The sequence below is a fragment of the Protopterus annectens genome, chromosome 4.part0, assembly GCF_019279795.1.
Source record: "Protopterus annectens isolate FY-2018-M chromosome 4.part0, PAN1.0, whole genome shotgun sequence".
Classification (NCBI taxonomy): Eukaryota; Metazoa; Chordata; order Ceratodontiformes; family Protopteridae; genus Protopterus; species Protopterus annectens.
In genome coordinates this window covers 1,100,125,111-1,100,269,289 of record NC_056733.1, presented here as the reverse complement: position 1 = coordinate 1,100,269,289, position 144,179 = coordinate 1,100,125,111, and positions in this window count along the sequence as shown.

Sequence of the window (144,179 nt, the reverse complement as noted above, 5' to 3'; positions counted from 1 at the left end):
CAGTCTTGCCCACTGTTAGTTGCACATGGATGGTCTCAGATACTTTGTGCAATGCCACTAACCTGGAGGTGTGGATATCCTTGATAAATATGGAAACTCCCCCTCCTTTTGTGGTACGGTCTGGGTTTTGGGGCCGAAAAGCATGATATGAGGTATAGCCTGGTAGTGCTGGGGTGCTCTCTGGAGCCTTGAACCAGGTTTCTGTCACTGCACAGATATCGATGTTCTCCATACTGAGGAGAGCTTCAAGTGTGTGCATCTTGAGGTTAAGACTTCTGGCATTAAGCAGCACTACCCTTAGTTTCTTGTTCCTTGTGCTGTCTATGGGGGTGGGTTTGACTTTTGAGCCTTGCCTAAAAAAGGCAGTATGGGGGTGGCAAGAGCCTTTGCCAATATCGAAAGCCCAGTGGTGACAGGTGCAAGCCGTCTCTAGCGAAGCAATGTGGCTAGTCGAGCATGTCATCCCAGGCTGAAAGACACTAGATCCCCTTTGAATGACACCAAATCTTTAGCCAATTGTTAAAATCGATAATTTTGTCTTTGTACTGTGGCATCATTCTAGGTGAGGGTAAGATGCTGCTCAAGGTCAGGGTCATACCAGCCTGGGCTACATGATCAGAGCGCTCCTTTATATCTCTTTTCATGTAGTCCAGGGAGGTACGTCTCAGGTCATTCACACCAGCATGTACAATGACTGAGTCATATTTGTATTTGCTTTGGAGTGACCTGAGTGCTTGTGTTATGTGGCAGATCCTAGCACCCGACAGGCAGCTCACCGTGACCTTTTCTTTATTCAGCCTGGTGAGCGGGACGTCAGTGTGTCTGACAATAGAGTCACCTATTACAAGAGTATCAGGTGTATTATTCAGCCTTAAGGGCTGTGGCTGCTTGGCACACTGACTTTGTGGGCTATGTGTTGCGCGTGTTTTGTTTTGAGGTAGCATTTGCTTGGATGTCTGCTTTGAAGGTCTCTGTTGCTTAGGTAGATTTTTATTTAGAGCCTCCGAGTATGTTTTTGTGTATTTATGTGTTTGGTTTGCTGATGTGGTGGGACTATGTGATACTAGAATTGTGTTGTGTGAGGTTACCTTCTCCTCCTGACTGGTTACACCAGTTTTGAGATGAGAGAGCTCAGCCTCCAGTTTGGCTAAATAGTTGCATCTCTCACATATATTTGAACCTGTTTGGAGGAGGAGAGGCTTGTCCATGTACATGAGACAGTTGTAACATTGCCTCAAAATTCCCAGATTCACCAGCTGGACTGGAGAGGAAACCATTGACTGACCTTTGGACATGCTAGAGTAATATAGGGAAACTGAATTTAAGATGGACCAATAGAGGACAGGGTAATCGTAGAGAGTATAAGAGTAAGTAGTGCTTATGGTTTAATAGTGCTAACTTGTAGGATTACTTAATTGGACCAGTGAAGGGCCTTAGAATGAGAATATGGTGTTTAAATTGAGAGATAGAGCAGTTCTAAGGGAAAAAGTGAAGAGCAGACTTTGTGGAGCCAGGAATAGTTTAAACTCAATTAGGCGGCACTGCCCGCTGTTGCGCTATGCACATAAATGCGCAAAACCATGCAAAAGAGGGTTTTAAGAGAGGAAGATGAAGGAGTTTGGAATTGACCCAAAATGGCCAATAAAACTACAGTTTCAAGTCAGTAACCACTCCCATAGGGGCAGGCAGGCTGCTCAAAGTTTTTCACTGCCACTGATCAACAGAGAGACTTCCCTTTAGCCCAAGCAAAAAATGGCCTCCAAGAAACTTACAAACAGTTCAAGAACAGCAAGCCTGTAACTGAACTTTTTTAAATCTCAGAAAAGTGGGAAAAAAGCAAGATTTTTTTTGTTTTTTTTCAGAAATAGCAGAAGTTCACACGTATCAACAAGTTATAACAGTGCAGTAAATGACCCCCACACAAGAGTGCAGATAAAATGCAAGTTTTGAGAAAAAAATGATTTTAAAAATAAGTGCAAACAGGCAATTCAGTAAACAGCTCTAGGTTGAGCTCTAAATACAGTTACTAATGCAGAAATCTAGTTTAAAAAGTCAGAAAATGCTCAAAATAGGTGGCTGTGCAGAAACACTTAGCAAATAAACAGAGGACAAATACTTAAAATCGCAAAAGTGGCTCCTTTCATCTCTCAGCATTTTCTCCTCTTGGTGGGTGCTTCACCAACAGCCAACAAGCCTGAAAAGATGCCAAAACCATGAGGCAACCAGGTTTTAAGAGAGGAAGATGAAGGAGTTTGGAATTGACCCAAAATGGCCAATAAAACTACAGTTTCAAGTCAGTAACCACTCCCACAGGGGCAGGCAGGCTGCTCAATGTTTTTCACTGCCACTGATCAACAGAGAGACTTCCCTTTAGCCCAAGCAAAAATGGCCTCCAAGAAACTTACAAACAGTTCAAGAACAGCAAGCCTGTAACTGAACTTTTAAATCTCAGAAAAGTGGGAAAAAGCAAGATTTTTTTGTTTTGTTTTTTCAGAGATAGCAGAGGTTCACAAGTATCAACAAGTTATAACAGTGCAGTAAATGACCCCACACAAGAGTGCTAGGCCAAAGACAGATAAAATGCAAGTTTTGAGAAAAAAACGATTTTAAAAATAAGTGCAAACAGGAAATTCAGTAAACAGCTCTAGGTTGTGTTCTAAATACAGTTACTAATGCAGAATTCAAGTTTAACAAGCCAAAAAATGCTCAAAATAGGCGGCTATGCAGAAAAACTTAGCAAATAAACAGAGGAAAAATACTTAAAATCTCAAAAGTGGCTCCTTTCTTCTCTCAGCATTTTCTCCTCTTGGTGTGTGCTTCACCAACAGCCAACAAGCCTGAAAAGACACCAACACCACGAGGCAACCAGGTTTTAAGAGAGGAAGATGAAGGAGTTTGGAATTGACCCAAAATGGCCAATAAAACTACAGTTTCAAGTCAGTAACCACTCCCACAGGGGCAGGCAGGATGCTCAATGTTTTTCACTGCCACTGATCAACAGAAAGATTTCCCTTTAGCCCAAGCAAAAAATGGCCTCCAAGAAACTTACAAACAGTTCAAGAACAGCAAGCCTGTAACTAAACTTTTTTAAATCTCAGAAAAGTGGGAAAAAAGCAAGATTTTTTTGTTTTTTTGTTTTTTTCAGAGATAGCAGAGGTTCACAAGTATCAACAAGTTATAACAGTGCAGTAAATGACCCCACACAAGAGTGCTAGGCCAAAGACAGATAAAATGCAAGTTTTGAGAAAAAAAACGATTTTAAAAATAAGTGCAAACAGGAAATTCAGTAAACAGCTCTAGGTTGTGTTCTAAATACAGTTACTAATGCAGAACTCAAGTTTAACAAGCCAGAAAATGCTCAAAATAGGCGGCTATGCAGAAAAACTTAGCAAATAAACAGAGGAAAATACTTAAAATCTCAAAAGTGGCTCCTTTCTTCTCTTAGCATTTTCTCCTCTTGGTGTGTGCTTCACCAACAGCCAACAAGCCTGAAAAGATGCCAACACCATGAGGCAACCATGTTTTAAGAGAGGAAGATGAAGGAGTTTGGAATTGACCCAAAATGGCCAATAAAACTACAGTTTCAACTCAGTAACCACTCCCACAGGGGCAGGCAGGCTGCTCAATGTTTTTCACTGCCACTGATCAACAGAGAGACTTCCCTATAGCCCAAGCAAAAAATGGCCTCCAAGAAACTTGCAAACAGTTCAAGAACAGCAAGCCTGTAAATGAACTTTTTTGAATCTCAGAAAAGTGGGAAAAAAGCAAGAATTTTTTTGTTTTTTTGTTTTTTTTCAGAGATAGCAGAGGTTCACAAGTATCAACAAGTTATAACAGTGCAGTAAATGACCCCACACAAGAGTGCTAGGCCAAAGACAGATAAAATGCAAGTTTTGAGAAAAACTATTTTAAAAATAAGTGCAAACAGGAAATTCAGTAAACAGCTCTAGGTTGTGCTCTAAATACAGTTACTAATGCAGAAGTCAAGTTTAACAAGCCAGAAAATGCTCAGAGTAGGCGGCTATGCAGAAAAACTTAGCAAATAAACAGAAGAAAAATACTTAAAATCTCAAAAGTGGCTCCTTCTTCTCTCGGCATTTACTCCTCTTGGTGGGTGCTTCACCAACAGCCAACAAGCCTGAAAAGATGCCAAAACCACGAGGCAACCAGGTTTTAAGAGAGGAAGATGAATGAGTTTGGAATTGACTCAAAATGGCCAATAAAACTACAGTTTCAAGTGAGTAACCACTCCTACAGGGGCAGGGAGGCTGCTCAATGTTTTTCACTGCCACTGATCAACAGTGGGACTTCCCTTTTGCCCAAGCAAAAAATGGCCTCCAAGAGACTTACAAACAGTTCAAGAACAGCAAGCCTGTAACTGAACTTTTTTTAAATCTCAGAAAAGTGGGAAAAAAGCAAGATTTTTTTTGTTGTTTTTTCATAGATAGCAGAAGTTCACAAGTATCAACAAGTTATAACAGTGCAGTAAATGACCCCACACAAGAGTGCGACAGATAAAATGCAAGTTTTGAAAAAAAAATTATTTTAAAAATATGTGCAAACAGGAAATTCAGTAAACAGCTCTAGGTTGTGCTCTAAATACAGTTACTAATGCAGAAATCAAGTTTAACAAGCCAGAAAATGCTCAAAATAGGCGGCTATGCAGAAAACCTTAGCAAATAAACAGAGGAAAAATACTTAAAATCTCAAAAGTGGCTCCTTTCTTCTCTCAGCGTTTTCTCCTCTTGGTGGGTGCTTCACCAACAGCCAACAAGCCTGAAAAGATGCCAAAACCACGAGGCAACCAGGTTTTAAGAGAGGAAGATGAAGGAGTTTGGAACTGATCCAAAATGGCCAATAAAACTACAGTTTCAACTCAGTAACCACTCCCACAGGGGCAGGCAGGCTGCTCAATGTTTTTCACTGCCACTGATCAACAGAGACTTCCCTTTAGCCCAAGAAAAAAATGGCCTCCAAGAAACTTAAAAAAAGTTCAAGAACAGCAAGCCTGTAACTGAACTTTTTTAAATCTCAGAAAAGTGGGAAAAAAGCAAGATTTTTTTTGTTTTTTTGTTTTTTTCAGAAATAGCAGAAGTTCACACGTATCAACAAGTTATAACAGTGCAGTATATCACCCCACACAAGAGTGCTTGACAGATAAAATGCAAGTTTTGAGAAAAAAACGATTTTAAAAATAAGTGCAAACAGGCAATTCAGTAAACAGCTCTAGGTTGAGCTCTAAATACAGTTACTAATGCAAAAATCTAGTTTAAAAAGTCAGAAAATGCTCAAAATAGGCGGCTGTGCAGAAACACTTAGCAAATAAACAGAGGAAAAATACTTAAAATCTCAAAAGTGGCTCCTTTCTTCTCTTAGCATTTTCTCCTCTTGGTGTGTGCTTCACCAACAGCCAACAAGCCTGAAAAGATGCCAACACCATGAGGCAACCATGTTTTAAGAGAGGAAGATGAAGGAGTTTGGAATTGACCCAAAATGGCCAATAAAACTACAGTTTCAACTCAGTAACCACTCCCACAGGGGCAGGCAGGCTGCTCAATGTTTTTCACTGCCACTGATCAACAGAGAGACTTCCCTATAGCCCAAGCAAAAAATGGCCTCCAAGAAACTTGCAAACAGTTCAAGAACAGCAAGCCTGTAAATGAACTTTTTTGAATCTCAGAAAAGTGGGAAAAAAGCAAGATTTTTTTTGTTTGTTTTTTTTCAGAGATAGCAGAGGTTCACAAGTATCAACAAGTTATAACAGTGCAGTAAATGACCCCACACAAGAGTGCTAGGCCAAAGACAGATAAAATGCAAGTTTTGAGAAAAAAACGATTTTAAAAATAAGTGCAAACAGGAAATTCAGTAAACAGCTCTAGGTTGTGCTCTAAATACAGTTACTAATGCAGAAGTCAAGTTTAACAAGCCAGAAAATGCTCAGAGTAGGTGGCTATGCAGAAAAACTTAGCAAATAAACAGAGGAAAAATACTTAAAATCTCAAAAGTGGCTCCTTTCTTCTCTCCGCATTTTCTCCTCTTGGTGGGTGCTTCACCAACAGCCAACAAGCCTGAAAAGATGCCAAAACCACGAGGCAACCAGGTTTTAAGAGAGGAAGATGAAGGAGTTTGGAATTGACCCAAAATGGCCAATAAAACTACAGTTTCAAGTCAGTAACCACTCCCACAGGGGCAGGCAGGCTGCTCAATGTTTTTCACTGCCACTGATCAACAGAGAGACTTCCCTTTATCCCAAGCAAAAAATGGCCTCCAAGCAACTTACAAACAGTTCAAGAACAGCAAGCCTGTAACTGAACTTTTTTAAATCTCAGAAAAGTGGGGAAAAAAAGCAAGATTTTTTTGTTTTTTTGTTTTTTTCATAGATAGCAGAGGTTCACAAGTATCAACAAGTTATAACAGTGCAGTAAATGACCCCACACAAGAGTGCTAGGCCTAAGACAGATAAAATGCAAGTTTTGAGAAAAAAATTATTTTAAAAATATGTGCAAACAGGAAATTCAGTAAACAGCTCTAGGTTGTGCTCTAAATACAGTTACTAATGCAGAAATCAAGTTTAACAAGCCAGAAAATGCTCAAAATAGGCAGCTGTGCAGAAAACCTTAGCAAATAAACAGAGGAAAAATACTTAAAATCTCAAAAGTGGCTCCTTTCTTCTCTCAGCATTTTCTCCTCTTGGTGGGTGCTTCACCAACAGCCAACAAGCCTGAAAAGATGCCAAAACCACGAGGCAACCAGGTTTTAAGAGAGGAAGATGAAGGAGTTTGGATTTGACCCAAAATGGCCAATAAAACTACAGTTTCAACTCAGTAACCACTCCCACAGGGGCAGGCAGGCTGCTCAATGTTTTTCACTGCCACTGATCAACAGAGACTTCCCTTTAGCCCAAGAAAAAAATGGCCTCCAAGAAACTTAAAAAAAGTTCAAGAACAGCAAGCCTGTAACTGAACTTTTTTAAATCTCAGAAAAGTGGGAAAAAAGCAAGATTTTTTTTGTTTTTTTCAGAAATAGCAGAAGTTCACACGTATCAACAAGTTATAACAGTGCAGTAAATGACCCCCACACAAGAGTGCAGATAAAATGCAAGTTTTGAGAAAAAAACGATTTTAAAAATAAGTGCAAACAGGCAATTCAGTAAACAGCTCTAGGTTGAGCTCTAAATACAGTTACTAATGCAGAAATCTAGTTTAAAAAGTCAGAAAATGCTCAAAATAGGCGGCTGTGCAGAAACACTTAGCAAATAAACAGAGGAAAAATACTTAAAATCGCAAAAGTGGCTCCTTTCGTCTCTCAGCGTTTTCTCCTCTTGGTGGGTGCTTCACCAACAGCCAACAAGCCTGAAAAGATGCCAAAACCATGAGGCAACCAGGTTTTAAGAGAGGAAGATGAAGGAGTTTGGAATTGACCCAAAATGGCCAATAAAACTACAGTTTCAAGTCAGTAACCACTCCCACAGGGGCAGGCAGGCTGCTCAATGTTTTTCACTGCCACTGATCAACAGAGAGACTTCCCTTTAGCCCAAACAAAAATGGCCTCCAAGAAACTTACAAACAGTTCAAGAACAGCAAGCCTGTAAATGAACTTTTAAATCTCAGAAAAGTGGGAAAAAGCAAGATTATTTTTTTTTTTTATCAGAGATAGCAGAAGTTCACAAGTATCAACAAGTTATAACAGTGCAGTAAATGACCCCACACAAGAGTGCTAGGCCAAAGACAGATAAAATGCAAGTTTTGAGAAAAAAAGATTTTAAAAATAAGTGCAAACAGGAAATTCAGTAAACAGCTCTAGGTTGTGCTCTAAATACAGTTACTAATGCAGAAGTCAAGTTTAACAAGCCAGAAAATGCTCAAAATAGGCAGCTATGCAGAAAAACTTAGCAAATAAACAGAGGAAAAATACTTAAAATCTCAAAAGTGGCTCCTTTCTTCTCTCAGCATTTTCTCCTCTTGGTGGGTGCTTCACCAACAGCCAACAAGCCTGAAAAGACACCAACACCACGAGGCAACCAGGTTTTAAGAGAGGAAGATGAAGGAGTTTGGAATTGACCCAAAATGGCCAATAAAACTACAGTTTCAAGTCAGTAACCACTCCCACAGGGGCAGGCAGGATGCTCAATGTTTTTCACTGCCACTGATCAACAGAGAGATTTCCCTTTAGCCCAAGCAAAAAATGGCCTCCAAGAAACTTACAAACAGTTCAAGAACAGCAAGCCTGTAACTGAACTTTTTTAAATCTCAGAAAAGTGTGGAAAAAGCAAGATTTTTTGTTTTTTTGTTTTTTTCAGAGATAGCAGAGGTTCACAAGTATCAACAAGTTATAACAGTGCAGTAAATGACCCCACACAAGAGTGCTAGGCCAAAGACAGATAAAATGCAAGTTTTGAGAAAAAAATGATTTTAAAAATAAGTGCAAACAGGAAATTCAGTAAACAGCTCTAGGTTGTGTTCTAAATACAGTTACTAATGCAGAACTCAAGTTTAACAAGCCAGAAAATGCTCAAAAATAGGCGGCTATGCAGAAAAACTTAGCAAATAAACAGAGGAAAAATACTTAAAATCTCAAAAGTGGCTCCTTTCTTCTCTTAGCATTTTCTCCTCTTGGTGTGTGCTTCACCAACAGCCAACAAGCCTGAAAAGATGCCAACACCACAAGGCAACCAGGTTTTAAGAGAGGAAAATGAAGGAGTTTGGAATTGACCCAAAATGGCCAATAAAACTACAGTTTCAAGTCAGTAACCACTCCCACAGTGGCAGGCAGGATGCTCAATGTTTTTCACTGCCACTGATCAACAGAGAGATTTCCCTTTAGCCCAAGCAAAAAAAATGGCCTCCAAGAAACTTACAAACAGTTCAAGAACAGCAAGCCTGTAAATGAACTTTTTTAAATCTCAGAAAAGTGGGAAAAAAGCAAGATTTATTTTTGTTTTTTTGTTTTTTTTCAGAGATAGCAGAGGTTCACAAGTATCAACAAGTTATAACAGTGCAGTAAATGACCCCACACAAGAGTGCTAGGCCAAAGACAGTTTTTGAGTTGATTTATGGATGGACAGGTAGAATGTAGATTAAAATGATGAGAGATATGAAAGGAGAAGTTATGGAAATGAACAGGAAGATAAATGGACAGAGAAAGAATTGTAGTTAGTGGGAGGCTGTGAAGTGCAGTATGAGGAGTCGAGATAAGGTACAAAAAGACTGGGAAGCAAAGTGACTTTATGAGATGGAGAAAAGTAATCTAAGTAAAGCTAAACAGGTGAGCTGGATGAACAGAGCTATCTTTGGCATGGGTGCTGTTTAAGCAAAGTTGTGAAACTATTTAAGTTTTCTGTCTGTTTTAACTGTCTGGGGATTTTATTCCAGAGTTTTGACACAAAATGAGAGTGGAGAGAGTTTCCAGTAGTTTTGAATCCATTACTGATAGTAAAGTTTTATTGTCAGAGTGAAGGTCTCTAGTGGGTGAATAGTACAGTAGAGTATTTTGTAATGCTGGGCATTTGTCTGGAGAGTACAGTAGGTTGTGGCACATGATTAGTTGTAAATATGTCAACTGGTTTAGGAGTTCAAGCCAGTTTAATTTTTTAATGCAAGGCAATGGTGTGTTTTATAAGGTTGGTTGGCTGCAACCTCAGCTATTTTGTAGTTGCAGGACGCTAGTTTAGTTTTACATAGTGTTGATATTTGTAAGAATAGGGGAAGCATATAATATAGAAAGAATGAGGTATATTGCTGCTAAGGTAATCATTGCTTGATCTGTAAGGTCGTGTTTAGCCCTATAGAAGGAACCACATTTTTGGTGAGTTTTCTTGATGGAATGAAGTATGCAGTGATCAAATTTGAGGTTGTAGTTTAGTTTGAGTTATGGTTTCTATTGCGTTATTGAAATCATATGAAATGTGTGTTTCTGGTTAAGGTGTTGTTTTGGGGTAAATAGGATAACAGGATACGTGTTTTTTTGGCATTATGCAGCAAGTGAAAAATGTTTAGCCATATTTCAATGTCAGTGAATGATTTTGAGTGATCCCCTGCAATTTTGTTATGGATGGGGCACAGCAGATAAAGGTTGAATTGTCGCTATACTGTACGAGAGTGGCAAGTGTTGTACCTGTATGAAGTTTATTTATGAAAATATTAAATAGAAGGGGGACAAGTACTGACCCTTGAGGAACACTGACAGAGATTGGTTGAAATGGTGAAAGGTTTTGTTGCCATTATTTGCCTGTTGACGATTGCAGAAATAACTGTGAAACCAGGAAGGGGGGGGGGGTAAGTGAGACCTAGTGTTGCAAGTTAGTAGAGGAGCTTTAGATGCTTTGGACATGTGAAGGAAATGTGAAGAAACAAGGCTGTCCCATTTCTGTATTGGTTTTCTTTACTGGTGAAGTTCAGGAGGGCAGTAGTAGTACTGTGGATGGGCCTGATTTTCTCTCCCCATCGTCTCTAAATTGAAACCCTTCCAACCTTTACGGTAATGCTCTTTATCAAACCTGCTGTTAGAATGGTTTACCTCTACTCCCTTTTTTCACCCCACTCAAGCAAAATGACCAATTGGTTCATGAGTTTGTATCATACATTTTTGGCCTTAATGATTTCAAGCCGTCCAGACATATATGAGCCTCTTATCAATCCCAACACATGTCGTCAGCCTTTTTTGTCCCAGTCCTCATGTGTCACTACCTCCGATCTCCCTTTATCCTTCAACTGCTTAGTGTGTCTTATGATCCCTATGTAACAGCTCAAAATACATGTCATACACTGAAACCACCTTCTTTACATTCATAGTCATCAGACAGTATTCATCCCAGTCTCAGCCCTGGCCTAAACTTTACTCTCTTTTCCTCAGAATTGTTTTAAAATTTCCATACTTTGCTCCAGCTTCCTCTACCTTAAATCCCTATAAATCATCCTTTCAGTCATCTTACCCAGTTTCTCTGTAGATATTTGCTCTTCTGTCCTTTAACGGTTCTTCCTCTTTACCCTTCTTCTTCTAACCCTTTTTATTATGGTTTAATAAAATAAGAGATCTCCCAATCTTAAGCCAAATATTTTCTTCAGACTTTGAAAACTCCTTAATTATCCCCTTTCTCTTTATATCATCAGCATACTTCCGGCCACATCTCTACCACAATAGCAAGTGTTTTCCCAAATAACATCCCTATTCTGCCATCCATTGGCCCCTATAAACTTGCCCTACTTACTGGGCTTTTCGGAAAGGATCCTTGTAAATAGGTTCCATGGACTTGCCTGGTATCTTCTTCTACCCTCCTGAACCAGTCCATACCCTATTCCCCAGACCATTTATCCTATATCATCCATCTTAGAGAATCATCATACAGATCCTTAATTGCTGAGTAATACTTACCACCCCAGCACAACTGTTCAGTTAAGGCATTTTCCATCTGCCCCTCCCTTCCACCCCTCAGATGAGTTTTACTAACCCTACTGCCCTTTTACCTCACAGATGTATAACACAGTGTCTGTAACTCCATTATGCCATTATTGTGTGGACTGACATTTATAACATAAGGAGTGTACCACCACCTTTGCAACCACAGTTGTCCCCCCCAAAAGTTATATTTCCTGATCACCTATCCAACAGGATCCCATCTTATCTTTCATCTCTCCTTCCAGTTTTTACCTTTAATCTTTCTTACCATATGGAAAATCCTAATTCCCAACTATTTCTTCCCCACAGTCACCCTGTGCAGTTTGCCTGATCTCTCCATCCTTATTATAAGGAGTTTTGAGTGAGAAAACACTGGTTTAAATACATAGCTATATAACTTTAATGACTCCTACCAACAGCATGCAGTCACTGGCAAATACTTTAACACTGCTATTTTCACCTACCTCACCCAGTCCTTTAAATGTTCCCTAATTATTAGTGTCCAACTTCTCTATTATTAAAAAATATGATGGACAATAATGGGCACCTTTGATGTGTACCTCTTAACAAATAACCTTTCCCAAAATTCTGCTGTTCACTGTCATGATCAAACTTGGATGCTTGTATAAGCCTCAGTCGCTCTTAACAGCCACAAAAACCTCCAATTAACAGTATGAAACACCTTTTGTATGCCAGTAAGGAGTATCTCTATGTTATCTTCCCACATCTTTCCTATTCATCCCAGAAAATTTAGCAACAGCTTTCAATGTTCTATAGATGTTTTACCTTTACCAAATCCAATTTGCTGTGGTCCAGTAATATTAGATACAACTCCTACTGATCTGGTTTACAGATGTTAGACGTCAGTTTTCTGTCTGCATTCCGTAATGAAATCAGCCTAAAATTCACTGCCTTATTGAGGCCACCTTTAACGTTTGGAAGTAAAACCACTGTAGTTTCTCCCATACATCCCCAACATTTTCTGTCTTCCAAGATACCATTAAAGACATCTGTCAATGTGCACTCCAGTTCCACTACCACCAATTTAAGAAAGTCGAACAGCCATCTAGGCCACCTGCTTTTTCCCCTGTCATATTCATTATAGCTACAACCACTTCCCCCAACTTAATCTTCATAGGTTCATAGGTTCATAGATAGGTACTAGGCTATCGGCCCAAGGGCCTACGTTAGCCTTGCCAACAAGGTTCCCTGGCTTACGCCACCCAAGAAAGTTATTTTCCTGTGCCACTGTCGAGCAGACACACAGAAGTGATCCCCGGGGTGTATTTCCTATTTCCCATCTACTCATCAAGATTTTTCTTGAAGAGTGCTAATGAAGAACTTTGCTTGACATAGATGGGTAGCCTGTTTCAGAGTATGGGAAGTCTCTGGGACAGAAATCTATCCCTCCAGCATGTCCTGTTTATTGTGGTGACAAGGTTTAGGTCCCTAGAGCATGTAGCTTGGAGGGATTGGGATTTCTTTAGGTGTAGCATGTCCAACAGCTCTGGGTTTGACATAGCTTTATATGTTAGGCAGAGATCACCTCGGAGTAGGCGATATGCTACAGAGTAAAGCTGGAGTTTTTTGAGGTGGTCAGTGTAGGGCATTTGTTTGAGGCCAGTAATCCTCTTTGTGAGGTACTTCTGTGGCCTTTCTAGCTGCTGCAGATGTCTTTTGAGGTACATTCCAAAGGGGGCATTGTACTCTATAATGGGTATAATGAGTGTCAAGCAGAGGGGAACAATGACCTCTTTTTTCCTGGATGAGAACCATTTTATGATGAGGTGTGCCACGTAGAAGGACTTCCTGACTACTGTGGCGATGTGACTATCAAAGGAGAGACTACTGTCCACCTGGGTCCCAAGGTCTCTTATCACACATTCGGTGTTAAGTAGATTGCTGACTATGTGGTAGTTCATGGGTACAGAGTTTTTACCAAAGGGGATGACACTGCACTTTCTGGCATTGAGTTTGAGGCCATGGCTCTGACACCAGGCATCTGTCTCAGCGAGGCCCTTCTGTAGGATGTCCACATCATTTGGGGACTTGACTATGGCTCCTAGTTTGCAGTCATCTGCAAACTTTGTTAGCCAGAGGCCTTCTGTGTTAGCCTGTACTTCAGAAAAGTAGATACTAAACAGGAGAGGTCTCAGGATGGAACTCTGTGGTGCTCCACTTGTCACTGCTTTGAGGTCAGATTTGGAGTCTGCAACTTTTACAGTGTGGGTTCTGTCATTGAGCCATTTGGCAACCCATCTTGTGACATAGGGATTTATACCTAGTTTAGTGAGTTTAGCTATAATTCCAGAATGGGGGCTGGTGTCGAAAGCCTTGGCGAGGTCAATATTGGCTGTGTGAACCACCTTACTTTCATTTACAGCTTTGGTGACTGCCTCAAAGAAGTCGATCAGGTTCAGGAGGCATGATCTGCCTTTCACAAACCCAAAATGGGTGGGATCCAAAGTTTGGAGGTTACCAATGTCTTTGTTTATGAGTTCCATGATGATACATTCCATGGCCTTGCAGACCAGGCTCGTCAGGCTAATAGGTTGATAGTTCTCGGGATCAGTGGTGGTTCCCCCTTTGTGGAGTGGGATAACTGTTGCTGTGCACCATTCAGTGGGCACAAAGCCTGATATGAGGCTATTATTGAACATGGTGCTTAAGTGGGGAGCCAGTTCTTGATTAAAAACTCTCTTTCACATTGTGAACTGGGCTTCACCACTCTCCATACATATTTCTTTCTCTTCCTTAACTTCCTTAAACAATTCAGTGTGAGATCCCCTGAATATCTGCCTTTGTTCTTTACTGGAACTGTTCCTAACTCTCTTCCTGTACTTCAACCCAAATACGTAAATCTGCTTTGCCTGCTCCTTTCAGTTTCTACACTAAAAATGTAGTTTCCATCCCAGCATACTGTCTGCTTCTACCCAACTGTGCCTATAACTTTAGTTTCTCTAATTAATTTAATTAACACTTCAAACTCTTTAATTTTTCTCTCTTTTTTTAACATGACCGACCCTTTTCTTTTTTTTTGGTTCCTCCACCATCCTTCATGGTATCAGCCTGGTGCCCTGGTACCTGTCCGTGCCATGTCGACCAGCAATTTTCTTTGCCTCCCCCGTACTTACTCTGGTGTTGCTGGGGCCAGTCAAGTAACTAGGTATCCAGGGGGTCAGCATGTGTATGCATCTGTCCAGGTTTTTTACTTATGACCTAATGACCTACCCATTTTCCCTCTCCCTTGTGGACTTAATGGTAAGCCTGAAGGGTGGCTGTGCAATGGAAACATGTGGCATATCACCCTACCTCTGCAGCAGCTCAGCCATGTTTCCACCCTTTACCCCTCTTTACGCACACCTTCCAATGTGCTTTTCCCAGCCTCCATTAGGGATCAACACAGTAGCCACTCACAGGTCCACCCATCCACCCCAGGATGGCAATGCCAACCCCTTCTCCTTGCTTCTGTCAGTCACCCCTGCCACTAACAGACACTGGGTCACCTGAGTCATAGTTCAGGCTTTAACCATCTTTGCCACTGGAGTGGCATCACCACCATTTTCCTTAATTCCCTATGTAACCTTAATACTTTTCCTTCTACCTTAGCGATCTCCACATTCTGTTTCCTGTTGATCACACCCATGACTTCCATTGAGTCCATCCTTTAATCAGCTTTAACTGCATCCCATTCCCTTCTCCCTACCTTACTATCTTAATCCCTGTTGGTGCCAACCACTTTCACCACCAATGCCCGTAAGCTACTTGACCTGATCTACATTCCTTCATTTCCTAGGGTTCCACCTCCAAACCATCTGCTATTTTTTACGTCCTGTTCACCTCATTACCGCTAATAGATCATTTGAAAGGGCCAGCTTTACAATACACCAGCCCTATCTTCTCTTGCTATAACCTTAGTCACTAAAAACAGCTAAGTATGATTGTCTGTCTGTTTTCATCTCTATTAAAAGTGTATTGCCTCTCCTATCCTCATCTTAACTTTCAAGTATTTACCAACAGCATCTTCCACATAACTTCTAGAAGTATCTACCGACACTTCCAATGAAATTCAATATATCCGTACAATCTTTTCACTAAATGATTCAATATGACATTAAAATCTTCCCACAAAGTCTCCTGTACCCTACTTGCAGCACCCTTGAATCTATCAATACATTTCTGCAACAGCTCCATCCTATCCTCATTCAACCAAAAACAGAACCCATTCCTTCTCATTAGCAACATATCCCACTAATGTCCATCTTCCTTCCTTCCTGTTTTTCCATTGTCCTCTCCCAGGTCCTCTTTAACTAAAGTCCCTTAGCCCTCTTTCTCCCAGTTTTATACAGGGAGTCCTTATTGACTTAAAACCTGTCTACTGCAGTTCCTAATCTTCCATTTCCTTGATTTAAGCTTGTGCAAGAAAACTACATCAACTCATTTTCTTATCACCTTAACAAGAATTCATCCCTTTTCAACATGACTGTTTATCTCCCCAAATTTCAAGTTATAAAACTAATCTTCAAATTGTTCCCCTCTGCCCTCTCTGAGCTGCCTGTTGTCAGTCTGAAGCTAGGCTCGTCAAACTCTTGGGCATGTCTGATTGACACTCCAGTTCTTCCCTCCTGAAGCAAAAGATCGTCACTGATGCAAGTGACCCTACGATGACCGTTGTCTACCCAGGCTATGTACTAGCCCCCAATCCTAACACCCTAATCCATCCTTTCCCCATCTCCCTGTCTTAACTCTAGCTTAGCCAGACTACATCACCAAATTTCCTCAATTTGCTCCCACGTCCCATCATCCACGACACTTCAACAAACCCTGACATACCTATCAACCTCTTAGAGCAAAAAATCTGGACAAAACCATAAGTAATGGGGAGGACAAAGGCCCCAAAATAGGGACAGTTTTTAAATATTGCCCTTACAAAGTTAGAAAGTTGGTAGCATAGCAGTTTTTGAGTTAGCATGAATTTTCTGAAAAGTATGAAGTCTGAAATGCAAATGTCTGTCATTATTTTCTGACTTTAATCTTTAATGACTTGCCAATGATTTGTCAGAAAACCACAATTTTATGAAAAAATAGACCAAAAATATGAGGCAAAAAAATCTGTACAGTTGAGAGGCATGATTTATCTTCCTCAACCCTGTCTAAAAGGACCCCATCTATACACAGCTACATAATCAAGCATTCTGTTTTTTAAATAACACTTGGCTCAAAAGCTTTGTGACAAACACAGAATATCAAGAATTACAGCATTTTCACAGTTTCACCAGAATTAACCCCCATTAACAACATTTAGAAATGTTAGCAAATTAAACCCCCTTTTATAAGTTTATATATTTCAGTGTATATATAATTTCCCAGAATTAATAAAAAACAAAGCTATAGTCACTTTACCTTGCTATTGATAACAAAAAGAAAAAGAAAAAATATACGCTGAAACTGCATAACACTTATATTAAGATTTATCTGTAGCGTTTGTCGCCTCACAGTAAGACGTTGTGGTCTTCTCTGTGGTGACATGCATGGGCAGGGGCATACTGAAGGTTGTGTGTGTGTGGCTGCTGGCAAAAACACGTAAAAAATCTACTGCCAATCATTAGCGGAACGGAGTTCCACTGTGGCGACCCCTAACCGGGAAAAGCTGAAAGAGACAGACAGATTTGTAGAAAAGAGAGGTTGTCCCCTTTTACCATAACCCCACATTTTTACTCTGCTAGGAACTTAACTGTACTTCTGATAATAAAACAGATGATACTGCACCCCTGCTTCACTGCTTTCCAAACAAACTTTGGAGTGGAGAATGAATGCACAATGTATATGCACAGAAAGTAAAACATATATATTTATCACCCAAAAAACTATGATCAAACAGACCCTTTCAACAGAAAAATGTCACCTATCCCAGCATATTTCAGATACTGCCCTCAAGTGCCATAAGATCAATGTTGCATCAGAAAATAAAAATATTACAGACTGTTTCATGCATATCTATGTTTCCAAAGAAGAGGCACATAAAATCAGAGACCGAAAGAAAAACATTTTTTATAAAAGTTTTCAAATACCTTTGGTTGCTCTTCTGTGTCTCTTGCATTATGATCCCTTCCTCACCTCATTGCTCAGTCCGATTATCATGTAGCCAGCCATTTCATAGCACCATGCTCCATTATGACCACACTTCTGTCTTCCATTGCCTTTCAGTTCAAGCTTCTTTCAGTACTTCCCTCAGCTACAGGCTCTGTTCCTCTAATTTTGGTACTCCTCTGGGAAAGGAAAAACATTCACAAACCAAAACACACAGTCAATGGCTATTCCCTCCTACCTGCATGCAGGCTTACATTACTTACCAGAATGCTGCATTCTTGTTTCTCCTGCTGACAAAGTCAGCCCTCTCTGCACCCATCTGATCATTGGACAATCTTTCATCTGGTTCCTTATCTTACCTCCTCTATGAACACCTTCACTGGACCAGCCCAAGTCCTTGTTTAAGGCTCCTCCCAACCAGATGTCTTCCAAATGTAACAGATCCTGTTGATTAAACCAATCCCTATAACTTTAGTTATCCTCATTAAGTGGGGATCGATCCGTAAATGGAGTCACTCTGCAGGGTACTTTCTACTGCCTTACTGGTGCCTCTCACTCACACAGAGCTCTGTTGTAGCTGTGCAGCCATTCCACAGTTGTTCTGGTTTGCTACTATCCTCATTTTGGCTTCATGCTCTGGATACAGTACGTTGGCAAATCCCCATTGCCTCCTGACATCTCCATACTTGCAAGACTGGGCACCCCCTCCACCTACCACCATTTGACACTGCCCATCATGACATCTCTGTACAGTGTCATGACCTCTTCAGTGGAATAACATGTTCAACTGCACCTGCCACACACCCTCACAATATCAGGGCAAATGAGTTTGGCCACAGCTTCTAACTGTCTGATATGCCACAATGCAAGAGAGAAAGTGCCACATTTTTGCATAGTTACTGAGAAATCCTCCATCACTAAAACTGATTGCCGTGCCACGCCCACTCTTTTTGAATGGCAGCCTGCATTATGATCCATTCTCTAGCCACGCCCACTCCTTTTGAATGGCAGCTGCATTATGATCAATTCTGTAGTATGGAAGCTGTCCAAGTTTATTGGCAGACGCCTTGACCTGATGTGCTAACTCTATATGCACAGCAAGTGAAAGCTACACAGGTCATAAATCCTTTAGCCAGTTCTTCACAAACTCACAGGTATTTGGCCCTTTCATGCCTTCACTTAGGATGACTATCTTCAAGTTTTCCTAACAATGACCTGTTCTCCAGGCCTTCAGAATGCTACTGAAGCCAAGGTACTCAGTCTGGTAACCCTCCAACACTCTGTACCTACAGTCGCATCCCCTCCCACTACTGACACATTATTCTCGTGCCACCCCACTGACCCCAGTAGTGCCACCGTCTTATTTCCATTTGCCATTACATCCTTATGCAGTGCCTGTATGTTGACTGTTAGGACTGCTAACTCCCCCAGGATACCATCTAGCTTACTATCCATTTTGTCATTTTACACACACATGCCATCAAAAATAAATAGACCTCATGATGTAGAACCACTTTGGGGATAAAGCTTTATACTTACTATCCACTACTACTCTCAAAACACTGTCACACCTAAAAACAAGTAGCACCTGGCTCAGAGTAATGAATTCAAGCCACCATTTTAGTTTGAGCTTGCCACTGCCCCCAGAGCATCCAAAACTTTACCTGTATGATTACCCACGATTTTAGTTCCAACTCACCACTGCCCTCTCAGCATCCAAACCTTTACCTGTATGATTACTCACCATTTTAGTGTCAGCTCATCACTGCCCCCAGAGCATCTAAACATTTACCTGTATGATTACTCACCATTTTAGTGTCAGCTCATCACTGCCCCCAGAACATCCAAACATTTACCTGTATGATTACCCACCATTTTAGTGTCAGCTCAACACTGCCCCCAGAGCATCCAAACATTTACCTGTATGATTACCCACCATTTTAGTGTCAGCTCAACACTGCCCCCAGAGCATCCAAACATTTACCTGTATGATTACCCACCATTTTAGTGTCAGCTCACCACTGCCCCCAGAGCATCCAAACCTTTACCTGTATGATTACCACTGTGCCCAATGAAGCCAAATGGCATCATTATAGGGTAATGTGGACCTTCTCGGCCCAGGCCAGTCAGTTAACAATTGTTTCACTTTTGCACATGTGTACATGTGGATGCTGCCTCCCTAGTACTGCATATATAGAGCTAGAGGACTTTTAGATAGTGGGAGGCATATCCAGGGCTCCTCATCCCGTACCCTCTGCTGGCATACCCATCACTGTCACAGAGGAGGGAGTACTGTCCTGGGGTTAAGTGTGATGGCAAAATATTCTGCCTGATGAACTATATGTGAATTCAAATTTAACCTTTATGATGGGTAAACATGTAAGAATTACAAAATATTAGACTTACATAATCAGGGCATTATGGTAGATCAGACAGCACAACTAGGCTTTTTCTATTAAGTTATGTACATGAAATATTTTTCTAACACCCATTCGCTATTCATTTATGAAGTATTATTCTGCATTGAAAAAAGTCACTGTTTTAACAAGGAGAAACCACAAATAAAACTGAAAGATCTCACATGTTTTGTATTTCAAAACGTAGGATTAGGAATGTTTTATGTAGCTGTGTGAGACTCTGCTGTTGATATACAAATTGTAAAGGATTAAGTTAATGATCTGCTAAAGGTCTTAACGTCTGAACCTCACACCTGTCAGTATGACTGTTGTCACAAACAGAAGAGTTGATACTGATAAAATCTTAAACTAACTGAAATAATGACAGCAGTGTATATTATGTGTTAATGTAGTAGAAAGCATGAGCTGTTTCAAAAACGTGACTAGGACTACACAAAACTGGAATCATTGATAGGTTCCGTGAATTTAGAAATACCAAGAATAAAAATCCTGGCAACTGGAAGCAACAAAATAAATCACACGTATGTGCACTTTTTTTGCCTGGCCATTTCTCAGTACAAATGCATATGAAGGAGTTGTAATTCATTATCTGATAAGAAGTCTATTTTGCCAAGTGCATTGGGACTGCCTGGCAGATCCACTTGTCCCAGGCTGTCGGGTGCACTTCACTTTACCTGCTCACCTTCATTTGCCATTCATCTCTCACTCTCCTGATCTTGTTTGCCACTGTCAGCTTCATTTGTAAGAAATGCCGCAGGCTGTCTCTTGTGAGTATTCTGTCTGTTATGATGAATTGCTAAAACAGTAAGAGTGAGAACATATTCCCCAACATCTTTCTTTCCTTTACAGTCACAAGTTTTTTTAAAAACATGAATTTATTCTGTGAAAGTTTATTTTCATTTTCTTTCCCATTGCTGGCCTTCAGTTTGAACCCCACTTTTCACTAAATGTGCCTGCAACTGAGCAATTCTGCCTGCTAAGCACACCCAGTGTCTAAATCGCTTGGGTAAATCACTTAATATTTTTCATAACTCAATATGATAGATTTAATATTGCAGCTAGAAGGCAAAAATGGCTCTAAATTTTTTTAATTATTATTATTATCATCTCAGGCCCTTTCTCTGTTTCAGTCCAAGTATCAGCTCTCTCCATACCTCTCAACTATACAGATTTTTGCAAAATGTCCAGATTTTTGCCCCATATGTTTGGTCTGTTTCTCATACAGTTGTGGTTTTCTGGCAAATCAATGGCAAATCATTGAGGGTTGAAGTCAGGAAATAATGGCAGGCATTTGAGATTCAAACTTCATACCATTTAGAAAATACATGCTAGTGCAAAACATGTTATTCTATCAACTTTCTAAGTTTGGGGGAACAATCCCCGGGATTCATGAAGCTTGGTGCAAGGACGGCATTAGGCTTGCGCTGACCGTGCGGTGTAGAGATGGCGCAGTAGCGCCATATGCATATTAATGAAGGCGCGCTGCCGCCACATCCATGTGCATAGGAAACGTGCGCGAGTGCATGAGGTGTGTCGAAGCGCCGCACGGAGGCGTGGACATGTCGGCTGTTTACATGCAACCTAAAATGCTGAATATTACAGTCTGCCTCCAATAGTAATCACACCTGTCAGTGTCCGTGGATACTGAAAGGTATGCAAAGCATGCAAGACAGTTTTGCAAACACAAAAATAAGAAGCAAACACAAATGCACGTAGCTGAATATTGAGTCCACATCCCTCGAACAAATGACATTTAAAATCCCGTGCCCGTATTCTGTTGCAGTGTTGATAGTTATACCAAGTGGAAGCAAAACGCATCATGTTAGCAAGCCGCCAATAGCTAAGTCTAGCCCAATGGTCAGGGTTACCACCTGTCCCACATTGTGAGGGACAGTCCCCCTCTGGGCAGTTGTGTCCATACCCAAATCATTATAAATGTAAAATATCCTGCGATCGTAGGACATAATTATGCCCCACATCTCATGTAATAGTCACAAACAATAGTTATTTCCGTATGTAACATACCTACATGTTACAAGAAATAGAATAAGCAAGTAAATGAAACAGAAGAAGCAGCTAAACTGCTACAACAATGAGCTTACATTTAGGCATAAAACAAAAGTACTATCCGTTGTACTGACCATGGGTATGTGTTGGCCTGTAAAATCTGTTGTGTGTCCCGAATTTATCCCATCCTGGCCGTATGAAAATGTGGCAACCCTACCAATGGTCAGAGCATTTCCCCCAAATCTGCGCATTTGCAGTTCAAGGCGTCATTGTCAGGATGGGCCAAAGATGAGCGGGAATTACCCAGGTCTACCTACCATGTCATGAAAGATAAGTATTTGCGTGTACCTATGTGCATGATGTACAGCATGTGGAAGGTGAAAATGCTAGGGTAGTCCTCACAACCATACAGGTACCAGAGATATGTAGTGTATGCAATGTGTTCCCTTGACCGTGCCATGGGCCATCAACCAGAGAAGGGATGGATGGAGTGTGTGGATTATGGGTGTGGGGAGGATGGGTAATGGAATAATTCGCAAAGGGGAGACTATGTTGGATGCATAATAGGTGAACTGGAGGTGTATGTGGGAGCAGTGGGTGAATCAGAAAGAAACACAAAGAACAAACATACACATCTGCAAAACAACCTGACAGGCCATAGTGTAGAACACAATCCCACAAACATATGAATATTAAAATGTGCGATACACATGTACAGAAACGTCACCGGCACATACCCACATAATGGTCTGGACTGAACTGAGCCATCCAGCTACAACACACCTGGATGCATAATTGAATACCCATCATCCCCTCTGCAGCACACAACCCCCCACCATTCCTAAACGTCCACCAAATCCAGCCATACTCGGGCTGCTAGCTTGGCACAGCCATATCTGCACATAGTGACCACTACTCATATCTAGTAGGTAGTCTCACCCTAGGCAGTGTCAGGATTGCAAACTATGTATCCCTTGCATGTAAAACCCTACCACGTTTTTGTAAATCCAAAAAGATTGAAGGTTATTGTCTTGTTCAATTTTTGGATATCCCTCATGGGATAAGTATCCTGTGTAAACATCAGACTGTCCAGTCCTGTAGACATCTGGACAAAAGTTGTATGTGCAGTAGTGGTTCACGAGACCGCTCAGCCTCCAGCCGGTCATGCAGAACCTACTACCTGGGATTAAACACCTGACAGTGATGCATGGCTCCCCACATGAATTATCGAGAATATATACTTTACACATTCGCATAGTGGCAGTTGGATATAGGGTAATTAAGGCACTGACGTAAGCAGGATACCTCATGTCCCATTTTGTGAGGGACAGTCCCTGTTTGGGTATGTGTGTCCTGACCAACAATGATACAATGGCAAATGTCCTGTGATTGTAGGAAATAACTATGTACCATATTTCATGTAAAAGTTGCTTAAAACAGTTATTTCTGTATGTAAAATACGTAAATTTTACAAGAAACAGAATAAGCAACTAAACTGCTACAAGAATAAGCTCTCATTTAGGAAAATAAGTAAAGTTCTAAACCCTGTACTGACCATGGGTGTGTGTTGGCCTGAAAAATCTGGTGTGTCCCGAATATATCCCATCCTGGCCATATGAAAATGTGGCAACCCTACCAATGGTCAGAGCATTCGCACAATAACTGGCCAGCCTCTTAATCCCCCCTAAAACCAGTGACCTTTGGAGGAAAGGCGTTGAATGACACTGAATGAATAATGACAATAATTAAGAGTAATAGACGTCTTTTACTTCAGAAAATAAGTATTAATACATATGCTCTGAATCTGTCAACATGTTTCAAGTTAATAGTACTAATATTGTAAAAGTGTCCGTGATTGTCCCTGAATTGTCCTTGCCTTGACCCTGTTACTGTTGAAATTAGTCCCTGAGTGGTTGAGAGGTCCGTACACATATGTACACCAACCGTCACATTTGTTGCCAGTACTGTTGAATACCTGTAGTGAAGTCATATATCCTAGCTACCATCCATGAGGAATGTACCACGGATGGTGTAGTGGTCAAACCGGTAAAGTCGGCGGGGATGCACGGCAGACATTCAACAGTATGGGAAATGTAAATAGGTATGTAAGTGTATATGTTTGTACAAATATATGTATATATATATATATATATATATATATATATATATATCTATATATATGAATGAACATGGTCACAATAAGGCAGTCATAACAAATGTGAAGGGAAACACCAGTGGAACCCCCCCATCCCCACATTATGTAGTGCTGACATAATAAGCTGATCAGAGGTGGGCAAACCCCTGCATCTGTAAACACAGGTAGAATGGTAACATTGGGACTAACTCTGTCCATGTGCTAATTCTGCCTTTCAAAAGGGTACAGGGCTGTTCCGGCCTCCAGTCAGACAAGCCTAAATGTGGATGACCACATGAACATCCTGACAATCAAACACACCTATGTGCCAGGACTATAAGCTTTGGAGTTCTGAATATCCTCGGAGTGAGTAAACATGCAGCACGGGTCCAGAGCTGTAGGGAATAGGGAATGGCGCATGTGTAGTACTGCGGTTTTCCCAGCAGGAGAATGGATGCCTGCTGTGTAAGTGAAGCATTGAGGCATGTTTTTGGGTAGCTATGAACCATGGGTATACATATAAATGAAGCAGAACACCAATAGTGTAGTGGTTAGAGCATCCGCCTAACGTAAAGGCATTCCTGGTTCAAGTTCGACTATAGCACATATAATTTTCTTGTGGAATGAATGTCGCCATGCTGTAAAGCCAACATTTAAACATGTAAAGGTGAGCATGTGTTTCGCATGCGGCCATTAACTGGATTCCTTCAATCAAAGTGGTACTGTCATAATGAATAAGGCACACATAAGCACAAAGAAGTGGCAGTAAACATATGTAATTCACAGTAAGCATATGTGAGTGCGCCTGCATGGGTGTAAGTAGCTCCCAGCATAGCAAATGTATGTTTTTATGTACAGATGTAATATATATATATATATATATATATATATATATATATATATATATATATATATATATATATATATATATATACACACACACACACACACACACACACACATATATATATATATATATATGTGTGTGTGTGTGTGTGTGTCCACAGACATGAAATATATATGTATATATATATATATATATATATATATATATATATATATTAGAAGAATGAACGCCGTAAGAATAAAGCATACAGAAGGGTTGTGAAGAGAATTTAGAGCGACTAAGGTATTATATAGGGCTTGCAGCATATGTCAGATAAAGCTGACCAAGAGTGAGCAGAGCACCACTATTCACACCAGAGGCAGGGTTCTACCAGTGGGCATAACATCGTTGAACTGCTACGTCTACATTACACACAGATGGAATGTAGTTCATGTTGTGACCACCTACACTTGTAAACTGCAAATGGCTGTAATCCATAACACCAGAAAAGGCACGTATGTGCAAATATAAATGGCGGGAGACCCTGTGACTACACGAGGCAGTACAAAATGTGTGTAGGGCCCCAAACACTTTGGAGAGGGCAATGTGTAAAGATGTGTCATGGCTGTGATATCAGGTGGATAATGGCTGCTACGCGTGGAAACTCAACACGGGTGGGGTGGAGGAACTATGGCTATGCGATTATGGATCCAGGAGTGCCGGGGTTGGTTGCGCCAGTTCCAATGGATGGCCCCATGTAGGTCAGCTAGTATGTAATAGGTATATATACATACGCACATGCAGACAACAATATGTTGAAGTACATTCTCTGTAACACATGCACTCCATTTATTGACATAAATAATATGAATGTGCACAGACAAACAAATACAGTAGCTGGAATAATAGGCTGTGCAGACGGGGAACAGGCCAAATGACACTGTATCACATCCCAGTTACCATAGGTAATCCGTACATGAACATATTGTGACATCTGTCTGCTGTATAACGTGCTAAATACCGATTACAAGATAACCGGAGTGAAGTGTCGGTGTCATAATGACTTAGGCAATACTATGCTGGTGAAGCATATATAAAACCCAATACGCATGTGTAAGTGTGTATGGTCAGGAAATGTATTGGTCAACAGACACACAGACGTAGATATATATATATATATATATATATATATATATATATATATATATATATATATATATATATATATATATATATATATATATATATATATATATATATATATATATATATATATATATATCTATATGTGTGTTACTGTAGATATACACATGTACATACCTAGGTTACGTTACAGCAATTATGGGTAACATATGTTCAGACCGGGCATATGTTAGTGAGAGGTCCAATAAACAAACGTCTACCTCCCACACCTCCTCAGCTAGGCCTGTGAGACATACAGACACGCAATAAAGGTAAATACACTGCTGTTTTCCAGACCACCGGCAGGAAACTACCAGTTGGAGAGATCGGCAAGGTCTACACTTTAAACATGGATCATGGGGTCCCTTGCGGGACACCAAAAATGTGCCTTGTAGGCAAACCAGTAATGATTGAGGCGACCATAATGTAGCTGTACACGGAACAGTAGGTTGTGCAAGTCTGATAACACATGGGTTGACAAAACATACGACATGTGTCCCGACACGGGGAGAGTGGGCAGTGTGTAGAGGTGTGTTCATACCCGAGCTACACTCACAGTAAGGATGAGTGCTGTAGAGGGGTGTCAGGTAGAGGAATCATGGGTATGCAATAATGGGCCTAAGTGTGCAGGTGTTGGTTGGCAGAGATGTATTAGGCCTGCCCCATGGAAGTAATTAATATTCCTATGTGGGTATAGCAGATACACATACCTCCCAAACCTTAAGAGCACATCTACTGGATAGTCTGTAAACCACTGGGGGAACACATAGGGACTATATCGGTGAACTGTACCCGATTATCATGGACATCCGTGATTATGAATCAGAATCTAACAGTCCCAACTAAACCCTTCCAGAACTAGTGATATTAAGTGGACAGGTGGCGGAATACACATAATGACTAATGACAACATGTATGAGTCTTAAACAGCATTTACCTCTACAAATGTGTATGAATACACATGCTCTGGGACTGTCAATGTGTCAGGTTAATAGTACCAATCATCTAAATGTGTCCCTGAGGGTGTTATGCAGTGTCCCTGATTCAGTGTTCATTCTCCCCCCATTTGTATGTGAGGTCTGCTAGTGACAGAAAGCACATATTCCGAGGACTACCTTAGGTAGATGATAGCATAATAGGGTGGGGTTAGCACCTGTTCACCTTTGCGAGGGACAGTCCCCTTTGGGCAGTTGTGTCGTGCAAAATAAATGTTATTATGGCACATGGCCTGTGATTTAGGGCAAAGAATCCATATATTGTCTGTAGTGGTTGCATAAAATGATTATGTTGTATCTGAAACACCTAGATATTATAGGAAACAGTATTAGCAACTATAATGCTACAAGAATAACCTTTACTTATGCAAACCGGTGAAGTAGTCTATTTTCGACTGACTGTGGGTATGTGTTGCCTTGCCAAATCTGACATCTCTAAATATAGGTCCTATAGGGCTGCCACCTTTCCAAATGGCCAAAGTGGGACCTGCTCCATAGAAATGTCAGAAGTACCAGGTGAGAACATACCTACAGCCGTGCATAGTACAGATCTATACGTATTAGAACAAATAAAAGCTTAGTCTAGCAGCAGTCAAGTTGCTTATGCTACTTCACATAACATATAGAAGTGTCATATATACAATAACTGTTACATGCAACTATTAGATAAACGTAGAATATAATATTGTCCTGTAATCAGGACATTTGCTATGTCTAGATTATTTTTGCATGACACATATGCCTAAGGAGGGACTGTCCCATGCAAAGTGGGACAAGTGTTAATCCTAAAGTCTCACCTCGGCCAATTTAAAAGGTGGCAAACCTGCAATAGGTATGCGGTAGCATGACACGGCAGACGGATGTGGTTCCCAAAACACATTTACTTGTCTGCACTGCAGAGTATCGGTTCCCATGTATCAGCCAGATGGGAGCAGATTGTATGAGGAACACGCATATAATATGATTAACTCACTGGACAGGCTGCCGATTCCATACAGTCGAACACCATGCCATCGCCTAATGGTCAGCCATACCCGATACTGTAGTCATGTAGTTTGATGTAATAGGCATCACAAGGGATCGCGCCCACCCAGTGTGAGTGACAAATGCAAGCACCAATGTCGGTGCATGTGCAAGTGAGGGAATGAGTGGGTGTAAGCATGTTTGGCTACCAGTATGTGAGTATTGCACTGTTAAAGAAATGTGGAGTCTAAACAAGTGTAAGAAGCTTTAACCAGAGGTCAGCAGTGCTTAACACCGCGCAAACCCACATACAACTGCTCCCAACTGCTACAATGTGCCTTACTCACTCCGTATCCAATGGCCTTGTTCTGTTCGCAAACAAATAACCGTCCTTTGCAAGTGTTGGTAGCAACACCCTCCGCACACAGCTCATGTGAATTGCCAATATACCATGGCAAATATACAGACAATAGACAGTACCACACACATACCATACAGCACAGTCATCCAACAGTATAGCAATGTACCGGCAGATATGTCCAGACCACTGGTGTTTGCAGACCTGGCTGTCTTGAGTTTACTTGTGTGAGCATGCCCAGTATGACCATTCTGCATGTTGTTGACTGACATTGCCGTCATACCTTCATGTGTTTGAGCATGCCCAGTATGGTCAACTGTATCGCATGTGTTACATGTCCAGGTAGTTAGTACTGTGGTGCCGACCTCTGCGTTGTACACTGACAGGTGGCATGCTGTGTCTGCAGGGTATCCATCGGTCATGTGGCATTGACTGTTGCTACATTTCTGCACAGCATGGGGAGACATCCGGCTGTATCCACATTCCTACACAGCACCGGGGGAGGCACACCTGACTGTTACATGTGTACGTTGGAAGGGGGCACAGCTGACACTTGTACACTTTTGCTACTACTGTACTGGTATGTCAGGTACTCCATTTCAGTGTGTAGACCTACCTGTTGTGCTGGCTAGAGGCATACCAGTGTACTTTAGATCTTAGCTTAAATTACCAACATATTTGTTCCAGACTTCCTAGCCTTCACAACCTACATCCAACTGCCTGGCCTGCTGTAGTCTGTCTGTGTGTGTCTGTGTGGCGGGGTGGGTCATCCATTGGGCATATTCAGAGGCCATAGTACAGCATTTGTCTGTGTTGGTCTACACCTGACAAGCTGGTTGAGACTTGTGTGGGCTGTATGGACACACATGATGCTCAGCCCATTACCCGTAGTGGGTTAGGACACCCTGTGTCCTACTGGCTACTATGGTGACCCTGGTATGTGCTGCAGATGTCATGGTGCCACTATGGACGTCTGCTGTCTGCTGCCTTAACATTCAGCCACCAAATTCCCTTGCATACTCACATCCATACCATAGCTACAGGTAACAACACATTCTAATACAACTGCCAATTGGTAGGTTGATTGACTTACCTTGAGGGTGTGCCAGACCTGAGGATAGTGCTGGAGGGCTGCCTATATCGGATGCCCACAATGCACTTCCTATACATGGCTGAGCACAGGTAGTGTCATGTTTGGCATCCCTTTTACTGTCTGTGCGAGTCAGAGAGGGTGACATTCCCTGGGTAGCTACTGTGTCAGTGCATATGTTTTGCGTTGCCTCTTTGCTAAGGCCAGGTCATACTGGGCACGCCTCCTTATGCCTACTGGGTCCGGCTCAGGTAGTTCCTCCTCTGAGTCACTCTGTGCCTGTACAGGCCTTGGCATTGGTGGGGGGCTGTGTGGCCGTGCCCCATGCTGTTCCTGCTGCAGCTGTTTCTGCAGGATCATATTGTGTAGCATAGCACATACCATAACAATTTGGGTGCATGTAGCTGGTGAATACTGCAAGGCTCCACCGGATGTGTCCAGACACTGGAACCGTGACCTGAGCATCCCACACACATGCTCAATTATATGTCTTGCCTGTGCGTGTGCCTCATTATGTGTGTGCATTTCTGATGGGTGTCATCAGCCATGGCTCCAGTGGGTACCCAGCATCCCCCACTAGGTGACCATAGTGGATGTCCATATTGGCAAAGCTGTGGTACAGCTGCATCAGATGCCATATATCGGAATCATCATAGCTTCCAGGGCAGCCAGCACACACATTCAGTATAATGCCCTGGGCATCGCATATGACCTGGCAGTTGATGGAGGGGATGCCCCTGCAGTTAATGTAGGCCCTACCCCGCTCACGGGGTGGTGCTTTGATGTGTACATGCGTGCAGGCTATAGCACCCACTACCCCAGGGTAGTCTGCCATTTGGTGGAAGAGATGCATATTGCTGGTCAACACCTCGCATGTGTTGAGGAAATGTATATGCTCACTGGCATGTGGTGACATGGCATCCAGGAACTCGTGGAATACTCTGGATGCAGATGCCTGTGAGATCCCCATGATATCCCCAGTTGTGCTTTGGGAGGTACCTGTGGCTAGTATACCTAGGCCTACACATACCTTGGTATCCACTGGGATGGGTTTCCCTCTGCCTGATCGATGTGTCAGTTGTGGCCAGCACAGCTCAGCAATCTGCTGTAGGAGGTCTCTGTCCACCCCATAGCGCTCCACTGTCTCTAGCTCATGTAGCCCCTGGTAGGTTACCCTGGGTCTGTACAGTCTTCTCTGTCTCCTCACTGAGGGTTGTTCGGCAGCATTCACATCCTCACCACCCTCAGCCTCCTGCACATGTTGGTCTATGTTGCCTGCTGCAGCCCTTCTCATTTCGTTAGATTGTTTTGTAAAATTTCCCCACATGTATACACCAGTGGTGTAGAGTGTGGAAAAAACCCGAGGGTATGGTGCTTGCTCACTTTATTGTAGTGTTCTGGGCCGGGCTGGGCCTGTAATCTGTTGATTGTGATAATTATCACCTGTTTGCCCAGCTTGTTCACCTTGACTACTCTCCTACTGCTGTTGTCCCTCCCAGTTGCACTAGGCAGGTATAGACAGACCCCTAGCTTAGGCGTGCTAAGGCAGGAGAAATCCCGAGACACAGGGCTCCATTGTACGTACAGTATGCCTGACACCCCCCCCATGCTTTCACCTATATTCGAGTCCTGCACCCGGCTGTCTATACACAAACACTCTTGGGATCTACATCACACCTTGGGGATAAACGGGATTCACTATTTTGCACCTCGTTTGCATAGTATTGTCTTCTAATGCATAGTTACATGACCCATACTGAGCCTCCACAAAAATAACCACTGCTTACTGTCACGCAGATCCGCACACAACTGGTTAAAAGCACCTTACTATCACCGTATTCTATGTCCTTTGCTCTTCCCAGCAACAAAACAACCGGTCTCTGCACGGCACGAACCCTGCACACCACAGACGATGTGCTTTATCACTAAGCCATGGCAGATATACATACATCTGAGGTTATCACATACAGATCATCCAGCACAGGCATTCAACAGTATAGGACATGTATTCCATCATGTAGATTTATGTGTGCTAATGTCTATATATATATATATATATATATATATATATATATATATACATATACACACACACACACATATATACATATACACACACATACGTAGATATAGAATATATATCACAACAGTGGATCATGTGACACCAAAGCATAAGACAAGAATGAAAAGGAAACCACATGTGCCTCCTGCATTATGTACTGGTGTTAATATCAAGGCAAGTGTGTTTCTGTGCGTCACACGGGTTCAGACTGTATTAAGGGTAAGATTAGGGCTGCTGACATTACTCACCAGACCTATTGCCGAATGTATGTGTATGTCTTGCCAACCCAGTCTCTTGGCCGATTGTGACATTTATGGACACTATATAGGAAAACAACAAAACACGCTACTCAACAACATCCTGGAGCTAGCCACTCACAGATACCAACACATAGGATATGACTGCCAAACGCACACACCTGCCATGCCTTGGAATACAACACCTACCTGTCTATTCTATCACACTACAGCATTACGCAGTTACAGAACGTGCTACCGAGATTACTGGGACACAATGCTCCCAGAGGTGTACTTCTAGGTGGGTGACATCATCAGCAATGGAAAAGTCAGCGATAGGGATTGTATGGAGTGTGAGCAGTCTAAAAGCATTAATCTGTCCCCAGGCAGACAAAGACACACACACATACAGTTAGCATGGCTGGGATTAGAACACAGACCTAACTATCTTATCACACTACAGCATTACACAGTTACAGAACGCGCTACTGAGATTACTGGGACACAGCACTCCCAGAGGCGTACTTCTAGGTGGGTGACATCACCAGCAATGGAAAAGATGGCGATAGGAATTGTATGGAGTGTGAGCAGTCTAAAAGCATATTTCTGTCCCCAGGCAGACGGAGACAAACACACGCCAGTGGTGTGATCAGGACAACTGCCTATCTACGGACCACTGTTACAATACTACATAGATACGAGCCATGCCACAGACACTACACCTTTCAAGACTGTCAATATGACCTTCTAGGAATGCAGACATCGGCATGGATGCTGGCAGTTATGATGCACATACCTGTGAACCAGTGTGTTCAATGTAGGAATCCATCCTGTAGTGGGGTATGGCCATCTGTTGACTGGATGACTACTATCGCCATACAGGGTTACAGTGGCCATGCCCATACACATAGAGGCACATAACCAACACAAGATGTCACTGGGCATGCTCGCACACTTAGTAGCACATGGCCGTTTGGAATGCACTATGTGTCCATCTACACAACATTATACTGGGCATACTCACACACTTAGTAGCAAAGGGCTGTTTTGTATGCACTCTGATTCTAAACATGGAAGGGCACAGTGGCCATGTTAATACAGCTAGACGTGAACAACACATTGTAATGGATTCCAGTGTCGATAGTTGTCATTGTTATCATGAACTACATATATCTGACACGGGTCTTCTACACAATGTCTGCTACTGTCCGTCAACTTAGATATACCAATCTAAACTTGGCACACTAATACCACCCGTGGTGATATCCTGCCAGGAGTGGCTACTTCGCCCATATAGTGCCATTCATAGACGAATGTCCTGAGACTAGGTTAACATCCTGACACCTAGAGGACAACTGCATTGTATGTGTATACTAAACAGTGCTAGATGTGTAGCATTCGTAATCACAGTTGCCCAATGTAGATCCAACAATGGGGAATACTGACATCTGTACAGTGAGGAAAACCTGGCTGAAGGCTCAGTTGTGCACAATAGCACTACCACCATATAACTCGGATACAGACATGTGGGCCATAACACCATTACGGACCGCTCCAGGTGGTGGTGTCCCCACGTACATGAAGGCCACTCACATGTACTGACCTGTACACCCTCAAAAGGCATCACAGATGTGTCAGGTGCAGATCACAGTGTCAAAAGCCGCATTCTAGGATGTAGCCCTCAGACGTCATCATGTCCTTGGACCAGCAACACACATCCATACATGTGGTAGAACATATATTAGTACAACACCATGTGACCCATGACCAGTGGACTGTACCTAGCTCTACATCAACTGTGCAGACTACCCATGTACTGACACAGTTGCATCATGTGTTATGCAATGCAATGATACCACTGTTCATAACCAGGTCAGCTGTACACATAACAGGGGTCCTGGGTCATATACAGCAGTAACAGATGACTTTTGCTGTACACCAGTAAACACCCTCATGTTTGGATATGACATACATGTACATGCCATGGATATGTACATGCCACACACACACACACACACACACACACACACACACACACACACACACACACACACAAAACACATATGTACATACCATAGCTGTTGCTGTCCTTCGTGCAGACAGGTGGCTACAGCAATTACACACATGCACATGGAAGGTAGGTCCATGGCTGTTGAATGCTAACAGCACATAAGGTGTGATATCAATGCTGACTGAATTAACATTCCCTCTGTACTGGTTACCCATGACAACTATCATATCATACAACAGTCCATGTGTCATGTATGTCATCACACATGTCCACCAATTGAAATGCCTACAAACATGGCTAAATGACAGGAATGTAGAACCTACACACATGTACACATAGTGATGTGCATTCAGTAACCATGCGTGTGCAGTAGCTGATGTTTGCAGGTGACGTGTGTCTTACTACAACATGCAGTTGCAATGCAGCCCCATCATTGCCAACTGTATATAGTGATATACTGCCAGTACGGTAAGATGTACATCAGGTATGGATGGATATGTGGACATAACTAAATGGTTGGCCATCTTTGCAGATGGATGTTTGCTGAAGACAGCTCACAGGTGTGTCACATGCCATCCTACCATAACATGTGCAAACACTAAGCTATGTTTCTGTTAATTGAAGGGGAAGGCATACAACCTACACAGTGGTCAGGGTGTCACTGACTGTAAATCACTTGACACCTGTAACACTTAAGACCTCCCATGTGCATATATCAGCACAATTGCCAAAGGTAGCATTGGTACACATTGTAATGCGGGCAATACTACTGCATGTCTGTCATACTTATCATAAGATAGCAGGTGTTTGATTCACAGTACTGCCATGTGTGTTTGCTTGTGCTTCCATATATGCCAAATATCGTGGGGAATACATCCCAATTGTTACTCACACTCCTGTACACTGTTGTAGAGATCTGTACATACTGCAGTGTAGAAAGCAAGACATAGGCAGGGGTGGAGTGTGAGCTATCTAAAAGTGCATGACATAGGTGCATTCAATTGTGGACTCCACAGAGGGTGTGTGTATGTATGTATGTATGTATGTATGGCTGTCTGGTCCATGGAGTGAGGATGTATGCTACCATAGTGAACAGATAGGACCCCTAATCCCTCCAGGTGATGCAATCTACTACCCTGTTGATGCCGTCGATCTTACTGACTACCTGTACATGTGCATTCTGTGTGTCGCATCATGTGGGTGCACAGTACTGTAATGGTGATTACCACATAGGCAGGGGTCCACACCGCAACACTATCAAGTGTGTGTGTGTGTGTGTGTGTGTGTGTTTGTGTGTGTGTGTGTTACAGTGTCATTGACCCCATGAGTGTGGGCATGCTACTATGTGTCTGAATACATGTGTGCGAATACGTGTGTGTGTGTGTGTGTGTGTGTGTGTGTGTGTGTGTGTGTGTGTGTGTGTGTGTAGTGTGTTCTCATCCTGTAATGTGAATGTGTATTACTGCTACACAGTGAGGCCTCAAACTATCAACTGGCCTCTACCCTTGTCATCAGCTAGACCGCTATGTAAACTCCCTGCCCCATGTAACTGTACCTGTGATGTCACCCGGTATGGATGTCACGTCTCTAGCCACTGTAGCTTAGTACACAGCTCCCATGCTCCTGGATCAGTAGATGTGTAGACATCTTTGGAATGTCAGCCTTTCTAACAGTGAGGTTGAAGCTAGGAATAGCATGCTGGTATTGCCATACATACCTGTGAGTAGTCCACATTTACACATGGGAAACTGAAAACACTGGCACTCAATGGCAAATGCAATTAGACCTGAAGAAGGGAAACAGGACATCATTACCAACATGCTGTTACTGTTGTTACCAAGGCACATAATGTGAACAGAAAACAATGCATTCTAAACCTGTACTACATGGTATGTCTGCTGCATGTCAACAGTACACAACAATTTTAATCTACACTTATCTCCCTATTCTGTTCACCCTGTGCATCAGACCATATGAGCATGTCCCTGCACTGATGGTGTGGATGACAGGGATGTGGCACAGGCATCATATGCACAGGGTGATAATGTTTGCCAGGGGCCTAGGCTGCACCAGTGGATGACATCATATGTGTGTGGGTTAGGGCCTGTGATCTAATTGACCATGTGTGGTTGTTATGCATGTGAGTGGTGCGGTGCCCTACAGATATTTCTGGTGTGTGCGTGTATGTGTGCACACAGTTCTGCCATGTGTCTGGCCTACACAGGGGTATTATTGACAGCTCCAGACTGTGCAGACCAGGTTTTACAGCTCACGGCCATGTGACCTTTGCCTGCCAGGGGTTGCATGGGCACTACCAGGCAGAGGTGCAGATTGGGTACTGTCCGATGACACATGTTTACTGGAACCATGTCCCCGTTGGGACCATCCAGGGCCACGTGCACGTGCATGTGGCCTGCTGTGTCCTGGTGTGGACAGCACAGCACCAGCTGCACTGCTGCTGCTACCGCCACTATGGGAGCAAGCATGTAAGGTAGCTTGTTCACATAGACCTGCACCAGGTGACGTAGCTGGCCTACGTCCACATGCCCTATGCCTCACTCCTACCAGATGTTCCAGCACAGACAGCTCACGCTCACGGATTGTCATGCCACGGTCAAGGATTCCAACATCTCACCCAATCGTCTGTCCAAAACCTCAGCAATCTGCTGCTGAGCATTTGCCAATGCCTGGATGTTTTCATTTAAAGAACGGATAGCAGCCCTCTGAAGCTTCTGCCCTTCTCTGTTCTGCCATTCAGCATGTGCCTGTGCTGCCATTACAGCCTGAAACATGCGTCTGGCGACACCAGCTGCTGTGCTTTGTCCTGCAGGGGCATGTTGGCCAGAGGTCCTCCTACGAGCAGCACTGGCCACATGCCTGTGTGGCCCATCTCCAGTCATTCGCCTGACACCATGGTGTGAATACACACCTTCTGTAGCCACCACACTTTCCTGTTCCAAGCTACCACACGCTGACTGTCCTTCCTCTATGGCCACTGGTGATGGGGTATGTGTTGGCATGAGATCTGTGTGTGGGGATGGGGGGGTATAGGTGGAATGGCAACCAATGGCACAGATTCAGCCCCTGACAACCCTGCCTGTGCCTCAAGCATATGTTCGTCATCACTGCTAGAGTCTGTGGGGACACTAGCATCAGATGGATCACAGGAGGGTAACGCACCTACATCACCTGTGAAGGCAAATGAAGACTCTACATTACAATACAGACACACACACACACACACACACACACACACACACACACACACACACACACACACACACACACACACACACACACACAGACACACACACACACACACACACACACACACACACACACACACACACACACACACACACACACACACACACACACACACACACACACACACACACACACACACACACACACACACACACACACACACACCATGTGTGTGATTTGACAGAAGGCATGCAACATGCATGTGATACAGCAGACTGCATGCAGCTCAGACAATAATAGTGGTAGTTATCATACATCCCTAGGTTGCACACAACAGCAAGCATGTGTCATAGCAGAAGCCATGCATTTCACACAATCATGGTAGTAAGCATGCATCCCTGAGTTACACCATGTGGACCAGCACAGGATAACAGCACACATGACTGATGTGTGGCATATGACCTTGACATTAACATGTAGTATGACATGTAATCTGCTGACGTGTGCATTGACATGCATACATGTTTAACACAATGGTGTCCTGTCACATATACAGTGGGGTAATGGTGTCACATTGCAGTGTTGTCTGTCCACCCTACAGATAAAAAGCACATTTAGCAGATGTGCATGACCATTGAAGGGTATTATGAGGCGTCTATATTGCTATACAGTGTGAAGTACAGACACAGTGCCATTGCATGGAATCATGAGGCGTCTCTATTGCTATACAGTGTGAATTACAGACACAGTGCATAGCCATGACTGTGTGCATACACAATACACATATACTGTGGATTGTGACCCACGTCGCTGAGGTGTATACACACTAAACCATGATGTGGAATGTGTGACACAGGTCACCGAAGGACATACTGATGACACCCCTGCACATCTGCAAACATATTTTAGCTGCCTGGTAACCATGCCCACACATGGCAGACTTGAAAATACACCATGTCCGACATGACATTTGTGTACCACACACGAGGTGCACGGCTGACAGTGATGTCCAACAGCAGCAAGGGAAATTTACTGTATCTGTGGCCTGATGTGGTTATCTGTATATGTATGTGGATGCTGTATGGGTGACTACTGTCATGCTGTGCCACAATCATGATGTTCAACACATTTTTATTTATTTATTTTACATTTGTTAACCGGGCTAGTCCAACTGGATACATGTCCATTTTCAGTGGAGGCCCGAGGAGAAAAGCTCCGCTATCTAACAGCATGATAATCAAACAGTCTTTACAAAATACTAAAGGTGTTACACGCATGAGAGGAAAAGTAAATACACAAATCAAAAATTAAAGCATGAAAAATATGTACACAGTAAAAAAATTTTAAGCACAGAACATACTTTGGGTATTATAATGACAATGTGAAGAAAGTACATAAAGATAATAGGAGGTAGTGCTTTAGCTTGAGTATTGGAAAGGGTAGAATAAGACAGGATACAGTAGGATGTTTAAAGGTAAGCAGTAGAATAGGGAGGAGGGTATAGTTACAAGATTAGAGAGAGCATTTCTTAGTGGAATAGCTTAGAGCTGGGAGATAGAAAGATGTTTGCAAGAGTAGTGAGGAGCAGAAAGATCAGGTTGGGTAGTTGCATGAGCATAGCCTGTGGTTGGAAGGTAGTGTTTTAGTTTAGTTTTAAATAGAGAGTTGGAGGTTTGGGTTGTCAGGTCAGGAGGAAGTTGATTCCATATTTTACCAACTGAGTTGGAAAATATGGAGTTACCTGCAGTGTTCTTAGATAGAGAGGTTTGGATCAGTATTTTACTAGGCGAAGGTTTTTAGGTTGTTGTAAGGCTTAATAAGGGTGGAGAGCATAGGTGTATAATCAGGGTGGTGGAGGGCTTTATGGGCTATAGAGAGTTGCTAGTATTCAATCAGGTGGGGTAGCTCTAGCCATCCTAGGAGGTGGAGATTTCTGCAGTGATGTGTTTTATATGGGGAGGCAGTGGCAAATCTGGCAATGTTATTGTAGGTAGATGTAAGCTTGTTGATGTTATATTTGGAAAGGTTAGTATATATAGCGGAAGCATATAGTAGTGTAGAGATAAGATGAGTTCTGGCTATGGTAGTTCTAGCTTCTGGAGTTAAGAATGATTTGATTCTGTAAAGAGAACCTAATTTTCTATGAGTTGCTTTTATGGTTGAGTTAATATGAAAGTCAAATTTAAGTTGGTTATCAATAGTTATGCCTAAGAGTTTGGTTGTTTGGTCAGGGGAGATAAGGGTGCCATTGTTTGAAGTAAGAGAGAAGTTAATTGAGGGGGATTGGTGTGTAGGTAAGAAGAGGAGAAGTTTAGTTTTCTTAGGGTTTAGAAGAAGACAGTGATTAGAGAACCATTGCTCTATGGTAGTAAAAGTTTTTTGGGTGAGGTCGTGTAGGTCATTTTGGTTGGAGGCAGAGCAAATGATGGTGGTATCATCAGCGTATTGAATACAAGTAGTTAGAGGTGTGGCAACGTGTAGGTCGTTAATAAAGATGGAAAATAAAAGAGGACCTAGGATTGAGCCCTGAGGGACACCTAGAGAGGTAGGAAGAAGCCCGAGAGACTGTTGTTCCATAGCACTGCTTGTTTCCTATTTTGAAGATAAGAAGTAAACCAGTTTAGAGCAGTGCTATCAAAAGAAAGAGATTTTAAGCGATGAAGGAGTAGTTGGTGATTCACCATGTCAAAAGCTTTTGACAGATCTACAAAGAAGGCTGATGAAAGAAGATTGTTGTTTGGTTATTATTAATGGAGTCAATAAAGGTTAGTAAGGCTGTGGTGGTGCTATGGTAGGGACGGAATCCATGTTGGCAATTTGCTAGGAGATTATTGTATAGAAGGTGATTAAGTAGCTGTTTGTGGATGCATTTTTCCATTATTTTGCTGTAGGAGATAGCAGCAATAGGGCGGTAGTTAGAGTATTCAAAAGAATCACCCCTTTAAAGAGAGGGATGATGTGGGAGATTTTCCAGAGTGAAGGTATAGTACCTTCTTTTATGGTTCTATTAATTAGTATAGAGATTGGATAGGCAATAGCTTTAGCTCCTAGCTGGAGATATTCTGCTGGGATTTTGTCGGCTGAGGGTGTAGAAGGTTTAAGTTTTTGAAGTAGGTTACGTATATAGGAGGTGGGTATGGGTTTAAGATGAAATGGTGGTGGGGTGTAGTTCTGGTTACCTAGTAGAGCAGGGTCAGGGCTTTGTTGGTTGGCTAGATTAAGTATTGTAGAAGTAAAGAAGTTATTGAAAGCATTTGCAGTATGCAAGGAAGAGTCAGGGTGGGAGCCTAGTGGACTGGGAGTTTCCACTTTCCCGGGGGAAAGAAGTTTGTTAATAGAATTCCAGAATTTTTGTGGTTGTTGTTGGGAGGAACTCTGTAATTGGGTGTAGAAGTTTTTTTTATCTTGTATGATAGCTATTTTAGTCAAATTTCTTTTTTGTTTGTAATTGAGGTGGTCAAGTGAGTCTTTAGTAGTTCGCCATTTAGTCCAGGCTTTGTTCCTACTTATTATAAGTTGTTTAGTATTACTTGTAAGCCATTGTGCTGTCCTGAATTTCATGCGTATAGAGCGCATGGGGGCATGATGATCAAGAATGGTAAGGAAGGTGTTGTTGAAGTGGTTAACTGCGTCGTCTAATGGCAAGGTTTGCAGAGGTGACCAGTTGACTAGGCTAAGTTCATATTGAAACTGATGGGGGTCAAAGTGTTTTTTGCTGCGAGATAATCGGATAAGGGGTGGTTTTGCTAGGTGTGTTTTGTGCCTGATAATGTATGTTAGTGAGTGGTCACTTAGGTCATCTGGGAGGGTTCCTGTAGTGTATTTTTGTTGGGGGGTATTTGTTAGGATCCAGTCTAGTATAGTTTCTTTGTTATTGGTTTTATTTGTTCTAGTTGTTGAATTAATGTTTTGATGGAATCCATGGAGGTTAATATGGGTAGATGGGTTCATTTGTTTGCATATGTTCCAATCAATGTTGAAGTCGCCTAATAGTATAGTTTCTTGAGGGAGAGTGTTTGTGACCCAGTTAAGTAGGCCTTCTAATAAAGGAGGATTGTTACCTGGAGGAAGATAGGCACAAATAATATTTATAGTTTTGTGTGGATTGAGGGAGAGTTTGGCTGTAATAATTTCACTATTAGTGTCATTTGGAGGGGTATGGATAGTTTTACATACTTCTAGTCCAGTTTTATAGAGTATGGCTACTCCGCCCCCTTTTTGTTTTGGTCGGTCTTGTCTTAGGATGTTATAACCGGGGGGGGTAATTTCATTGTCTTTTATAGTGGGTTTAAGCCAGGTTTCGGTAAGGCAGAGAATGTCAAACTGTTGGACTTCTAGTAGGGCGTGAAGAGCTGGGACTTTGTTGCAAATGCTTCGGATGTTAAGATGAGCTATAGAGAGAGATTTGGGAGATGGGGTGTGTGGTGTGGACTTAGATTTCATATGTTGGGAATTAAGGGGAAGTACGACAGTTTCAGGGCCTGGATTAGGGTGTATGTCCCCATCTTGTAATGACAAACTTTGTTTGAGTGAGGGTTTATAGTAGTAGATGTGTTTTGAGAGTGTGAAAATAAGGTATTTAATATGTGAGAGACGATGGTATTTTGGTTCAAGGTATGAGTTGTTATATATGGGGCAGAGATAGGTAGTGAGTATAGTTGGGGGGGTAGTTAGGGTGTGTTTATTTGGGATGCTAACAGTAGAGCTTAGAGGTAGCTCATAGTAGGATATGATATAGGTAGTGGAGAGGGAAGTTAATACAGTTAGTAGAAGGAGTGGGAGGTGTGTGTGGGACATGTTGAGTTGAGTAAGAGATTGTATTATTGTAAGGTATGTAGTCAGAGAGGTTCTGTGTGGGTGGAGACAGGAAGAGGCTGAGATTGGTGCAGAATATGGAGGGTGTGGTTATGTGGGGATAAATGTAGAGGTTGCAGGGGCGGGTGAGATTTGGGGGCAGGGAGGGGAGCGGACTGAGCCCGCAGGGCGAACGGAGCAGGGAAGAGCCAAAGGAGTGGAAAAGAGAGAAAACAATCAGCCAGGTAGAAGAAGCAGGTACTTGAGACAGTGATAGTGTGACTAGTAAGAAGAAAGTGAGTGTGCTAAAAGCAGATGTACTGTAGACAGATCACTAAGGGAAGTAGATAGGCCAAGGGAAGGAAAATGTGTGAAATGGTGTAAAGCTCAAGTAAAGGCAGGAAAACCAGTAAGCTTATCAGAGGTAGAGAGAGAGAGAGGAGGTGTAATAACAAGGGTGCTATGTAGTAGGCGAAACTTAGAAGCAGGTTTGAGGAGGGAGGTAATGGGAGTAGAGCAGGAATGGAAGTAAGGAGAGCAGAGCTGTAATTAAGGGAGGAGAGATAGTGAAAGAAATAAGGGTGCAATGGCAACGTAGGAAAGAGGGACCTAGTTTGGAAGATAATGGGGACTGGTGCTGGCTGCTGGCAGTCCTGGGTGGGTTGGTAGGCTGGGCACGCAGCTACAGAGTATGGGGTAAAAACTAGGCTTTACATACTTAGGCAGTCTTTCCTTTAGGTATTGGATGATAGGCAATCTTAATGTCTGGATGTAGATAGAGAACACAGTTCTGGACACAGTTCGACTCTGCCTGTAGGGCCAGGAGTCCTATATTACATGTAGGTTGGTCCTGATAAAAGAGGGAGAATTTTCTGGAAGGGAGAGAGAGATGTAGAAAGGAGAACAAGGAGTTATTCAATCGTCAACAAAATACTGTATTAGAATAGTTAGCTAAGCACTTTTACAAAATGTCCTTGAGCAGTACAAAAACACATTATTATCATGTTCCTATATAGATGTGGCTAGTGTAGTTAACTAAGCATTTATTAAAAATAAACATGTCTTTTAGCAGAGAATATACACGTGTATCACATTCCTGTGTAGCTGTGGTAGATAGTTAGGAGCGCTATGCTCTAAGGTGGCGTTTAGTTATTTAACGCTAAACGCTGTTAACAAGTAATTAAAGAAAGCAATCTAACTCACTTTAAACACTATAGTAGTCCCCTATACAGATATATAACAATGTAAATAACTCAGGACTAAGACGGCTTGAAAGCGTTAAGCTAAAATCACTCACTTTAAACACTGTAGTAGTCCGCTATACAGTTTTACAACAATGTAAATTACTCAGGGCTGTAACGACTTGAAAGCGCTAGGTTAAAAACATTACACAAGCATATGCGTGAATGCAGATAGCGCTATGAACATTCAGTTAGTTTTCCATAGCCATAGAGTGAAGGTTAATATGTAACAGCATCAAAATATCTTGTGCATAGCAATATTTGTAAAGAGAACCTATTTGAAGCAGAGCAAGCACATTCCAGCAAGTAACTATTTTTAAGCTAACAGTGCAGTGTCGTTGTTGAGGAGAGTAGGCTGAGAAGCAGCTACTCTGTCTCAGTGAGACGCCGTTAGCAGAATCGCGTTGAGTAGCAAAAACAGCAAACTATAAATCAAGCATTGATTGTTCACTAAACATGGCGAGAGCAGAATAAAGTAAAACACCTTTGCGTATAGTTAACCCAGTCATCTGTTTCAGCGTGACGCTGTGTACAGAGTCGCTTCCACTTAAAATAGTAGCTTACTACAAACCAGTCAGGAAATCATTATTAAGAAATTGTAAAACAGAAGTATGTTTCAATGTGATGCTGTATGAAGAGTCGCTTCCACTAAAACTAAATAGCTAACTACAAACCGGTCAGTAAATCAATTATAAGCAATGGTAAAACAGAAGTAGGTACAAAACAATATGTCTGCGTATAGCTCACCTCAGTTATCCAACCCGTACGGATGGGAGACATGCAACAGCCAGGCCAGTGGGGAGGAATAAAGATGGCGTCCTGGGAATTGGGAGTTATTTATAGGTTACGTGGGAGGGATGGGAAAGGTATGGGGGAAGGGCACAAGCCCAGGGCAAAGGCGGGAAAAGGTAGTGAAGGGGGAAGAGTTTCGAGAAGGGGGGGTGGTGAGATCCGATGGGGGGTAACTGTAGTCTAAGCAGAAGGGGTGGGATAGGTAGGAGAGATGAACAATTAGGAAGAGCCAAAGGAGTGGAAAAGAGAGAAAACAATCAGCCAGGTAGAAGAAGCAGGTACTTGAGACAGTGATAGTGTGACTAGTAAGAAGAAAGTGAGTGTGCTAAAAGCAGATGTACTGTAGACAGATCACTAAGGGAAGTAGATAGGCCAAGGGAAGGAAAATGTGTGAAATGGTGTAAAGCTCGAAGTAAAAGGCAGGAAAACCAGTGAGCTTATCAGAGGTAGAGAGAGAGAGAGAGGAGGTGTAATAACAAGGGTGCTATTTAGTAGGCGAAACTTAGAAGCAGGTTTGAGGAGGGAGGTAATGGGAGTAGAGCAGGAATGGAAGTAAGGAGAGCAGAGCTGTAATTAAGGGAGGAGAGATAGTGAAAGAAATAAGGGTGCAATGGCAACGTAGAAAAGAGGTACCTAGTTTGGAAGATAATGGGGACTGGTGCTGGCTGCTGGCAGTCCTGGGCGGGTTGGTAGGCTGGGCACGCAGTTACAGAGTATGGGGTAAAAACTAGGCTTTACATACTTAGGCAGTCTTTCCTTTAGGTATTGGACGATAGGCAATCTTAATGTCTGGATGTAGATAGAGAACACAGTTCTGGACACAGTTCGACTCTGCCTGTAGGGCCAGGAGTCCTATATTACATGTAGGTTGGTCCTGATAAAAGAGGGAGAATTTTTTAGGCAGTCTTTCCTTTAGGTATTGGATGATAGGCAATCTTAATGTCTGGATGTAGATAGAGAACACAGTTCTGGACACAGTTCGACTCTGCCTGTAGGGCCAGGAGTCCTATATTACATGTAGGTTGGTCCTGATAAAAGAGGGAGAATTTTCTCCTGATCCAGAAGTTCTTCTTTTATTGGATGCCAAGAAAACATGGACATCTCAGTCAACTCCACAGTAAATCGCAAACCAAGGCAGGATTATTTACATATGTTCTGTTCTGTGTTGTCCCATATGACATACACCCATAGATGTCATATACTGCACTGTCCACAGGGTTATGCAGACAAAGGGTTGTATGTTTGGTATGTGGGGTATGTTTTATGGGATAGTGAGACAATGTTGCAGCCGGCCCACTACATGTCATGGACGTGTCAGATGGCACATCACAATGTGTGCACTCAGGGGCATAATCCACAATAGTGAATCCTGTTGGCTGCCCATACTCCAGCTCACTGTGTAGTACTGTTTGTGTACCCCACATGTGTAGTTCTGATGTGTAGTACATGTTCCTACATTGAACAGCACCTCCACCATTGTATGCACAGCTGTCCACACATCTAGCAATGACAGTTTCTGAGGTTTCATGTCAGTGTTTCACTTAGTTTGTAAGTATTGCACATGGATAGCCAGTGTGATGGATTGTAGATGCAACCTGTATATTGTGACCTGACCATACATTATGTGTACATTTGTTAACTGGCCACATGGCAAATAGATCTGTGCATTAACATGCCTGATACTTATAACTGTCTCACCTGCAATGGCCTGCTGTCTCAGCGGAATGCCAGAGGTACCTATATAGGGGTGATACAGCAGTATGATCATTATCTATGCCTGTATGACAGCTACAGGATGCAATGTGCATGTTAACACATTTGCCAGTACAATAGGATATACTATGGAGTATGCATATGTGTGCATACACAGAGTAGCATACTATAGTATGCGGCATGTGTGTATACATGCCTTGCATATGATGTTACATTACATATTGTACAGTGACACATGCAACTATATAGGGTATAACAGTTATATGTACTGTAGTGATTTACCAGGCAACTCCAGGCTCGGTGATTGAGAGACACCCACCTCTACGATGTCAGCTAAGGTTTGTGGATGCTGTTCTGATGGTGTCCCCAGGTTGGCCAGTTGCTCCTCAGTACATGTGAGTGGGGGCTGGGTTGGTGGCCCACCACCTGTTGCAACTTGTTCCCTTCGCACGCTGTTTCACACGTCTGATCAGGTCTGTGCAGTGTCTGCGTACCTGCTGGTATGTGCGGTTATGGCCACCCACATCATTAACCCTCCTGCGAAGTTCCTGCCACAAGTCATCCCACTGCTGTGCATCCTGTGGCACATGGCTAAACAGGACATCATGGTTGTCTTGGAGGTAAGGTATAAGGGCCTCATCCTCCAAGCGGGTATAGACTGGGAGCCTTGCTCGCAGCATATCTGGAAGACATAATGATGGAGACAGGTCACAGTATCTCACAGATGCACAGAGATACAGCTGCACATACAAGTGTATCACATTTATTACATATAAACAGTTGTCTTTGCAAATCTTCATGACACTGACACCACTGACATGTTTGTGTCACACACATGTGACACCCAATGGGGATTAGATATTATCACCATATATATGTGTCACCTGATTTCATTGCTCATACTCCATGTGGATGCTGTTTTGATGTGGGCATGCCTGTTTGCCTGTACTGGTGTTCTTACCTATCAGCACATGCCTGGATGTGTCCACATTAATGCTGTCGACCTTAATGCTTTGTATATGTCACATATAAACACATACACTGCCTTAACGGACATGACCTGTGACAATGCAGACATGCACACAGAAGCCTTTACATGCATGCGTTTTACCATATACATCTACACAGCACTGTAGAGCAGTTCAACATCCTGCCACGTATCACCTGTGTTGCACATGTGATACACATGGGACACTGACTAGCCTGATGGCATTTGCAGGGATGGTTATCAACTATAGCATGTACGGCCAAGGTCATCTGGTAGTCTGTATGCCCTGGGCCATGTATGAGCCTAGGATGTAAGGTTACCTAGCTGTAGCTGACAGCCATGTTTCTGGTGCCAGGTGAAGCAGTGCCACATAACTGATCCACATGGTTAATGATACATCTACCATGCGGTCATCACACCATGTCTGACAGAAATTAAATGTACAGCTTTGCTGGACAGGGTTGCATAGTATGGCAGGAGTATGTAACGTGTATGGCACAAGGATCTGTCCAGCATGTGGTGATCCTTGTACTAGGAAGATGGATATCCATGACGTATGTATTTCAGATCAGGATATGTACATGTAGCATGTCCAACATCACAGTGTTGGACATGTCTTTAGGCAAGGTAGGCATCATGCTACATAGTGGAGATGAGGATTGTGAATGCTGGTGTCGCCCATCCAAACATGGCCAATACCCCTTAAAGGTGATATCTGATTCAATATCGGTCACTTAAGTGATGAGTATGGCTGTACAATGATCTCCATGTTCATGGATGGCACCCTCTCATGACTAGGGTTGCCTCTTATGACTACCTAATAGGCTTGGTGATGTCACTAGCTCAGGGAAGTAAACTGCACAGCAGCATCCCTTACACACAGTGTCCATTATGTTGACCACTGCCTAGGTGGTAGTTCATGGGTACAGGGTTATTAACCTAGTGGTGACAATGCAATATGCAGCTGTCAGATTGTGCACATATGTCACACACCTCACCCACAAAGCTCCTTCTGTATGTTGTCCACAACACTGAGTCCGCTATTGCTCCTAGGTCATAGCCATTCACATACTTACATAGACAGATGCCTCCCATTTGTCTGTGTGGTATGGACTACAATGAGGGGGAGTACAACAAATTAACCCTGTTTTACTGTAGCTGTGACTGGTGTGATATGCACATATTACTCAGACACCTTTTGTAGTGTTGGTTCTGTCAACAGTCCACTGGTAGAACACTCCTGTGACATACAAATGTACATCTAGTATACTGAGTGTAGGTGGAACAGTATGGGTGATGATGCCCTATGACCTGTCACAGGTATGATATGCAGTGTGAAATCATCCGTACTGTCATGTACATCTGTACTGCTAACAACATATACATTGATTAAGGTTCATGGACTTTCAGACCAGACTCAGCAGGGTAATAGTGCTGTGCCTCCCATTATGAGTGGTGTCTCCACTTTGCGGGTTGTGATAACTGTTGGTGTGCACCATTCAGTGTTTTCACAGACTAGCATGAAGCTATGTTTTACATGATGTGTATGTGTAGAGCAAACTGTTTTGCCATATGTGTATGATATAACCAGTGATGTGGACAGGTCCTATGCAACATGAGTGCAACTTGTACCATCATAGTTATGGTTACAGGGGCTCTGTAGTGTTCATGGATATGTGATTGTGTACATGTTGGGGGGAGCAGTGTGTTTATGTTATCCAACACCATATCTGTATTGCTTATTCATGCTCAGCACTTGTTCAGAACATGTAAGCACTTCATGCGCTACTAATTACTATATCACTCAATCCTCCTCATTACCTACAGGTAAACACTGTTTGTACTTACATTTCCTGCTTGCTTAGAGTAAAACAGCTCTTATACACACTTTCCTCACATATCTATTGGGAAATAGTTAAATATTTAGGCATGTCCAAGTGTCAATTTCCAGTGTTATCGCCTGTCTATATGATGAATGTGGGTATCATGAGGTAGTATAGAAATTGTCTCATGTACACAGTCAATACTCCCCTCCTAACATACAACACTACAACCTGTGGGAGATGCACATATCTAGCCATGCTGGAGGTAAAGTTCTCTCCAACCCAGACTGAACCTGGCAATCACTAGATCTCCACCACCACAGGCCACACATAGTAAGACTACAACATTTGCGGAGCCTCTCAATACTACTCTGTCTAGGCAACAGAGGACTCCAAAGCAGAAACGCAGGCAGCCCCCATTCCCCAACACAACACCAATTACTTATAGCCCACAGACTCAGTGTGCCCATCAACCACAGCCAATAGGGCAATATAACGTACCCAACACACTAGTCATAGGTGACTCTATAGGCGGTCACACTGATGTCCCACTCAGCAGGCTACACAAGGTGATAGTTACTTTCAGCTGCCTGTCGGGTAACAGGATCCGCAACATAACCTATGCACTCAGGTCACTCCTCAACAGGTACAATATGACTGTGTCATTCTCCATGTTAGTGTGAATGCCCTGAGATGTACCTTCCTGGACTACATGTAAAGATACATGGAATAGCTCTCCGATCTTGTAGCCCAGGCAGGTATCGCCCTAGCCCAGAGTAGCATTCGGCCATCGTCCAGACTGATAATGCAGTACAAGGACAAAATTATTTACTTCAACAATTGGCTATGCTTCTGGCATCATTCCAAGGGTATCCCGTATCTGTCTGCTTTGAATGACATGGTCAACAGAACACAATGCTTTGGCACAGATGGCCTGCACCTGTCGACCCTGGGATTATGGATAATGGCTAAGGCTCTTGCTGCTCCTATAGTGCCTGTTTTAGGCATGGTTCAAATAACATATTCACCACCATAACAGGAACAGGCAAGCAGAACCTGAGGGTAATGCTACTCCATGCTTGATGTCTTCATCTCAAACGTACTCACCTGAGGCACTCCTTGTAATAGACCACTTTGATATCTGTGCAGTGACTGGGACCTGCTTCTAGGCTCCTGAGAGCACCCCTGCACTACCAGGCTATTACTCATACCACACCTTTCAGTCATATAACCAGGACCGGAACACCCACAGCGGTGTGTCCATATTTCCCAAGGATATCCACACCTCCAGGCTGGTTGCTTAGCACAATGCATCAGAGGTAATCCAAGTGCAACTAACTCTGGCCATAACTGCTATACAAATTGTAACTTTCTACAGATCCCACATCATACCCCACGGTTAATGGTCCTCACTTCTTGGTGTACTGGAAAGTAGGGTTCAAACAGACACTACTGATGTGCTACTGACACTACCCCACCATTAACTGGGATACCTACTCATGTACCAACACATTAGGCCAGCGCTTTCTGGGACTCATAATCTCCAATCGCCTGGATCAACCTATCCACACCACCACCAGGGCCAACAATATCCTAGACCTGGTCATTACCAACATGTGTGACTGGTGTTCCACACCTGGGGTTATTTCCTCATTGGTCATATCTGAACGTACACTAGTCACCCTTGTTATCCACATCCCGGCACCACACCCTTTATGGAAAACACAGTACAATATTTCTACAAAGCCAATTTCAGGCTTCTTATGACAGCAGTAGTAAACGTCATGACACCCGTGCAGATGGACAATACAGTTACAACCGCTGAATCATACACAACTGCACTTAATTAGCACTTACACAACTGCATGGATCATGCTATGCCAAACAGAGCCATGACGGTACCCACCAGAAAACGGACACCACTCTGGTGGTCCACTGCCATGGACATAATGTACTACAGAAGGAGGAGACTGTTGCAAAAGTAGAGTACAATCCCATGAGTGGAGGAGCTCCCTGGTCAGCCACAATAAGAATCTGAGATCCCTTATCACATCCTCCAAAGCTAGCTACGTAAACATTACTGCGACTAATTCCAAGGGCTACCACAAAGTGTTCTAGAGTTATGTCACTACATTCGATGGCGATACCCACATCTGCTCTGACATACAGCAGTAAGGCATGAACATTACAGAACCGACTGATATTGGCAATATCCTGGCAGATAGGTTCAGTGCTAACTTTACACCCCCTCTCACACCCTAAAGGGCCCATATCTATACAGGAACAATGCAGAGTCCCTGTGATCACAACTACGCAGTTCAAAGTTGCACTCTCTAAATCCAGGAACATAGCATCCATGTGACTGTACAACATCCCAGGCTGCGATTTCCATGAACTTCAGAACGAAAAGGCTCCCCACTTGGGCACCATATTCACAAATAGCCTTGCGTCAGGCATTGTGGCCCCTGAATGGCGCACAGCAACAGTTATCACACTCCACAATGGTGGCACCTCAATGGACCAGGGGAACTATTGTCCTATACGCCTGACTAGACTGTTCTGCAAGGCTATGGAGCACATCATCATGGATCTCATTCACAGAGACATTGGTGGCCTCCAATCCTTTGATCCCACCCAGTTTGGATTTGTTAGGGCCAGATCATGCCTCCTAAACCTGATGGAGTCCTTTGAGACAGTTACCAAGGCAGTAGATGAGGGTAAGGAGGTCCACACAGCTTACCTTGACCTCTCAAAGGCTTTCAGCACCGTTCCCCATTCTGGTATTGCCAACATACACATCCACCTGCACATTAACCCCTACATCACAGGATGTTATGCAAAGTGGCTCACGGACAGAACCCACACAGTGAGGGTAGCATACCCTAGTTCCTACTGTAAATGAGTTACAATTGGCGTCCCCCAGTCCTTGGTCATAGGGCCCCTCATGTTCGGTATATGCTTCTCTGAGGTATAGGCTAGCACAGGAGGACTTACCCTGAATAGGTTTGCAGACGACTGCAAACTAGGGGCCATGATTGATTCCCCAGCTGATACAGGCACCCTCCATAAGGCTGTCACTGGGACGGATACCTGGTGTCAATAACATGGCCTCAAGCTGCATGCCACAAGGTGCATAAACATCTCCTTTGGATTACACCAATCACCCTCAGACTATCACATAGGTGGTAGTCCCCTACATACATAAGACATAATAAGGGATCTTAGAACCCAAGTAGATAGCATTCACTCCTTTGATAACCATATTGCCAAGGTGGTGTGGATATCCTTCTACGTGGCCACCCTAATCTCTAATGGGTTTGTAGCCAGAACAAAGGCAGCCATTGTGCCTCTCTACTCATGACTTATGAAACACATTAAAGGGTACAACACCCCATTTGGGATGTACCTTATGAGACAACAGCAACAGTTTTAAATACCACAACATTACCACACCAAGAGGAATACTGACCTCCAAAGGACGACGTATGCAGCCCAACTACAGAAACCCCAACTGTACTCATTTGCATACTGCATACTCAGAGGTGATCTCTGCTGAACATACAAGGCCCATGTCCAAAACAATTTTGATGGATATGCTCCACATAAGCAAAAGCCACTGAGTGCCACATGCTCTGGGATATGTACCTAAATGCAATGATGACTAGGACATGTTGGAGGGATACATTCCTGACCCGGACACTCACCATGCTTTGGAACATGATTCCTATGTACATCAGGCAGAGACCCTCACTAGCACTCTTCAAGAGATACCTCGATGGGTGGATGGGAGACAGACATGTACACCAGGGATCACTGCAGTGGCTCTGCTGTACAGAGGTGCAGGAAACAAATGGCTCTGCTGTTCACAGGCACAGGACACTAACCTAGGGAGGTGCTGCAAATGAAAACACTGTAGTTAGGATTATGAATGGCCTTGGCCAGACAGCATAGTACCTAACTATGAACCTATGAAGCTATTACATGTCCGTTGTGCATGGATAATTGACTAGCTCTTCCATTTCAATTAGCTATCATGCTGATACACTGTCTGGTGACTACAGGTCATATGTATCCTGTTATTGTGTATTGTACATGCCAATAGACATACCTGATGTTTGCATAACATAACAGTAATGCTATGTAAAATGTTAGACATATCTACCTACAATACTGTACATTTCACATTTTTGCCACAGTATCCCACAATGTAAATCATAATTGCACAGCAGGACCACCTTAGACGTGTTAATCTCAGTTATATGTCCATACATATGCCTACTGTTACAGTATATTAACATATACTATCCCATGTTATGGCACGTACTTGTTGGACATACCCTGCCACTGACAGCGGCTGGAGTGGAATAATTGTGTTTAAAGTCCTTATATAGTATCCCTTGTGGTGTATGAGGTATTTACCTTGTGCCCCACAGCAGTACACACAATTTCTATGAGCGTTACTATGCTCAACAATACATCACTACATAATACCTTTTCCCACTATGTGCATTGCGTGCACTTTAATTAATACAGAGCAGGTACTACATACACTAACATACTGAGTGTTCTACATACCTTATTAGTATCCTGAGTTGATGATAATGTAAGTCCTATTCGGTTTCTGTTGTAACGTTTTTCTTGTATGTACATACGGTTTGAATGTATGACAAGCCATCCTTTTATACTTAGATATCAGTAACATGTGCTATCCTGCCACCAATTGGTGTTCCAGAGTAGATGATTACATGCACATCAGCTGTGCAGCTACTCCATTAGCCAATGACATGGCAACAGTGGGGTATAACTGAATGCTTCACTTGGGCGTTGTCCCTTTGCCCAACCTTCGAGGAAGATGGCCTGGATGTGTTGTTTGTGATGAATTGCAACAGCTATATGGAGACACACAGAGATATATTAACTTCATGGCCCTCGTGGATTGTGTGTAATGGTTAGAGGATGTAGTTCTACATGTGAGTCTAGCTGTTATATCAGCCGTCTGATACGGGATTATAGCAACCAAACTCTGTAACATCGGCGGCTGTTCCATTGTACAACAGCAACTATTTCACATAGGGCCATTATAGTGCGTCTCTCACAAGGTATGTTAAGGCTTCTGCAGATGTCATAGAGTGAGTTGATGTTTGTAATGTTATTACAGTTTGTATTGCAATTGTTTTGGGTGTGGGGAAGCTGTAGGTGGGTGTACATAGCAGATGCAGGTGTGTAGGAACTGCATTTATACATATTCGATATGTGTGTGAGGGCTCCTTCCCTATTTGAAGACCTGTCCTTTAGTAGACTAATACTATGGTAATTGCAGGCTTATTCATTAAGCCATTGTTAATTGGTTCTTGTATAGCATGCAGGTGATGTTGGTCCTTCAGTCCCTTCGGAAATACATCGGTATGTAATGAAATGTTGCTACATGAAAGCTGCCTCATGTATTTCTGTCACAGATATTTGCACTCATTGGAGTTGTGTTGATGACTGAACCTCTTTGGCTTGGGTTGCCACCTTTTCAAATGGCCATAGTGGGACATTTGCAGGACACACATTGGATTTTAGAGGCCGACACATACCCACAGTCAGTACAAAGTATAGAACTTTACATATATGCCTATATAAAAGCTTATATTCTTGTAGCGATTTACTTGCTTATCCTGTTTCTTGTTACATGTAAGTATTTTAGATACAGATGACTATTTTATGCAACAATTACATTAAATATGGAACATGCCAAATGTCTTGAGATTGTAGGACATTAGTATTTGTACTCATTTTGGTCAGGACACTACAGCACATAGAGGGACTGCCCCTCGCAAGGTGGGACAGGTGGTAACCCTATCTTTGGCACATGTCCATAGCACATATTTGTAATAGTGTATAGACATATATACTCTCCATATCCTTTGTTCATAACGTTCGGTTGTGGTGGAATATGTGATTGCTATGGTCCATGTTATGCACATATTTGAAGACTTCATCCGCTGTATACGGCATACCCACAGATTCAGTAACGCACACACTTCCAATGACCACATTACCATTCCCAGACTCCCAAACCCCACAATACCGAACACTCAAACTCACGACAGTCAAACTCCCGGAACTAACACAAACACAGAACACACACACGCACACACAGACACACTGCTACCCATTACATCCAAACAGACCATCCTACACTATGTATGGCCAGGTGGCCATGCCCCCATACACACCCCATGTGGGTGGCTGCACCCCCCACACCACACCTACTGTAATCTACCTCAGAGATAGCACAAACAGACACACAAAGCAAACCCACACACACACATTACAGTCCCCCGGAAGCACACATCACACTCAGAAACATACTTAAACACAGTACCTACCTGGACCGCAGCACCAGAAGCACTAACTAAATGTCCCTTAACATCGTGATAATAGTACTCGCGATTCTAGTGTTCCAGTACTGTGGTCTTTCTGTCTTTAAGCCTCGTGATTACTCGCATCTGCATGTAAAGCATTCAGTATTTGGTAGTATCCTATTTATATGCACCTCCATGGTTATGTAGATGTTGATAACCTATCTATATATTTGCATATATATGTATATCCATATATCTCTCTATCACCCTTTCTCTCTCTATATTATATATATATATATATATATATATATATAGAGAGAGAGAGAGACAGAGAGAGAGAGAATACACCTTTCGTTGGGTACATGGTGGTGTATACTATTTCCCGAACTCCGCCCTTTTGTGTTTTAACCTGTCACAATACACACCTGCCATTGGTACATCTCAGGTAGCTTAGTGGTAGGTTATTGTGAAGATTGTGTACATGGTTGTGTGTTCTACTCCTGGCAGTGGTCATTTTACTTCTCAGAGCAGGCACTATTAGCACAAGGGTAAATAATGCACATTTCAGTGGTTCTGGGCATCTTTGCCCGTGATCTGTGCAATATTCAGCAAAGGTTAGACCTGTGTAGTCATGTTTAAACTACGCTTACCATCGCAAAAACCCGCTAACATGTGCTTAAACGTGCTCTAATGACCTGCATCCAACATCAATTATTCTGGACATCAGAATTACGTAACAGCCCTTGCAGGTAGTGGAACCGGGACCATGCATGAGACAGTCAGTGGCTTTACCACTGGAGCATCTGGGATATGTACAAGTGTTATGGTGTTTAGTATGTAGACTGCACTATGCCTGTTCCTCCATACCGCAAACAAATGTGTAACTCAGTTAGTTTACATATGGATGATACCTATTAATGGTATGTCCAAGTGATGCTTAATGGATGTGCTCCAGCTATGGGAATCCATGCAACAGTGAGCCACACACTGTAATGTGCTACACCTTGCCACAACCATAACTGGAGAATGCTAGGGTGACAGATACCTGTCATGGGTACTCCCCATGCTGTGGAACTACATCCCTGATTACATTATATGGGGCCCCTCATTAACACACTAGGGAATCCTTGCAGAGTGGGTGAGGAACAGTGGTTACACCCCAGGGGTCCCGCAATTGGCTCTGCTCCACAGAGGGACAGTTAGTTAATCAATGGGGTGGCGACAGCAGACACATTTTGGCTAGGCTTATGAATTGCCTCTGACAATTAGGCATGTACCTACCGATGTACCTAGGAACCTATACATACAGTATCAATACATGCTGTTAGCTTAATTTACTGTTCAGGTATTGACTTACCTTGTGCCAATAGTAGGTGTGTGCAATAGTTGAGGGTTGCCTATGTAGGATGCACACAGTAGACCACCTAAACATGACAATTTACAGGTGGTTGTGTGTGTGCGTGCCAGCCATTTTACTGTGTGTGCAGGTGGAGAAGTGTGTCAGTCCATAGGGGCCTACACTGTCAGTGTATGTGCTATACGTTCCCTCTTTGCCAAGGCATGGGCATATTGGGCATGCCTCCATCTGCCTACTGGGGCTGGCACAGGGTGTTCATGGTCTGAATCCCTCTGTGCATGTGGTGCCCTTGGCAATTGCGGTGGGCTGTAAAGGCCTTCACCATTATGTCCCTGCTGCAGGTGTTTCTGCAGGATCATATTATGTAGCATGGCACATACTATGAAGATGTGGGAACACATACCTGGAGAGTACTGCAAGGGTCCACCAGATATATCCAAGCAACGGAACTGTGATTTCAGCATCCCAAACACATGGTCTATGATGATTCTGGTTTGTGTGCCTCATTATGGCGTTCTTGCATGGGTGTGTGTGCATTTCTGATGGGAGTCATCATCCACGGCTCCAGTGCATAGCCAGCATCCCCCACAAGGTGGCCATATGGGATGTCCCCCCCCTGACAAATACCTGGTACAGCTGTGAAACATGCCAGATGTGGGAGTCGTGGTAGCTTCCAGGGCTGCCAGCACACACATCCACAATAATGCCCTGGGCGTTGCACATGACCTGACAGTTGATGGATTGGTATCCCTTGCGGTTTATGTAGCGCCTACCATGCTCACCGGGTGGTGACTTGATATGTATGTGCGTGCAGTCTATTGCACCCAGTACCTCCGGGTAGTCTGCCACACAGTGGAAGAGGCACATATTGCTGGCCAACTCCTCCTGAGTTTGGGGGAAGTATATATGCTCCTTGGCATGTGGTCACATGGCATCCAGGAACTGGTGGAGTACCCTGGATGCTGATGCCTATGAGATCCCCATGATATCTCCATTTGGCCTTTGATATCTCCATTTGGCCTTTGAAAGGTACCTGTGGTTAGTATTCTCAAGCTTACACATACCTTCATGTCCACTGTATTGGGTTCCCCTTTGTTGTTTCTGGCTCTGAGGTGTGGCCGGCACAGCTCAACGATTTGCTGTATGATGTCCCTGTCCACCCTGTAATGCTCTACTATCTCCAGATCATCTAGCCCCTGGTAGGTTACCCTTGGTCCGAACAGTCTTCTCCACCTCCGGTGCCTGAGGTGGTTGTCAGCATCATCCTCCACACCACCTTCAGTCTCCAACACATGCTGATGAATCACAGCTATGGCACCTCCCAACATGTACATTGTAAAAGTTTCCCATCTGTTTACACTGATGGTGCAGTGTTTGGGAATACACGAGTGTGTGTGAGGTGCCTTCACACTTTATACTATTGTGCTTTGGAAGCTGATGATGTCATAGGGTGTGTATGTACAATCCGAGCTGCAGGGTATCTTACTTATGTGTTTTACCGCAGGTACTGCTATTGTGGTGCCTTTAGTGTTGAATTACATTTGGCTGCCATGGATCACCTCTTGCCCTTGCCGTCACTTTTCAAACTGATTCCCCTCCCATTGTCAGGCATGCATCCAGCAGCCTGCTTTCTTGTTTTGTACTTTCCCAACCCAGGATGGTCTTGCGAAATGTGTTCTTTAGCCAATCTACTGCAGGTTTGCTTTGCTCTGCTGTGACAGTTCTCTTTTCTTTGCAATCCGGCACCTCCCCTTTCCTGTTCTGCAGGTTGCTGCTAGCAGCCTTGTTAGCTACTGTCAATGGCCCACTGTGAGTTAATATGTGTTAATTACTCAGTTGTACTCCAATGACCCTACTGCAGCATTTCCTTATTGTCTTCCAGTAACCTTCCTGTTTCAGCTGTGGTGAGCGCCGCGTGCAGCCATTTACCGGGTTTCGAGCACGTTGTCATCCGAGTACACATGTGCTTTCGGTCACCTTGTGTGCTCTCAGCTAAGCAAAGCTATGGCTACATCCACACCCCTATCCTTTGGCTTTGCTTAGCAATGGGCAACCCAGATTAGCAATGCTCCAATGTGCTTACAGCTACAGTGGCACACCCCTCTGCTAATGTCATGTATACCTCCAGGCCACTCCTCGGTGTTATACTGCTACGCCGTGTGGTACAGCCTTACGCCAGAAAGGCTTTTGCGATTCAGTATTACTTGCCTTGTTTGCATGGCATTGACTACTAATTCATAGTTACCACGCTGAATACTGTCACAGACCCTTAGCAACCCTTGCGCCTTGGTTGTGGTGTAGCATGCATACCATTGACTATTATGGCGAAATCATGATTTGTGTTACATTGCAATTTTATGACATCTATATATATTTTCCTTGTGTTCTCGTTTGTGCACACATGCCCCGTGGTTGTACTTTGCGTTAGTGTGGCCATGACATTAAATGTTATTTTTTATGTGTTGTGCATGTTTTTTTATGCCATTGGCTGTATATTTAGCCATTGGCATATGTTAACTTTGTAATACGTAAGTTTGGTCTGCTTTCATGGCTCCGATGTTCTGTTTGAAAAAATGTAAACCGTTTTTTTTTTTGTTTACATTTCTGTATGCTTATGCTACGCCTGCACCACTTCATGAATTGCTATGTACCTTAATTTGCATGCTGCACTACTGAGCATGGGGTGATTATCATACATGCGTCGAGAGCTGCACAGATCTGGTGTACGCTGGTAGTGCACATGGAATCGGCTTGTACCTGAATCGCTCGGTGGCCATATTTGGCGTCAGACCGCCTACGCTATGCCTGAGCCTGGCGCAAGCTTCATGAATCCTGGGGAATATTTAAAAAGTGTCCTTTTTTGGTCCATTGTTCCCTCATTATTTATGACTTTATCCAGATTTCTTGCTCTAAGAGGTTGAGAGGTATGGCCTTTGAGTTGTCCGCTTTGTGTCCTTAGCCTTCTTTTGAACATAATCCTTCCAAAAGGAAATGTAAAACGTTACTGTTTTTGAAAAAATGGTATCTGTCCAAGACTGCACATCATAAACTATCTCTGTCCCCCTCACAGACAGATTCCACTTCTTACACTTCCGAAGGATGCAAGTGCCACATGTTGGCACATGAAGATTTCATCCAGGCATCAGAAGATTCAGTAAAAAAGCTCATTTATTTTGGTGGTGCAAAGTCCACCGCTCCTCCTTTTACTATGTTGACTTCATCTGTCTTCTCTAGATCACACAATCTGCAGTTGTCTCTCTGGCATACACACCAATTCATTATAATGAGTTTTTTGAGACTGTCCATCTCAGGAGATGCAAAATCCCTTTCCTATCCCTTCATATTTGAGGCATAAGGCATTCCTTTATAATTTTTCTCACGTTCCCATTTTTCTCCAGTGACAGTTTCTCTGATATTGCTGGTCTCACTGCCCATTCTGATACCCACAGCACTAGCTTTGGCACTATCTGACATGATCCAAAATGCTTCTTCCAGCATCTATCCCACCAGCATTTTTTTTTCTGCTGTATTTTCTGCTGCCAGCCATGTAGGCACTGATTTATTCCATTCTGGTACATGTTTTCAGCTGTGTTGGCACTGGTTTATTCCATTCTGTTACCTTTTTCAGCCATGTTGGCACTGGTTTATTCCATTCTGGCACCTGTTTTCAGCCATGTTGGTGCTGGTTTATTCCATTATAGTACCTGTTTTTAGCCATGTTGACATGAGTTTATTCCATTCTAGTAGTTATTTTTAGCCATGTTCATCATCATCATCATCATCATCATCATCATCATCTTCTTTCGGCTGTTCCTGTTATGAGTCGCCACAGCGGATCATCTGTTTCCATTTCTTCCTGTCCTCTGCATCATGCTCTTTCACACCAACCGCCTGCATGTCCTCTCTCACCACATCCATAAACCTCATCTTAGGCCTTCCTCTTTTCCTCTTACCAGGCAGCTCCATCCTTAGCATCCTTTTCCCAATATACCCAGCATCCCTCCTCAGCACATGTCCAAACCAACACAATCTCGCCTCTCTTGCTTTGTCTCCAAACTGTCCAACCTGAGCTGACCCTCTAATATACTGATTCCTAATCCTGTCCATCTTAGTCACACCCAGTACAAATCTTAACATCTTTAACTCTGCCACATCCAGCTCTGACTCCTGCATTTTCGACAATGCTACCATCTCCAACCCATATAACATAGCTGGTCTCACTACCCTCTTGTAGACCTTCCCTTTCACTCTTATTGGTACCCGTCTGTCACAAATCACTCCTGACACTCTTCTCCACCCATTTCACCCTGCATGTACTCTCTTCTTCACCTCTCTTCCACACTCACCATTAATCTGAGCTGTTGATCCCAAGTACTTAAACTCATCCACCTTTACCAACTCTACTCCCTGCATCCTCACCATTCCTCTACCCTCCCTCTCATTTACACACATATATTCTGTTTTAGCCCTGCTGACCTTCATTCCTCTCCTCTCTAAAGCATATCTCCACCTCTCCAGGGTCTCCTCAACCTGGTCCCTACTCTGACTACATATCACAATGTCATCTGCAAACATCATAGTCCACAGGGCCTCCTGTCTAATCTCATCTGTCAACCTGTCCATCACCACTGCAAATAAGAAAGGGCTCAGAGCTGATCCTTGATGTAATTCCACCTCCACCTTAAACGTATCTGTCACTCCAACCGCAGTCCTCACCAATGTCACACTACCCTTATACATATCCTGTACCACTCTTACATACTTCTCTGCCACTCCCGACTTCCTCATACAATACCACAACTCCTCCCTAGGCACCCTGTCATATTCTTTCTCTAATTCCACAAAGACACAATGCAACTCCTTCTGACCTTTTCTGTATTTCTCCAACAACACTCTCAGAGCAAATATTGCATCTGTAGTGCTCTTTCCTGGCATGAAATCATACTGCTGATCACTAATCATCACCTTCCTTAACCTAGTTTCCACTACTCTTTCCCATACCTTCAAGCTGTGACTGATCAATTTTAGCCCTCTGTAGTTACTGCAGCTCTGCACATCACCCTTATTCTTAAAGATAGGTAGCAAAACACTTTTTCTCCACTCCTCAGGCATCCTCTGACTTTCCAAAATTTCATTAAACAATCTGGTTAAAAATTCCACTGCCATTTCTCCTAAGCACCTCCATGCTTCCACTGGTATGTCATCTGGGCCAACAGCCTTTCCATTCTTCATCCTCTTCATAGCTGTCCTTACTTCCTCCTTGCTAATCTGCTTCGCTTCCTGATTCACTATCCCCACATCATACAACCTTCTCTCTTTCTCATTCTCTTCATTCATCAGCCCTTCAAAGTACTCTTTCCATCTACTCAACACACTCTCCTCACTTGTGAGTACATTTCCCTCACTGTCCTTTATCACCCTTACCTGCTGCACATCTTTCCCAGCTCTGTCCCTCTGTCTAGCCAATCGGTACAGGTCCTTTTCTCCCTCTTTAGTGTCCAATCTCTTATACAACTCTCTATATGCCTTATCCTTAGCCTTCACCACCTCTCTTTGCCATGCTCCTCATCTCCTTATACTCATGTCTACTTTCTTCATCTCTTTGACCATCCCACTTCTTCTTCGCCAGCCTCTTCTTCTGTATACTCTCCTGTACTTCCTCATTCCACCACCATGTCTCCTTGTCCTCCTTCCTCTGTCCAGATGTCACACCAAGCACCTTCCCAGCAGTCTCCCTTACTAGCTCTGCTGTAGTTACCCAGCTATTTGGTAACTCTTCATTGCCTCCCAGTGCCTGTCTAAACTCTTCCCTGAACTCCACCTCACAATCACCCTTTTTTTAACTTCCACCATTTAATCCTTGGCATTGCTTTCACACTCCTCCTCCGCTTCTTGATCACCAACATCATTCTGCAGACCACCATTCTATGCTGCTTAACTACACTTTCCCCAGTCACCACTTTACAGTCTCCAATCTCCTTCAGACTGGCCCTCCTACATAGGATACAATCCACCTGTGTGCATCTTCCTCCACTCTTGTACGTCACCCTATGCTCCTCCCTCTTCTTAAAATACGTATTCACCACAGCCATGTCCATCCTTTTCGCAAAATCCACAATCATCTGACCTTCTGCATTTCTCTCCTTAACACCATACCTACCCATCACTTCCTCATCCCCTCTGTTCACTTCACCAACATGCCCATTGAAGTCCGCTCCAATCACTAGTTTCTCACCCTTGGGTACACTCACAACCACTTCATCCAACTCACTCCAAAATTTTTCTTTCTCATCCATTGCACACCCAACTTGTGGAGCATATGCACTAACAACATTCATCATTACACCATCAATTTCAAGCTTCATAAACATCACTCTATCAGACACTCTCTTCACCTCCAAAACACTCTTGGCATACTGTTCTGTTAGGATAACCCCTACCCCATTTCTTCTGCCATCCACACCATGATAGAACAATTTGAACCTGCCTCCTATACACTTGGTCTTACTTCCCTTCCATATGGTCTCTTGCACACACAATATATCAACCTTCCTTCTCTCCATCATATCAGCTAGCTCTCTCCCTATACCAGTCATACTGCCAACAGTCAACATGTTGGCACTAGTTTATTCCATAGGTACCTATTTTCAGCAGGGTTGGCACTAGTTTACTCCATTCTGTTACCTATTTCAGCTGGGTTGTTGCTGTTTTTTCCACTTTGGTACCTATTTTCTGTCATGTTGGAACTGTTTTATTTCATTCTGGTACCTGTTTTCAGCCATGTTGGCACTGATTTATTCCATTCTGGCACCTATTTTCAGCCATGTTGACAGTGGTTTATTTCATTCTGGTACCTATTTTCAGATGTGTTGGCACTAGTTTATTCCATTCTGGTACCTATTTTCAGCTGTGTTGGCACTTGTTTATTCCATTCTGGTACCTATTTTCAGCCATGTTGGCACCAGTGTATTCCATTCTGGTACCTGTTTTCAGCCATGTTGGTGCTGGTTTATTCCATTCTGATTCCTGTTTTCAGAAGTGTTGGTGCTGGTTTTTTCCATTCTGGTACCGTTTTCAGCCAGGTTGGCACAAGTTTATTCCATAAATACATATTTTCAGCTGTGTTGGCCCTGGTTTATTCCATTCTGGTGCCTATTTTCAGCCATGTTGGCACTGGTTTATTCCATACTGGTACTTATTTTCATCTGTATTGGCACTGGTTTATTTTATGTGCCTGTTTTCAGCTGTGTTGGAACCTGGTATCTGTTTTCTTGATGATGACATTCTCAGCACTGGTTGCCTCCCTGCCAGTACTGACATGGTGTCAGGACCATGAGCACCTATATAAGCCACTTCTCTGATGTTAGTAATTCTGGCACCAAGTTTTCCAGCACTGGTTTCCCAAGTGTTGGGCCTTCTTTTTGCTCATCTTATGCAGCCGGTGTCTTCTTATAGTGCCTTTAGGCCCCTCCTACAAGTCAGATTAGGTCATCACATGTGGGGTTGCTGGCTGTTCCAAGGGTCTGGCTTGAGATTTGTAGAAGGATTTAATTTTTTTATCTTGTCCCTGCCCTCTGGAGTAGGCACTTTCCTCATTCAGACATTTGTAACAGGGTCCTCCCTTAGGAGGGCCCGAGATATCATCTTCTTTGCAGACCTGTTATGAGCTTAGCACGAATATGCCAGGTTTAGAATGGAATGTTTCAAATGGGCAAATAATTAATTTTATATCTGTTGCTATGTTACTATACTGGCTTTTACAGTTCTGATTACTTATAGTTAGTTGTTTTCTAAATTTGTTAAAGTCTGAGATGTTAGCATTATATACTTTAAATGACAAAAATCATGGATCTGTCTATGCCGCCAACACTCCCAAGACAGGCATAGTACCATATTTACCCAGACTAAGACACCCCACAGATCCTCTGTTGTATCCCCATTCAAGAAGAACCTAGAATCTTCGGATTCAGAACCACCTCAGAAGAGGCATATAAAATCTTTCTTTAAGATCAAGCAGTTGGAGACATTTTTAGACCATCTCTCCTAAAGAGGGTCTAAACAGTAAGAAGGACAATGCGCTTCCTCTTCTTTCAACAAACCACCCTAAATTTGAGGAATTATCTAAATGATACAGCAGAGAGTGGAAGGCTCTTTGAACCAATCCTCTCCCCGTAATGCAGACTTTTGACAGGTCTGTCTGTTGACACACAAGTCCTCCTGTGTGGTCCCTTCCCATCAGTTAACAGTTTTAAGGATGTCACAAGAATAGCACTAGAGAGCCTTCACACAGTAGCTCCTGTTCTTAAAAAGATGTTGTAGTTTTCTGGCCCACAACGAGAGTACATGGTTTTGCCAGAGACTATAAAACTAGGCATTGCTGTTTCTTCAGCAGCCCCCCCCCCCACTACACTTTGGTCATTCATCCAGAGTTTCAGTATCCCTCTCTAACAAGTAGACTAGAACTATGGCCAGCTTGGGCAAATGTGTTTTTGCATCTAACACTTTAATTCTGTGGGTACTGAACTACATTATATACCACAGTATATCTTCAAAGGGACATGCCTGAAGAAATGCAATGCATGGCAGAAAAATTGCTAGATAGTTCACTGAAGGACAAAATACGGATCCAAGCAATTAAACCCTTCAGTCTGGGCAGCCTTTTGGACCATAGCATACAACATGTTAGAAGCTATTGCTAGGAAAGCTGTATATATTGTGGTCATACACCATTACTCCTGGATATGGCTGACCAAGGTCATGCAGAATATGATGGAGAGTTTCCTGGATACTCTCTTTAAAGAACCCCTTCTGTGCAGAGCTGAAGTCTCCAACACCCAAAAGAGCAGATCATCAGTGCTATAAGTATAAATGTCAACCATCTGCAGCATACCTTTACAAGCATGTAGAAGAACAAGGCTGAATGTGTTTTCAGTGGAGTAAACAACAGCAATAGGGGGGTGCTGAGAAGAAGGAATTCCATTGTCATTTTCCAGCAAGGTCACAGACCAAGAGGTTGCGGGTCCATGACACTTAGCAGGAAGCTGTGGTCAACTCTTGTAAACATTGCAGCAATCCTCTCTCCTTGTCCGACTGATTCATCTGCAGGCAGTTCATGGAAGATTCTTCTTCCATATACAGTTATGGAAAAACATTTCCTAGGTCAGATGATACAGAGGTTACATAATACTCTGTTTCCATCCCACATTTTATTACTACCCTTACCAGACAGCTCACCTCATTAAAAACAGTTGAAACGGTAGGAAGAATTAAAGCACCTTTGAAAGAGCTATTCTGGAATTCCTGCCATAGCAGAATGGATTATGATACTATCTCAGATTACTTATGGTGTTAAAGAAAGCAAAGGACCTCAGACATTCAAGACCTTAGTGACATAAATGCATTTTGTCTGCAAAGATTGTCTGCAAAGAGACCTTTCATATTTCAGCACTGTAACTAGGATGGAGTGAGGGGGGCAACTGTTGTGAGTACAAGCTGTTAGGAGGGGTGTGATTGGCAGTTGCTTATCTGGTCCTTATTCAGTACCAGGATTTATCTAAGAAGTCATAACTAATACCATGGCTGTTTAAATTAATTTATTATGTGTATTAGATACTGTAGCAAGGTCATTTAAGCTCTTTACTATAGGTCAGACTTCATATTTTTGGTCCTCAACATTAGACAATTTCCTTTTTTTTGGTCCTCAACTTTGAGTAGGGTGCCAGTTATCCTAGCTATGGTTCTGGTTGCAGCCCACCAGAGTCTTCAGGGAACCAGGATTTTCCATTAAATTGAAGTGTAACAACTCAGAGCAACCTGATTCATAGAAGAAGTCTGTCTTCAGAATATTCCCTTCTCTTGTAGTAACACTTAGCCTCACAAAGTCTCAGTTTTACCCATTTCAAGCACTTACATTTATAGGCTGCTAGTTGTTGAATGTGCTTGCTTGCTTTCTGCTGCTGCTTTGCTTACCTCATAACTGTATTCTGTCACTACAATAGGTGGTAGGTAAGTACACTTAGCTTAGTCATTTCCAGAGATTTGGCTCAAGACTCTGAGCATGATAGCAGCTTCAGTTGTCACAATAATTCTTTATACGAGATTCCACACGAGGACCCACCAGTGGCACACTAGCATCAGTGGGCTCAACATTCAGTCCTCCCTTTCCCATCCATTTTGGTTATCAAAAGATTATGCATCCTACCTGACCTGGTAGTTAGCCCAAACAAAACTTCTGTAAGAGAGTTCAGTCCCATAAGGCTGCAGCTAGATGAGTCTGCCCTAAGGTAGATGAGGTATTTTACCAAGCAGACTCTTGAGAGAACCCGAACATCCTAAAAGACATATTTACTTACCAGTGTTCTAGAAATTAATGCAGCTCTTCTGTTCATCTTAGCTTTCCAGAACTGTCTTACAAAGGGAGTCCTGTGCAATTGCTATTGGTGGGGGATGGATCACCCCTGGGGGCACTGTCTAGAACACGGCCTTGCCAACCGTGCCCCCATGGTACCCCCCTTGAGGATGGACTTATCTCAAAGAACACCCCATCTCTGAACAATTGAAATAAGTGGCTTGATTGTTTTGGATGTAGATATTCTAGTCTTTTGATTACTTAACACAGATCTGTATATATATATATATATATATATATATATATATATATATATATAGTTTACTTTTAGAATGTTGAGTATCAGATACTCAACTAAAGTAAGGCTGATCTGGGGATACCAACATATCTGGGGATACTGACCTTCAGAATGCTGAAGACCGACAATACCAACTGCAAAAAAAAACACATATCTCACAAAGCCAGTGTGCCGAACAGTCACAGCCCTTAAGGCTAAACAACACACCTGATACACTTGTAATAGGTGACTCTATCGTCAGGCACACTGACATCCCACTCACCAGGCTGAACAAGGAGAAGGTCACGGTGTGCAGCCTGTCTGGCGCTAGGATCTGCCACATAACACAAGCACTCAAGTCACTCCAAGGCAAGTACAAATATGACTCAGTCATTGTCCATGCTGGTGTGAATGACCTGAGACGTACCTCCCTGGACTACATGAAAAGAGACATAGAGGAGCTCTCTGAGCATGTAGCCCAGGCTGGTATGACCCTGACCTTGAGTAGCATCTTACCCTCACCAAGAATGATGCCACAGTATGAAGACAAGATGATCAATTTCAACAAGTGGCTTAAGTATTGGTGTCATTCAAAGGGGATCCAATGCCTATCAGCTTGGGATGATATGCACGACAAACCACAATGCTTTGCTAGGGACAGCTTGCACCTGTCACCCCTGGGCTTTCGGATATTGGCAAAGGCTCTTGCTACCCCCATAGTGCCTTTTTTAGGCAAGGCTCAAAAGACAAACCCACCTCCATAGGTATCACAAGGGATAAGAAACTAAGAGTAATGCTACTCAACGCTAGAAGTCTAAACCTCAAGATGCACGCACTCGAAACTCTCCTTAACATGGAGAACATCGATATCTGTGCAGTAACAGAAACCTGGTTCAGGGGTCCCGAGAGCACCCCAGCACTACCAGGTTATACCTCATGCCATGCTTTTCGGCCCCAAAACTTGGACCAAACCACAAAAGGAGGGGGAGTATCGATATTCATCAAAGATATCCACACCTCCAGGTTGGTGGCAAAGCACGAAGCATCAGAGAATATCCATGTGCAACTAACAGTGGGTAAAACTGCCTTCCAGTTTATAGCCTGCTACAGACCACCCTCCCAAACCCAGGAACCCCACTCGGCCTTCCTGAGAACACTGGAAAATATGAAGGTCTCTCCGAACGCCATTATATTGGGCGACTTCAACTACCCAAACATAGATTGGGAGCATTACTCTAGCTCCAACACCCTTGCCCAAAGGTTCCTAGAATTCATAAACTCAAATGCTATGGAACAACTTGTTACCACTCCCACAAGAGGGGAAAACATACTGGACCTGATCATCACCAACATGGGGACTCTATGCTCCAGACCAGAAGTGTATCCCTCACTGGTAAGATCAGACCATAAACTGATCTCACTGGATATTCACATCCTGACCCCACCCCCTGCCCAGAAAACCACAGTGAAAAACTTCTCTAAAGCAAATTTCACACTCCTCAAAACCGAGGTGGAATCCTTCAAAGCCCCGGGCCTGTGGAAAATATGGCCCAGACCGCAGAATCCTTTATAAATGCATTCTATGAACACCTTCAGGACTGCATGGATCATGCAATCCCAAATAAAACCAAGACCCAATCCTCCAAAGGCAGGTGACCTGTCTGGTGGACCCGAGCCATAAACAAACTATACAATAGAAGGAGGAAGCTACTACATGATAGAGCAAAATCCCAAAAGGGAAGGCATCTCTGGTCAGTATTAGTCAAAAACTAAGGGCACTCATAAAATCGTCAAAGGCCAGCTTCGAGAGAAAAATTGCACAGGACACTAAGGATAATCACAAGGCTTTCTTTAGTTATGTTAGGAACCTGGGTGGGAATTCCCAGATATGCTCAGAATTAGTCCAAAATGACAAAAAATACACTGATCCCACAGACATTGCCAACATCCTAGCTGACAGGTTCAGCGCAAACTTCTCCCCCCCCTCCCCACCATAAGGGCAAATATCTATCCCAGCAGAGTGCTGCCCCCCTGACATCTCAGATGCTCAGGTGTGAGCCGCCCTCTCCAAAGCAAAAAACACAGCATCAATGGGACCAGACGGTGTCCCAGGCTGCGTCCTACATGAACTCCAAGAAGAGCTAAACCCAAACAAAAAACTACAGGATATGTACCCAAAGAGTGGCGTACAGCAACAGTGGTCCCTCTCCACAAAGGTGGTGCCTCAACGGACCCTGGAAACTATCGCCCCATAAGCCTGACTAGCTTGGTCTGCAAAGCTATGGAAAGGATCATCATGGACCTCATAAATAAAGATATTGGGGACCTACAGACACTGGATCCTACCCAGTTTGGCTTTGTTAAGGGCAGATCCTGCCTCTTAAACCTGGTTGACTTCTTTGAAACAGTCACCAAGGCCATTGACGAAGGGAAGGTGGTCCACACAGCCTATCTGGACCTCGCAAAAGCCTTCGATACAATACCCCACTCGGGCATTATAGATAAGCTCACCAGCTTAAATATAAACCCTATGTCACTAGATGGGTTGCAAACTGGCTCAAGAACAGAACCCACATGGTTAGAATTGCTGGAGCCATGTCAGACTCCAAACCAGTTACAAGTGGCGTCCCACAAGGCTCAGTCCTGGGACCTCTCTTGTTTGGTATATATTTCTCGGAGGTACAGGCCAACACGGAAGGACTGTGGCTGACCAAGTTCGCAGATGACTGCAAACTGGGCACCATAATCGACTCTCCAGCCGACACAAGCATCCTCCAAAAGGGCCTCGTAGAAACAGACAACTGGTGCCAGAGCCATGGCCTCAAGCTAAACGCCAAAAGTGTATAGTCATCCCCTTTGGCAAAACAAAGTGCCCACAAATTACCACATAGGTGGTAATCCATTAAGTACAGAAGAAGTAATTAGGGACCTGGGGACCCAAGTTGATAGCAATCTCTCATTTGACAACCACGTGGCCAAAGTGGTTAGAAAAACATTTTATATAGCCCACCTAATCATGAAGGGATTCACATCTAGATTAGGGGAGGTCATCGTGCCTCTTTACTCATCCCTCATCAGGCCCATAATTGAGTACAATGCCCCTTTTGGGATGTACCTTACCAAACACCTGCAGCAACTGGAAAGACCCCAAAAGTACCTCACCAAGAGGATCAAAGGGCTCAAACAGATGCCATATGCTGCCCGGTTAAAGAAACTCCAGCTCTACTCAGTGGCATACCGCCTGCTCAGAGGTGACTTGTGCCTGACATATAAGGCCATGTCTAACCTGGAATTAAGGGACATGCTGCACCTCAAAAAATCCAAATCCCATCGAGCTACACGCTCGAGAGACTTGAACCTCAGCACTGAAATAAATAGGACATGCTGGAGGGACAGATTCATAACCCAGAGGCTCCCTTCACTCTGGAATAAAATCCCAGTCCAGGTTAGGCAGAGTCCCTCATTGACTCTTTTCAAGAGGAATCTTGATGAGTGGATGGGAGATCGTAGGTTTACCCCTGGTATCACTTCTGTGTCACTGTTAGACAGAGGCACAGTATACTAACCTCGAAAAAGGGCATAGCAAAATTAATTTAAAATGGGTGGCGAAAGCCAAACATACTCTGGCTAGGCTTATAAATGCCCTAGGGCAGATAGCCTAGTATGAACCTATGAACCTATGAACCTATGTCCAAGTTAACCACCATTCTAGACCCATGGTAGTTCGTGTTCCCAGAGCAGTAAGGTGTTTTGTGATTTGAAGTATTTTGTGTGCTTGTCTGTTGTCGGCACTCCATGTTTCAGTAGTCTGTTGTGATCTTGGGCTAGTCGAGTATCAGATACTCAACTTTCTAATAATAAAGCATATATATATATATATATATATATATATATATATATATATATATATATATATCTTCTTCTTCTTCTTTTGGCTGCTCCTGTTAGGGGTCGCCAAATTTCCATTTCTTCCTGTCCTCTGCATCGTGCTCTGTCACACCAACCACCTGCATGTCCTCTCCCACCACATCCATAAAACTTATCTTAGGCCTGACTCTTTTCCGGTTACCTGGCAGCTTCTTCCTTATCATCTTTTTCCCAATATACTCTGTATCCTTCCTTAGCACATGTCCAAACCAACATAATTTTGCCTCTCTGGGTTTGTCAGCAAACCTTCCAAGCTGGGCTGAACCTCTAATATACTTATTCCTAATCCTGTCCGTCCTCGTCACACCCAATGCAAATCTTAACATCTTCAACTCTGCCACGTCAAGCTCTGACTCCTGCCTTTTTGTCAATGCCACTGTCTCCAACCCATATAACATAGCTGGTCTCATTACCCTGTTGTAGACCTTCCCTTTCACTCTTACTGGTACTCGTCTGTCACAAATCACTCCTGACACTCTTCTCCACCCACTCCATTCTGCCTGTACTCTCTTCTTCACCTCTCTTCCACACTCACCATTACTCTGAACTGTTAATCGCAAGTACTTAAACTCATCCACCTTCGCCACCTCTACTCCCTGCATCCTCAACATTCCTCTGTCCTCCCTCTCATTCACACACATATATTCTGTCTTAGTCCTGCTGACCTTCATTCCTCTTCTTTCATAGTCCACAGGGACTCCTGTCTGATCTCATGTGTCAACCTGTCCATCACCATTGCAAATAAGAAAGGGCTCAGAGCTGATCCTTGATGTAATCCCACCTCCACCTTAAACGCATCCGTCACTCCCACTGCAGACCTCACCACTGTCACACTACCCTCGTACATATCCTGTACCACTCTTACATACTTCTCTGACACTCCCGACTTCCTTATACAATACCACAACTCCTCTCTAGGCACCCTGTCATATGCTTTCTCTAAGACCACAAAGACGCAATGCAACTCCTTCTGACCTTCTCTGTACTTCCCCATCAACACTCTCAGAGCAAACATCTCATCTGTAGTGCTCTTTCCTGGCATGAAACCATACTGCTGATCACTAATCATTACCTCCCTTCTTAACCTAGCTTCCACTACTTTTTCCCATAACTTCATGCTGTGAGTGATTAATTTAATCCCTCTGTAGTTACTACAGCTCTGCACATCACCCTTATTCTTAAAAATCGGTACCAAAACACTTTTTCTCCATTCCTCAGGCATCCTCTCACTTTCCAAGATTTCATTAAACAATCTAGTTAAAAACTCCACTGCCATTTCACCTAAACACCTCCATGCTTCCACAGGTATGTCATCTGGACCAACAGCCTTTCCATTCTTCATCCTCTTCATAGCTATCCTTACTTCCTCCTTGCTAATCCACTGCACTTCATGACTCACTATCTGCACATCAGCCAACCTTCTCTCCCTCTCATTCTCTTCATTCATCAGCCCCTCAAAGTACTCTTTCCATCTGCTCAACACACTCTCCTCGCTTGTGAGTATGTTTCCCTCATTATCCTTTATCACCTTTACCTGCTGCACATCTTTACTAGCTCGGTCCCTCTGTCTAGATAATCGGTACAGGTCCTTTTCTCCCTCCTTAGTGTCCAACCTTTCATACAACTCTATGCCTTATCCTTCGCTACCTCTCTCTTTGCCATGCACCTCATCTCCTTATACTCTTGTCTACTTTCTTCATCTCTCTGACACTCCCACTTCTTCTTCGCTAACCTCTTTCTCTGTATACTCTCCTGTACTTCTTCGTTCCACCACCAGGTCTCCTTGTCCTCCTTCCTCTTTCCAGATGTCACACCAAGCACCTTTCTAGCCATCTCTCTTACTAGCTCTGCTGTAGTTACTCAGCTATTCGGTAGCTCTTCACTGCCACCCAGTGCCTGTCTTAACTCTTCCCTGAACTCCACCTCACAATTACCCTTTTTCAATTTCCACCATTTGAACCATGGTGCTGCCCTCACACTCATCCTCCTCTTCTTGATCACCAATGTCATCCTACAAACCACCATCCTATGCTGCCTAAATACACTTTCCCCTGCCACAACTTTACAGTCTCCAATCTCCTTCAGACTGGTCCTTCTACATAAGATATAATCCACCTGTGTGCATCTTCCCCCACTCTTGTATATCACTCTATTCTCCTCCCTCTTGTTAAAATATGTATTCACCACAGCCATGTCCATCCTTTTCGCAAAATCCACTACCATCTGACCTTCTGCATTCCTTTGCTTAACACCATACCTACCCATCACTTCCTCATCCCCTCTGTTTCCTTCACCAACATGCCCATTGAAATCTGCTCCAATCACCAGTCTCTCACCCTTGGGTACAGTCATCACCACTTCATCCAACTCACTCCAGAATTTTTCTTTCTCATCCATCGCACACCCAACTTGTGGAGCATATGCACTAACAACATTCATCATTACACCATCAATTTCCAGCTTCATAAACATCACTCTGTCCAACACTCTCTTCACCTCTAAAACACTCTTGGCATACTGTTCCTTCAGGATAACCCCTACGCCATTTCTCCTCCCATCCACACCATGATAAAACAATTTGAACCTGCCTCTGATACACCTAGCCTTGCTCCCCTTCCATCTGGTCTCTTGCACACACAATATACCAACCTTCCTTTGGTCCATCTTATCAGCTAGCTCTCTCCCTATACCAGTCATACTGCCAACATTCAAAGTTCCGACCCTCACTATCATAGACCTTGCCTTTACCTGCCTTCAGGCATGCCTTCCCCCTCTTCTCCTCCTTTGGCCAACAGTAGCCCAATTTCCACCAGCACCCTGTTGGCCAACAGTACTGGTGGCGGTTGTTGTTAACCTGGGCCTCGACCGATCCAGTATGTATATCTGTATTGTTGTCCGCATGTATAATTTGGCAAACTTTTATGCCGGATGCCCTTCCTGAAGCAACCCTCCCCATTTAGCCGGGCTTTGGACCGGCACAAAGAAATGCACTGGCTTGTGCATCCCCAGTGGCTATATGCACGCACACACACATAAATATATGTGTGTGTATATATATATATATATATATATATATATATATATATATATATATATATATATATATTTATTTATTTATTTATATACATACATACATACAATTTTGCATGCTTTCTTCTTCACAGTTATGAGAACTGCACACCTCCGTCTTGTAAACACAGAAAAAAGGCTGTAAATCACCAAAAGAAAACTGAATAACCTCCAGAAAAGTGACAGTACATGGAACAAAAGAAGGTATTCAGCCAAAAAATATTGAACTTAGGTTATTACTATTTAAAAACACTTTTAATAGCAAAAAAGTGAAACATTTAAACATCTTTGTCCATACCATTCAGGACTTCATCTGAAATGACAAATGCATCACTGAAACTCTACTTTTAAAGACCAATCCATCCAATTATTTTTTTTTTTCTGTTGGTACAGTTTTACTGTCATATTTGTAGTATGTCCCTGGATCTTATTTATAGTCATTTATTTATTTTATGCTTGCAATTTTATTTAATCACAATGCATTATAATTATATTGCTGTTCCTTTACTGTATTCAACTCGATGATGGGATATTGTATGTTTGTAACCTGGCTATAACTTTTTTGTAAGACTGATTATTTTCTTATAAGTTATTTGTTTCTGTAATATCTTGGAGCTTTTTTCCCTAGGACACTACCAAAATGGGAAAACCAGCAGGACATTCCAGGTTAAGAAATGCCATGAATCAATAAATAAATAGGCCTGGGCCATAATATGAATTAGTCTGAGCACCACAGACAACCAAGGTGAAGAGGCAGAAAGCATTCAATTCATATTTCAGAGGAAGAAAATCTGTACAGTCTTCAGAATGACGTCAAACAAACAATGCGAATGAACCAGTAAAAACGGAAAAGATAAAGCAAATTATTGAGAAAAGAGGAAGAGCATTTATTCTACAAACTCCAGATCACTTCATCCATCTGCCTTTATACTAGAACCAGGCATATTGCTATACTAACTCCCAAACACGGCAGGGGGGCATGAAATCAGTTTCTTTAACATAGTCGCACCCCCCCCCCACTAATTCTGATTTCCTTTGAAATGAACTGTCAGTGTGTCTACACAGGCATCAGATATACTGGAAAAACAAACACTGGTTGAAATCAAATAAGCAAAACTCAGCTTTATTTCATTACCTTATAAGAAATGGTGCCTTAACATACCGTCTTCTTGGTTACATCATGGTAACTATACACAATACTAAGTCCACAATCCACCAACAAAAAGGGGTAGGAGAGAGACAGAAGTAGAAAATTCCAACAACTGCATGCATTTAGTTTTATAGTTAAGTATTTGTAATTCAATTAACTACTCATGGCATTAGGATTCATGGCATTAAAATTAAATCTAAACCTTGTTTATATCTGTAATAAAATATTACAAATATTCAAGAACAAATCTTTATTTCTGTATTCCCATGTAATGAAAACTCAGGTGTTTGACATCAGTAGCATGCAAATAAAAAATGTTCGGCGACAGTACTAGTTGCTGCAGCATTTGAATGTCTAATTGTTCCAAAATCCATAATCAAACCATCCTAGCTGTCTGTCCAATATAATATTTCTCACAAGGACACTTCAGAGCATAAACAATACCAAAATTATAACATTCTTGATGTACATTAGCAAATAATCTGTTGTCATTTACATTATAACTGAAATTATTGTCTCTGTATGAACAAACATTGCTGCTCTTACAGAGAATTCTAGAAATGTGTGAGGTGCCATTAATAGGAAGTACAACAGTGTGCAAGCCTGTCCATAAGACTTGGAGAATGTCTACAAGAAACATATGGGATCATCAGGTAAAGTGTTAATAAGAACGGCATTATTAAGTAAAATATGTCAAAGCTTTCTTAAAATTCTAGCAATACTTTCTATAAATGGAGTATGTTTCATCATAAAAAAAAATCTCCTCTCTCATGGGAGTGCCCATCTTATAACCGAAGTTCACAAGACTCTCTCAACATGTATGTTTATGTGGTCTAACAACAATCAGTAAGGAGGTCGTTAGTAGTTTCTCTGAATATGCCATGCTATATACTATAAATATCAGCAGCAACTGCATTAAAAACAGTATTTTCAGTACAATGTCTTTAGTCTTGAAGGAAGTCACAGTATGGCAAGGACTGTATATAATAACCAGGGTGTAAACCTGTGTCTAACAGGAAAGTATTAGCATCTGTAGGGCTCCTATACAAAGTACTACATTCAACTTATAAACATACATCCAAATATTCATTCTTAGGGCAGCTACTTCTATAAGTAAAATAAATGGTAAAGTTATTATGATTTATTCTATCAAAAAATCATCACGATCTTGTACAGGTCCTTTCACAATAAAAATGAGTCATCTGTTTAACATTTGTAAAGAGCAATTGCATGTGAAAACTGATTGTCACAATAAAATAGCTGTTACACAGAACATAAAAAGAAAACCACAATTACGAGTAAATGTTGCTCCTATCGCTGTCACTGTTTTCTGTAAATAATACAGGCCATAAACATAAAATAAAAAAGCTGATATTTAAGTAAATTACAGTCAGTTTAATAAGTCTAAAGACACTTTGGTACTTGCAAATAAAAGTAGAAATTGCGGTGAGCTCATGCTGATCTTTTATTGCTGTATATAAACTCTATACATCAGCAGTTACAAAGAAATGCCTTTCTTTCCACTTAATATCCTGAAATAACTGTAAAAAAGTATCTATTATCTCAGAAATATGAGTTCAAAGCTAAAACACAGGCTGTAAAAACAGGTCAATTAGATGCCCAAAAAGTGTATAAGTGTGTGTGTGTTTGTGTGTGTGTGTGTGTGTGTTTGTGTGTGTGTGTAAAATTGTGTGCATGGGAATGTGTGTGTGTGTGTGTGTGTGTGTGTGTGTGTGTGTGTGTGTGTGTGTGTGTGTGTGTGTGTGTGTGTGAATGCAATAGTTTTACTCAGGATATATTTACTGTTGTTAAGAGTACTATAAGCTACCGTGCCAAAAGTAAAATGAAGTGGATAAATATTTATTTATTTATTATTTATCTATCTATCTACCTAATTATCTAGTTGCTTATTTTTTATTTATTATTTGTTTACCAGATAGTTAGGCTGATCCATTGCCTCCTTTCATCCATGACCCAGGCTCAGTGAGCAGCAGTATACATGTAATATTAAATACAGAATAAGCTTAGAAAGAAATGCATAATTAGGAGAAGGCGTGTAATAGCATACAAAGTTTAAGTACTATTAAGTTGGCAACAAGTACAAATACGCTGGCAAAAAACAAAAGCTGCAAGCAGGATGTATGCACATATATATGCTATAGAAAAACATATCAAATAATATTTAGACCAGCAGATAAGGATTCAGGTACAAAGACATTAATATGTCAAGTACTGATAACTTGAATTGTTACCTGATATTAACCATTGTCATGGTAGCAGGTGTACTGGACTGCCTTAAGAAGACAATATTTGAAAGCATGTTTAAATGCCTCAGGTTTATCTTAGGCATTTACTTCTGTGAGGAGGTGGTGCTAAATGGTAGTTTTAATTGTACCAAAACTTTTTTGGTAATTGTATCTGTTTGAGTGGTAAAGGAGACTGATGGTCAAGTGTCAGGCCAAGCTATTTCTGCTCTGAGACATTGGGTATAACATTGCCTTGGTTTTCCTTCAGCTTAGGGGAGAGTTGAAGCCACTTTCTGAGTAGCTGCAAATTAGTTTCTTGTGTTGATCAATAGATTAGTATTAAGGGGCCATCTACAGAGGTCAATGAAATTGTTTTTTTTTTAATTTAGCCTGTAGATTAGAATGTAATTTATTATTTTCATTAATAATATCATCAACATAAAAGACAATGTTGACATACAATAGTTCAAGTGAAAGATTGTTGATAAAGAGAGAAAAAAGTAAGGCTCTTAATACTGAATCTTGAGGGAATACTGTGTTAAGTGTTGTAGTGACAAAGAATAAATCACTGTGAAAAGTTCTCTCCATCAGCTAGCTTTGGAACTATGCTATTGTAGTGTCCCTGAAATTTAGTATTTGCAGTTTATCAAGCAGGAGCTTGCGAGTAACAGCTTTAGAAGCTCTGGTCTTATCAACAAATAGACCAGCAGTAATAAGTGTGTCATTCCTATTCTTATTAGTGGTGTTAGTGGTGGTAAAAAGAGCTTTCAGGGTGCTGAATGAACTGCAAAAAACAGGCTGATTGCAGAGAAAGCCGTAACTGTTTACATGTTTAAATAATTACTTGTATAGCATTTTTTCAAAGATTTTTTGCAATGAATCCCTGGAGAACCAGTGTTTCTAATGGTGTACAGTACAGCTGTACAGTGTGAAGCCTATCTTGGTTGTCTGGTGTTGGTCACAGCACAAGGCAACAGTGCTCATTTGCAATACACTTGTAAGGTCAATTCCCTCACACAGATTATTATATATATTTTATTATCATCCTTTTTTTATTCAGGACAGCAGTGCAGATTGAAAAGCTAGCGTCCATGTTTTTGACATATTTAATATTTACTCAACTTGACGTGTATTGATTCCATTTAGGGACCACCATAAACCTGCTTTCAGGTCTCAGCAATTTGGAGCTACAAAAGTGATAGAGAGGGTCTTGGAAAAGAAAAATAAAGGGGGTTAGAAGCCTTTGCATACTTCCTCAGGAGAAAATTAATATTTATATTCTTCCAAGCATGTCTCTTCTTAGCTTATTCATTTGATCATGAAGTCTCCTTTTCCAAGTTTCCAGACTGACTTCCATGGGAATTTATGCTCAATGAAATGGTAAATGTTTATTTACCTATTTATTTATGCATGTATGAATGTATGTATGTATTTATTTATATTTGTTTATTTGGGTGGTGCACTGATCAATATTGAACAATTTCTGGCTCAGCCCGGGTGAAATACAAAATTACAAAAAAGGCAGGAATGTAAGTGATAATAAGAGTAGTTCAGACTAGCTACATAGAAAACTGTACATGTACATTCTGTTAAACAAACAGGCAGTAGAATGCATGCATTCCAGTAATCAAGCAGACAGTAATGTACAATGTGTACACTAGTTTCTAATGGGGTAAATATTCTGACATAGGAGAGGAGAAGAGACATAGAAAGGAGATAGGGAGAGTGTGCTATGTGAAATGCCCTGATTTGCAGCAGGTGCATTTGGCTTGGATGAAGAAGTCCTTTTTGAGCTGCACACTGAATATGGAGTAAGTACTGATTTCCTTTAGGCTGATGGGGACAGATCGCCAAAAAGTAGGTGCCTGAGGGAGAATTCCATATGCAGTGCTGTGGAGTTTGGTTATTTGGACAGTGAGAGTTGATGAGGCTTGAGTCGTGTTTTAGGTTGTATGAGGCATTTTTTTCACGGTTTAGTTGCAATGAGAGTAAATATCTGGAGTTTGTAGAGATATGATCATACCAGTAAGATAGATTTTTGTTTTATGGGTAGCCATTTGGATTTTTCTAGGATGATACAGTGCTGACAGAGAGATATGTTTGCAGTGAAGTGGCTGTTAGAGATTTTCTGGAGTTTGGCTGTGTTTTTTCTTGGAGGTAGAAGTGAAAATAGGTAGTGTATATTCAAGCTGAAAAAGGAGAACTTCTTTGTCGATGACTGCTCTTGCTGGTTGGGATTGAAAATGGGAGATCTTTTTGGCCCAGAAGAGGAGGGAGTTTATTTTTGCTCTCACTCTGTCTATGTGGAAATTGATGTTTAGAGACTGATCAAGCGCTAATTCTGGGTGGAGGGTGTTTCTATGGAACGGTTGTGTAAGCCAAGGATAGCTAAAGAGTCAGGTGCTTGGTGAATTTTCTATGGAGTTTCAAAAAGCATAGTTTTGGTCTTGGTGTGATTGAGAAGTAGATTATGGTTTATGAACCACTGCTGGAGCTCCTGTAAGCCTGACTGGAGTTGATACTGAATGCTGGTGTGAGAGTGACCTGATCAGTAAATGACCATGTCATCTGCACAGAGGATAAGTGGAAGATAGGGAAGGTCACAAGGAAGTTTGTTTATGAATATGGTAAAGAGAAGGAATATTGTGGATGAAACTTTAAATCGGACAAATGCTTAAAGTTCTGGAGTGTACAGGGAGGATTACTCTAAATTTTAAGACCCCTGAAAATTTGTGAAAAGAAAATGCCAAATACTCAGTGACCATCACGGCAGTGCTTTAGTATAGACATGATTAAAACAGCTTACACTTGTACTTGAATCTGAAGGCTGATCTGGCAAGCCTGAATGAACCTTCTTTTTCTTCAAAGAAACCACAAGTACACATGGCAGCACTCCTCTTTCATGGAGAAGGGAGATTGTTGGACAGGATAGTAAAGAAAGCATGTATGCCAATTACCTTAGCTATTAGATCCATCAGTTATTTGACAGATGTGCCATCTTAATTCAGCATGATCACAAACTGAAAATATGTCAAACAGTTCATCATAACAAAAAATTATGAGCTGTTTCAGCTAACTAAAACTGACAAAGCTATAGGCCTGCAGATGTTCTTATGACTCACAGGACGCTAGTAGGTCTACTGTAGCAATTACATGCATTATCATTTGAAGTCATTCTTGGCTGATGTCAGAAGATTTATCCAAATATGCAAAAACTCAAATTTTACATCCCTCTGTCATAGGCAAGCTTTTTGTTCTAATTATACTGCTAATTTCATGAAATCTTTGTATGAAAAAGGGAAAATTACTGAGTCTTATCAGGATTCGGTGGTACCACCTTTCATGGAAACTACTTGTTTTCTCAAAAAACACATATAGAAAGCCAAAACTTGTCCAGCAATCTCTAACTAAGTATGTTACATTTCTTCCTCAGAAGTTAGGATTATAAAGGCAGCTGTTTTTTAAAGTGGTGAAATTATTACCTAACTTTGCATATTTGCATTTAAAATACTTCTGAGTATTTTCTTCCCCCATATGTTAGAAAACGTTGTGTAAAACATATGCACATTTGTTTTTTCCATGCCAGGATTTATTTTTCTGACCTATATTTTACAGAAGTTCGTAGGCCATTATTACTGCAGTTATTTTATTCCATTTACAAGGTAAAACTTCCTTAGCTATTAACATTGACAAACCTCATTATAGCAACAATTTTTTTTCTAGGAAGTATAAACACTGTAATTTGAGAGTGATGCAGAGCCCGTCCAAAGACCCACCACAACATATTTGTTGAGTACATAATTAATTGATTTCAGTGCTGCTATCAGAACAGAAATTTACAAAATAGCACATGCATCAAAACATGGTAATTCTGAAAACTATATTGATTCCAAACAGCTAAAATGGTTAACAGAAACAAGGACTCCAAATAACGTGGATTATTTTTGTGCATTGAAACACCTACTGACTCATATAAATAGCTGTCCAATGCATGATTTAGGAAAATGAACTAATGTACAGTCCCAAACCATTTTCTTACTAAGGTCAATATTAAATATTTCAAGCTATGTTTACTTGAAGTTACTTCCAGATTTATTCCTGTGCCTTTTTTACCTAACCTCAACTCGCTGTCACATATCCAGTTTCCTGACTGACTTCCGCCTATACTATATATATATATATATATATATATATATATATATATATATATATATATATACACACACACACACACACACACACACACACACACACACACACACACACACACACAAAGAAAAAGGGAAAACAGTTATACAGGAATAATAAAAGCATATGACATGCTCAAAAAAACTGTTGTCATAAATATTAATCTAAGATCCATCTTAAAGATCACTTTTGCATTCTTATTAAAAAACAAGAAAACAGGATTCAAGCTGGTATTGCTTGCTTAACCCATGGTTTATTAAGTAAAAACAAAATAAGAGTGCTTTTACTCTTGTCAGAACTTTGTCAGATTTAAGTTGTACATATAAGTTACAAGTAATAAATACTTTTTAATTTACCATAAAATAATGTAAGGAAGGCAATAATTCAAGAGCGCAAAACCAGATCACATTCAGTGACCATGACTGGAACAGTGGTAAATACCTTGTTTGCATTTTTATTGTGATTGGTGCTGTTTACATTACAAAACTACTGTGTATCTAGATGGCTGTTAGTCAGTGTGATGGGTGTAGTGACAAATAACAATGGAAATATCTAGCTCTGTTTGTTTGTATTTTCCCGGTTAGGGGTCGCCACAGCAGAACTCCGGTCTGCTAATGATTGGCAGTTGATTTTTATGGTGCTGACTTGCCAGCCCGATGCCCAACCTTCAGTGAAGGCATGCCCATTCATGCATGTCTTTCAAGGGCCACTCAACCACAGGAAGGACATGCAGACTCCACACAGAAGGCACTCCGGCTGAGAATCGAACAGGAGAACCTATTGGTGTGAGGCAGCAATGCTACCGCTGTACCACCGCGGCTTATCCGAAAATATCTAGCTCTGTGTTTCTGTTATATTACTACAAAAATTAAACAGATGGCAATGGGATTCACATCTGTGTGAAATACTGTAATAATGTAACTATCTATAGTAGGTAACAATGTAAACAGCTAGTCCTGTATTTATGTTATATTACTATAGGAAATAATAATCAAACGGATGGGAGTCACTTCTGTGTGAAGTGTATTTATTTATTTATTATCTGTTTACCAGGAATGTCCGACATGGAACAAAGCCAATTTTCAGCAGAGGCCTGAGAAGAAATGCATGTCTTTCTAATGTGGGAAGAAACCCACACAAATGCAGGGAGGACATGCAGACTCTGCACAGAAAGCACCCCAGCTAAGAATCAAACTGGAGAACCTCTTGCTGTGAGGTGATAATGCTACTGCTGCACCACTGTGATGCTTGAGCAGAGGAGCATGGTAGTTATCTGAACTCAAAAAGATATGCTGCTAAGGGCAGAGGTATAATTAGAACTTATTTATTTATTTATTTGACATTTGTTTACCGGGAAGGTCCGACTGGGTCAGAAAGAAAACATTTTCAGCAGAGACCCAGGGAAAAAAGCTCCAGTTACATGCAGGCATTTACAGTTTTTATACAGGAAACATATATTTTTTTGCATGAGTTACAGAGGACAAGAACATACAGACAATAATAAAACTTTATACACAGATAGCATCAAAATTCCTGAATTAAACAGTTACAGTGACACAAGGCGGAGGGTAAATATTTGAGTAAGTGAAGTAGATTATGCCAGTAACAGACAGAGAGTTAAAGGGGTGTAGGTTGTGAGAGTGGAAGAGAAATACAGTTTGGTCTGATCTGGAGAAGAGATTAGCCTGGGTCTTAGCAACTATGTGTGAGTTTAGGAAGTAACTGAGAAAAAAAAATAAAGTTAATTACCCTCAGGGTTGGTAACAAGATAAGCTTAAAGGAAAAATAAGTGTGAAGATGTGTGTGTGTGAAAATTTCCAGTCTTAGAGTATACAAGGAGGAGGAAATGTTAAGGGTCAGAGATGGGGCACACAAAAGGACAGAGTCAAGACAAATAAAAAAAATATGTCAACAGCATGTGCAAATACTTAAACACAAACACACAAATATATATATATATATATATATATATATATATATATATATATATATATATATATATATATATATATATATACATACAGTGGATATAAAAATGTACACAACCCTGTTAAAATGCCAGGTTTTTGTGATATAAAAAATGAGACCACAATAAATAATTTCAAAACTTTCCCCACCTTTAATGTGACCTATAACCTGTACAGTTCAATTGAAAAATAAACAAATCTGTTAGGGGAAAAATATAAAAGATAAAAAACGTACAATGAGTTGGTTGCATAAGTGTGCACACCCTTAAACTAATACTTTGTTGAAGCACCTTTTGATTTAATTACACCATTCAGTCTTCTTAGGTAGGAGTCTATCAGCATGGCACACCTTGATTTGGTAATATTTGTCCACTCTTCTTGCAAAAGGGCTCCAAATCTGTCAAGATTACAAGGGCATTTCTTTAAAAACAGGCCTCTTCAGGCCACCCCATAGATTTTCTATTGGATTTAGGTCTGGGCTCTGACTGGGCCATTCCAAAACTTTAATTTTCTTCTGGTGAAGCCATTGTTTTGTTGATTTGGATGTATGCTTGGGGTCATTGTCGTGTTGAAAGGTGAAATTCCTCTTTAACTTCAGCTTTCTCGCAAATGCCTGAAGATTTTGGGTCAAAAGTGACTGGTATTTGGAAATGTTCACAATTCCCTCAAACTTGACTAAAGCCCCAGTTCCAGCTGAAGAAAAGCAACCCCAAAGCATGATATTGCCACCATCGTGCTTCACTGTGGGGATGGTGTTCATTTGATAATGCAAAGTGTTGTTTTTGCATCAAACGTACCTTTTGGAATTGTTCATAGGTTCATAGGTGTGTACTAGGCTAATGGCCCTGGAGCCTTTACAAGCCTAGCCCATAGAAGTGCCCTGGCATTGTGCCACCTGTCGTTAGTTCCCAGTGCCTCTATCAAGTAGAGCCACTGGAGTGATCCCTGGGGTGAAATTTCTATTTCCCATCCACTCATCAAGATTTCTCTTGAAGAGGGCTAGTGAGGTGCTCTGCTTGACATGTATGGGAAGTCTATTCCAGAGCATGGGCAGTCTCTGCGTTATGAATCTGTCCCTCCAGCATGTTCTGTTGATTGTGGTAATGAGGTTGAGGTCTCTGGAGTGTGTGGTGTGGATGGATTGGGATTTCTTTAGGTGTAGTATTTCTAACAGAGCTGGGTCAGACATGGCTTTGTAAGCCAAGCAGAGATTGCCTTTTAGTAGACGATATGAGACAGAGAATAGCTGGAGTTTTTTGAGTCTGTCCATGTAGGACATGCATTTAAGACCTAGGATCCTCTTCATGAGGTACTTTTGTGGCCTCTTCAGCTGTTGTAGGTGTCTAGTGAGGTACATGCCAAATAGGACATTATACTCTACGATTGGTCTAATGAGGGAAGAGTAGAGAGAAATGATGACCTCTTTCTTCTTAGATGCAAAACCCTTGGTAATGGGATGTGCCACATAGTAGGACTTTCTGACCACAGTGGCAATGTAGTGGTCAAAGGAGAGGTTGCTGCCAACCTGTGTCCCCAGATCTCTTATAACACCTTCAGTGTTTAGTGGGCTCCCATCGATGTGGTAATTAGTGGGAACTGAGTTTTCCCAAAGGGGTTGATGATGCATTTTTTGGCATTAAGCTTAAGGCCATGATTTCAACACTAGTCATTGGTCTCAGTTTGCATCACTTGGGGTCGTCTGCAAATTTGGTCACCCAGAGTCCCTCCATGTTGGGCTGTACTTCTGAGAAGTAGATGCCAAACAGGAGAGGATCCAGGACCGACCCCTGTGGGACTCCACTCATGACTGGTTGTCAGTCTGATTTGGAGTCCACTCGTTTCACACTGTGTGTTCTATCTGTGAGCCAGTTTGCAACTCACCTAACAATGTAGGGGTTGATGCCTAGTTTGGTGAGTTTCTCAATAATTCCTGAGTGAGGAATGGTATCAAAGGCCTTGGCCAGATCAAAGTAAGTATGAACTACCTTACCTTCATCCATCGCTCTGTTGACTGACTCAAAGAAGCCAACCAGGTTGAGCAGGCATGAGCTACCTTTCACAAAACCAAATTGTGTGGGATCTAGAGTTTGGAGATTCCCTATATCCTTGTTAATTAGGTCCATGATGATGCGCTCCATAGCCTTACATATCAAACTCGTCAGGCTAATGGGATGATAATTTCTAGGGTCTGTAGTTGCTCCTCCTTTATGGGTGGCGAAAGCCATGGGACCTTTTTGGCTAGGCTTATATAGGCCCCAAGGTCGATAGCCTAGTACCTACCTATGAACCAATGAACCTATGAGAGGGATGACTGTAGTAGTGCGCCATTTGGTTGGGACAAAGCCTAAGGTGAGGCTGTGAGTGAACAGAGCACACAGATGTGGTTCCGGTTCACTTTGTAATTTATGTAGAACACAGCCAGGGATACTGTCGGGTCCCATGGAAGCTGTATTCTTGGCCTTAGACAATGCAGCTTTAACCTGTGCTACAGTAAGGCAGGGTGCCTGGCATTCTTCCGGTATCGAGATTGGTCCTTTAGGGGGGGAGAGAGGGGTAAAGTTGGCACTGAATCTGTCAGCCAGTATATTGGCAATATCTGCTGGCTCAGTACAGGAGGTACCACTGTGCAGTAACGCAGAGCAAATCTGGGTATTGCCATGGAGATTCCTGATATAACTTAATAAGGCATTGTGGTTGTTTTTAGTGTCTGCCACAATTCTGCCTTCATAGTTGGCTTTGCAGGTTTTGATGAGGGATCTCAACTTTTTGTTGAGGCTAATAAGGGAATTTTTCCAGTCTTGGGACTTCACCTTTTTCTGCAACAGTTTCTTCCTTCTGTTGTAGAGTTTATTAATGGCAGGGGACCACCAGACTGGCTTCCTTTTTTTGGAGGAGAGCATCTTGGTTCTGTTGGGTATGGGTAGTTCCATGCATTTATGTACGTATTCATACAGTGCACTGGTGTATGATTCAGCAGTCATGCATCTATTTTCCATTAGTATGGGTGCCATGAAGTTAGTCACCTCTGTTTTTAGGAGTGCAAAGTCAGCTTTGGAGAAGTTTTTCAAGGTGGATACATTTGTGGGTGGAGTGGGTGGCCAAAAAGTGCAACCTTGGTCTCATCAGACCATAACACATTTTCCCACATGCTTTTGGGAGACTTTTGCAAATTTTAGCTGGGCCTGGATGTTTTTCTGTGTAAGAAAAGACTTCCGTCTTGCAACCCTACCCCATAGTCCAGACATATGGAGAATATGGGAGATTGTTGTCACATGTAGTACACAACCAGTACTTGCCAAAAATTCCTGCAGCTTCTTCAGTGTTGCTGTAGGTCTCTTGGCAGACTTCCTGACCAGTTTTTATCTTGTCTTTTCATCAATTTTGGAGGGACGTCCAGTTCTTTGCAACATCACTGTTGTCCCATATTTTCTCCACTTTTTGATGACTGTCTTCACTGTGACCCATGGTATATCCAATGCTGTGGAAATTGTTTTGTATCCTTCTCCTGACTGATACCTTTCAACAATGAGATCCCTTTGATGGTTTGTAAGCTGTCTGTGGACCATGGATTTTGCTGTAGCAGGCAACTGAGTAAATGTCAGGAAAATCCTACTAGGACAGCTGAACTTTATTTGGGGTTAATCAGAGTCTCTTTAATTGATGGCAGGTATGTACCCAAGAAGACTGAATGCTGTAATTAAATCAAAAGGTGCTTCAACAAATTATTAGTTTAAGGGTGTGCACTTATGCAACCAGCTTATTGTATGTTTTTTATTTTTTTATATTTTTTCCCCTAACACATTTGTTTGTTTTTCAACTGCACTGTACAGGCTATAGGTCACATTAAAGGTGGGAAAAGTTTTTAAATGATTTAGTGTGGTCTCATTTTTTATATCACAAAAGCCTGGCATTTTTAACAAGGGTGTGTACACTTTTTATATCCACTGTATATACATATATACACATATATGTATATATACACATATATGTATATAGGTCCCCTTCTATATCCCAAAATCCCAGAAGCACAAAGACAAAAATCCCGAGATAACAATCGTGAAAAAACACTTGCCCAACATGGGGAATTATGCCTTTTGTCCACTGTAGTGCGATGCCAGAGCTGGTATATATAGTTAGGGGGGTGTGGGGGGGTGTGGTTTTCAGATGGTGCGGTGAGTATTCCTGTTGTTTTGGGCAAGTGTTTACTTGCCCTGGTTAAACTTATGTGGTTCGGTGTTTCCTATTGCGCAGTTGTCATCTCAGGATTTTCATCTTCATGCTTCTGGGATTTCGGGATACAGAAGGTAACCTATATATATATATATATATATATATATATATATATATATATATATATATATATATATATATATATATATATATATATATGTATATATATATATATATATATATATATATACATATATATATATATATATATATATATGTGTATATATGTGTGTGTGTGTGTGTGTGTGTGTGTGTCTACTTTGACCCATTGAAATTACACTTAATCAAATCTCACTTATCCGTTTCCAGTTGTTCAAAACTACACTAATCCGAAATCACGGACTACCGAAATCCTTTCCCTTGGAAAGGGACCACTTGGCCACCATGGTGATCTATGCCCTTTTTTCAATGTAGTGCAATCTCAGAGTTGGACTATTTAAGAAGGGGGATGTGGGGGGGGGTGAAGCTCTCTACTTTGGTGGGTTTAGTTTTGGTCCGTTAATGTTTTTATTTGTGGTGGCCAAGTGGTTCCTTTCCAAGGGAAAGGATTTTGGTAGTCCATGCTTTCGGTTTAGTGTAGTTTCAAACAAATGGGAACGGGTAATTGTGATTCGATTAATTCTAATTTTAATAGGTCGAAGTAGACCCATGTGTGTGTGTGTGTGCATGTGTGTGTGTGTGTGTGTGTGTGTGTGTGTGTGTGTGTGTGTGTGTGTGTGTGTGTGTGTGTGTATATATATATATATATATATATATATATATATATATATATATATATATATATATATATATATGGGTCTACTTCAAATTAACGAAAGCCCATGAACGAATCCCACATTACCGAGATGACTATGCCAAAACTGCATAAGAACGGAAATTTAAAAAGTCATATCTCATATAAATTGCTCCCTGGATGTCTCTGACCAATCCGTCAAGTTATCTTCTTTTGAAAAACATCATGAAAACCTTCTGTATGCTCGTGTTTTAAAATAAGTCATCCTAAAATGTATCACAACGTCCTAGCAGTGACACTTCCCATAATTCTTCATGAACTTAAAGAAACATTAGTGTAATCTCATTTTTTAATAATGTTATATATTTAGAACTGTTGTTATAATGAAATCTAAACAGGTGTAGTAATTTCTGTATTCCAACATAAATTGAAACTAATTGTGGTGCTGCAGTAGTTTTCTCTTCTTTGGTTACAGAGGGTAGTCAGCGTTCATACAAACTCTAACTTCATGCACTATGTTCTGTTCCGCACTACGTAAAAGTAAAAATTGTGATTTATCAAGTTGCCTGCTAGATACGATGGAAGTTAAATCACTGTTTACTACTATCCCCAATGAGTATGGTTTGTCTCCCTTTAAAAGGTACTTAGTTAAATATGGTGAATATGAGAGGAAGGAAGTGGACCTTATATGCATTTTTATGGAAATCATTTTAGAAAATAATGTTTTTATATTTGATGAATGCTGCTATTTACAAAAGGATGGCATGGCTATGGGCACTTCTTGTGCCAATAGCTGTGCCAATGCAGTTATGGCAATTGGGAAGAGAAAGAAATATTGAATAATGAAAGTTACAAGAAAAATATTTTGTTTTATAGGAGATATGTCGATGACTTTATTTTTGTCTGGGGGGGGGGGCAAAGATGAAAAATTACTTGCCCTTTATGGACATATGAATAGATGTATTAATTTTCTTAAGTTTAATATAGAGATGTCTATAGAAGAGATTTATTTTTTAGATGTAAAAGTTAAGAAACATATGGGTAGGACATCTACAGAAACGTATAGGAAACCATGCCATAAAAATTCATACTTGCATAGAAATAGTATGCATAGAAGGGATTCCCATCAGCATCTTGAACACTAACAATATCGAATCTGATATTGCCGCCTTGAGAATGCCGAAAGTGCAGAACGTCGAACGGGTAAATGGAAATCTCCGTAAGGGGAGATCTCCATTTACTTCGATGTAGTGCGGTCTCGGAGTTGGTATGTTTAAGTAGCGGGTGGTGTGGGGTGCAGGGGGGCTTGCCCCCCTGCCTACACCCTTTAGTTTCCTTTTTTTTTGTATCGGCATTCGAAAATTGAATAGTTCGATCATGTCAGTTCGACATTTAGTGATTCGAACTATTCAATTTTCAAAATGCTGATATAGACCCGCATAGAAGGCATGTGTTTAAGAATATTATAAAGGGCCAAAGAATTAGGTTATCTAGATTAACAGTGGCAGATGAAAATTTTAAGAGGGAACTTGATTTTTTTCTTAAGGATTTAATGGCTAGGGGGTATAGTAAAAGGGAGACAGATGAAAATTTGAAGGCTATATCTAAGAAGAGGGGTGCTGCAGCTAAATCATATTTTTCAGAACCGGTTAGTTTAGTACATGAGAGCCAGAAAGAGATTATGGTACTAGTCTCCTTGTAAATTTTACCAGTGATTCAGGAAATGTCACGGAAATTATAAAGAAGAAAGAAACTGTTGCAAAAAAGAGTAAAATCTCATGATTAGAAGAACTCACTGGTCAGCCTAAGTAATAAGCTGAGATACCTCATAAAATCCTCCAAAGCTAGTTATGAAAACAAAATCGCCACTGATTCTAAAGACAACGACAAAGCATTCTATAGCTATGTCAAGAATCTCAATGACAACACTTAGATCTGCTCTGAGTTACAGCACAATAGCACTAAATATACAAAACCAACTGATATTGCCAACATCCAGGCAGATAGGTTCAGTGCTAACTTTACCCCCCTCTCACTGCCTAAAGGGCCCATCTCTATACAGGAAGAATACAAAGTTCCTGTAATCATGGCTGCCCAGGTAAAAAACCCACTCTTCAAAGCCAAGAACACAGCATCCATGGGACCTGACAACATCCCGGGCTGCCTTCTACATGAACTACAGAACGAACTGGCACCCCACCTAAGTACCATGTTCAGTCATAGCCTCACCTCAGGCTTTGTGCCCATTGAATGGTGCATCGTGACATTTATCCCACTCCACAAAGGGGGAGCCACGACAAACACCAGGAACTACCGCCCCATTAGTCTGACGAGCCTGGTCTGCAAGGCCATGGAACGTATCATCATGGAACCCATAAACAAAGACATTGGAGACCTCCAAACTCTGGACCTCACACAGTTTGGGTTTGTAAAAGGCAGATCATGTCTCCTAAACCTGATAGACTTATTTGAAACAGTCACCAAAGCCATAGATGAAGGTAAGGTGATTCACACAGCCTATCTAGATCTCGCCAAGGTGTTCCACACCATCTCCCACTCTGGAATTATAGATAAACTCACTAAACTAGGCATAAATCCCTATGTCACAAGATGGGTTGCCAATTGGCTTACTGACAGAACCCACACTGTGAAAGTAGCAGACTCCAAATCAGACTTCAGACCAGTGACAAGTGGAGTACCACAGAGTTCAGTCCTGGGTCCTCTCCTGTTTGGTATCTACTTCTCTGAAGTACAGGCTAACACAGAAGGTCTTTGGCTAGCTAAGTTCGCAGGTGACTGCAAACTAGGAGCCATAATCGAAACTCCTAACGATGTGGACATCCTACAAAAGGGCCTCACTGAGACAGATGCCTGGTGTCAGAGCCATGGCCTCAAGCTCAATGCCAAAAAGTGCATTGTCATTCCCTTTGGTAAAAACTCTGTACCCATGAACTACCACATAGGCGATAGTCTACTTAACACCGAAAGTGTGATAAGAGACCTTGGGACACAGGTGGACAGTAGTCTCTCCTTTGATAATCACATCGCCACAGTGGTCAGGAAATCCTTCTACATGGCACACCTCATCATAAAAGGTTTCTCATCCAGAAAAAAAGAGGTCATTGTTCCCCTCTACTCATCACTCATTAGACCCATTATAGAGTACAACGTCCCTTTTGGTATGTACCTCACAAGACATCTACAACAACTGGAAAGGCTGCAGAAATACCTCACAAAGAGGATTACTGGCCTCAAACAGATGCCCTATGCAGACCATCTAAAAAAACTCCAGCTTTACTCCATTGTATATCGCCTACTCAGAGGCAATCTCTGCCTAACATACAAAGCTATGTCAAACCCAGAGCTGTTGGACATGCTCCACTTAAAGAAATCCCAATCCCTCTGAGCTACACGCTCTAGGGACCTACATCTTGTCACCACAATAAACAGAACATGCTGGAGGGATAGATTCCTGTCCCAGAGACTTCCCATACTCTGGAACAGACTACGTATCTATGTCAAACAGAGCTCCTCATTAGCACTCTTCAAGAAAAATCTTGATGATTGGATGGAAAATAGGAAATTCACCCCATGGATCACTTCTGTGGCTCTGCTTGACAGGAGCATCGGAAAATAATTTTCGTGCGTGGTGAAAGCCAGGGCACCTTTTTGGCTAGGCTTGTATAGGCCCTAGGGCCAATAGCCTAGTACCTACCTATGAACCTATTAGCAGGTACTATTAACTAATGAAACAATCAGAGAATTAGTAGGTGAATACCCTGAAGTTAAATACAAAAACTGTACATCACTTATAAGGAAGTTATGTTATCCAAAAACTACTTTGGAAATAGTGATGGTTATGCATAATGAGCATGTATTTAGTACAAGTCCCTGTGGACATTGCAATTATTGCAGTTTTATACAAACAGGAAGAGTGTTTATACATCTAGACACAGACAGATGATATTTCTTTAAGCTAATAACAGATTGTAGTAGCAGTTACATAGTGTATGTAACATACTGACAAATAGGCAGTACATTTTATGTAAGAAAAACAGATGGAGACCTGCTCAGTAGAACACATGGACATGTTTATAATGTTAGGACTGGAACACTAAGTAATGGTTTAGCTAAGCATGTTAGCGACACTAATGAATCACACTGCTTTAAGTTCATGGTAGTAGGTAAAACAAAAACCACCATGAGGCAAAGGGGCAAAAGGAATACAACAGAGATTAATGAATCAAAATGGATTATTAAATTACAGGCAACAGAAGACAGTGGTCTCAATAGGATTCCTATCAAACTTCATCTGAAAGCAAGAAGGCACCAGTAAGGTTTTGATTTTATATGAACTAAATATAAACAATGCTTGTTGCCATGCATTTACTGCAAACTGAATGAAAACAATGTTTTGATATGTATTTCATGATAGGTTAGTTTTTGGTGTTGTCAAGTTTGAATTAATTGAGTTGGATTGGTGTGTTTTTAATGAGCTAATTATAAAATAAGTGTTTTAGAATTGTTAAATCGGTCTGATGAAGCAACAAGGAGAGTTGTGAAAGCACTTACCGTTTTTATTATTTTTATATAAAATAAAGATATATGTTTTAATTGCATTTACTACCATTTTTACTGCTGAATGAACAGTACATGTTCAGCCATCTGTTGACTCTGTTTGCTCTTGGATTGTTTACAGATAAAACAGATACTTGTAAGCAGCATTTTGAAGGTCTTTGTTATGTGACACAGGTTTGCTATTGGTCTGTAATCATTCCTCAAGGCTGAACTTCTTTGGTAGGGTTGTGATGTATGTATGCTTAATGGCTAGAAGAAAAATAGTTGAGGTTAAGGAAAGGTTGAATATATGCATGAGTAGCCTAGGTATGAGACCAGCTGCCATTTTTAGATGGAAGGAATGAAGTTTTGAGAGTTTAATACATGATTTTTCATTCAAAATAAGAAAAGTTTTTTTATATTTCTTTATTGGTAATGTCTTTAAAATAGAAGGTTGGGCTATGTGTTGCTATATATATATATATATATATATATATATCTGGGAAGACTGGCTCCGCCCATTGGAAGTTACAGTGCAGACTTCCTGAGCTCTACTGGAGTGAATGAGTTAAATGACCATGTCAAAAGAAATGGGCAGTGGTCACTAGGGTATTAACCTTTTTTTTATCTCCCTTTTATCTTTTATGTTTGTAATAATTAGGTCGAGTATGAAACCACTGCCCTTCTGTAGGTTAGGTCTTGCTGGTTCTTTAACTACTTGCTCCGGGTTATGAAAAAGGAGGTTTTTGTTGAGAGAGTGGAAAGCAGCAATCCTAGCATAGTCCTAGCATAGTTGTATTATTTGGTGTCTTGTCAGTGAATATTTCATAGAGTGTTTGTTGCTTTAAGGATACTGAGTAAGGGGGAGGTATGTATACTATGCATATGTTAGCATGCCCCATAAATTTGCAGACAACTTTTTACTTTGCTCCCATTATCTCTAAATTTAGTGACATTTTTGATGGTAACTGATGGAGTTTCACTAATTAGCAATGTTTCGATCCACCTTGTCTGTCTCCTGTTTTACAACCAAAGTACATAGTGTACATAGAATCAATATAATGTGAGGAGTAGTACTTTTCTTCAGTTTCAGTTAACCCTAATAAATTGGGGTTTTCTGTATTAAGCCAGTATTAAGCATGGTCTGTTTATTGTTTATGCTGCCAATACCAAGGCAGACAAGTTTTAATGATTTTCTGTCTCTGGTCTTTTCTGATAAGACTCAAGGCCTGCAAAAAGTACAAGCATTGCTGAGTGAGGAAAGTAAATCTACATTTTTTGTCCGTGAATTGCTTAAGCTGATAAAACTGCTTTCTGTTTTACCTGCTCCATTTTGTTTTCTGTTTTAAGAAATGTGCTTGGCCTGGTGTTTTTGTTCTATGTGGCACTTAAATTACATATGCTGCACGTCATGTTTTTTCATATTGGTTAATTTGTTTTTGAAGTGATACTTAAATACACAGACAATTTCTGAGTCTTTTGTCTTTTCTGATAAAAGTCAACATCTGCAAAAACTACAAACACTGTTGGTGTCTCCCTGATAGTTATTTTCCTGCCCACCCTCTCATTCCTTGATCTACCTTTTAAACATGGTGATTTTATGCTGGCCACACTTACTGTAAATTGAGCTTTATGAGCTTCTCCCTTTCTAAATTACTGTTTAAACCTTGAATGATTTATTTGCATTCCCTTGTAGCTATTTTAAAAGAAAAGTGCATTTTGCCTCTTATTGTCTGTTCTACTGATGTACTTGCTCTGAATCCAATATCTAGCTAGCTGTTGGATAAAGTAGTGTATTTAACAATCCAGCAAGCACTTTTCTGTGTTTTGTACATTAAGAGATCAGTGGATTTTCCATCTAGTGGTAGTTGGTGGTAGCCTAGACTGTATAGGTTAGGGAAACACACTAGAGGTTCCTGCATGCAGTTGTTTTATTGGCTGGAGTTCTTATTAATCAGCTTACCTTGTTTTTAGTGCCATTATAAATTCTGCACAACGGAATATCTCTTGGCTCATTTCTACAAAGCAAAGTACTTTTATTGAATAATCATACTTTTATAAGCTGTTTAATGTACACTGCTATATTTGTATCTTTAAGTTTGTTTGTGGTAGCATTTCACTCATGACACTGTTTTACTGTGCTTTTACATTAGGAGGACTAGGATTATTCATCTAGTGAAATAGGTGTTTACTTGGTCTGTCTGAGTTGGAAAACACACAAAAGAGCTCTGTTTGTAGTGATTTTATTGGCCAGAGGGCTCAGTAGTCATTTTCTGTATTTGCAGTGCTGGTATAAATTCGACACATTTGCACAGAACTGTTTGCAATACCAGTGCCCTGTACAAAAGCAAACATCAGGAAACTTTGCTTATTTTGATTATAATGTGTAAGTTTACTGTGCTGGGTACCTGATTATAGCTCCCTAGACAATTGATGCTCAGAGAGCATATGAGTTGGTGCTGGGCAGCATTGCTAGTTAGATTAGCTGCACATTACACCAAGTAAGCACCCTTTTCCCATCTGGTTACAAACACACTCCACTCCTGTCCTTTCAAGTACACATTAGCACTTGCAACCATGAATGGGCTTTTTTTCTGCTATCTCTACATCCAGCTTGGTGGACATGGGCATCCTGAGGCAATGTAACAATTGCCTTATGTACACTGATATCCACTTAATTCTTTTACAGACAAGTACAGTATATGACAGATGTAGTTACACATTGACATTGGAGGCTATACTCTCACATACAGACACAAAAAGCAACACACAGGTTGTCAACGACTCACATACATCACTCACTGCACATGCAAAGGACCACACATATAGACTCACATATGAGGTAGTGCTCACAGGTAACTTACCCAAATCTCAAAGGCCTTTCAAGCACAGCCTCAGAAATTCTGCATATACACAAACAGGGAAATTCCAGTCACAACATATAAAGCCACATCTCATTGTGTCTCAACTACCAAGCCCATAAGGTGAAACACTCCACAACCCAATATTCTGGTCATAGGAGACTCCATTATGAGACACTCTGATGATAAGGGGGAGGTAACAGTTAGATGCCTGTCAGGGGTCATGATTTGCTAGATCATGCAAGTACTCAGGTCACTTACCCCTATGTACCAGTATGACTCAGTCATAGTCCATGTGGGCATGAATGACCTGAGACGTACCTCCTTGGATTATATGAAGAGAAATATTATTGAGTTCTCAGAATATTTGTCACATGCAGTTATGAGCCTAGCATTGAGCAGCATTCTGGCATCCCCAGGGATGATGCCGCAATACCAACAGAAAATTATCAACTTTAACAAGTTGGAAGGACATAGTTGACAGGCCATGCTGCTTTGCCAGGAATGGTCTTCACCTGTTTCCTCTAGGCTTTTGGATATTGGCCAAAACATTATCTCCCCATAGTGCCTTTTTTAGACATTGCCAAGCAAACAAACCTTGCAACATAACTAATGATACTTAGGACAAGCAAAAGGTGTTACTGCTCAATGCTAGGAGCCTCAACAAGAATCTGTGCTCCCTGGAAGCTCTCCTCACCCTGGAGAATGCTGATGTCTGTGCAGTTACAGAAACATGGTTCAAAACCACAGAAAGCACTCTGGCAGTGCATGGCTATAATGCCTTTCATATAGTCTGACCACCCACTGAACATGAAAGAGCAAAAGGTGGAGGTGTATCTGTCTACATAAAGGATAAGCACATCTCAAGGCTGAGCAAACAATATGACATGCTTGAGCTACTCCATGTCCAACTAACCATGGGAAAATCTATTACCATATTCTTGCTAGCTACAGGTCCATCACCATGAACCAGGAAACCCATACATCATACCTGAAGTTACAAGAATCTAGAATCACTCACCATTCAGCCCAATACCATAGACGTGTGTGATTTTAACTACCCCTCCATTAATTAGGAGGCATACACAACCAGTAACATGCAGGTCCAAAGATTTCTTTACTTTGTAAATTCAAAATGCCATGGAGCAGCTAGTCTGTACTTCTACTAAGGGAACAAATATCCTAGATCTGGTACTCACAAATATGGGACAGCGCTGCAACCCCTCACCCCCACCCTGTGTTATGTCCTCACTGGAAAGATCAGTTCACAAAGCAGCATGCCTTGCAATGAAGGTAAAACTAATCCCCCATTTAACCCCAAAAACTTTAAGGAATTCTATAAAGTAAATTATCCCCTATTAAAGGATGGCATAGGTAGTTTCCAAGCACCCCCAAATCCAGAAAACACAGAAACATGCAGAAGCATACACAAAAGCCCTGCATGACCATATAAACAACTGCATAGAAATGGCAGTTTCCAACAGAAATAAACCCAGGTCAAACCACAAAAACAATCCACCTTGGTGGACCCTGTTATTAATAGGTTGTACAAAAAAAGAAAATCCTGTTCAGAAGTGAGAGGGAATGTGCTCAACAGAGCAAAAAGTCCCTCATTAGTCTAAACAAGTGAATCAGGGAATGAGTCAAGTCTCTGAAAGCAGACTTTGAGGTAAAATAGTTTCCAAAGCTAAGGATAACCATAAGGCATTTTTCAGTTATGACTGCAGTCTTAATGGCAATACCCAACAATGTGCGGAATTAGTTGTAAATGGCATCACTTATACTCAGACAGAAGATAAAGCAAATCTGTTGGCTGACAAATTCAGCTCAAATTACACCTCCCCATCACACCCAGTTTTCCCCAAGAAATACCCTCTAGCACTCCACCACCAATTATCACCAAAGAACAGGTTACCACTGCGCTATCTAAAGCTAAAAACACAGCTTCAGTGAAACCTGCAAATATGCCAGGTTGCCTCTTAAACAGCTTAAATCAGGACTTAAGAGGCCCATTAGATCTCTATTTAACCACAGCCTCTAGACTGGCTTTGTCCCAATAGAGTGGAGGACAGCAACAGTCATTCCTCTGAATAAAGGGAGGCCATCTGCTGATGCAGGAAATTACAAACCCATAAGTTTGACTAGTCTTAAATGTAAGACCATGGAAAGAATAATCATGGATCTGATAAACAATGACATAGAAAACCTCCAAACACTGGACCTGGCCCAGTTCAGCTTTGTCAAGGGTAGGTTATGCCTACTGAATCTGGTGGATTTCTCTAAGAAAGTCATGGATGAAGGTAAAACAGTGCATACCACCTACTTCAACCTGGCCAAGGCATTTAACACAATTCCCCATTCAGGTATTATAAATAAACTCACAAAACTGGGCACAAATTCCTACATAACCAGATGGATAGCCAGTTGGCTCATGAACAGGACACATGTGGTTAAAGTGGGTGAATCCAGATCCAGCAAGAGGCAGTTATTAGTGGTGTGCTGCAGGGCTGAGTGCTGGGACCACTCATGTTCAAAATATACTTCGCAGAATGAAGTCTAGGTTAATGTGGAAGGCCTCTGGATGACAAAGTTTGGCCACAACTGAAAGCTGGGGGCAGTCACTGAATCCCCCATTGATGAAGATATCCTAAAGTAGGGTCTAGATCAGACAAATGATTGGGGCCAGAACCATGGCCTAAACTTAACGTGAAAAGCATTATCATACCCTCTGAGAAGTCAAACATTCCTGCAAATTACAACATCAATAGCACATCCCTAAGACAAGGCTCAGAGGAGAGAGATCTAGGTTCACAGATAAATAGTAGCCTGAACTTTGACCGCCATGTGTCCACAGCGGTGAGGAAGACCTTTTATGTGGCACAACTTATAAGTAAAAAAATGGCATCCAGAACCAAGGAAATTATAGTCTTGCTGTACTCAGCCTCATTAGACCAATAATTGAGTACAGTACCTCATTTGGCATGTACCTGACTAGGCACTTACAGCAGCTGGAGTGACCTCAGTGGTTCATCACAAAGAAAATGCAGAGTGTAAACAATATGAACTATGCGTATAGACTAAAAGCTTTATCCCTTTACTCTGTCTCCTATCGACTATTAACGGGTGGCCTATGACTGACCTACAAGGCATTCACAAATCCAGTCCTGATGAAGCTGTTACACATCCGCAAGTCAAACAGCATGAGGGTTTCCCAATCTAGGGATATAATCTTAGTCAGCGACTCAAACAAAGCATGCTGGAGAGACTGATATGTGTCTCAGAGATTGCCCTTTCTTTGGAACAGGCTTCCTATTCACATTAAGCAGAGTCATTCCCTGTCCTCTTCAAACTTAATTTGGATCAATGGATGGGGAATTGCAAATTCACACCTGGGGTAGTGACTATGTCCCTTATGAATGGGGCAATCTGTAAGATACTCAATGCACAGGCACAAATCCAGGCCATCCTCTTGCCCCTAGGGGCCATATATTGGGTAAAATTGGGTTATATTGGATAGTCTTGTAAGGGCCCTTAAGCCGTTAGCCTAGTAAGTTCCTATGAATGTATGAGCCTATGGAAATACCATTGGTGATTATATTATGAGGGTTTTGGTGGACTGGGGAGAGTTGGTTTGGAGAATATTGAGAATGGTGTGTGTTAGGGATTGGGCCTGGATTTGGCTGCATCTGCTTTCCCTTGAGGCTAAAATCCTTCACTGGATGAGCCTTGGATTATTAATTTATTAGTCAAAATAAATGTATTAGTGTAAGTAGATGGAACAGTAGTTTAAATGGATAGTCACAGTGTGTTTGACAAGAGCATTTAATGCAATATTAATTGACTTTTTTGTGGCTTATAAAAGTTTTTCAAATAAGTATGGGGATTCCTGACAGTATACATGAAATTCACATAACTAATGTAATATGCTTCTTTGATGCATCCTAAATATATCGCCAACACTAATTATTGATATTAATATTATTTTGAGAATAAACACAGATTAAGATAATTGCTTGATTTAATTGTGTCATGGAACCTTGGCAGATTGAGCAAGCATTTTTATAGAGCACTTATAGAGTAGCTCAAGTGACTGAGGTTTGGAAAAACTACCCTCAAATTTGAAATAAACGTAATGTTGCCCTAACATTTCATAGTTGTTGGGAAAACTGGGTGGCACAGTGGTGCAGAAGGTTCTCTGGTTCGATTCTCGGCTGGGATGCCTTCTGTGTTGCATGTTCTCCTCCCACATTCCAAAGACATGCATCTGGAGCATTTCTCCCCGGGCCTCCGCTGAAAACAGGCTCTGTAGAACCTAGTCGGACTTTCCCGGTCAACAAATGTTAAATAAATAAATAAATAAAATAAAACTCAGACATTAGAATAAGGTTGTGGTTGTACTTACAACAATTTAAAATAAGAACAGACACAGGTTTAGTGTTGGAGGCAATTTAGAAGTAATAAAATTTGATGTCAGCACTGTTTTCTCCTATTCTGTGGTCTAGTTGAACAGAATGTTAGTGACTTTTTCTTTACGCTGACCTTTTCAATGAACTTATCAATCAATGACATATTAATACTGATAAATTTTCAATGAATTTGTAGTGACTATATGTAGTTCTGGCAGTTAGCACAGAGGGCTAAAACTCCTTGTTTATAAGCTACTTCTTGTGCTTGGGGTTCAGAGTTTAATCTTTCCACCTTAATTTGTCTGCGGTGTGACCTTGAGCAAGTCATTTAACAAGATAATGCTTTGGGACATTGGGAACTTTGGGCTAGTAACTTTAATGGTCTGCAGGTTTGCATACCTTGGAATGCCATTTGAACCTCTGAAGCTATTATTAACTGATTCTTTATGCTACACTTTTCAATGAGTTTGTTGTTAGCTGCTCCCGAAATGATAACAGTACCTCCTGTAGATTCTGTGTAGATCTCTGCTATCAGGCAGAAGTTTTCCACAGGTTTAATAGTGAATTGCTTGTACTATATGGAGTGTGCTATTCACTTTTCACCTTTCTAACACTAATAAGAATATAGACGTTTCCTGTCAGTTGGAGATGAAATCCCAAAGTACAGCAGACCAGATGACATTATCATTAATACAATGACATAGTCCAGTTGAAAGTGCAAGCTACCGAATTGCAAACAATTATATTTTTCAGATTGGTAGCAAAATAATATGTTGCATGCAGTTGCATATAAAGGAAAATCATGATAATTAGACAAAATCAAATTATTTTTCCGCAGTGCATGTTGTTTCACTTTCAGTAATGAACGTGAGGTTATGATATCTCTGTTACAAAAAATATACTACCTAATATGCAAGATGTAAAGGCATCATAAGCCTAAATCAGTTTCTCTAGTTGTATAGTTATACATAATAAGCCATTTATATTCACAACTGCAACACTGATGCAATAGTTCAAATCAAAATATTTTTGCACAATTAAATTCAAAACCAGCCAACATTATCTTTAAACCATACTACTGGCCGATGCAGATATATAACACTGCATGCATGCATGTTGAACAATAATTTTGGTAATTAAGTAAGTTGCCTTTACCCTGAGCAATAATTTCCAAAGGAAGGCTAGAGAGGAATCACTGGTTAATGAGTATCAGTACTGTGGTAAACAGAAGAGTGAGAATGGTCTGTGACTGTTAGAGCTCCTTTCTGTTTTGCCTGCTCCCTTTTGTTTTGTGTTTTAAGAATTCTGCTTGGCCTGGTGTTTGTGTTGTATGTGAGAGATGGTTAAATTATCTAGGCTGCACATTTTACGTTTTTTTTTTATTATTATTATTGGTTAATTGACTCTTGATTGATACTTAAATACACAGTGAAGTTCTGGGCCTTTTTTTTTAAAACGATTTCAAGCCTGCATAAAGCACTGCTGGTGATTCCTTGCTTGGTGTGGAAAGTAAACCTATAGTTTTTGTCTGTCACTGATAGAGCTGCATTCTGTTTTACCTGCTCTATTTTATTTTCTGTTTTAAGAAATCTGCTTGGCCTGGTGTTTTTGTTCTAACTGTGAGACAGACGCATAAATTATCTAGGCTGCACATTTCACATTTTTTTCTTTGGTTAAATTGTCTCTTGAGTTATAGTTAAATACACAGTGAATTTCTGGGCATTTGGCTTTTTCTGAAAAGATTTCAAGCCTTCACAAACTAAAGCACTGCCAGTGATTCCCTGCTGGGTGAAGAAAGTAAACCTATATTTTTTGTCAGTGATTCCCCGCTAGTTTTTTTTCCACCCTCCCTTCCCCTTGTTGATCTGCTTTTTAAACCTTGTGATTTTAAGCCGTCCACCCCTACGGTAAATTGAGCTTAATAAGCTCCTCCCTTTCTATACTACTAATGATATCTTGAATTTATTATTCGCCTTTCCTTGTGCTTATATTGAAAAAGTGCATTTTGCCTCTCATTGTCTGTTGTACAGATTTACTTGATCTGAGTTCATTATCTGGCTAGCTGCTGGATAAAGTAGCATATTTTACACTCTTAACAAGCACTTATTTGCAAGCACTTGTTTTTACACCAGTAGGTCAGTGGATTTTCCATCTAGTGCAGTGGGAGGTAGCCTGGTCTGTTTAGGTTGGGGAAACACTTGAGATTTATGCATTTAATTTTACTGGCTGGAGGGCTCATTAATCAGCTTATCTTGTTTTCAGTGTCTTTATATATTCTGTACAATTGAGTTGCTCTTGGCTCATTTATAGAAAGCAAAGTACTTTTATTCAATAATCACACTTTTATAAGCTGTTTAAAGTACAATGTTGTATCTGTATCTTGAAATTTATTTGTGATAGCATTTTGTATCTTTTAAGTTTGTTTGTGGTAGCATTTCACTCCAGGTACTCCATTACTATGCTTTTACATTAGGAGGACTGGGATTATTCATCTAGTGGCCGTAGGTGTTTACCTGGTCTATCTGAACAGGGAAACACACAAAAGGGCTCTAAGTATTTTTTTTGCACTTCTCTTAGGATCATAAGATCATAGGAGGTTACTAGGCTAATGACCCTGGGGCCCTTACAAGCCTAGCCAAGAGTTTATCCCTAAAACGAAACCTCAGTCAGCACCTGTGAGGGACACAGGTGGAACCCCAGGGACAAATTTGTGGTTTCCCATCCACTCATCAAGGTTGTGCTTGAAGAGGGTCAGCAAGTTACTCTATTTGACATGTATAGGAAGCCAATTCCAGAGCTGGGGAAGCCTCTTGGAGACAAACCTGTCTCTCTAGCAGGTTTTGTTGGTGTCACATATTAGATTCAGGCTTTTCAAGATGTTATGCATGAGGAATTAGACTTACGGATATGAAGCATGTCTAGTAGGGCAGGGTCCGAGATTACCTTGTAGGCAAGACACAGATCACCCCTGAGCAATCTGTATGATACTGAATAGAGTGATAGTGATTTGTGCCTGTCCCCATAGGACAGGTGTTGGAGGCCATGGATTCTCTTTGTGAGGTATTTCAGTGACCTTTACAGTTGGTGCAGATGTTTGGAGAGGTACATAACAAACAGGGCGTTACACTCAATTATTGGTCTAATGACGGAGGAGTATAAAGAGGTAATAACCCCTTTTTTTTCTGAATGCAGTCCCTTTACTTATGAGATGAACCACGTAAAAGGCTTTTCTGACCACTGCCGCTACATGATGATCAAATGTGAATGTTATCAACCTGAGTGCCCAGGTCTCTCGCCACAGGTTGTGTGCTTAGGGGGTTGCCGCTGATGTGGTAATCAGTAGGGGCCGTGCTTTTGCCGAATGGTATGATGATACCTTTTTTTGCATGACGATACATTTTTTTCCATTTAGCTTGAGGTCATGACTTTGACACCAGTCATTAGTTGCTGTAAGACCCTCTTGCAGTATGTTAACATCATTTGGAGAGTCAATGACAGTGCCAAACCTACAGTCATCTGCAAATTTGGTCAACCACAGTCCTTTTGTCTTTGCCTGGACCTCTGAGAGGTAGATGCCAAACAGTAGGTGTCCCAGGAGAGATCCCAGTGGAACTCCACTAGTGACAGAATTGCTATCAGAGGTAGAGGCACCTATTTTGACTTGGAGAGTCCTGTCGGTGAGCCAGTTTGCCACCCACCTGATGGGATAGGGATTTACGCCAAGTTGTGTTAGCTTTTCAATAATGCCCAAGTGGGGGATTGTATCAAAGGCCTTGGCCAGGTCAAGGTAAGCTGTATGTACTAACTTTCTCTCATTCATGGCCTTGGTGACAGTCTCAAAGAAGTTAACCAGGTTCAACAGACAAGATCTGCCCTTGGTGAATTCAAACTGGGTTATATACTATGACTGTACTTCAGCAGTTTCAGAAAAAATGTACTGTTTGCTGCTGCTTTAAGTAGGTAACTGCACTGTATTACATTGTATCTGTTAGTTGTAGGGCTGTTGTAGGCAGTTTGTATGGTTTTGTTACACTTGAGCTTAAAACCAACTATTCTACATTAAGAAAGTGTTTTTCTGCACCATTGTGGCAGAAGTGTGCTGATCTAACTTTTCTGAACTAGGAATTGCTGGAGGAAGGCGTACTGAGTGCTTTCCTGATTGGTAGTTAGCTTAAAACTTGTTTCTCTCTGCTCATATAAGCTTCACATTTGCATGAGCTTTGGTATAGATACTCAGAGATGCTCGTCATTTGTTGACTTTGTTACTGATTGCTGAGAATCTGCTTTCACCTGGAGCAATCCACTACTGAAAAGACAAAAATAAGTATTTTTGCACTTCTCTTATATATTGTGATTGTACTTTAGCAGTTTCTTAAGCTGTTCCCTGTTATTTTTGTACTTTACAGAACAATTGCTGTTTAGTGCTGCTTTAAGTACTTAACTGTACTGTACTACATTGTATCTGTTAGTTGTAGGGCTGTTATAGGTAGTTTGTGTGGTTTTGTTACACTTGGGCTCCAAAGCAGCTATTCTACATTAAGAAGGTGTTTTTCTGCACCCTTGTGGCGATGTGCTGCTCTAACCTGTTTGAGTTGGGGATTGCTATTTAAAGGCTTATTATGCGCTTTCCTAACTGGTAGTTAGCTTAAAACTTGATTCTTTTTGCTCATATTTAAGCCTCATATTTGCGTGGTGCTGCTCTTCAGTCAGCAGCAGTTAGCATTGCCCTGTGTAGATGCAAAAGCCTAGAAGCTCAGCTTTTCCATAAACAGCTGTCAGTGAGGACCTTCCAAGCTTTTCTGCTGCTCTAGGAGCAACTGAGTTGTGCACTGAGCAGCGTTGCCTTATTGATTAACCTTAGCCTACGCAAAGTATAGGTCCCTCATGTAGTCTTGGTGCTGCCAGAACAGTCTTGGTCAAATTAACTCATTCTCTTCCTTAATAAAACATACAGTAAGAGCCTGCTATCATGGGCGGGCAGTTTCTCATTATCCCTCTGGTCAGCCTGATAGACATGGTCATCCTTACGGAATGCAACAATTGTCTCATGTATACTTACAACCACCTACTCCTGAAACAAACAAATACTTTATGTGAGAGATGTAGTTACACTATAAAATTGGAGGCAAGGCTCTCACATAACACATTAAATGCCAACAGGCTGTCAGCACACACAAACACTTTTCACACTAAATAAGGACAGGTCATCGTATCACTCTGAAAGGCCAAAAACATGGCATCAATCAGACTAGACAATATACCAAGTTGCCTCTTAAACTACTGAAAACATACCCTTCAGACTGACTTGGATCCTTGTTTAACCACAGCCTGAGAGATGGCTATGTTCCAGTGGAATGGAGGGCAGCAGCAGTAATCCCTGTACACAAAAGGGGACCATCGACTGACCCCAGGAATTATAGGCCCATAAGCTTGACTAGCCTCATCTGCAATACTTTAAAAAGAATCATTATGGACCTTATTAACAAGGGCATAAGTAATCTCCAAACTCTAGACCGAACCGAGTTCGGAGTCATTAAAGATAAATCATGTGGTTAAACAACGTTGACTTCTTTGAGAAAGTCACAAAGACCCTGGATGAGGGAAAGAAACTGCATACTGCCTAGCTTGACCTAGCCAAGGCATTTGAAGCAATCCCCCATTCTCCCAGATGGGTAGCCAACTGGCTTACCGACAGGACACATATTGTCAAAGTTGGTGACTTCACCTCTAGCAAAAGACCAGTCATCAGTGGTGTACCACAGGGTTCTGTGCTAGGCCCCTTACTGTTTGGAATTCATTTCTCAGAAGTTCAGGCAAACTTGGATGGCCTGTGGCTGACTAAGTTTGCTGACAATTGCAAATTGGGAGCTATCAGTGAGACCTCCATCAATGTTAATATACTGCAGACAGGGTTAATGCAGGCAAATGATTGATGCCAAAGCCATGGAGTAAAGCAAAATGCAAAAAAAATGCATTATTATTCACTTTGGGAAAGCTAACATCCCTGCTAATTAAATTATAGACAGCACCCCTTAAGTGTAGACCAGTGGTATGTGATCTGGGTACTCAGGTTGATAGCAACCTGAACTTTGACCACCACGTATCCATAGTAGTAAAAAAATCCTTCTATGTGGCACATCTTGTAAGTAAAGGCATTGCATCTAGATCTAAGGATGCTATAATTCCAATATACTCAGCCTTCATCAGACCAATAATTGAGTACAATGCTCCCTTTTGCATGTACCTCACCAGAGAGCTGCAACAGTTGGAGAGACCATGAGATTTCTCACCAAGGAATTACACCATACACAAAACAAGTCTTACGCAGAAAGACTGAAAACCCTGTCACTGTATTCTGTCTCCTACAGGTTGCTAAGTGGTGACCTGTGCCTGGCTTACAGGGCAGTCTCTGATCCGGCCCTGGTGGAAATGCTACACATTCGTGTATCAAGCTACACGAGGGTCACTCGCTCCAGGAATCTTAACCTAGCCTCCGACATGAACAAGTCACTCTGGAGAGATAGATTCATCTCTCTGAGACTTTCACTTCTCTGGAACAAGCTTCCAATTCATGTGAAACAGAGCCCCTCCCTGACCCTCTTCAGATGCAACCTAGATCAATGGATGGGTGATCACAAATTCACTCCTGGGTTGGTGCCCATGCCCTTCCTGGACAGAGGAAGTCATTATTAACTACCACAGACCCTTACCTCTATGAACTTCACTCACCTAACCACAGACGATTGGGGCAACTCTGGATAAGTATGGCTAGACTTGTAAGTGCTCTAGGGCTGTTAGCCTAGTAACCTTCTATGAATGTCTCTTGATCTAAAACAGTCTCTTGATTGAACAGAGTATTGGACCCCCATCAGTGCATGTTCTTTTGCAAAAAAAAAAAAAATCTAGTATTTGTATTTGGTTGTGCTTCATAATGGATGAAAGTCCATAAATTAATGACTCCTGGCACATCCAGTGAAGGATGTTAGCCTCAAAGAAAGTTAGGTGAAGGTGAGAGTATTCATTATGGGAGACATGTTTTTCATGATTTTGTTATAGGTTCATAGGTTCATAGGTAGGTACTAGGCTATTGGCCCTAGGGCCTATATAAGCCTAGCCGAAAAGGTACCCTGGCTTTCACCACCCAAGAAAATTATTTTCCTGTGCCCCTTATGTTGAGGTTTTCACCCTACTCCATGTTTAGTATTATAATATACAAATATCTATCTATGTATCGCTCTCTCTCTGTCTCTCTCTCTCTCTCTATATATATATATATATATATATGGGTCTACTTCAAATAATCAAAATTGCACTTACCCAATTTTTAAAAGATTGAGACAATAACACCGAACTTGCATTTCAATGAACACTCACAACACTGATATTTTCACTAGGGAAAGGATGCAGTCGGCCAGCATTCGGGAGATTGCCCTTTTCCCCACTATAGTGTGATCTTGGAGGTGATATAGTATATTTAGTTGAGGGGAGTGTATGGAGGGCAAAGCCCCCCACTTGGGTGGGTTTGATATGCTTCAGTTTGGTGTTTTATCCATGTTGGCTGACTGCCTCCTTTCCCTAGTGAAAATACTGGTGTTGTGAGTGTTTGTTGAAATGCAAGTTTGGTGTTATCGCCTCGATCATTTAAAATCTGAATGGTCAGAATATTGAATTTTTTTTTAAGTTGGCACAAGCAATTGAATAATCAGATGACTGTAGAGTGACAGCACTACTTTGTGCAAGATCAGGATACAGCAGGGACTGGAAATTTGCTCTCTCTCTGCTGTTGTGCAATCTCAGAGTCAGCACTTATAAGTAGCAGGTCGTGTGATGGGTGTAACATTTTTTTTAGATATTTTAAGTTTCAATCTTTTCTGGTTGAAAGTCTTACTTTCGGGATTTTGAGTGTTCAGTTATATGTATGAGACTCATATATGTATATGTGCATGTATGTATGCATGTATTTAGTATGTGGAATGTCACTATTAGGTTCCAAGTCTGGGAAAAAGATCTGTTTGATACAAGAAATTGCATAACAAAGTTAACCTTTCAGCACTGTTAATGTCTAGCCTCAGGCTAGGGCATACCAGTGACCAGAACCAGCCACTACAAAGCAGCATTAAACTAAAACAGTTTTAAAAGATGTAAAGTATTTTCCTGTCATACAAAATAAAAAAAGAGAAGTATGGCCGTGTTAAATGTCTAACTACTTTTAAAGCCGTTTGAGACACCTTCTGGCCATTGTCTGTGTATCAGCACTAAGTGTTTTACAGCTGTTAAAGCTGTAAAACACCTTCTGATTCTACACTTACTTTTTCGGTAACTAAAGCTACTATATGATAGGGTCTCTGATCTGCTTTCATGGTAAATTTCTTGACATCCATCTTTCAAACATATAATAACTTAGTTATGATCAGAGACTCAATTACAGTCCTCTGTCTCTCTTTACATAATGTACGGGTGCAGATGGTTTCATCACAGATTTGGTTCATCGATACAAAAATTCAATACGTCTTTCATTGAATTCCCACAGTAAAGTGTGTTTTTAACATTAAGAAGACTGGGACTGCAATTCTAGTTGCAATAGAAAGGTAGCCTGGCCTGTTTGAATTGGGAAACACGCAGGGAGGCTTAAAATGAGATCATGTCATTAATCAGATCATAGGTAGGTACTAGGCTATTGGCCCTAGGGCCTATATAAGCCTAGCTGAAAAGGTACCCTGGCTTTCGCCAGCTAGTTGGTTTAGTTACTTTCTTTTGAGTTTATAAATTCTGCTGCTCATTGTGCAGTGGAGATTAGTAGTGTCTTGTATAGACAAGGACACTTAGAAACCAAATTTTCTCTATGAAATATTGCCTGTAACTTTACTCAGAGAGCAACTTGTTTATATGTTGAGGAACACTGTCACATGAATTCATTTACATAGCCCTAGACATAATTTCTACACTCATAGCACCCAAGTGAGCCTGCTCTTCTTTATAGTTCACTCAGAAAAGACCTGACACCATGGATGGTCACTTTCCAGTTTCTCCAATGCCAGCTTGGTAGATATAGGCATCCTGAGACAATGTAGGACTTGTCTCAAGCTCAATAATAACCAACCAATCCTCAGAAAACAGAATATGTGTAAGATGTAATTACACAATGTCACTGGAGGCAAGACTCTCACACAAAAGCACTCAAAATTACAATCAGCATGTCAGTAACATAAGCATTACACCAACCACACATAGTACTGACCCAACAGTGGTGCAATGAATAGTGGACTGAACTTCTAGTAAAATGGTAAAAGGCCTTCAAAGGTTGTGGGCTCAAGTCCTACCAGAGTCCACTTTAAGAGGTTATAACTCTGCTGTACTCAACCCTTATCAGACCACTAATTGAATGCAATACTCCCTTCTGTATGTATCTCACCAGACACCTGCAGCAATTGGAGAGACCACAGAGGTTTCTAACCAGGAAAATTCAGGGTCTCCAAAATGTGACTTACATGAAAAGACTGAAAGCCCTGTCACTGTACTCTGTATCATACAGGCTGCTGAGAGACGATTTGTATCTGGCCTACAAATCGGTCACTAACTCTGCCCTAATGGAAATGCTGCACATCCGAAAATCAAATGAGACAAGAGTCACTCGCTCCAGGGATCTCAACCTAGCTTGTGACATTAATAAAACGTGTTAGAGAGACAGGTACATCTCCCAGAGATTGCCACTTGTCTGGAATAAGTTCCCACTTCACGTAAAGCAGAGCTCCTCAATGATCCTATTTAAGCCCAAAGGTGACAATTGAATGGGTGTCCATAAATTCATTCCAGTGGTGGCACCTGTGCCCCTCATAGACAGGTGTAGTCTGTGCTGATCATAGAATTGCTCTATTAGCAATAATCATCTAACTATGGCCAATTAGGGTACACAGGTTTTTTACACAGCTAGGCTTGTAAAGGCCCTAAAGCCATTAGCCAAGTAACCTCCAATGAACCTATGAACCTATGAACACATAAACCATATGCTGAGGCACTTAAAAACAGTTTTCCTAAACCCCAAAGACCTCCTAGACATTCATCCTACAAAAAGAATCCTCAGCAACCCCAAAAGCACTCCACCAAAATAATACCCAACACAACACATTCAGCCATACTCTTTGGGCTCTAAACTACAAAGCCCATAAGGCAAGCCAACACAATACTCAGTATTTTAGTCTTAGGAGACTTCATTGTGAGATATACATATACCTTACTCACCAAGCTGAATAAGGAAAAAATCGCAATCAATTGTCTATCAGAGGCCAGTATCCACCAAATCACCCATGAACGGAAGTCAATAGACCACAAGTATCAGTATGACTCAGTCATAGTCCACGTGGGTGTAAATGACCTGAGATGCACCTCCCTGCACTATATGAAGAGAGACATTTTGGGATTCTTATTCTATGAGTCCTGGGTGGGTATGTGCTTAGCACTGAGCAGCATTTTACCATCACCATGGATGATGGCATAATGTGAACAAAATATGACTGACTTCAATAATTGGCTTATTTTCTTGTGTCATTTCAAGGGAGTACATTATCTGTCAGCATGGGAGGATATGGTAAACAGACCATGGTGCTTTGCCAGGGATGATCTGCGCCTGTCCCCTCTAGGCTTTTTAATATTGCTAAAACATTGTCCTCCCCCATAATGACTTTTTTAGGCAATGCCAAACTGACAAAATTTTGGACATAGCAAAGCTCACCCAAGGGCATCTAAAGGTGTTACTGCTCAGTGCCAGGAGTTTAAACAAGAAACTCCATTCCCTCCAGGCTCTCCTCACCCTGGAGAATGTGGACATCTGTGCATTTAATGAGTCATGGCTTAAAGCTGTGGACAACACCCCAACAGTGTAGAGATCCAATGCCTTCCCCATATTTAGGCCAGCTACTGCACAGGTAGAGTCCAAAGGTGGAATTGTCCCAGGCTATACAAACAACAAAATCAACTCAAGACTAGTTAAACAGGACAATGAGCTTGGTCTTCTCCATGTCGAGATTTCCTTAGGAAAAGTCCTTTATCATATCCTTGCAAGCTGCAGGTCGTCCTTTATGACCCAAGAAGCCCATAACCTGTAGTTAAAATTACTGGAGGCTCTCACCATTCATCCCAATACCATATTCATATGTGACTTCAACTACCCCACTATAAACTGGAATATTTACATTTATTTATTTATTTGTCTTTGTTGACTGGGGAAGTCTGACTAGGCAAAGCCCTTTTTCATGTCCGAGAAGAAAAACTCCAGCACAACTATATAGTTCATTTACATATTCAAGTTACATTTCTTATACAGTTTCCTTTGGAAGTAATATTACATTTTGTATTTCAGAGCAAAGTAGTAGAATTTGGTAAGTTGTCAGAGAAAATGAATGTACAATTATAGGAAAAAGTTGATTTATATAATTCTAATATAAAGTTAAAATTGTATCATCATCAGATGGACCCCACACTTACCAGCAGAGAAATTTCTGGACTTTGTAAACATAAACACTTGGACCAGATTGCCCATACTCCCATTAGAGGTATCAACATACACAACCTAGTACCCACAAACATGGTAGGATGCTCTACTCCCCCAGTGTAGAGTTCTCTTTAGTAAGGTTAGACTACAAACTGTCCTTCATAGCAGAGAAAGTTCTAGATCTAGAGAAAGCAACTACCCTGTAGTGTTTTTTGAAAGTGTGCACATTCCAAGTGGCTGTCTCTAAAAAAGCTCTGGGATCAGTTCCTTTGTAAAAGGCCCCAGAGGAAGAAACTACTCTAGTACAGTGGGACTTAACCAGAAAGGATAAGAACTTATCATGATGGGAATAACAAAAAGATGAATGTAGAAATTCAATTGGCAATTGTTTGCTTGGAGACAGGATTGATCACCTTAGTTTCCTAGTAGGAAATAAATAGCCGATCTGTCTTCCTAATATCTTTAGTCTTGTCCAATATAATCTTAGTTGCCTTGTGCAAATCCAAAGAATGAAAAAGTCTTTCATCTTTCTTTTGAAGGTTTGGAAGAAAGTAGCTAGGTTAATTGCATGACTAAGAGATAGCTCCTTAATCACTTTATGCCTTTAGGATGGCTTGACCTAGGAGACACCCCATCCTTATGGAAAATATGAAAAGAAGGAGAAGCCTAAGAGCTTGAAGCCTATAAACCATTTTGGCAGAAGTAAGGGCTACTAGCAAAATCATGTTCCAAGTACAAAATCTTAGAGATGTGGAGAATGCTGGTTCAAAAGGTGGCTGAGTGATCGTTTCCAATTTTAAAAAAAGGGAATATCTCTCCTAGGTGGGTTCAAATGAAGAACACTCTGGAGAAACTGCTTTACCTCAATTTTAGAAAGTGGGGGAGGATCAAGGGGAATACATGCAGAAATGGCAGATAAGTGTGCCTTAATGGAGGAATAGGCTAGACCAGCTTTTAAGAGCTCACACAATTATCAAGGTGTAGTGACAATCCCTGTGTGTAAGATATTTTCTTTGGTTTTTGTGACACCAGATAGAAAATATGTTACATTTAGATATACAAGATCTTCTAGTGGTAGGTTGTCTCACCTTCTGAAAAACTGGAGTGTGTTCTCAGAAAATTGGTGTTTGAAAGGGATTAGAATTCTATCATCCACAATGACAGACTGAGACCTAGCAAGTTGGAATGAAGTAGCGAACCCTTTATTTGTGTGAGAAAGTCCACTCTGTAGGGTAACTTTTGATGATGGCCCCTGCCCAAATGATGAAGAAGGGGGAACCAAATCTGTCTGGGTCAAAAGGGAATCACCAGCAAGATTTTTGATTGGTCCCTTTGGATCTTTAATAGAACATTCGGAATTAGGGGGAGTGGAGGGAAAGAATAAAGGAACGTCCCCTCCCAAGAAAAAGACACAACATCCATCCTCCATGCCTGGGAACTAGGGATACTGAAGCAAAACAGCTTGAGCTGTCTGTTGTAAGTGGAGGTAAACATGTTTATCTGGAAGATACCCCATATATGGACTATGTTTAGGAAGACCTTCTTGTTCAAAATCAGTTCATGATGGTCTTTCAGGGACCTGCTTAATGAATCTGCAAGAACATTTTATATCTTGATCCCAAGCCATATGTCATATGCATAGATGTTAGGACTTTCAACAGACTGATTTAGAAATGATTCTGCAAAAGTTGTTTTGGAAGCTGCGACATGGACAATGGCCCATACATTTGTTAACTACTACAAGTGGGAGGTACATCTACAGATAGAACAGGATCTGTCAGTGTCTTGTGATATGGGGACCTTTAACTATCCACCTCTTATAACCGACTCCTTGTTGAGCTACTTAAATGCTATGACTTACTACTATGCTGACTTTCCAGAAGGCAATGCAGCTGTGTAAGATGCCAGCCATAACAAAAGATTGCTTTACCTATGTTAATTTGCCTCAATAAAATTAGAATTACATTTCCTTGATTTTATTGAACTGTAAAATATAACTCAGAATAACATTTAAAAAAGTGTTTTTTTCAGGTAGGCAGCCCGGTTTGCATCCCTACCCTCCTTTGTTTTTACATAACATCTCCATGATCAGACAACAGTAGGGGAAAAGTGAAAAAAACACAGAGTAGCACATATGGCCTCAGGCAATACAAGCCTGTGTAGTTTCAAGCAGCTGTGATACAAAAGAAAATAAACAGCTAGTCCTTAATGTGCATTGATATAAGTATAGGACAACACAATCATAAAGGAAAAGTCACTGTTAATAATAAAATTGGTCTTCTTCCATCCCCTGGATGAAATTGTATATGTAAACAATAATGTCTTACAGGGTAGACTTTATATGGAAATAACAGACCACTAAGTGGGCGTTGTGAGGCCCAAGGACTTCCCCAGCTCTGGAATATCTGTTATTTTCCTACAGTGCCAACCCCCAGTAATTGCAGGGAAATAACAGATAGAAAATGACATTGGTGTTTATATTTATTGCATTTCTTATTTTAAATCATATTTTAAAAGATGTTAATAAATAAATAAAAAATATATAAATACGAAATATAAAAACAAAATATAAACTATGAACTATAAGAATAACAAATAAATAAATAAATGCCAAACTCCCGGCATTCTAGGGAAATAGAAAAATGCATTTGTGTTTATATGTATTGCAATTCTTATTTCACTTTTTATATTAAAATTTCTTTTGATTTGTTTCTTGGTATTTTTTTTTGACAAAAAATAGTTCCTTTCCTTGTTTATTTATAGTGGAATATTATATTTTACTTACTGAAATGGCTAGATAATAGTGTACATCTATGTCTGATTGCAGATCTGCATCTGAAAGAGTGCAATAGAGAGTTAACATGCACAAAAGAAGAAAAAGACTAGCCCCCAGATTTAATAAACTCCACGTAGGAATAGTGTAAGCCCTGCAAAGAGTGTATGGTGACTGTGTCTGCAGCTCCCCATCTGCAGCGCTCCTTGTATATTCATGAAGGTGCACTACTGAGGGAGAGCCGTGTACAAGGTTACTGAATCAGTGCTAGGGGGTGTCACAGTGCTCAGAGATGTGTAACACACACCCTGTGCTGTGAAAATGAAGTACAGCACTAAAACATCAAAGAAAATGTCCTTGGACACTTATTTCTAATTTTATCCATTTATTTCACACAGGGGGTGTGTTAGAGTGTCCTTAACACACCCTCTGCACTGTGAAAGTGCAGTATGGCATACTGAAACATTAAAGGAAATGTTCTTGGCTACTTATTTACAATTGCATTTATTAATTTCATACAGAGGGTGTGTTACAGTGTCCGTAATACACCCCCCGCACTGTCAAAGTGCCGTATGGCACTAAAAGATTAAAGAAAGTGTCCTTGGACGTGTATTTATATATTTATTTATTTATTTATTTCACACAGGGGATGTGTTACAGTATCCATAACACACCGCCTGTATTGCTGAGCACCACAGTTAAATGTGGAAATGTCATTTTGTCCCTGTGTATTTATTTTTTTAATTTTAATTATTTTTTTTGTGTTTGCTCAATGCAACGCAGTGCCTAGCAATGACCATGTGCCAGATATCTAAAAAGAGAAAGCAGATGCTTTTAATTTTTGTCCAAAAGGTTAAGTTTAAGCATAGCTGAGCATGTTTGTGCGGTGCGGTGCTCAGCAATGTTTAAATGTAACGGAAAGCTATATAGAAATGTATAACTGAAATCTAAACATCCGCTTTAGCTGAATGATTAGAGTTCCAGCCTTGTACTCAGTAGGTGTACAGTTCAAATCCAGGGATAGGCCATTCAGCGTTTATATGTGATAGCAATATTTTATACATTATTATTTTTTTATTGATGTATTTAGTGACATTTGTTAACTGGGTTAGTCCAGCTGATCCACAAGCCCATTTTCAGTGTAGTCCCATGGAGCAAAGCTCCAGTTATACACAAGTGTCCAATACATAACAGTCAAACTCCAAGATAATGTAATTAAAATACATAAGGTTAGGGAATATAAAGTAAAAAGCATGCATAATAATAAAATCATCCCTAATGAAGAATGCATTTCAATATTTTTTTTAATTTGTAAAATATGTAGTTTGCCAGTAGCTAAGCTCTGCTAAGCACTGCTAAGCCAAGCTAAGCAATGCTTAAACAGGATCTGTTTTAGCAGTATGCAGCAATGAGCAGCCCTGCTTAGCTGGTTTGAGCACTGCTAAGCAGTCCCAGTTTATGCAGTCCTCAGCACAACTCAGCAGGTTTGCACACCACTAAACATTGCTAAGCAGTCCCTGTTTAAGCACTGCTCAGCTGAGCTCATCGGGTTTGCGCAGTGCTAAGCATTGCTTAGCATTTTCAAAAATGGACCAATGGTGGCAAAGTGCAGGAAAACAGCCTTATTTAAACTGGACAGGCGGGAATACAGCCAGAACCTGTTGGAGTTTAATCACTGCAGGAGCTATGGCTGGAGTCGGAGAGGGAGCGAGCTTTTAGGTGCAGTGCTGGTGCAGATTGAGGTCCAGGATCATGGTTGAACTCCTAGTGAAAGACCATGTCACTAGATTGCTGCAGGGCCAGTACCAGGACTCTGAATACAAGGGACCATCTGACACATGAGCTCACCAATGCCACTGGAATCCCCTGCACTGGTGAGCAGGTGATTCACTATTATGATGACCTGATGCAAAGGAAGGGGGCCTCTTGGCCCAATGGACCCAAGATGCTCAGGACTGGAATGCCTCAGAAATTTGAATACCTGATAGACAAGTATGCATAATGGTGTGTTTTCCCCCCACAGCTGCAGAGGAGAGAACTTGCAACTTAGAGGCCCACGCTGGGCTCCTAGTGAGGATACGCTGACAGCGTGGTGAGTACAGATCTGTCTTGCAATATATATAGTAAAATAAATAAGAAAGAGTATATTGTTTACTGCCAGTAGGTATAGTGTGTTCTGAGTGTACTGTAATAAATGTGTTCTTAGACCCACATTGATATAACTGAGTAATACCAGGTACTGTGCATTACAGATGAAGGCATCAAACAAGCTACTATTGATTAAAGAAAGCTAATACTGTAGTACTAGTGTGTAAGAATGACATAAGTATATACTGTATTAATACTAAGGATCTTTTAATAAAGTACACTGTGATTGAAACTGTGAAGGTAATCAATGACATTCATTCATCATTAACAGGATATACAGTACAACTGCAGTCAGAATTTTGAAAGTAATAAACCACTGTGTCATGTCACCCTCAATAAAGTTATTTCCTCCAAGTGTTATGTTTATTCTGGTCTGTTGTTGAAGAAATCCAATTGTACAGGTGCTTCACAGCAAATTTGGCTATGACACTATGAAGTGACTGAAGTTTGGCTGATAAAGAACTGTTATCCTAAAGTGTAGATGTGGAGCTGTACAGCAAGATAGAATGCAATTTGATATATGTTCTGCACTAAGATCTGAACCTTGAATAGTAATCTGTAATGTATTATAGTGTGTTTCTCTCAGGACTGTCTTGCGTTAACCTTTGCATTTCAGCTATATGTATTCCTGAATGTAGATACTCTGATGCAGGCATGTATGAGACTATAATTGCATGGAGACTGCAAATATACCATGTGCAAATGTATATGGGTCAGGTATGCAGCCCAGCACCCCAATATAGTCTGTACAGATCACACTTATTCCTATCCACTAGGGGTTAAATGTGTACATCTGCAGTCCAACTATTATTACACACTTTCCTTACTATCCTTGTCATGCATGAATCTCATGCATGTATGTTCAACAGTCACTGCAATCTTCTGTGACACTCTACTGATATTGCCAGGTCAGACTTTGTAACCAAGTGAGTTTTAGGCACAAATCAGTCAACTAGCACACAGCAGTAGCCCAGTAGCTCAGTGTTATAAGAAATAGTTGTGTCATTCATTTTTGCACATACAGACCAGGGTTTGAATCCAGGGACCAGTACTAAGATGTATTTATAGTAACATATACTATTTGTACAAACTGTCATGTAGTGTTAACAGATATTTTCTCCACAGGGCTTACAGGTAAAGAAATGTTTGTAGTAGCTGTATGAAGGGTATACTAATAAACTGTGTCCAGATGTACTAATGTGTAAACACCAGTGCTCAGCAAGTTGATAAGACTCCATTAAATAAAACAGCAGGCAGTACATTAGTATTCCAACTGAATTAGACAAATTAAATGTTCTACTGTTGGTACGGATGGATGCCTGGTGCGTCTGTGAATCTGTGCCGATAGTCCAACCCCATACTTGAAAATGACAGCAGGATAGGTATATGCATCATGCACTGTGCCTGATGCATGTCTCTCAAGTATCACACTGTCATGGCTAATGACCATTGTTGCCATTAACCCTGGACCTAGATATAACTCCATTTGAAGTATGCCAGTAGCAGACTCACACATCAGTGCAGGGTACACCTTCATAGTTATATATGTTACCCTGACATGTACAAGTCCCCTGTAGTTATGTACCTATAGTTCTTACAGCTTAGCCCATACCATTCCATGTCGACAGCTTGAGAGGTATGTATGTGCTACAAGCTTTAGGGCACATGTAGAGTAAGGGCAGGCCTGTAGAGTATTGAGCTGTACTGTTGTGAAAAATATATCCTATACAGTTGTTGATGGAATGTTTTTCTCCCCACACCCCTTATCTGCATCACAAATTATTAATGTTATACAACTAGTATGGTTTCATTTCCACATATATTGTTCTCAAAACCCAATGTTGGGCCTTGTGTTGTATTATTGGTTATATATTTCAAAGTTTGCATACTAGCATACCTTGATGAAATTTCACCATTGTTGGCCTTTTGCCATAACTGTTACTGGCATGCTGTTACAATATTAACTGTTATTCCATTTATGCATGTGTTCTGTATGCTATGCAATTCTATTGTTCTGGGTTAATTGGAACACCCATGCATGCTGTTATAACTAACGTTGAAATGTTTTATTCATGACTAACCAATACACTTTGAAAAACCTCAACACCATAGCACGTTTGGGTAGGCCGATCCCAGTGGATCTGTCTGTCCCACCTCATCTGGCCACAGCACTGGGTCACAGCACATCTAGGACCCAACCTGGAGCTGCCTCCTCTGCTGGACCTGCACCACCCTTGGGTAGAGCCACTTTGGGGGATGGGGCCTGTCCCCCCCCCCCGAGTATGGGCGTGGAGAGGACCCTATCACCCGAAACCAGTTTACAGGGTTGGTGAGCAGGGCCATCCAACAGGTTCTGGATGGCTGACTGCACCAGATAGAGGGCAGACTGGCGTACCTCAAGGGGCAGGCTGGCCCTGGTGCCCAGCCCCCAGCACAGCCACCTTCAGGGTCATGAAGAGGCAGTGCTGACTGTCCATGGATGGGGATCTCAGTCCCACTGTTTCCATTTGGGACACTTGTTCCTCTGATTTCCAACCACCCACCCCGCCCAAGTTGTTTACCCCCCCTTGTGTCATACAATGCTCCCATCTGCTGTCTTGTCTATCTGCAAATGCAACCTCTCCTACCCAACTTACCTCCCCAAACATACCTACAACCCTTCCTCAACATTCCACTCTCTCCTTAAAAGAAAAAAAAGCCGGGCACCTATCTCGCAAAAAAATTGTTGTCCCATACATAGCTCTCCATTTCGCCCCCATGTACACTGGCATCAGCCAATCATCACAGCAATTAATCAACTAAGTTATGTCATCCACACCTCTCCATGTGGGATGTCAGGCTCCAAATTACAAATTGTCCACAACATGCACAACTGTTGCTGTAGAAGAAATGGATAGCTATCGTCCTTTCATACACCTGTCCTGCACAGCCCTATCTGCCTTTCATATTGTTTTTCCCCCTGCTTGCCCCCATTCTGTCACTTTCCTATCACCCTTTTTGTCTTTTCTTTTTTGGAAATAGCGCAGGTTTATGTGAGAGTAAGCACCGCTTGGCATTGCTTTAATCACCCTATGTGATTCAGACACTGTTCTGCCTAGCAACAAAATACCCAACCCTGGCAAGTCTTAATCCCAGGACCCTCTGCACTACAGTCAGAGTAAGGCACTTGTAGGCCAACTCATCTGTAGGGCATTGCTGTTTTTTTATAAATATATTATGCAGTACAGTCATGTAACATTAGGAAAAAAAAGACACCACAACTAACTATTGAACCCAGTACCATCTGAACTACAGTCAGAGTAACACACTACTAGGCCAAATCTTGTAAATATATAATGCACTACAGTGATGTTACATTAGGAAAAAAAAACCTCTCAGGTATTGGGCCAGGACTCTCTGAACTATAGTGAGAGCAGCACACCACTAGGTCAGCTCAGCTCAGGTGACTACTGATGCTTTTGTAAAAATGTCATGCACTACAGTGATATAACATTACTGAAAAAAGACACCCCTGGCAAGAATTGAACCCAGGACCTTGTAAACTGCAGCATAGTGCTTTAGACCACTAGGACAACTCATCTTCAGGGAATAACAACTGTTTTACAAACATAGCCTGATTACAAGTGACACACTACTCCTATATATACTGGGAAAAATCACAGTGTACTTGGGCCTCTGACACAGACACTGAGCCAGTACACAGACAAATAAATGCTGCTGGATATATGGGAGGCCTACAATATCAGGTAGAGCTGACAACTGCACAGACTGTTGCTGCATGTCCACAGTTGTGAACTGTGCTTATGGCAGGGTTGTCATAAAACCTATTCTGTGTGCTGACATACTGGAAAGACAGTGCAGATTGGGGTTACAAAATCATGACAGACAGCTCTGAGTCACACGTCATAACCATCTGAATACAGATGTCGATGCCAATCCTGTGTAACACACTGCATGCATGCACACATCTCTTACAAATACACCCGCTATAATAATGACTCGGTACCTCTATCTGGTACATTCCTAGCATGTGTCACATCTGGACACCCACAGTCCTGGCCCACAGCCCAGTCTATGGCATGACAACTACATGCATGTCACTACAACATAGGAATAACTGAGCCCTGCAATGTCCAGCAAAACTGGTTGCTCCTACCGCAGTCACTGCCACCCACAGTAGCATGTTAAAGGCCTGCAGGGTGGGACACATTTCACAATTATGAATATGTGTTCTAAATGTTGCCTACCACTGTCTGAATGTCACTATTATGTAACATAAGAACCACAGGCACATGCTTTACTTACCTGGACTATTATGGGTACCCCCAACCAGGCCATGGTGTGACACAACAGCTGACATGGCACCCTCACTGACAGTAACAGCTTGCTGTCCCCCAATGTCTTCACAATCCCAAGTCTGACTACTGACCAGAATGCAGCAGCTGCGGCCTGCTACACATGCAGCAGTATGTCCAACTACCTGCTACAGATCTATCATACCTCCCAAACACCTAGAACAGGGCACCCACACAACACCCATACATAAAGGGTTGGGGGGAAATGCTCAGGTGAAAGGGACATATCACAGTCTCCCCTTACAAACATACACAGCTGATAGACCAGCATCAACTGTAGCAGCATGCACATTCAGATGAAAAGGATGCATGACACACATCTGCCTGTCTCCTTATGACTCTAACACACATTGTTAAACAGTACACTGCTACAGAATCTGAAAGTCTGTTAACAATGGCCAGACATAGTATGCAAAACTGTGGACATAACACATCAATTCAAACAGTGGACAATATTTCCACCTTTCCTCTGTGATCCTGTAGCTCCAACACCTCGATAATCTCCTCCTCACAGGCCAGAAAAAGGATCAAGGCCTACATGAAGGCCTTAATTATAGCACTGTGTTGCCATGCCATTGGCTAATGGAAAGGCAACCCAGCTGTTCTGGATGCAATTAGCAAGTGGGAGTCACAGATTGGTGCACAGGCAATCACCTGTTCATGAGCGAGCATTACCTACAAAAGGTAAGCTGCTGCCTATGATAAACAGGTCTGACACTTTCTTCATGAAGACAGACTGCGATTTGCTAGGATACCACAACTGGATTTCTTCTCACAAAGGAGTGCAGCACTATTCCAGGTATGTCATAGAATTAAGCATGTAATGGAATGCAGATGAGAGGATGCAGTCATGGGAAATAGGAATTTAAACAGTAGGTCTCAACAACATTTCCTGGAGTGAAATGTTGCTGTTAGTCTGCTGTCTAGCACCTACGGCCATCCCTTATGGCTCTGCTGTGACATAGATCACAGCTCTGGACCCTGAGTCACCCCAGCAATGGTCAGCTCACATATGACTGCTACTGGATTGCCTATTGTACAATACTGACAGTAAGTACTGGTGGATATATCTGGCATATCACATCATGTAGTATCAATGAGCCCCTCTCAGTCTGTGAATGTCATACAGGCTTAGTTCAAAGATTGTCCAGATGTCCCTGGCCATTCCTGATGTACTCAGCTAGGTCACTGTGCACTCCACACCTGTATCTCATTGCCTGACCCCTATGGCTAGCATACTTGGTGACCCAGTGCAGCAGGACAACAGGTTATAGGTAACAGTAGTGGGTGACACTGGCTCTGGCTCAGCAGCAGTGTGTACATATTGAGCATACAGTGTAAGGAAATGGATACAGTACCAGATATTCATGTACCATTATTGTGTCCTCAGGGGTCTGGCCTGTCACAGACACATTCCCCAAACTCTGGGAACAACAATCACACATTGTCCAACTGGTGTCCAGAAATACACATGTGTCTGGCGGAGGGGGGGGGGTCTACATCTATTAGGCACATGTACACGTTCCGCAAACATCTGGGTATTGCAGATGTCAGACACCTATGAGGAGGACATGCTACACCAGATATGCACTGCACTCAGTTATTGTGTATCACAGATGTTTCTGAAATGTTTACATGCACTTGTAGTAGCACTCACCTATTTGTCGGATGTAGGCTGGATGACATGGTACTGTAATGTTGCCCATAGGGGACACCCAACAGTCGATGGCAGTGATGGGTGTGGACACATAACAACACAGACTGTCACAGCACTCAGGCCATAGCTGGTATTTCTGGTACCATATGAGGTTACTAGGCTATGGTCCCTCAGCAGCCATATGCCTAGGCCAGATGTTATCCCATGTGTATGCAAGGCAGCACCTGATGCACCCATCCAACAGGGATGCAAGTGGTATCCCAAGGGTGTATGTGCAGTTAACCGTCCAGTTATACAGGTGTAAATAGCTACACTGCCTGATGTGGACAGGGTGCCCATTCCAAAGCAGAGAGATTGTGTGGGACACACATCTGAGCTGCCAACAAGCCCAGTTCATGCCACACACCAGGTTGAGGTTGTGTGTGTGTTAGAGAGGAGCATGACTTACAGTCATGCAGCAATCCCAGCAATGTGGAGTCTGTGATTGCCTTGCATGCCACACTGAGGTCACACCTGAGGAGTATGTATGAAATTGGGTAGAGGATTGGACTTATAGCCTATTGGTGTATGGTAGATGTTTGATGCCCTCCTATTCACTGGTGGGAAACCTTTGTGATATCCCAGCTGCTGCATATGCTGTGTGATGTGAATGACGTACAGGGAATTATACACATTAATGGTCCTCACTGGGGATACAGGGATGTTTTTACCTCATGTTCCATGATGACATACCCTTATGTATGACATGGGCCATGTAGAAGGTTTACCTTACAATGTCAGCAACACTGTTATAATGTCATGTTGCCAAAGACCTATATCCACAGCACCCTCACAACTGATTGCATGCCTAGGATGTTGTTAATACTGTGATAATATGTGGGGACATCACTCTCCTCATAGGGGTTCACACTGCATGTCCTGTTATGTGGCCTGAGGCCATGTGTCTAGCAAGAGTCATGTATCTGTGTGAGACCCTCCTAGGTAGATGTCTATATCACTAGGGAGTCCAGTGATAGCACACAGCATGCAGTCATCCGCAGACATGGTTGGACATAGGCTAATGGCTGTTACATGCACCTCAGATGTGTACATCACTGTGATGCCCATGCACTGGCCCAGCAATCAAGGAGCCTCAATCCTCACCACTAACACCAGTGAGGGGTGTCCACATTGGGAAGGATAACAAATACACACACAGTAAAGTACAATTTCCCTTAACAGCACAGAGAGATCACAGTCAGTCTGGGGCTGGTTTCTCCCTTTCTCTCCAGATCCCCAATAAGACTTCCCACTGGCACAGCTATAGGGTCCAGATTTCAACCTAGTGGTCAAGCTAAAACCTCCAGCACCCTCTCTGTCCAACCAGTGCTTTGTGTTGCTGCACTGACCAAGTAGCTCACACACACACACACACACACACACACACACACACACACACACACACACACACACACACACACACACACACACACACTTTGATGTAAGAGTTATATGCAACCACACAGACACTCCTGGGGAAGACTGGCACAGGTTCTCCAGCTTTGTCCCTTCCTGCCAGTCTGTAAGGTAGTACCAGCTGCCACCACCCACTAATATCAGCTACTAAAAAGGCCCTTATTATTATTCAAATAGGAAATGTGACCCAGGGCTAAAGTTATTGGAGTGGCTTAGCCAGTATCACTATATACATGCAGTGTAACTTATCTCTACACGAAACAGCCACAGTTGAAAGGTTTAAAAATATTTAATAATAAGTAATAAAAAACACAAGACAATACTTCTTACTACACAGTGCTAGTCAAGAGTTCAGAGATCACAGGAAAATACTTAAAACAATACAGTAGAATAGTTCTGACATCAATACAGAAAAACAGCTAGACTAAACTTACTATTTTCTATCTATATCTAAGAGCAATCACAGTTCTAAATAAACGTACATATAGAACAAAAGCAGAGTACTGGTGAGTTGTGGTCAGCTTTAGAGAAAATTCTCTAAGATGCTCTCTCTCGGTCTCTGAGAAAGTCCTTTAAATTGATAATACATCCTGCTGACTCATTTTAGATTATATGATTCTTAACAATTCTCTGGTTTCCCAGGCTAACAGAAACTCAACATTTACATTTCTTAGTAAGCTTGCACCTTGTCAGGAAACAACAGCAATTAAAGACATTATAAATGTAAAATCCAGAAATTAACTTCTGGTCTCAAAACAATAGAAAGAATTTGCTGGTTCAGACACCACGGCTCCGAGCCGTGAAATCAAACAGTCATAAAATGCTTGACTTATCAGCTTTCTTACAGCAGAGTGCACTGTTATTTTGCAGTTCAACATACAATACAGTCTTCTCACATTTAAGAGAACAAGCCTATGGCTTTTATTAATATTTACAAAGACAGAATTATCTACATAATTCTAGCTAGCTAGGCTGGCAGCCTTCACATATCTTCACAATCACACATAATAGAGGCCCAAACATGGAACATCAGGTTACACACCTAGTTATGGGTCAACCGCTTGAGGTGGATTTCCCTGTGTGGAATAGGTGGGTCGTGTCAGTGCACCGGTGTGCTACTGCTATGGTAACATATAGTGTGATGCATACTTGGGAGTATTATATTTATAATGGCCACATGGGTTATACTGTCACAGAGTCTGTCCAGGTCAAGGTAGGCAGTTTACACTGTCACCCCCCCGTCAATGACTTTGGTGACTGTTTCATAGAGGTCAGCTGAGTGTAACAGACATGAACCCTTCCTTGACAAAGTCTAAGTGTGCGTAATGGCGTGCAGGCAGGTTGCCAATGTCCTTGTTAATGGGGTTCAGTATAAACTGTGCTATGGCCTTGCAGAACAACCTAGTTAGGCTGCTGGGTCTATCTTGTGACTGAGTAGGGGATGCCTCACCTTAGTCTAAAAGGGTGACAGTGGTCATCCATCAAATGGATGGGATAAAGGTGGTAGTCAGTCCTCCTTTGAATACAGTTCCTTATGGTGTTGCAAGGTTATACTTGGGGTCATGTAAGATGCATCCTGTGATGTGATAGGCTCTCATGGCAGATGTATACCATTACTATCACATGGCAGTGGTGACCTGTTCCCTACATATAGGAGACGGGGGAGGTAATGTGGATATCCTGATGTATTGATGGGGAATACAGGGGGGTACAGCCTACGCTGTCTCTGTCAGGCATCCAGTATTCTATACCAACAGCACTGGATAGCTGGTGTCCTTGAGCACCACAAGTGAGTGGCTGCAGGTGCTTCCTGTGCTGTTGCAGGCATATGTGCAGTAGGGGAGATGACTGTCTGCAGTGGATGTAGACAATGTGAGCTCTGTGTTTGTTGTGCAGGTTTGCAGAATGGATCCCATTCTCATGTACATAGTAAGGAGACATTGCTCTAAAATGGGCACCTGCCCCTACTTTGCTCAGACAGTGTTATGTCATTCCTGTTATGGACAGTATGTATTGCATATGTCCACCAGACAGGGATACATATCCTAGCAGAGGATGATGTAGGCCTGTTGGGTATACCTGACTACATGCACCTATTCAAATGCACATATTGTGCTTGTGAGTATGTGTGGATATTGGTGCCAGTCCTTAATGAGGGGTTGGAGAGCTATGAGACTGTGTATACACCCCAGGAGGATGTATTCCATGTTGGAGGTGTATGTATCTATGGCTGCCCTAGCTATATGGGTATTGTGGGAGATGGTGACTGCAAACATGACTACATGATCGTTCCTTGCCATGGAGGATGACACTATAGGGATTCTGCAGTGGTAATCCGTGTTGTGTAATGTCATCTGCAGTACACCTTCACTTCATGTGGGGGTAGCCTCTGGCTGCATGAAGGTGTTTGTACATCCACCGTTAATGGCTTCCTGGCAAGGGTGTGGCTTACAATGTATGTTAGGATCTTTCAACTGACCCAGGATAAGGGTACAGACCCAACTCCTAATACAGTTGATGAAGTCCATATAGGCAGAATGGGCTTCCTGGTCACATGTAGTGGCTGGTAGCTAGCTAGCTGTGATTTTAATAGGTTTGTGCTGGCAATGGTGAATTGCCCCTGAAGTGTCCCCTGTGCATCTTACTGCCTGTACAGCATGGAGGTGTGTATGTATCTCATATATACGGAAACACCATATCCCACGGCATTACAGGCTACACTTTGGCTTCTGCATGTATGATAGGATGGTTGACCATCTAAGGTTGGGGTGCTCTCTGCACATTTGAACAGTGGTCTGTGTGGCTGCACAGATGTCTTCAGTTCCCAGGGTTAGGACTGGTTGCAATGAGGGAAAAGTCATATGTACACCTCTAGCATTTAGCAGCATGGCCTTCATTGTGTGCTGCACTGACACTTGTATGTTGGTAGTGATAACTTCACCAGTTTTTCTAATGGAGTCAATATGGGGCTGGTGAGAACCACTGCCAGATGCATGAAGACCAGTGAAGACAGATGGAGGCCATCTCTCACAGAGCATCATGGTCTGTTTATCATATCATCCCAGACTCACAGGTACTGGAACCCTTGGAATATCACAGGAAAAATGTGCACATGTCAAGGGCAGTCATTCCCTGATTGTATTGTGGCATCCATCTGGGTGACAGCATAATGCTGCATAAGGTTAGGGACATACCTGCCTGTGACACATACCCAGTGTGCTCACTCATGTCTCACTGCATATAGTCCATGGACGTACATGTCAGGTCAGGTCAGGCACACCAACATGTACTGTGACAGACCCATGACAGTACCTGTTGGTGAGAGACAGCAGTATATATGGAATATGGTGGAGTCTGTCACCTGACACATAAGTAATTGTGACCATTCACAAACACAGCCAGGTCAAAAGCACACCAGTGTGTCTCCACTGGAGTCCTCTATGTGTAACATGTTTGACATGGGCTGATGCCTGAGTGGGCACGGGACACAGGTGTGTGGCCATGTGTGGTATGTGCTGTGTACGGCTGCGGTGGTCATGTGTGGCTTAGCCTCAGAGATCCCCTTTGTTTGTGGGCATGTATATTGAGGACCACTGCAGATATTTGTGTGTGTTGTGTAGGTGTATGAGGTGTACTGATTGTGTTGACAACCTGTTTGAGGACAGATATGCACCCTTGACAGGCAGAGAGCATGGACTGCAGGTTCCTACAGTCATTGCATCTCTCACACAGTGCGTTCCTTGGTGGTGTTTCTAGATGGCTGTCCATCCGTGTACATGAGGCAGGTGCTACACAGTGCCAGGACACCAATATTAACCACACTGGCAGAGGAAACTGTAGGACATTGTCCAGCCATATAGTCCAGAATCTGAGAGAAGAAGGCCATGGAGACCTGAGGGGTGGGCCTACAAACCAGCTGATTATTAATACAGTAGGAGGCTGGCATAACAGCAGCCCATGTAGACAGCCTATCAAAAAGCAGTAATAGGTGCAACAGGTACATGCAGTGCAACACCTCATAGCACATGCAGCAAGTAACATGAAACATCAGGATCGGGGGGGGCAATGCATGCTGTATTGCCAGTATGTTGCTGATACCCACAGACATACTGTGCATGCTGATAGATGGTGGGGGTATGATGTGTGGGTTAGCGGTGTATAGTGCTGACAAAAGTGGATATGCAGGGTCTGTACATAATGGTGAGCAATGTATGCAGTCCTGTGATGTGTTCCCCTGTTCAGTTCTTTCAGGTGGGATGTACAGACAATGCAACTCACCCTTATCAGAAGCTGAGACTGCTGCAATTAATGATGCCCTGAGACACCATTACTGGGTGCTGTTGTCAAGTAGCCACCATAACCTACAACAATGTTGCCCTGTGGGCAGAACTGGTAGCAACAGTGAATAATGTGGGCCACTGGGACAAGCGCTATGAACAGGTCTGACACTGTGCCACTGATCTCATACACCATGCATGGCAAAGGGCTGCAGCTGTGGCCAGGGACTGTGCTGGAACAGGGAGAGGTCCTGCTACTCAACCATTACTCTCAGCTACAGAGGAGTTCTTGGCAAACCTTGGTTCAGCTACTAGCTCACAAGAAACCATCAGTACATATATCATGGAGGTGGATGGCACAGATTCCACAGCCGAAGAGCATCCAGGTAAGCCTCTAGTGGTCATCCAATTAATACTGTAGCATTCATAGTGGCAGCCTCTGCATATCTGTAGGCATATGTCAGGTCAATCTGCATTTGTTGGTGGAATTTTGTAATGCACATGTTCACACATATTGTGAATGTCAGAAATTTGGGTCACATCACAGCTTGTACTGTACATGTTGATAAATGCACATATTATCCTATACCAATGCCACATGTGTGTGTGTGTGTGCTGAAAATACCTCTCTGCCATAAATCCATAGGTACCTCTGGTGTGGCTAGGGGACATCAACCTGTAGCCGGTGAATGTGGAACTGTCTTGTTATGGCTCACCTATACCCTAGGCATGTTAAGGGCTGCCAGTTTGCCATGCACACAACTGATAAGCTTGGCCATATTGCAATACATGCATGTTCACTTCTGGTGGGGTTCACTGCAGTGCATCACACTGGTAATCACAGGAGCATATTGGTAGGAGCTGTAACATATTAGCACATAGTTTTGCATAAGTGTAGCCATTGTGCTATACAGGGCTGCATTGCTATTGTGTACATGGGTGCACTGTGTGTTAGGTGAAGGTCCATCACATACTCCAACTTGTCATGTATCTCACAGGTGTATAGTACTACCAATATTAACTGGACATAGCTGTACTGCATGTTGTTGAGGGCCTGTCCAGAGTGTGTCTGTTGTGGTCTGATTGTGTGTTGTGCATGGCATTGGTCAGAAGGTGTGGTCTGCATAATGCCTTTGTGGCACCTCATCTGTATATATGTGTGTGTGTGTGTGTGTGTGTGTGTGTGTGTGTGTGTGTGTGTGTGTGTGTGTGTGTGTGTGTGTGTGTGTGTATCAGCAAACATTATAATGCAGGAATTAAGTCATGCCTTCCCCTCACAGGTGACCATGGGGGTTAGAGTGTGCCCCTTCACAACCTGATGTCAGTGTCTCATTGGACTCTGATGATGATGGTGACCATTGTGAGGTACAGGTGGGGGTTGTTGGGGGCTGAATCTGTTCCATTGGTTGACATCCCACTTCCACCCCCAATGTCCCCTCATATGGTAAGTATGCCCACACATACCTAGTCCCCAGCAGCCACAGATATTGGGCAGTCGGAAGGTGATGACATCAAACAGGGTAGTGTGGCGGCTATGGCATCTGTGACTGTAGACACTAGCTATAGCCAGAGAGGTGGAGAGCTCCCACACAGGCAGTTTGACAAAGGTGCTCGAAGGAGGACTGCTGCCCATCCAGCCCCTATCAGAGGTGCCACGGCATGTGTCACCCGATACATGTTTTGGTCCATCATGGAGGCACAGGCATGTTGTGAATGGTACACCAGACAGATGCTCAGGGTCATGACTCCAACATTGCCTGGCATGCATGACTCCCTCCATAGCATTGGTGATGCCTTACGTCATTTCACTGATGTAGTGGATAGATGGTGGGGTAAGATGTTGTCAGTCCTCAACTGTGCAATGTCTGTGCTTGAACATGTGGTGGGAGTAGGGCATCAGACATGTGGACATAGGTCAACAACAGCATCAGCTGAGAGCCCACATGGCCATGCACAGTCACAGTCCCATAGTGGCAGTACCACCAGCACTACTGAAGGGAGGTTGCTGTACACACCACTAGCATGGCAGACCATGGGCACATGGTCCTGGGTGGTCCCATGAGGGACACAGACTCAGCAGACACCGGTCACTGTCATGAAATAGTACCACATCTGGCCTTGAGCCTGATGGTGCCAGTGACACTCCTGGCAGAACCATTTCCCATGTTCATAGCCGTAGATGGTGAACTGTACATCCTGCCATGTACGGTCCACTGTTGTCCAACATACCCTTGTGTAGGGTTAGCACATGTCTTGACTGTGTGCATGCACACACTCACACATCACTTTCAAATGCAGGTCACCGAGAGATACACACAGCTCTTCTCCATGGCCTTGCTGACCAGCACCCCTCCAGACTCACACACATGATGTCAACTGTATGGCACAGCTTAGACCTTTGGCAACCCCACACCACACCCTGTGCATGTGATGATACCTATGCCACATCCCTGTTCTCCATACCATCAATGCAGTGACATGCTAATATGTGTCTGATGCACAGGATGAATGTAGTGCAGGTAATGGCAGTTTGTAGTGTAGTACTGTTATGCCCTGTAAGGTGCTGTCTGCTGGCAATTGACATGCATACACATCAAAGTGTATGTACCTTTGTGCCATGATGCTTTATTGCTGTTAGTACTGCTGACTGACTGTTGTCTCACATAACTTATTCTGTTTCTGTTCCAAGTGTCTGTGTGTGTAAGTTGTGGTGAGCCGCTGCCATTACAGAAGCTCAGGATGGTGAAGTGGCAACACAGAGACCTTTTCATTGTCAAGGTATGGCTGTATATGTGCATGTTTACCTAGGTGCATATGCGTGAAACAGTGTGTGAGGAACAATGGGGGTAGACAGCATAACCTTCCATGCATACCCCTTAACACAGCAAGCTAGTCATGATACATGTCACCTGGGTGTTCCATAGGATCACAGGTTCATAGCTACAGAAGAGGTTACTAGAGTACTGGACCTGGGTCCCTTACTTCATGCCCAACAGAATCATTGATCAGCACCTGTTGCCCATGGCATTGCTGGACACAGGTTGGACCCCTGGGACAGATGTTTTGTTTTTTTTTCCCATCCCCTCAACCTTAAAGCAGTTGATGAGGGTCTGCATCATACTGTGTTTGACATGTTTGGGGAGTGCATTCATGAGACAGGGCAGCCTATAGGTGACAAACCTGTCTCTCCATCAGGTTTTTTGCTGTGTCATATGTGATTCAGGGCTGACGTGCCGGTAATGTGCACAGAGTTATATTCTCATATATGGGGCAGCTGTTGAAGGTCTGAGCACAACATTGCAATCTAGGCATGCCACAGCCCACCTGTGGACAACCTGACTGATACCCAGTGGGGCAGTACTGATTTGAGGCTGTCTGCGTGGAACAGGTGTTGAAGGCCATGGATAACCTTTGTTGGTGTTAACATAGCCTTTACAGTTGCTGCAGACATCTGCATAGGTACATAGCAGACTGGCCATGCTGATAATGTATTGTTGTACTGACTGAGGACTATACTGAGGTAATGTCCACCTTTTGTCTGGATACAGTCCCTTTACCTATGTGGTGAATCATGTACAAGCCTTGTCTGACCACTGCCACTACTTTTTGCCTGAATGTGACAGTGTTATCATCCTGAGTACCCAGGTCTGTCATCACTGTCTGTATTTTTATGGGGTTGCTGATGATATGGGAAATAGTGGGGCCATGTCCTTGCCATATGGTATGCTGCTACTGTTGTCTGCATTCAGCTTGAGGCCAGGACCTTGGCACCATTCCATACCCATTATATGACCCCATTGCAGTGTGTTAGCAGATTATGGGTCAGTGATAGACAGCACACTACTTACAGTTGACACAGCCTTAGGCAGCGCCTACATATGTGGGTGGTGGCAGTTAGCATTCATTTCTAGATACATATGGGTCATTGAGGGCAGCAGCTACTCACAGGGCCTTCAAATGTCTGCATATTGCACACACATAGGCAACACAGATTGAGGTTGCCGCCTTATCAAATGTGGACTGTGGGACACATCTTGTAGTACCGTGACAGTTGGCAGGACATACCATACCCACAGCAAGTGCAACAGACAGGACTTCTACTGATTTGCCAATATGACAGCTTCTTTATGTGACATTACCTTAGTTTACACTATTTCTCATAACATTAAGCTGCATCTGATGTGCAATAACTGCTTTAGTAGACAACTTTAGCAAATGTTTGTTGTCCTACACTCTGGGGACCTCTGTATTGTTTGAGTTGTTGTTACAGGTCACACCTGGCCAAACATGGACTGCAACCTGAAGGTTGGTACAGATGGTGGTCATACCTCTCGCCTCTACATATTTCTGCAGAATGTCCTGATGTTTCACACATATTTTTGTTCCGTTTGTCAATGTACATTGTGGTTTTCTTGCAAATTGGTTGAAGATCATGAAAGACTAACATTAGAGAATAATGACAGATATTGTCATGTCAAACCTCATACCCTTCAGAAAATGCAGGTGAATGCACAACCTGTTTTGCTATCTATTTTCTATGCTTGTCACAGCAATATGTGAAGATTGAGCTTAATGTTTGGCATTTGTCCCACTTTTCTGTATGGCTTTATCCAGATGTCTTTCTGTGAGGGGTTGAGAGGTATGTTGGTGGCCCTAACACAGTCGCACTGCTGCAAGGGGATATACATGCCCACACACACACACACACACACACACACACACACACACACACACACACACACACACACACACACACACACACACACACACACACACACACACACACACACACTCATGAACTGCCCTTGTTTTGAGTAGAACCCATACCTGCCTAGTTTTACATACAATAGTGCTATATACATAACATAAGTGCCACAGAGCTTATATAGCTTTGCAGTGTCTGCCACTACTATTTAGGTGGGTGACATTTGCAGGTGCTGTAAGGATTGCCACTGGGGGGTTAACAGGCCCTTAAAATTGTAGAGCCATCTCTCTCTCTCTCACACACACACACACACACACACACACACACACACACACACACACACACACACACACACACTGCTGCATGGGGACATACATTGAAACACACATGCACACAGAGTTGCCACTTTTGAGATTAGAAAACCTATCTATTTATGTACAGTACAGACCAACATAAGTATTGCACTCACCGCAGTGCTGTTGTGTTAGAAAATGTGTAACTGTGCTTCTAAAGTGGATGACATCTGTAGGAGCCCTGACTAGGTTGGCAATGGGGGAGTTAACAGGGTGGAACAGGCATACAAAATGGTATAACTATCACACACACACACACACACACACACACACACACACACACACACACACACACACACACACACACACACACACACAAACAAACACACACACACAGCCACAAGGGATATGCATACAGAACATAAAGAAAGACATACACTCACACAGTTGGCAGTATTCAGATTAGAACCCCTAACTATCTAGTTATATGTACTATAGTGCTATATGCATATTGCATGCGCCACAGAGATTATATGCTGGGGATATACCTCACAAACCCTTGCAGCAATTAATCTGGACAAGGCCTTCAGGAATGCTGGGATAAACTCCCCAAAATAGGGGCATTTCTCACATATTGCTCTTACAAACCTAGACAACTGATAGGGTAACAGGTTTTGCATCAGTATGGATTTTCAGAAGGGTATGACGTCTGAAGCACAAATGTCTGCATTATTTCTGACTTCAACTCTCACTGATTTGACAATGATTTGACAGAAAACCCCATTGTTATGAGACACAGACCACATATATGTGGCAAACATCTGGACATTCTGCATAAATCTGCACAGATGAGTGATATGGCCTGGACAATGTCAAATGGTGTGGTGGATGACATCAACAGGCCTTTTAATCAGGCCTTCATCAATAAGAAGCTTGGATCACTGTATAGAAACAAGACATTTTGAACCCCACTGGCTAGGACTGCAATTGCCAAATCACACCTACTCTCTACTCTCTTATATGCCTTGCCTGTACTCTCAGACCTCAACAAATCCAAACTAGGTAAGCTGTCCCATAGCTACAATCATATTGCCAGATTCGCCACTGGCTCCACCTATAGAACCCACCACTGCCAGAATCTTAAACAACTAGAGTGGCTAGAACTGCCTAGCTTAATTCAATTCAGTCAACTCTTAATAGTGCACAAAATGTTGTACCACCCTGAGGATACCCCCTCACTTAAGCCATATAGCAATCTAAGATCCATACGGTCAGCCAATAAACTACTGATCCAAACCCACAAAGTTAATAACTCTGCTGGTGAATCCCTGTTTGCCAACTTCATTGGCAAAACCTGGAATTTGTTGCCAAACTATATAACCCTACAATCCTCCAAAAGTCTCTTCAAAAAAACCTCAAACAGTATCTCAAAGTGAATTGGCTATGTCCATGTACCAACCCTGATTAAGTTATAAACTAAAAGCATATTCTGCAATTATCATAACTTGTAACTACATCACCAAGCTCTGCTTCCAATCTGATGTCTCTTACTCTGCACAAACCCAAGTCTCTAGTGTAAACATTGCTCAGCAGTTTAGACCCTCCCCTGAACACAGGCACACTACGCTTTTCTTTAACCAGCTAAAACAAGCACCGCAGGGTTAAGCAAAGCTGAACAGCATCAGACACACCCCCATGCTTAGCTGTGCTCAGCTGAGTGCAAACAGGTGCCGCCAAGCTCCAATCCACTTATACATGCCCTGACTCCCCCCTTTTCATGTCAGCTGTCTTTTCTGCCTACACTACCACGGTTCAAGCCCTTACACAGTTAGTACCTATGGACATGGTAGCCCTTTTGGCTGTTCAATAACCCTGACTCATTTACATACACCTAATTGAATATACCCTGGATACTGCACTACACCAGAGCCTATCTCCTTAGCAACCACTATTACCTGCCATTGTATGAATCTGCATGCTGGCCACTATAATACAATAACTTTGCATACCTTTATATTTCATATTTACACATTTTAATAAAAAAAAAAATATATATATATATATATATATATATATATATATATATATATATATATATAATAAATCTGGTATATGTATTAAAAAAAAGATACATTTTTCATATATTGTATTCATTTTTTGTCTCAATGGCCATAGATTTGGACATTTGCATGGCTACTGTCACATATGCAACCTTTTATTTGGCCAGCCACAGCTCCTGTTTCAATTTTATGGTCTGGTACACGGTTAGTAACCGCATACATTTTTCCTGCAGACACGGCACCTACACAGATGCCTTACTGCTTGCTGGATCACAAAATCACCTCATTTGCATGGTTTTCACTAGCAGATGAGGTGTTTGCATTCCGCAATCACTTCTGTGTCCGCATCGTGTCTGCATGCTCGTGCACACCCCCAGCCTTGTTTCCTGGATCGCTCAGCAGACATATTTCATGTTCAGGCCGCAACACTATTCCTACATGGAGAATTGCTCCATGTAGGGTTTCTTGAATTACCCCCTAGCTTTAGTTACACATTGCCTGACAGCACTGAAACTGCCAGCTAATTTTAAACACTGAATGATTGCAATTTAACAGCTATTAATAGTTGTCAAACTGTCAACTGTGGCATTATTTTATAAGGAGTCTGTATAGTCTGCTCTTATTTTTGATTGGGATTTATGAAAACAATGTCCAGATGTTTTTGAGATTTGACCAATTGGCTTTAAACATTTAGGGATGCCATTCTTCTGATGTAAGATAATAATTTTTTCTCTCTGAACTGTTTATCAGGTTTATTGTCAGATGTGTTATGATAATGTGATTTCACTATATAGTGGGAGGTAATCTATAAGAAACTTTCTTTCCCACAAGGGCCCTAAATCTCTTGAAGAACAGAAGTAAGTACATGACAGAGCTGGATACATATGTGTCACAGGCCTACTTAGGAACACTCAGATGTAAATATAAACCCAGTACTGGTCATCACAGGGAGAAATGGTCAGCTAACAGAAAAGTCATACAGGCAAAGAAGGGAATATAATGTGTGTAAGTACAGATGCTATGATTTATTATTGTAGTGACCTCTCCTCAAAGATCTATTGTTATAGTAACTATCTTACACTTTTATACTTTACACTCGGTCTTAGGTAAACATATTGTATTCCGCTGGGTTGTATTATATTGCACTATATTGCATTTCCTCTAAATTATGTAATTATTGTATTTAAACCACCAGGTGCTTTTCTTCTCAGGTCTTTATTGAAAAGAGACACTTATCTTTGTTTAATTTTCCCAGTGCTTTTTTTTAAAATACAGTAACAGGAATGGACAGCAATCCTGTGTCAGAGTACAAAGTTTATGAAACCTGTTTGGCTTTGATCTTTGCAGTTTGCCAAGAGCAATCTTCTCGGCATCCATAATGTAAGAATGTAACCAGAATTATTTGCTTCTGTAGTTCGTGTGAAGTTACATGTATCGATAACATGTTTAAGCACACTTGGAAATTCTTTCTCATTAACTTAGCTGCTGCTACAACTTTGTGAAGTATCTGGGTGTTCCCTTTCTACATTGCTGTAGTTTCTGCTTGCATGTGTCAGTATTTCATAAGTGTATGTCTTTCAGAATATAAATTACTATAGCAGAACTGTAATTAATGTGGGATGAAGGGAGCATGTACCCCCAGTAGAGGCTATCAGGGGGCAAGATCAAAAGGTGACAAATGTGCATGAATGCGGTACCAACATTGTTTCATGAAGCTGCAAGGAAATTATATTTTCTTTATTTTATGCCAAAGCTACGTTTGCAGTCATGGCTGAAAAAGTAATGTGCTTGGTGTGAGAGGCGAGTGTGTGGTAGTAACTGTAGCAAGCTGATTCTTACAATTTTAGCAAGCAGAGAAGCAGTTTGTTTTAGTTAAAAGAGGAAAGAAAATTTTGGGGGTCTTCATCTGTTCATCTTTGAGTACGGGGTATCTTCACAGGGCACCAAATGACCTAGTTTTGGTTCTGCACTGTAGTCACTGTGGGTAGCAGGTTTGGCAATCATTGCTGCTTTGGTCCTTTTCACTTCACCTACAATATCTATTTTTCTTGCTTTTACATTCCTAGTTGTCATGATTGGATAATATGAGATTCATAGATTCATAGATTGTTAGTAGGCTAATGTCCCACAGGGCTTTTCTAAGCCTAACCAAGTTTACCCAAAAGAATAATGATGTCATGTATCCAAATATGACATTAAGGGACAGGCATTTATAAGCTAATCTGTCCATAAAGGACATGGATGTCAGGCTCGGTGTATATTTCCTATTCCCCATCCAGTGGTCTAAGTTGCTGTCAAACTGGGTAATAGATGAATTCAGCTTTACATGGATGGGAAACACGTTCCATAGGATGGACAGTCTCTGGGACACATATCTGTTTCTCAAGTACATTCTGCTTAAGTCACAGGTAAAAATCAAATCCCTAGACCTTGTATTTCTGGTACTCTTTGACTTACAAATATGGTGACTTACGAATAAGCAGGGAATTCATAAGTGTGGGGTTTGTGGATGCCTTGTGAGCCAAGCATAGACCACCCTTCTTCGTTACTTCTTTATTTTCAATAATCCTTGTGGCTAATGCTTTCTGTGCTTCTCAGCTATGTATGCTGCAGTGTTTGCAGTCTCTAGTGTAACAACCTTACCACATTGTTATGTCTTCACCCAGTGGGACCTATCTGGTTACCAAATAAGTAAACATACAAATGGATTTTGTAGTGATACCAGAATGCTAATAAGAGCACACATAAATGAATATTATTCCAAGTGATACATGCTAAACGTACAATGTCTATTCAGTTCCCCCTTATCTCTCATTTCCTTTTCTTCTCTTGTTTGCTTAGGAAAACAAGAACTCTGAACCCTGTTTGAGCCTTGCATTTAAAGTAAGTGTAAGAGTCCAGTAAGTTGGCTATGGACAAGATCGAAAACCATTTGTCCTGTCTCCATTGTCTATCTGCTGCCTCATTTTGTAATACTGTCTTGTACAGAACTTTGATAAGCACACCTTGTTGGTTTCTGAAGAACAAAAGTATATCACTGTTATCATCATTTCTTTTATTCTGTTATTTCTTATATGCCAACCTCCTGTCTTGTTTTGCGGATAACAGCACTATGGAACTAGGTGTGTAGACAACGGTGACATTGTACAATGGTATGCTAGGTGACATATTGTATGTGGTGCCATACCTGTCATATATTAATAATTAAAAATAATAATAATAATAATAATGAAACACAAAAGTTATGAGCTGTAAATAAATGTACTGTGTGCTGCTGGTTGTACTGATAAGGATGCATACACCAACATTTCTGTAAAATTGTTTTTTTTTTCTATTTCTCTTTTTGAAATTGTCTCTAGAAAAGAAAATACACTGCATCCAGCAAAATACAATCATTGATCTAATTTGATAACTTGTTTATCAGAGCTCTGTTTTAACCATACCCCACAATGCTTTGTATGTAGACGTAGACATGCTTGTGACCTTTATTTACCTTCTCTGTTTTTCTGGAATAGTGCAGAACGATTGCCCTTGGACAGTCATTTTTGATATCAGTTTCATACTACAGCACTAGCATGCATTTTTATGTGTCCTTCAGAAAAACAGCACAAGGCCAAAAATATATATTATCTTCAGAGCTTTTGCTCCCTGCTGTCCTTTTATCAATTTTATTTATTTACTTCTAAACCAGATGAGTGATCCATTCTAGTTTATTTGCTACAGCACAGATTAATAATGAATGCTGAACATTTAACAATGCTTTGATTTATTTAATAGCCTGCAGTTGCTTCATATAATACTTGTAAAGTACAATGTTCTATTCATGCATGATTTACAATCCTTTGCTTTCTGCTTCTGCGTTATCTCTTGGTTCTCTCCCACAAATAAGGGTACTGAACCAAGTTATTCCATTATCAAATTAAAAAAGAAGTTTAAGAGTGCATAAATCATCAATACCATAGTTGCAGGCACAAAATGGAAGAGAGTTCTGTGGTTCTGCTTAGGTGTTAACCTGTTTACTGATGACATTTGCCAGTGGTGAAACCAAGTACAAACTCTGAACAGGGTGCATTTCTCCTAATTAGGAGGCTTATGTTGCCAAGTTCTTAAAATATAAATTATGCAGACTGCAGGTTATTTATGTACCTTACAATTGCAGAGGATGAAAGGTTGCTGCTGTTGCTGTGTAGTCAAAATCTGCCTAAACGTACTCAACAGTAAACTTACGTCAAAGGGTGTTCTGTATGTAACACTGTCATTTTGTTTAACTACACTCTTCACCTAAACCAGTAATTGCACATTTGAAAGTATTTCCCTAGACACATTGCACAATGTATATTATTAGTCACTTGTGTGATTTCAGACAGTAAGAGCAAATACCCATACTATGCCTTCTTATTTGCACATAACTTTCATGCTTATATAAGTCCCTCAGTGGTAAAAGTGGGGATATAGGGGTGCAAAACTCCTCAAAGGGCATTTATATGACTGCAGATGGCTGCAAAAGACTTGAGGAATGCTGTGAACTGATTAACAGTACACAGGATTAAGGCAATGGGCAATTAATGAGCTGCTTCCTGTGGTTCAAGGTTCAATTCCCTCAGTCTCTACTTGCCTACTGTATGACACTGAGCAAGTCACTTAACTCCCCATTGGTTCTGGATTGCCTCTGAAAAGGCACACTTATATCCAGTGGGTTTACCTGGTTAAAACACAGGTTTTGCACACATCTCTTGGGGTGTAAACTGCTGTGGTTGTAGGGATAAAACTGAAATTCATGTAAAGCAGGAAATGAGAGTGGGGTAGATTGAAGTATGCAGATGTCTAAAAAGGTAAACACACAAACAGATACTGGATTGTAAGCAACAGAATGGGTACATTTTGCTTAGCATGTTGTCAGTTGAGCAGTGTGTGTGTGTGTGTGTGTGTGTGTGTGTGTGTGTGTGTGTGTGTGTGTGTGTGTGTGTGTGTGTGTGTCTGTGCACATGCAGGTACACTTGTACATATCACCCTTTGTGTGTGTGTGTGTGTGTGTGTGTGTGTGTGTGTGTGTGTGCATGTGTGCATGCACACTTGTAGATACGATCGTGTGTGTGTGTGTGTGTGTGTGTGTGTGTGTGTGTGTGTGTGTGTGTGTGTGTGTGTGTGTGTGTGTGTGTGTGTGCGTGTGTGTCTGTGCATGTGCAGGTACACTTGTACATATGATCCTTTGCATGCTTGTGTGTGTGTGTGTGTGTGTAGTTTCACAATTTGACTGTCACTGGTGCATATTGACAGGCTGTGTACATTTTTAACTTCAGGTGGCATCATAGAGGGTTACAGTGTAATGGATGGATAGTTTGCCTGTCCTTACTGACACCTCTTTGTGTCCTTTAACAGACTGGCATGGTCTGAAGTGCTGCAAAATAACTTTAGGGTATTATCAGAATCAGTGGCTTCCTACCCCACCTAGAGGAATCGCATCTGCTACATTCCACTAATTAACATTACAGAAGGAATGTATTTGTCCATTATGTAACTCACGAGTCTTGTGTCAGCAATACATAAGTAAATATATTAAGTCTAGACAGTGGCAGAATACAGATTTATATATCATCACCATCAACCCCATTTTCCCATTTTTCCACATGGGGGTCTGGTTGTCATGTTCACTGTCACCATCTCTCTCGATTCAGTGCCACACTCCTGGCTTCTTCAATACTTCCTGCCTGTCGCAGATCCTCTCTCACAAATCCATCCACCTCTTTGATGGATGCCCTCATTTCCCCTTGCCTTCCTCCTGTTTGTCCTAAATCTTTTACACCAAATTGTCTTCTGCTTTTCTGCACATATGGACAAACATCCATAATCTGTTCTCTTTGATCTTTGATCTTTTCTGCATTTGGAGCAACTTTGGCTTCTGATGTTATGTCCTTATTTCTTTATCTGTCCCACGGTTTGCATCCTACCACCCAACTCAGGCACTCCATTTCCATCATCTGTAGCTTCCTCATCTGCTCTGCCTTTACTGTCTAGGTTTCTATGCCATACAGTAGTACTGGTCGCACTGCTGTTTTGTGCACCTTACTTTTCAGCTGCTTGGGCATTCTTCTGTCATACACTTTACCTGACACTGTATGCCAATTGGCTGCAGCCCCTCTGATTCTGTCTTTGACCTCTTCATTCAGACTTTCCTTCTTCTCAAACACCTGTCCCAGATACTTGAAGCTGTTAACCTCTTCCACTCTCTTCCCTTCTACCTCAGTTCTTAAGCTTCTTCTGATTTCCTCAATTTGCTGCTATTACCACTGTCTTATCTGTACGCAGTTTCATTCCATGTGCTTTCATTTTTGCATTCCATTTCCCTGTCCTTTGCTGAAGTTCTTGCTTGGAGTCTGCCTGTAATGCCCCATCATCTACATACAGCAACTTTGTTGATCTGTCCCCTTCGACCTGTTTGCTAATGTAATCCATCACCAGTATGAACAACAGTGGACTCAGGGCTGAAACCGGATGCACACCCACTCCTACTAGCAGCCCCTGTATGAGACTGAACACTGTTCGTACTTGAGTAATTGGGTCCTTGTATGTAGCCTGCACTAATTGTACCAATGTTTCTGGGACTTCGAACCACTGCAGGACTGCCCAAATCAGCTTTTTTTGGACCTTGTCATATTTCTTCTTCAAGGCTAGGAATACCCAATTAGACTCTTTCCCCATCTCTAGGTTCTTCTCAACTATCTGTCTCACTGCAAACAATGGGTCAGTTGTGCTGCATCCTGATCTGAATCCAAACTGCTCATCTCCTATCTTACTTCCTACTACTCTGTGTATCCATTGTCTAGCATCTCATTGTTCCTTTATGTGTTTAAAACTTTCACTTAGTGTCTCACTGCTGTTTTTCTGCTGTGATAAACACTTCTGTAGTGTTTTCTGCCTAAAATTGTGTAGCTAGTAGTTGTAGCATTGTCCCAGTTCAAATTTGCTGTCTCTGGGCCTGTTGTTTGCTTGCAGTAGTTGTTTGTTCTGAGCACATGCCCCAGGCCATTATGAATTAGCAGAAGCCTTTCTTTACCTTAGTGAGAGAATTGTTGTTGCTGGCTGGTAAAGGTTGGCTGGTCTAGGGTGTGGAGTAAGCACTCATTGGTCCTTCTGAGCTTTTTTTAAAGTTGTTTCAGGTTGTACCCTCTGGTATTTAGACCCTGCCTTTGAGAGGAATTCTGTTTATTCACACTGAGCTGAACGGAGGAGGGGCACTGACCACAACTCTGATCTGTGATATATAACAATAAGTATCCTCTTATTTTTATGCTTATTTTTACTAGTTATTGCTTATTCTAACTATTTATAGCACTTTTTTATTATCTGCTGCCTACTATTTGTTACTGTATTTTATTGCTATAAACTAATCTGCACTATTGTGCTGAAATTCTCTGCCTTACAGGGCCTTTTAAATCACTTTTGTTACTATCACACTGTTTGTAAAGCTTTTTCGGCTAGTTTCACTGTGTGAAACATATTAACTGGAAATTTTCTCTATTTGTTAAGCAACTGTTTGTTTGTTCTGATTTCCTGCCAAGGAGTGTATCATATAACTGATTTGTTTTCAGTTAAAAGCATTCTCTAGAGTCTCCTTGCCCCTTTATATGTTTAAAACTTTCACTTAGTGTCTCACTGCTGTTTTTCTGCTGTGATAAACATTTCTGTAGTATTTTCTGCCTAAAATAGTGTAGCTAGTAGCTGTACCATAGCTTCCCACCCACCATCCCTACTGGTGTATTATACTTGGTAGCTTTGCAGTTGCCTGCCCCTAGTGTAAATTAGATCTGAGACACTCCTCCCAGTCCAGTGTCATTAGCTCATTCTTCCTAATACAGAGAGAACATTTGGGAATTCCTCTGAGCTAAACCTTGTCACCACAATAAACAGGACATGCTGGAGGGATAGATTCCTGTCCCAGATACTTCCCATACTCTGGAACAGGCTACCCATCTATGTCAAGCAAAGTTCTTCATTAGCACTCTTCAAGAAAAATCTTGATGAGTGGATGGGAAATAGGAAATACACCCCGGGGATCACTTCTGTGTCTCTGCTCGACAGTGGCACAGGAAAATAACTTTCTTGGGTGGTATAAGCCAGGGAACCTTGTTGGCTAGGCTTATGTAGGCCCTTGGGCTGATAGCCTAGTACCTACCTATGAACCTATGAAGGCCAACTCCCTTAGTTTATTAACTTTGAATTATCTGCTTTTTCCTTTTCCACTTTACTAAAAAAAGCTGGTTGTGTTTCCTCCTCCTACTGTATCACTTCATCTTGGTTTTTCTGCTACTTGTTCTCTAAAGTGTTCAATTGCATCTTCTGTGCTGCATTATTATTACTACTTGTTTTTAGCTTGTTTAAATTTTAAGTGTTATTCTAAGCCTCTTAGCTTTGGTTTAAGCACTTGGGCTTTAGGCCTATCCCTTAGCTCTCCCTGGCCTCTCTCCCTCAGATTCTGACAAATTTGGATGGATAATTTCCTACGGTTTCTCCTGCCAGCCTGGTTGATATGGGCATCCTGAGACAGTTTAGCAACTGCCTCATGTACATGGACAACCATCTACTACTACCAACTAGGAAGACAATTTGTGAGAGATGCAATTACATAAAGAAGCTAGAGTCTATGCTGTCTCCCTCACAAGCCAGTATATCTGGCGCTGAGAAGGTTGTCAACACAATCACTGCACCTCAAACACCACCCACAACTACACAACACACATCCACATATGCGGAGGTTCTCAACAAAACAAACCCAAACAAAGGAGATCTCAGAGGCAAAAACACATGAGAACTCCACAACCCTCCACACCACATACCATTGATAGTCCACACACCAGTGCCTCGCAACCACTAAGGCCTAACCAGAAACCTAACATATTAGTCACAGGAGACTCCATTGTGCGACACACAGATGTGCCTCTCACCAGGCTGGATAAGGAGAAAGTCACGGTTAGTTGTTTG